General features: G+C 43.6%; 2 protein-coding genes and 1 non-coding gene across 3 annotated transcripts; 2 read left to right on the top strand and 1 right to left on the bottom strand.

Annotated features, from left to right (window-relative positions):
- The first annotated feature begins 58,102 nt into the window (after window positions 1-58,102).
- On the top strand, window positions 58,103-64,641 carry ppp1r8b (protein phosphatase 1, regulatory subunit 8b). Its single transcript, XM_060920637.1, has 7 exons — window positions 58,103-58,345; window positions 59,025-59,085; window positions 61,845-61,998; window positions 62,097-62,311; window positions 62,441-62,585; window positions 62,689-62,753; window positions 63,879-64,641. The coding sequence occupies exons 1-7, from the start codon at window positions 58,293-58,295 to the stop codon at window positions 64,212-64,214; spliced, it is 1,029 nt and encodes a 342-aa protein (XP_060776620.1). The 5' UTR covers window positions 58,103-58,292; the 3' UTR covers window positions 64,215-64,641.
- On the top strand, window positions 59,212-59,374 carry LOC132887269 (small Cajal body-specific RNA 1). The gene has a single exon (XR_009654805.1). It is a non-coding gene; the product is annotated as a small Cajal body-specific RNA 1 (non-coding RNA).
- A 502-nt stretch (window positions 64,642-65,143) lies between the features above and the next one.
- LOC132886083 (cytochrome P450 4A6) lies at window positions 65,144-111,294 on the bottom strand. Its single transcript, XM_060920636.1, has 12 exons — window positions 111,094-111,294; window positions 101,205-101,349; window positions 100,625-100,669; window positions 95,232-95,359; window positions 85,305-85,433; window positions 85,070-85,220; window positions 84,879-84,988; window positions 80,294-80,484; window positions 79,947-80,080; window positions 68,990-69,054; window positions 68,695-68,777; window positions 65,144-65,315 (listed from the first exon to the last, which is right to left on the bottom strand). The coding sequence occupies exons 1-12, from the start codon at window positions 111,292-111,294 to the stop codon at window positions 65,144-65,146; spliced, it is 1,554 nt and encodes a 517-aa protein (XP_060776619.1).
- Window positions 111,295-144,179: the final 32,885 nt, after the last annotated feature.

The following is a 144,179-nucleotide window of genomic DNA, read 5'->3' as shown; positions in this document are numbered from 1 at the left end:
CATCCCTGGTCCCACGTGGCAGTCGACTTCATCACGGGTCTCCCTGAGTCACAAGGTAACATGGTCATTTTGGTCATAGTTGACAGATTCTCCAAGGCCTGCCGCTTCTTACCACTGTGCAAACTCCCCTCTGCTCTTGAAACAGCGAAACTTTTGTTTAATCATGTCTTCCGAGTCTTTGGTCTTCCACAGGACATCGTCTCAGACCGAGGGCCCCAGTTCTCCTCCCGAGTGTGGCACGGGTTCTGCAAGGTCATCGGAGCCACTGCCAGCCTCTCCTCTGGGTTTCACCCACAGTCCAATGGTCAGACGGAGAGGCTCAACCAGGACCTGGAAACCACCCTGCGAGGCCTGGCTATGGATAACCCGACATCATGGAGCACCTGGCTGCCATGGGCAGAGTACGCCCACAACACCCTGCAGTCATCGGCCACCAAGCTGTCGCCATTCCAGTGCCAATTCGGGTTCCAGCCACCTCTGTTCCCGGACCAGGAGGAGGACGCGGGGGTGCCCTCGGTCAACCAATATGTGAGACGGTGTCGCAAGACCTGGAGCAAGGTCAGGAAGACCCTCATACAGACCTCCAGAACCAACCAGACTCAGACCAACCGCCATAGAAGACCTGCACACACTTTCCGCCCTGGGCAGCGGGTTTGGCTGTCCACTAAGGACCTTCCGCTGCGAGTGGAGAACCGCAAGCTTGCTCCTCGCTACATTGGCCCCTTCAAGGTGGTGCGCAGGGTGAACCCTGTCTCCTACCGGCTCCGGTTGCCCCGGACTCTGAGGATCAACCCCACTTTCCATGTTTCCCTGTTGCGGCCCGTACTGACGTCTACGTATGCCCCTGCCCCTAGGAACCCCCCACCCCCCCGCATCTTCCAGGGGCAGACTGTGTTCACTGTGCATCGCCTGCTTGACTCCCGCCAGGTCCGCGGTGGCTTGCAATATCTGGTGGACTGGGAGGGCTATGGTCCTGAGGAGCGCTGCTGGGTTCCTGCTCGGGATGTCCTAGATAAAGAACTGTGTCGGGACTTCCATTCGGCCCATCCGGATCGCCCTGGGAACGTCAGGAGACGCTCCTAGAGGAGGGGGTCCTGTTAGGACTAGGACTGTTTTGGCCTCTAGAGGCCGCTGTAATTTCCTTTTCGTGTCATGTTTATTTTGGCCTCTAGAGGCCGCCACTGTTCCTGTGTTTTGTGTTTTTGTTAATTGCCTGTTTAGTCCTAATTATCTTCACCTGTGTCCTTAATTAGTTTGTGTATTTATACCCCTGAGTTCAGTCCTCTTGTCACGGAGTCTTTGTGCTGTTATGTTTATCTCCAGTTTCCTCTGTACCGTGTTCTTTGTTTTGTACTTTGCTTTTCTGGTTTTTTGGCTTTTGTTTTGTACCTTTTGGATATTTTTATTTTTGTGATCTTCTGAGCTTTTGCATTTTTGCCTTTTCCTTTTTGGACTTTGAACTTTTGATATTTTATTTTTCCCTTTGTCTTCCCAGTATTGGATTATACTCTTTGTTTTTGTTTTGTTTTGCCCTGTATATAGTGTATATAGTATAAATAAACCTTTTGATACTTTTTCTACTTCCACCTCACGCCTCTGCATTTGAGTCATCCCCCTGGTGGCCTAGTGGGGGTTTGCTGGATTATCACACCAACAAACCAGGTTCAAATCCCAGCAAAACCTTAACACAGAAGAAAAAGTAGCAGCAAAGAGCAACATGCACCAGTGTGCCATGTTGTCAAAAAAAAAAGGAAGCTTGGTATATGAAAAAAATAAGTATGACAAGTGCCCGGAATTTGGAATTAAAAAAATGGAAGCAGACAAAAAATATTCACAAGACAGTAATCATAGGAAACGACGGTTATTGTCTTTCAGACGTTATTATTTAAAAGTTCAAAGAAAAAAGAGCGTATTAATTATCCAGAGATATAAGGAAGATCCTGCTTTTCAGAGTAGACAAAAACAGTACATTAAAGACAAGTATAAGGCGGATCCTGCTTTTCAGAGTAGACGAAAACAGTACATTAAAGACAAGTATAAGACGGATCCTGTTTTTCAGAGTAGACAGAAACAATACATTAAAGACAAGTATAAGGCGGATCCTGCTTTTCAGAGTAGACAGAAATTGTATATGACGATGAAGTATATATCGCACCAGAGCTTTAGGCAAAAGAAAAAGGAGCGTTTCTATGCTAGGTACCACAGTGATCCTGAGTTTAGGTTACGCTGTATCAAACGCTGTAGCCAGCGCAGAGTAACCAAACTGTCCACAGATGCTACTTTTTGCATCTTTAGCAAGATGCAGACGGCATTAAGGATCAAACGAAAATATAGGAAGCTAGTGCCCCACACCCCCCGCCATTCGCAGGCTGTGATTAATCCTGTGATGGACGCCGCCATCACAGCATTTCGTGAGCTAATTCGTTGTGGACCAACGTGCGTTTGTACGGTGTGCAACAGAGCAATGTTTCCTAATCAGGTTAAATTGTGCAATAGGGGAAAGTACACCCAAAAACCCAGAGTGGCCGCAGCCTGCTTAACAGACAAGTACGTCCATTTTTGTGATGACGACTGCTCTGAACATTGCTCTGTTGCACAAGAGCGACTGCAGGAGTGGATCTGTAACACGTGTGACAGCCACTTGAAGAGAGGACGCATGCCACCAATAGCCACCGCGAACCGACTGGAGTTGGCACCGATCCCCCCGGAGTTGGCTACGCTCAATGTGCTCGAGAGGCAGCTTATTGCCAAAATACTGCCTTTCGCCAAGGTTATCACTCTGCCCAAAGGACAGCAAAAAGCAGTCTGCGGAGCTGTTGTGTGCGTTCCATCGGAGATGGAAGCGACTGTCAACAGTCTCCCAAGACCCAGATCGGAAGCACAGCTACTTCAAGTTAAATTAAAGAGGCGCATTAGCTATAAGGGCTACCAGCACTTCTATACCGTTAACATGAAAAATGTTTTAGCTGCCCTGGCCACGCTTAAAAAGATGCATTCTGAGTATCAGGATGTATCCATTAACGACAGTGCCACTTTTGACGAGTCGGTCGATCAAGACAACTCGCAGCACAATGTTGCTGATGCTGCGCAGCCGGAGCAGCATCAGGGAGACATTGAGGCTGGCATAGACCTCGAGGAGGTTTTTAGTAGTCAGAACGACCCTGACCCCGATAGACGTCGTCAGCCCAAGGAAGCTGAGGAGGAGGAGGAGGAGCTTAGACCTGGCCTGACTCTGGACACATGTATGCAGCCGCCTGACATCGCGCAGGAAATTCTTACGTATGGCGATGGAATATTTAGCGTTGCCCCCGCCCAGGGCAACAAACCAGTAGGGTTCTTCGCCATACCGAAACTAGAAGCCATGGCTTTCCCTGTGCAATTCCCGACAGGAGAGAACACACTGGATGAACCCAGAACCTTCTCGCTCTCGCCTAGCATGTATTTTAATTGCAGGCTGTTTGCTGCTGATACACGTTTTGCTAGCGACCAAACGTATCTTTTCTTTGCGCAGTTTGTCACAGAAACGCACCTGGCGACAAACAGCATGTCGATTCAAATGCGCAAAGGCAGGTCCAGAGCTGCAGATGGCCGTCATATTAACAACCTCATGCTCCTGGACCGAGACGAGGTGCAACGGCTCATTATGAGCCAAGACGCAACTCGGTTTATGCAACCTCTTCAAGGCACCCCGGCTTATTGGACAAAAACGCTCAAAGATGTCCACGCCATGGTCCGGCAAATTGGCAAACCCACGTTTTTTGCGATGTTCTCCGCTGCCGAGATGAGATGGCCTGAGGTCATAGAGGTTATAAAAGCTCAGCAGGGAGAACTAGGGGACTTTTCAGAGCTCGACTGGAAAGCGAAATGCGACATTCTGCGGAGCAACCCCGTAACGGTAATGCGCATGTTTGAAAAGCGAGTCGATGCTCTGATGACCAACCTTATCCTCTCACCAGCACAGCCCATTGGTGAAGTAGAGGATTACTTTTATAGGGTTGAGTTCCAAGCTAGAGGAAGTCCCCATATACACATGCTGATTTGGATAAAAAAACTCACCCAAATTTGATGACGCCTCTGACGACGAAGTAGCGGCGTTTATAGATCGCTACATCTCGTGTGAGATGCCTGACCCCGAGACAGACCTGGAGCTCCACGGAATTGTCTCGGAGGTTCAGGTGCACAGCAGGAACCATTCCAAGTCCTGCAAAAAAGGCAATGTTGCCTGTAGGTTTGGCTTCCCTAAACTGCCCGTGGATGAAACCTTCATCACTAGGCCCCCCGTTGTTCGCCCCTCTGCAGTTTTAGATGAAAACCAAGACGAGGCTGCTGCTAGAGAACGGAGGGAGAAGCGGGCAATCGCTAAGAAGCGAAAGAAAGCCAAAGCCAAGCTTCAGCAAGTTAGAGACTTGCTCATGGATGCAGGTGCTTCATTTAGCAGCTTGACAGAGTTGCTCGACCGATGTGGTTTGACGCGTAAGCAGTACCGTAAGCTCTTCAACCGCGCCGCGAACAGCAACGTCGTGGTCCTGAAGCGGCATCCGAATGACTGCTGGGTTAATCAGTACAACCCAGACCTGCCTCGTGCCTGGAACGCCAACATGGACATTCAGTACGTCGTGGATGACTACAGCTGCATCATGTACATGATGTCCTATGTGTCGAAGCCAGAGCACGAGATGACTCAATTCCTTAAGAACATCATCAAAGATGTAAAACAGTCCAACGTAAATGAGCGCAACGAAATGAAGCAGATTATGCAGGCCTATGTTAAACATAGAGAGGTCGGCGCTCAAGAGGCTGTTGCTCGCACCTGCAGCTTGCTTCTGAAGAGGTGCTCCCGCTCCGTTGTGTTCCTTCAGACCGACGAGGAGGGTCTGAAGATGAGTCACCCTATTGGCAGACTCAAGCAAATGGAGCCGGGTTCGGAGGAGGTGTGGATGTCGGGCCTGCCTGACAAATACGCCTGCAGGCCTGTCGAGCCGGAGTTCGAGCACATGTGCATGGCCGAGTTTGCGTCGGAGTACAGGGTGCTGTACGGACAGCAAACTGAAAGTAGAAGCGGCATCCCCCTCTTACACGACATGGGCTTTGTTCAGAAGAGAACTGGGAAACCAGCAATTATTAGATTTCCTCGCTTCTCAGAGCAGAAAACGCCTGAGAAGTTCTATAGAAGACTGCTCAAGCTTTATCTCCCACACAGATCCGATGACGACCTGAGAGATGAAGCACACCTGACCTACAAGCAGTTTTATAAGTGTGGCCAAAAGTATGGCGTGCGTGTCCGAACCATCGTAGACCGCAACAAACAACGCTATGAAGGTCAAGGTTGGAAGCTTGACGAAGCATTGGAACAGTATCGGGTGCACGGCCCTATAGTTAATGAATTGGACTGTTATGCGCCTGAAGTAGAGGCAGACCGGTTAGAGTGTCTTGCAGAGCGAGAACCTGATGACGAGCGTGAAGACCAAGAAGAAGTTCCTGAATACGAAGTCAAGAAAGACGGGAGGAGCTCCATGCCTAGGATAGAAGCGCCGCAGTTGAGTCCAGACTTTGTGAGAAAAATGTATCAAAGTCTGAACGAAACGCAGGCTTCTATCTTCTACAGCATACGTCAGTGGTGCTTTGAACTTGTGTGGGGTCGTGACGTCGAGCCGTTTTATTACTTTTTGACCGGGGGAGCTGGCTGTGGTAAATCGCACGTAATCAAGTGCGTTCACCAGGAGGCAACGAGGATTCTGCGTGAGCTCCCCAGATTCCGGGACCATGCAGACATGTCCCAGCCTGCGGTGCTGCTGACCGCCTTCACTGGCACAGCAGCCTTCAACATCGCTGGCGTGACATTGCACTCCGTCCTCAAACTGCCAAGATCCTTAAAGCCACCGTATCAAGGTCTTGGAAACGCCCTTGATGAGGTCAGAGCGGCGCTGTCCAACGCGGAGATTCTCATCATTGACGAGATCTCCATGGTTTCCAAAGAGCTGTTTGCCTACGTCAACTGGCGTTTTCAACAGATCCGAGGAAACAAGAAGCCGTTCGGAGGAATTTCTGTCCTTGCTGTAGGTGACTTTTATCAATTGCCGCCTCCCGGTAGAGCCAAGCCGCTGTGTGTGTACGAGGAGACGGAGTTTGATCTCTGGAAGGATCACTTCAAAATGGTCGTTCTTACAGAGATCATACGACAGAAGGACGATCGAGCTTTTGCTGAGCTCTTGAACCGCCTGAGAGTGAAGCAAAAGCGCGATCCTTTGAGCGATGAAGATAGAGGGTTGCTCACACAGGCAGTGGCCGACGTCAAGGATTGTCCAGTAGATAGGCTACACATATACGCCACCAACAAAGAAGTTGACCGTCACAACTCCGCCACTGTAGCCTCCCTCCATGAGGATGCCATCGACATCGCAGCTCAGGATTACTGTAAAATGCCTACGACCGGCTGCATGACGATGGTGTTCGCCGTTAAAGGTAACCAGCGAGACTTGCCTGACAACATAATGGCTGCTCAAGGAGTACGCATTATGTTGACCAGGAATCTCGACGTGGAGGACGGAATTGTTAACGGAACATTCGGAACCATCTCGCACATTGTGATGACGGAGCGCGAGCCAAAATATGTAAAGTTGATTGGACTCCAGCTGGACAATCCCACAGCAGGACAGAGATTCCGCAAAAAGATCTTGGGTCCCTCAGACAATCTGGCCTATATTGAAAGGTCTGAGGAGAACCTGAGCAGCAAAAAAGGCGTTGTTCGTCGCCAGTTCCCCATGAAGTTGGCTTTTGCCTGTACGGCCCACAAAGTACAAGGCATGACGATGGCGTCGGCGGTTGTGTGCCTGAAACGCATCTTCGAACCGGGCATGGCTTATGTAGCTCTAAGCCGCACAACCTCGCTGGGAGGTCTGACCGTCTGCGACTTCGACGAGAAGAAGATCTACGCTGACCCTGAGATCAAGTCGGCTATGGAAAGTATGCCTCGAGCGTCTTTCCAGAGCTGTAGACCGTTGTTGAGTTTTTGTCAATCCGTGCAACAAACTCCAAAGGTTTTGACAATCGTCCACCACAACACGCAGGGTCTGCCATGTCACATGGTGGACCTGAGAGCACATCACGAGCTCCAACGAGCGGATGTGCTTTGCCTTACAGAGACGCATTTGTCGGGGTCTTCTGTAGCTGAAATTTTTCAATTGGAGGGGTACGCCAGGTTCCCACGTAGCAGACAGCTGTCTTACAACAGCTGTGTGGACATGGCTAAAAAAGATGGAGGTGGAGTTGCAGTGTACTGCAGAGACTATGTGCAAGCAGAGCCTCGCAGGTACATGCAACAGGTCACGGATTTGGAGTTTGTTGTTGTTAAAATCGAGGCTCCGGTCAAAGTACTATTGGCGACGGTTTACAAACCGCCAAATTTTCAATTAGGAGTCTTTCTCCAAAATTTGAAAAACCTCTTGGACTCATTGGCCATTTTAAATCACCAGCCCATCGTTGTTTGTGGCGATTTTAATGAGGATCTCCTTTCAAAAGGGAAAAAAAGCATCAAAGATTTATTTCAGTCCAGAGGTTACAGTCAATTAATTAAAGAGTCCACCACCGAGAAGAACACACTGATTGACCACATTTATATTTCACATCCTGATAAATGTCTTCAATCAGGTGTTCTCCAAACTTACTACAGTTACCACAGTCCGGTTTATTGTATTTTGACCGAGTAAGCCTCTCGAGCCAACACATGGTCCATAGAAAAGTTCGAGTTTCTGTATCCTCCTGTAAGGTGTGTATGTAACGTATATGTAGTTTCTAGGCACTCCTTGAGCCTGGTCAATGAGTAGTTTATCCTCACTGTTGTTGTACTCTCTCTGTAAAGTGTTAATTGACCTTAAATTTTTTTTTTTTGTAAAAAAAACAACTTCACATTGTTTAATTTTGTCATAACTTGTCTGCATGGGCATTTTTTCTTATTTAATTATTTTTCATATACGTGTTTCAGGTCACTCATTCAGTTTGTTCAATGAGTGCCCAGCTTTTCAATTGTGTAGTTTTAAGTTATTGTTGAGACCAATCATTGTAATGGCATGTGTTGGCTGGAAATGGTTGAATCTTATGTAAATGCAGTGTAATTGTATTTATTTATGTAATAAAGAGCTCAGCATTATCTTGCCATTTATTGAGCTGATGAGAACGGCGGTCAATGTAAAATGTTATGGAATTGGCTTAGCTAATGTAATGTAATCTTGTATTGTAATGTTGCTTTATGTAAAATCAAGCTGCATGTCAACAAGGTCCATCACAAGGTAAGTATCTCTCTTCCTTTGAATTATTCACTCGCGTTTGAGTAATGTAACTAAATCCCCCTCCCTTTCTCTTCTTCAGGCTCTCTTTACTGTCCATGTTCAAAACCAGGAGTATCTCACAGCAGAGTGAGGAGGAAATGAAGAGGACCACAGCTGATCTCGTGCCAGTGAGGACAGCAACCAATCACAAAAAAGCAAAGAAATATTTCATAACTTTTGAGCAATGTTTTAACACAATGCTTTGAAACCTGTAACTTATGTCTTTTTGTTGTTGTTGTTGTTGTTGTTTTTGTTTGTTTGTTTTGTAATCTGGGAACATATGTAGGATGAAGACCTCCAGAAGACTACACCAGCTCACTCTCCAGTGAAGACAGCAACCCAGCAGAAGAATGTAAGGGATATTTAGCATTGTATCTTCACTGATTTGTATATCAAACAACACTTTGACAAGTGCACCTGACTAATGAATACTGTTTTAATGTTACAGGAAGAACAACAGACTCAGGAAGACCACCTCCAGAAGACTTTTTTTTCCCCTTTTTTATCTTTAGTTTCCTGATTGGTTCAGTTGTCTTGTCTTCACAGCTTTGTTTCTTAGATGAGTTCTCATTGTATTTAGTAGGGAGGATACGCACCAGGTCCTAGGGCCCGTGATTAGTTGACCGGTAGTACCTAATCTGCTTTTTGTTGCTACAGTAATGCTTTTATGGCTGAGGACTACAGTTGACTTGTTAACTTGAGTGCAGTCCTAAAGTTTCCATCAATGAAACTGTCTTCATGTTCAACTGTTCATGTTGTTGTTGCCCAAATGAGGATGGGTTCCCTTTTGAGTCTGGTTCCTCTCGAGGTTTCTTCCTCATGTTGTTGTCTGAGGGAGTTTTTCCTTGCCACCGTCGCCACAGGCTTGCTCATTGGGGATAGATTAGTGACAAAATTAGCTCATGTTTTAAGTTGTTCAAATTCTGTAAAGCTGCTTTGCGACAATGTTTGTTAAAAGCGTTATACAAATAGACTTTTTTGTTGATTTTTGCTGACTCATCAGGTGCTTTTCAATGCCTTGGTTGTTTGCTTGTGTTTTATGGAAAAATAAACCAAATATCTGCTGAAAAATGTCTGTTTATGGTTGTTTTATTATTGCTCGCTAGGTATTAGCATGTTAGCTAGCTGTTAGCATCGTAGCCTCATAATAAGTCACACATTCACACAGTACAGTACTTCTCCTGTGAAAGACAAAAACCCGCATGAATATTTGTCTGGTTAAATATACAAACTTTAAATATTAACCAGTTAACTTATTGTTAAAAAAAAATAAAAATCTCACCTGCTGCTGCGCCACGCTGGCCTGAACAGGAACCTGCGACTGGGAAAGTTCACATCACATATTTGATAGTCCTGGTAAGCTTTTATATTGGTGAAGTTGTTTATAGGACCATTTCTCAGTGTCTGTTTTTTTAATCAATAGTTTTTCAGTAGTAACTTGATGTTTAACACATCACTCAATTTTGTAGCCTCATAGCAAGTCACACATTCACAGCTAGCTTACATGAGTGACCAAATTGCTTCATGCACTGCATCCTCTCACAATTTCCCCCGGGGGAATTGTCGGCTCTAGTTTTCTTTAATTATTTTAATTAATTGTTTTAGAATAAAAATAAAATTATGTAATTTTATTTCTCTATTGTTTACTGTTTTTGTTTTTACTTCTGTAAAGCACATTGAACTGCCATTGTGTATGAAATGTGCTATATAAATAAACTTGCCTTGCCTTGCAACTGAGAAGGGGAGAGTGAGAAAAAGCAAGAAGGTCATGCACAGCTCACTAAATGTAGAAGTTACTGCTGGATGATCTACTACCAGCAACCTGGCCAGGCTAAGCACAGATGTGTGTCTCACTATCTGCTCCTTGAAACAAGCCCTAAATGACACTAGTTGACCAGGAAAGCTGGAGTCAATATCCCGACTATAGTGATCACACAGTCGACAGGCCACTTCGTTTATCTCCTCATCCTTGGCATGCTGGAGCGTATTTGGATGAATGGCCTCAAACAAATGAGCAGTCCGATTTAAACTGACAAACCTTTGTGACAGCTGCTGAATGATTACATCAAGGCATGCATAGAACACATTCACCCGAAAATAATGTTCTGCATCGGAAAGCCGACTGTCTTCGCTAAGGTGATCAAAGTGGCGCTTCACTTTTTTCAACCTGGTGGCTACAAATTGCATTTGACTGCCCCATTTTACAGCCAATGCCAGAATGGAAGCCTTTGCCTCATCAAACTGCTCCCTGTACTCCTGTAGAGTTCGTACAGCATTCTGCAATAATGCAGATGCTTTGAGATCAATGGTCTTCTCCTGCAGTAACTGTGAGATGGCATTAGTGCACTCCAAAATCTTTGTCTGAAGGCTGATTAAAAATATGAACTGAAATTAAGTAATGGCCTTTTTAAGTGCATCTGCCTCATCTTGTTCATTCGTTTTCTTGCTTGCAAGTGAGAGCTTTAATGACGTCTCCATACCTGTACTTTAATGCAACAAGCGCATCGTAGCGGGAGGACCAGCGGGTTGGGCAAAGGCGTTTCAAGGTTATGTCCCTGCTCTCTGGGCTCAATAAGTCGCCAAGTAATGCCCATCTCTTAACACTGTTGGGAACCACATCATAAAACTGTCTAATCTCTGGGATAGTTTTGACAGAATCATTCAGTACCAAATTCAGACAATGAGCCGCACAGTGCACGTACAAAGCAAGGGGCTCCTGCTCTGCTATTCTCGCTTGAACACCAGAATAAATTCCGCTCATGTTCGCTGCGCCGTCATAACCCTGTCCACGGCATCTGGAGAGATCTAAGCCATTCCCTTCAATGCAGCTAATAATTCGGCCCTTCAGTTCAGAAGCGGATGCGTTCACAGTTATCTCGAATCCAAGAAAAGCCTCAACTATCCTGATTTCACAGGGGTTTTTAAAAATTTTTTTTTAACCATGATAAGAATGTGTAGCGGGCGGCACGGTGGTGTAGTGGTTAGTGCTGTCGCCTCACAGCAAGAAGGTCCTGGGTTCGAGCCCCGGGGCTGGCGAGGGCCTTTCTGTGTGGAGTTTGCATGTTCTCCCCGTGTCCACGTGGGTTTCCTCCGGGTGCTCCGGTTTCCCCCACAGTCCAAAGACATGCAGGTTAGGTTAACTGGTGACTCTAAATTGACAGTAGGTGTGAATGTGAGTATGAATGGTTGTCTGTGTCTATGTGTCAGCCCTGTGATGACCTGGCGACTTGTCCAGGGTGTACCCCGCCTATCGCCGTAGTCATCTGGGATAGGCTCCAGCTTGCCTGCGACCCTGTAGAAGGATAAAGCGGCTAGAGATAATGAGATGAGATGAAGAATGTGTAGCAAAAATGAGAGATATATAGGTCAACTAGTCTGTAATCATGTGAAAACTTGTAGGTTTCAAGGAATTTTCAATGAAATCGCGTAAGACACATTTATTGGGAGGGCCTGAATGTCAAAGGGTGGGGCCCTGTATGGCTAGGGGGAGGGCCCAAGGCCCAGGGGCAATGGTCCTGCCTGCCCCCCTTTAGCTCCGCCCCTGGCGGGACAACATTAAAAATTCAGTTTCTGAAGCAAAACCCAAAAATTCACAGGAACTGTTGCATGTAGTTTGTTCATCCTGGGCTGAAATACCTGTTTATAGGTGACAGAAGTTGGTTGACTCGATGCAACCCAGATGCGCAGCAGTTATCAAAAACAATGGTTATGCAGCTAAATATTAGTTCAGTTTGAAGAGAAAAATTTCAACACTGCTATTTTTTAACAGATTAATATTCCTTTACTTTTCTTCTTGTAAAAGAATAACACAGACTTGATAAAATTTGTTAATGCTTTGATTTGGAATTGAATGTGTAATGTTTCCACGATGTCTGAAATATGGAAATAAAAGCAATTAGAAATATTTCATCTTATTCACTTATTTTTAATGCACTGTTATTTATTTGAACACAACTGTATAACTATTTAATGTTAATGAATCAGTGAAACATACAGTGGTGCTTGAAAGTTTGTGAACCCTTTAAAATTTTCTATATTTCTGCATAAATATGATCTAAAACATCATCAGATTTTCACACAAGTCCTAAAAGTAGATAAAGAGAACCCAGTTAAAGAAATGAGACAAGAATATTATACTTAGTCATTTATTTATTGAGGAAAATGATCCAATATTACATATCTGTGAGTGGCAAAAGTATGTGAACCTTTGCTTTCAGTATCTGATGTGACCCCCCTTGTGCAGTAATAACTGCAACCAAACATGTCTGGTAACTGTTGATCAATCCTGCACACCGGCTTGGAGGAATTTTAGCCCATTCCTCTGTACAGAACAGCTTCAACTCTGGGATGTTGGTGGGTTTCCTCACATGAACTGCTCGCTTCAGGTCCTTCCACAACATTCCGATTGGATTAAGGTCAGGACTTTGGCTTGGCCATTAACTTTATTCTTCTTTAACCATTCTTTGGTAGAACGACTTGTGTGCTTAGGGTCGTTGTCTTGCTGCATGACCCACCTTCTCTTGAGATTCAGTTCATGGACAGATGTCCGGACATTTTCCTTTAGAATTTGCTGGTATAATTCAGAATTCATTGTTCCATCAATCATGGCAAACATTCCTGGCCCAGATGCAGCAAAACAGGCCCAAACCATGATACTACCACCACCATGTTTCACAGATGGGATAAAGTTCTTATGCTGGAATGCAGTGTTTTCCTTTCTGCAAACATAACGCTTCTCATTTAAACCAAAAAGTTCTATTTTGGTCTCATCTGTCCACAAAATATTTTTCCAATAGCCTTCTGGCTTGTCCACGTGATCTTTAGCAAACTGCAGACGAGCAGCAATGTTCTTTTTGGAGAGCAGTGGCTTTCTCCTTGCAACCCTGCCATGCACACCATTGTTGTTCAGTGTTCTCCTGATGGTGGACTCATGAACATTAACATTAGCCAATGTGAGCGAGGCCTTCAGCAGTTGCCTAGAAGTTACCCTGAGGTCCTTTGTGACCTTGCCGACTATTACACGCCTTGCTCTTGGAGTGATCTTTGTTGGTCGACCACTCCTGGGGAGGGTAATAATGGTCTTGAATTTCTTCCATTTGTACACAATCTGTCTGACTGTGGACTGTTGGAGTCCAAACTCTTTAGAGATGGTTTTGTAACCTTTTCCAGCCTGATGAGCATCAACAACGCTTTTTCTGAGCTCCTCAGAAATCTCCTTTGTTCGTGCCATGATACACTTCCACAAACATGTGTTGTGAAGATCAGACTTTGATAGATCCCTGTTCTTTAAATAAAACAGGGTGCCCACTCACACCTGATTGTCATCCCATTGATTGAAAACACCTGACTCTAAGTTCACCTTCAAATTAACTGCTAATTCTAGAGGTTCACATACTTTTGCCCCTCACAGATATGTAATATTGGATCATTTTCCTCAATAAATAAATGACCAAGTATAATATTATTGTCTCATTTGTTTAACTGGGTTCTCTTTATCTACTTTTAGGACTTGTGTGAAAATCTGATGTTGTTTTAGGTCATATTTATGCAGAAATATAGAAAATTCTAAAGGGTTTACAAACTTTCAAGCACCACTGTAAATCTCTTTTATGTATGTATATATTGAGGTCCGTTTTGTAAGGCAATGCCCTGAATTTCGTTGTGTATTTTACACATTGACAATAAAGCAATCTTGAATATACATAAGCACATGCACACACTGAGTTTCTATATATATTAGGCTGCTTATCGATTTCTGAGTTCTCCATCTGGTGCTGGCACTCTCATATGCCTGGCTATCATGGTCTATGGCTATCATGAAGTTTTCAGTCATATTTATGCAGAAATATAGAAAATTCTAAAGGGTTCACAAACTTTCAATCACCACTGTACCTTAACATACTTTTGCAAATTAGTTTATGCCTTCCAGGGAGAGAAAGGAGACACTTCATTTTATATGAGCCTGCTTACTCCAGAATAATGAAACATTTTACTGAGTTAGAACCAAGGATTCTCTTCCTCAAGTTTGACACTGCAATCCATAATCAGTTGTACATGAGTAGCTCTGACATTATGCTGTTACATTAGAAGGTCAGCACATGCCACCACAACTGGCATGATTCTTGATAGGTTTTTCTTCAGTGATGGACAATACAACCAAAAATCCATCACCTGTCCATCACACCCACACGTGAACCTACCCCAGACTGTTACTACAAGGTCGGAAGCACACAACTAGGGCTGCTCGATATTGGAAAAAATCAATATCACGATTTTTTCAGTAAATATCGATATCGCGATTTTTAAAACGATATTTATACACCTTTTTTTTAAAGCCCCGATCATCAACACCCGAGGCACCGGGCCACATTTTTATAGTACAGGCCTCATAGGCTACCTGTCAACCCTTCCCGTTGTACCCTGAAACGCCTTTTACTTAAACTATTTACTGTGCAAGCGCGTACTTTGCATAGGTCCTATAGCCTGCACAAGGCTCACGTTCTCCTCACTCAACATTTCCGATCACAGAGGATGGAGCCAGCGCTGGTATTATCAGTGATTACTGCGTAACGTCCACACTGGCTCGTAGCCAGCCAAGGATAAAATCTCTCTCTCACACACACACACACACACACACTACAACGTAAGCTTGTGTGTTGTTAAGACACCAACATTAAACACGCACACACACGGACTGGCCATTGGGAGTAGCGGGAGTTTTCCCGGTGGGCCGGTGATTCAGTGTGGGCCGGCGGAGAAAAAAAAAAAAACAGTTGCGCGCTGGCCTTTAATATGATAAGCAATGTTAACAGTTTCTTAAAGAAACTGTTAACATTGCTTATCATATTAAAGGCCAGCGCGCAACTGTAATAAGCAATGTTAACTGTTTCTTTAAGAAACTGTTAACATTGCTTATCATATTAAAGGCCAGCGCGCAACTGTTTTGTTTTTTTCTCCGCCGGCCCACGCTGAACCACCGGGAAAACTCCCGCTACTCCCGATGGCCAGTCCGTGTGTGAACACGCACAATATAGAGACAAGTCCTTAAGAATTAACATACATGAAAATAGCTCAGCGGCATGTAAACATTCCCTGAAAGTGTAGGTGGCACTGCGGCTAGATGCTACGTGAAATGGCACAAGGCAAACACCATGCTTCGCTCAGTCAACAGACAAAATCCACGAACCCAGTAGTCCTCCAACTACTGTGGGTTAGTGTTCTGTGGCCAAAAACACCCTATGCACAGTCATTCCAAAACATCCCCACTAGTTGCAGGTTATGTCTCAAATACAGATATGCGTTGTGGATTAAGCGATCTATTTTCAAGCATCAGGCTTCTCTTCCTTCATCTTCCAAATGTGGACTCCGCTATCTTTTTGGCATGTCAGCATTGAAATACCATTTGCAGAGATATTTCACTCGCCATTAGGAAAAGTAAAAGCAACACATGATTAGGGCTACATGATTAGCAGGGGGACACCGTTTTAAGCGCACGGAATTTTAAAAACAATGTAATTACATCTGAGTCCGTCTACATCGCGCAATAAACCCGTCCTTAGCAGAACCTACTTCAAAGCATGATGCTAGCTGCAGATGCACAAGTCAAAATCAAATGAACCCAAGTAAACATGCCGCGGCGGGCAACATTAATAACCAAATTGCCTTACCTTAAAACGCTGCCTTGACCACAGGACGACTCGCAATTATTCCACTTAAATCCACACGGTTTAACACATCTAACACAGCTAGCAAGCTGGATATGTGCTAATATTGTTGTGCTTGTTTTCTTCCGTAGATGCCATTTTTACATTACCCAGTCCCACATCCAAAAATATGACGTAAATATATGTTAATTGTATTATTATAACTATTAGCAAGCAAATCAAACAACATATTAACAAATCAATATATCAAATCACCCAACACGTATGAAAACAGAAGAACTGATTTTTTACTGTTGCGGAGATATCGCGGGAGTAGAATGGATGACGTATACAAGGCTACGGTGTGCCTTAGGGGACAGAAGGGTTGTTTTACCTTACAAATGACAAAAAATCGTTTCATATCAATATTATGAATTTTGATATCGTTTGACACCAATATCGATATCGTGATAAAAATACGATATATTGCACAGCTCTACACACAACTGTCTAGAATATCTTTATATATAAAGATTCCTTTCACTGGAGTCAAGGGGCCCAAACCTGTTCCAACACGAAAATGTCCTGGTGTACAAAGTGAGCAACATGAAGACATGATCTGCCAAAGTGTGGAAGAATTTGAGTGTCCTGCACAGAACCCTGACCTCAACCACATAAAACCTCTTTAAAATGAACTGAAACTGTGATTATACCTCAAGCCTTATCGCTTAAGAGCAGTATTGCACTTGTGGTTGTATCTGCAGAAATCCCCCCAACCACACTATTAAACAATGTTGCTCTCATCCACACCTCACCACGCATTTCCTTACAAGTTAATTATTAGTCTCTTTGGGTTTTGCTGTTTATATACTTCCTGGTAGACAGTTCAAACATGCAAATGTGTCAGTTGCATTCAGCTGCAGAAGTAGTGTGAATACAGATAATTGGGACAGGCTTTGAATTTTCTGAAATATGCTGTTGACTATCTTCATATGAAGGAAGAATATTCATATCATATTCTAAAGAATCATGGCTTACCCTTTTGTCAAGACTGACTGAAAGTCATTTGAATGACATTTGGTAATTTGGGACACTTATTTTCAGTGGTACAGGTCTTTAGTTTCATGTTCATTCATTCATTCATTTATTTATTTATTTATTTGGATAAAAGTATTTGGAGATCTGACCATTATACTTGTTGAACATCCATCCATCCATTATCTGTAGCCACTTATCCTGTCCTACAGGGTCGCAGGCAAGCTGGAGCCTATCCCAGCTGACTTTGGGCGAGAGGCGGGGTACACCCTGGACAAGTCGCCAGGTCATCGCAGGGGTGACACAGAGACAAACAACCATTCACGCTCACATTCACATCTACGGTCAATTTAGAGCCACCAATTAACCTAACCTGCATGTCTTTGGACTGTGGGGGAAACGGGAGCACCCGGTGGAAACCCACGCAGACATGAGGAGTATATGCATACTCCACACAGAAAGGCCCTCGCCAGCCACTGGGCTCGAACCCAGGACCTTCTTGCTGTGAGGCGACAGTGCTTGGAAGTTAAGTGTTGCTGATGTAAACATCCTTGTTAGCCTGGATTTATCCATCCATCCATTATCCATAACCATTTATCCGGTGCAGGGTTGCGGGCAAGCTGGAGCCTATCCCAGCTGACAATGGGCAAGAGGTATGGTACACCCTGGACAATTCAACAAATCATCACAGGGCTAACATATAGAGACAAACAACAATTCACGCTCAATTTAGAGCCACCAATTAGCCTAACCTGCATATCTTTGGACCATGGGGGAAACGGGAGCACCCAGAGGAAACCCACAGAGACATAGGGAGAATATGCATATTCCACACAGAAAGGCCCTCACCAGCCACTGGGCTGGAACCCAGAACCTTCTTGCTGTGAGGCAACAGTGCTAACCATTATACTACCGTGCCACCAGCCTGGATTTAGTCAGATGAAAAAGAGTTATCTTCAAGTCAGTATGGACAGTGGAGAAACCGGATAGCTGTATAAACTTCGGGAAAAGGACTATCCACATCTGGATATTATTTAAGCAGTGAATCATCAGATGATTCCATTGATGAAATTGGTGGTGCTTTGCAAGTACAAAGTCAGGAAGGCAGGTCAAAGCGTTTGGCAGCTATCTAGTGTCGATGTGGAAAGTGTGCCAAGCAGAAAACTGACAATGAATGTGTTTGTTGTAAAGAGTATGAACTTTTATGTGAATACAGGCACAGTAATTGAATTGTTTCACAGATAAACCTGGATTGGAAATGTATGTTGTACACAAGCCTGCACTGGAAATGAACGATATACAGACCATGATAGCCAGGCATATGAGAGGGCCAGCACCAGATGGAGAACTCAAAAATCGATAAGCAGCCTATTATATATAGAAACTCAGTGTGTGCATGTGTTTATGTATGTTCAAGATTGCTTTATTGTCAACGTGTAAAATACACAACGAAATTCAGTGCATTGCCTTACGAAATGGACCTCAATATATACATACATAAAAGAGATTTACAGTGGTGCTTGAAAGTTTGTGAACCCTTTAGAATTTTCTATATTTCTGCATAAATATGACCTAAAACATAAGATTTTCACACAAGTCCTCAAAGTAGATAAAGAGAACCCAGTTAAACAAATGAGACAATAATATTATACTTGGTCATTTATTTATTGAGGAAAATGATCCAATATTACACATCTGTGAGTGGCAAAAGTATGTGAACTTCTAGAATTAGCAGTTAATTTGAAGGTGAACTTAGATGTTTTCAATCAATGGGATGACAATCAGGTGTGAGTGGGCACCCTGTTTTATTTAAAGAACAGGGATCTGTCTGATCTTCACAACACATGTTTGTGGAAGTGTATCATGGCACGAACAAAGGAGATTTCTGAGGAGCTCAGAAAAAGCGTTGTTGATGCTCATCAGGCTGGAAAAGGTTACAAAACCATCTCTAAAGAGTTTGGACTCCAACAGTCCACAGTCAGGCATATTGTGTACAAATGGAAGAAATTCAAGACCATTCTTACCCTCCCCAGGAGTGGTCGACCAACAAAGATCACTCCAAGAGCAAGGCGTGTAATAGTCGGCAGGGTCACAAAGGACCCCAGGGTAACTTCTAAGCAACTGAAGGCCTCTCTCACATTGGCTAATGTTAATGTTCATGAGTCCACCATTAGGAGAACACTGAACAACAATGGTGTGCATGACAGGGTTGCAGAGAGAAAGCCACTGCTCTCCAAAAAGAACATTGCTGCTCGTCTGCAGTTTGCTAAAGATCACGTGGACAAGCCAGAAGGCTATTGGAAAAATGTTTTGTGGACAGATGAGACCAAAATAGAACTTTTTGGTTTAAATGAGAAGCATTATGTTTGGAGAAAGGAAAACACTGCATTCCAGCATAAGAACCTTATCCCATCTGTGAAACATGGTGGTGTTAGTATCATAGATTGGGCCTGTTTTGCTGCATCTGGGCCAGGAAAGCTTGCCATCATTGATGGAACAATGAATTCTGAATTATACCAGCAAAATCTAAAGGAAAATGTCAGGACATCTGTCCATGAACTGAATCTCAAGAGAAGGTGGGTCATGCAGCAAGACAACGACCCTAAGCACTGTAGGTACAGTCCCTTTTAAGAAACTACATTTCCCATCAGCCCACTTCCGTGTTGACCTGCGTCACGGCGGGGCGGGATCACCAACGTCACATCCTACAGGAAAGCATAAGCAACGGAACACGCTTCCGCTTCCTTCTCTTTCGGCGCCGTGACTCCACACGGACACAGAGAGGAAGGCTCGCTCCGCGAGCCAACCAGATAAAGACATATTTTCTTTTTTCTTTCTTTCTTGCAAGATCCACGAGTTAACACGATTTCTTTGTTTACCACTGGCCACGGTAAAAATCTAAGATCACGCGATTTTAAACTCAGTGAGTTACAACCGGTTTTTCATTCATTCATTAAGTACGTACGACTGCATCCCAAGCAGTTAATTTATAATTCGGAGCGACCAGAATTCTTCCTGATTGAAGCGCTGTGCATATTACTTTGATCAGAGACTTCCTTTTCATCACGAGCGACCGCACGCCGGACTCAAGAAATTCTCTGCGCTTTCTACAGAAGCGACTCACGTGCTTCACAAACGGCGAAACTCCAACGGCGGACATCTTCTCAGAACCTTGCTAGAGGCAAGATATTGAGTAAGACTTAGCAATTTTGGGCATAATTATAGCTAGTCTTTATGAATTTGCTTTTATTGAAATAGTGTGAATTTAAACCCAGGTTTTGTTTACACTATTAGACATGCAGCGTGTCGAATTGAATTGTTCCGTTTGTTTAATCTCTCAATTGTTTAATTAGATAGCCTGTGCATGCTTCTCTCTCTCTCTCTTTATTCCTTACTAATATCCTCAATTTCATTATCACACATCTTGATCTCATCAAGATTTCAGTGGATTTAGTAGTGTTATGAGCTAGTGGGTTAGCTACCGGCTAGCCCTTTGTTACTTAACACACGTGGCCACCAGGCCTGAAAAGCACATGTTAGCTAGCCTTCCTTTGTCTAGTTAGCACACAAAGCTAATCATTTGTCCACACACACATGCTAGCTAGCTTTCCTTTGTCTAATTAGCCTACAAAGCTAATTTTGTGCTTACACACACTCATATACACACACACACACACACACACACACTCTGTTTACAGAAGATTTCATCTGCTGTTATACAATTTTCTTTTTCTTTTTTATTTTTATCTTTGTTATAATAAATTCCATTATTATTAAAATTGTGTGTTTGTCTGCTGTTCCGATACTCCTGGAAGTCGCCCACATCACAAAAGAACTCTAAGGTGTATATGAATATTATTAGCTGCAGCTTGGTAAGTGATCAAAATTCTGAATCATATCAGATACTGGTATGATTCACTGTATGATTCACTATATGATTCACTAAATGATTCACTGAATGATTCACTTGAATGATTCATTTCAAACGATTCAATGAGATTGATTCCATGGTATGATTCAATTCAGATGAGTCAAATTAAATGATTCAATGGGATTGATTCAATTTAATTATTAAAGATTGATCACTTAATACCAATCTACATACACATAAGCATAATACACCTACAGCACACAAGTCGTTCTACCAAAGAATGGTTAAAGAAGAATAAAGTTAATGCTTTGGAATGGCCAAATCAAAGTCCTGACCTTTATCCAATTGAAATGTTGTGGAAGGACCTGAAGCAAGCAGTTCATGTGAGGAAACCCACCAACATCCCAGAGTTGAAGCTGTTCTGTACGGAGGAATGGCCTAAAATTCTTCCAAGCCGGTGTGCAGGACTGATCAACAGTTACCAGAAACGTTTAGTTGCAGTTATTGCTGCACAAGGGGGTCACACCAGCAGAGGTGGAAAGAGTACTAAAATATTATACTCAAGTACAAGTACTGTTACGCTGATGAAATTTTACTTAAGTACAAGTAAAGTTACCAGACAAAAAATCTACTCAAGTAAAGGTAAAAAGTAGATCATTTAAAACGTACTTTGAGTAAAAGTAAAACGTTACTTTTAACAATGGGTGTTTTCTGCCTCCATTGTGTTGTGCAAAAATGAAAAAGAAGAGGAAACAAGGATATGGGCAATTCCATGTAAATGTCAACCTCACCATGCAAAAATAAAGCAACATGTAATACATCAAAACCACTCCCAGAGATATCACCTAGGCCTGTATTTTACAGATGTGAATAAGTTGAACCAATTTGTAACCAACCTAATATGTCACTGTCAGTCATTCTTTCTTATAATGTAAAACCCAAGCTAAAATCAACTTTGATCATGTACAATTCTATATTATTGCCACAAGCCACAGAAATGTATGCTAAAATCCACAAAACAGCAAAACAATAGCCATCCTAAATATTATTTAAGAACTTTGATAGTTTTAGCTGATATTTAGAGAGTTTTTCAAAGGGTTATGGTGGTTAAATTGCTGATTTTCTAAACATATGCCATGTCTATTTCAGACGCGTCACATCCATAACGGAATTTCGTCACATCCATAACGCTGACTTTTCCTTCCGAAACTCTGCATGAAATACACAATATTTTAAACAAAGATTTTTTAATATTCACCTTGGACCCCTCTATCAAATGGATATCTCCATTTCGACATTAGGTTTACAATTTCACAGAGTTTGATAAAAATGTACAGTCACCCAAGAAAAGTGACACTTTTTCTGTCACATCCATAACGCATCTTTTATTGGCATTTTCTGGCATGCCCTAGATGTACTATGGGAATTGTTCTTGTTCTATCACTTCTCCAGTATGGTACAGCCTTAAAATATGCAACACCTGTTTAAATACTGGGAGACAATAAAACATGCACTGGGTCATTTGTTGCCATTTTGAGTTCAAGTGTCGCGTCCATAACGCTGGAATTGCTCATATATGTACATCTCAACCCAGATGTTTTATTTAAAGGAAGTGTATCAAATTGAATGCTTAGGATAATGCTGCATTAAAACTGAGACAAACAAAAAAGGTCAATACACACAGTCATGTCATTTACATCGCCCTGACCATACACAAAGCATTGTACACGAAATATGAAAGTGAAATGTTGCACCGAAATCTCGTAGCTTGCCTGTGTGCACTGTGTGTTATTGAACAATTCAATTCAAACATTATTTGTTTTGCTTAGTATTCCTTTCTGGCCTGTTGGATGTAGAATGGTAGGAGGACTGATCACATCAGGTTGGCGAGCTAACTTGCTTGCATGATTAGCCAACCGAATAACAGACTAGTTACCGTTATGTTACAGTACCAACAGGTTGCTACTTCAACATTAGCAATGCCATCCACTATTTTTGGAATATAACCAGCCTATTGTCGGTTTTACTATGGAAAGGAAACATTATGATCAGGGGCGCAGATACGTTTTTTGAACTGGGAGGGACAAAAAACTGGGGGGGGACAAAGCTGCCAGCAAACCAACCCCAACCCCGATATGCCTGTCAAACTTGTTGTGGGTAACCATAGCAACCAAGCTCGAGCTCGCAACCTGTGCAGTCTGCGCAGCTCAACCAACCGAATATCAGTCTTTGTTTTGTTTTATGGGCAATTCCATGTAAATGTCAACCTCACCATGCAAAAATAAAGCAACATGTAATACATCAAAACCACTCCCAGAGATATCACCTAGGCCTGTATTTTACAGATGTGAATAAGTTGAACCAATTTGTAACCAACCTAATATGTCACTGTCAGTCATTCTTTCTTATAATGTAAAACCCAAGCTAAAATCAACTTTGATCATGTACAATTCTATATTATTGCCACAAGCCACAGAAATGTATGCTAAAATCCACAAAACAGCAAAACAATAGCCATCCTAAATATTATTTAAGAACTTTGATAGTTTTAGCTGATATTTAGAGAATTTTTCAAAGGGTTATGGTGGTTAAATTGCTGATTTTCTAAACATATGCCATGTCTATTTCAGACGCGTCACATCCATAACGGAATTTCGTCACATCCATAACGCTGACTTTTCCTTCCGAAACTCTGCATGAAATACACAATATTTTAAACAAAGATTTTTTAATATTCACCTTGGACCCCTCTATCAAACGGATATCTCCATTTCGACATTAGGTTTACAATTTCACAGAGTTTGATAAAAATGTACAGTCACCCAAGAAAAGTGACACTTTTTCTGTCACATCCATAACGCATCTTTTATTGGCATTTTCTGGCATGCCCTAGATATACTATGGGAATTGTTCTTGTTCTATCACTTCTCCAGTATGGTACAGCCTTAAAATATGCAACACCTGTTTAAATACTGGGAGACAATAAAACATGCACTGGGTCATTTGTTGCCATTTTGAGTTCAAGTGTCGCGTCCATAACGCTGGAATTGCTCTTATGTGAGTTGTTGCAACTATGTATACACTGCTGTGCACCTCAATAAACCGAATGGTAATTAGTCTTTTGATTTTTCCGTGAGGTTTGCCTTATGCAAAGAAAGACAGCATAGACGTTTTTTTCTCCCTATAAGTGGGGGGGACCGAACGAGGTGAATTTAAATCTGGGTGGGACGGGTGGGATTTGTCCCACCCTCTATCTGCGCCCGTGAATAATGACAATACTTACCTCAACATGCTTGCGCAGATTAGACGTCGAATTTTTGTATGCCGCAATGGTTGTCTTCTTGGGCACACATAATCTGCATTGCATAATGAAACTGTCACCCCTTTTCTCTACAAAGCTGAAGAGATCACGTATGTAGGGCCAGGGGTGCACTTCATTACTGGAAGAAATTGCGTTTTCTGCAGGGTCGTCCACCACAGGTTCCTCGGTCTCCTCCATGTCCGCAGGGGCGCTTTATCAACACCCGTGGCCCAGGGGCTAGGCCCCTCATAGGCTACCTGTCAACCCTACCCTTACCGTTGGCCAGGAAAACGCTCTTATTTTATTTGCAATACGTGTCAAGCATTTACAGTGTAAGCGCGTAATTAGCCTAGAAGCCTACGATAGGTTACGTTTGGCTCAGCGTAGCTGCGCAAGGCCCACGCTCACATCGCTCAACACATCCGACCACAGAGGGAGAGAACGCGCGCATTATCATTACAGAGCCGGTTCTGATTATTACCACAGACAGGACAGTGATACTGCGTAACTTTCACGCAGGGGCATGGCCAGAGATAACCACACAAGCGCGCATGCGCTAATGTAGACCTATGTGTTGTAAACATAAAACACACACACCTACAGACAAGTCCTTTTAAAAAATAAAATACATAAAAATAGCTCGGCGGCATGAAAACAAACATTCACTGCAAGACAAGGTGCCCTAGAATCGCCATCAGTTTTTAATATCTATATGGACTTTGTTGTCAGGATTGCACAGCATGAGATATCAAAACTGTACCCAGATACAGGCTTCAAGTTCAGATATTGCATTCCAAATGAGGTATCCACAAGAGAAATGCGTACGAAAGCACGAGCATCAGGAGAGGGTTGCATAACAGAGATTCTATACGCAGATGATCAGGCCATACTCGCTGGATCCATCGAGGAGCTTCAGAATATTCTTCAGTTGTATGATAAGATCTACACCCGCTTTGGTTTACAAATATCATATGTCAAAACAGAAACAATGGCTTTTAACGTCAATGAGGATATCAAATGTAAACCAAGCATCATTTCCCTTGGCGGCACTAATATTAAAAACGTCCGCACCTTTAAATATCTTGGTTATAATGTCAGCAACTGTGATGAATCCTCACACTTCCTGCATGCTAGGATAAGTGCTGCATTCATGAAATGGAATGAACTGAAACATGTTCTAACTAGGGGTGTGCAAAAATATCGATACGGCAATATATCGCGATACTTTGTCTTCCGATTCAATATCGATACTCAAAATTTGAATATCGATATTTTTTCAAATAATAAAATCATGTTTCAGACGGGTTATAAATCCAGTACGACTTCTGCACCTCCGCTCCGCGAGGTGTCGCTGTGCCGCTACCTCACTGCAAGGCACTCTTCGTCTTCTCTTTTTTCCCCGGCGGTTGCAGTGAGGAAAAAAAACAGGCAAGCATGGCTGTTAACATAAACCTAGAGACGCCGCTGAACTTTAAGGCAGATGTTTGGAGGCACTTTGAATTCCAAAGGAAAGGAGGAAAAAAAAAAACAGTGAGCCGGACAAAGAGAATGCACTTTGCAAAACCTGTTTCGCTCCAATTAAATTAAGATGCTCCAATTAAGATTCCCACTGCACCAGGGTTCGAATTATAAATTTGACCCTATGGGGGTCTCTATTTAAAAAAAAAAGCAATGCATACTCGCTCTCCTGGACCAGCGCACTTTTGCGCACTGCAGTGCACAGCTTTCACACACAGGCGCGCGCATGCACGCGCACACACACACGGTGTTGCATATATATATATATATATATATATATATATATAAAACAAATTATATATATATATATATATATATATATATATATATATATATATATATATATATATATATATATTTTGTGTGTGTGTGTATATATAAATCTCCTTCTCACCCCCGGCGGGGGGTGGTATCCATGTCATCCTCAAGCTCGGGTCCTCTACCAGAGGCCTGGGAGTTTGAGGGTTCTGCGCAGTATCTTCGATGTTCCTAGGACTGCGCTCTTCTGGACTGAGGCTTCAGATGTTGTTCCTGGGATTTGCTGGAGCCACTCTCCCAGTTTGGGGGTTACTGCCCCAAGTGCCCCCACTACCACGGGGACCACGCAACCCTTGACCTTCCACATCCGTTCCAGCTGCTCTTTCAACCCTTGATACTTCTCAAGTTTCTCATGTTCCTTCTTCCTGATGTTGGCGTCAGCTGGGATCGCCACATCTATCACCACCACCCTCTTCTGCTCTTTGTCCACCACCACTATGTCCGGTTGGTTAGCCAGGATCTGTTTGTCAGTCTGGAAGCTGAAGTCCCACAGAATCTTGGCCCTGTTGTTCTCAGCCACCTTCTGTGGTATGGCCCATTGGGACTTGGGTATTTCTATTCCATACTGGTTGCAGATGTTCCTGTATACTATCCCAGCCACTTGGTTGTGCCTCTCCATGTACGCTGATCCAGCTAGCATCTTACACCCTGCTACTATGTGCTGGACTGTTTCAGGGGCTTCTTTGCACAGTCTGCATCTTGGGTCTGATCTACTCTGGTAGATCCTGGCCTCTATGGCTCTTGTGCTTATGGCCTGTTCTTGTGCTGCCATGATTAGTGCCTCTGTGCTGTCTGTCAGTCCTGCATTATCCAGCCACTGGTAGGATTTCTTGATATCAGCCACTTCCTCTATCTGACGGTGGTACATGCCATGTAGGGGTTTGTCTCTCCAGGTTGTCTGTTCCTCCTCCTTCTCTGCACTCTCATCAGGGTTCTGCTGCCTGAGACATTCACTTAGCAGTTCATCCTTTGGGGCCATCTTTCTGATGTATTCTCGGATTTTCGATGTTTCATCCTGGACCGTGGTCTTGACGCTCACTAGCCCTCGGCCTCCCTCTTTCCGCTTAGTGTATAGTCTCAGGGTGCTGGACTTGGGGTGGAACCCTCCATGCATGGTGAGGAGCTTTCTAGTCTTGATATCTGTGGCTTCTATCTCCTCCTTTGGCCAGTTTATGATACCAGCGGGGTATCTGATGACTGGTAGTGCGTACATGTTGATGGCTCGGACCTTGTTTTTACCATTCAGCTGACTTTTCAGGACCTGCCTTACTCTCTGGAGGTATTTGGCTGTGGTTGACTTCCTTGTGGCCTCTTCATGGTTTCCATTAGCCTGTGGGATGCCAAGGTACTTGTAGCTGTCTTGGATATCACCTATGTTGCCCTCTGGTAGGTCAATCCCTTCAGTCCGGATCATCTTGCCTCTCTTTGAGACCATCCGGCCACACTTGTCCAATCCGAATGACATCCCTATGTCATCGCTGTAGATCCGGGTGGTGTGGATCAGCGAGTCTATTTCTCGCTCATTCCTGGCATACAGCTTGATGTCATCCATGTAGAGCAGGGGGCTGATTGTTGCCCCACTACGGAATCGGTACCCGTAGCCGCTCTTCGTGATGATCTGACTGAGGGGGTTCAGGCCTATGCAGAACAGCAGTAGTGATAGCGCATCTCCTTGGTATATGCCGCACTTGATGTTGACTTGGGCAATGGGTTTTGAGTTGGCCTCTAGGGTTGTCTTCCACATTTCCATTGAGTTCTGTATGAAGGTCCTTAGGTTCCTGTTGATCTTATACAGTTCCAGACATTCCAGTATCCATGTGTGTGGCATTGAGTCGTAGACTTTCTTGTAGTCAATCCAGGCAGTGCACAGGTTGGTCTGTCTCTTCTTACAGTCTCGGGCGACTGTTCTATCGGCCAGTAGCTGGTGCTTGGCTCCTCTGGTGTTACTGCCAATTCCTTTCTGTGCCTCGCTCATGTATTGAGCCACATGCTTACTCATTTTTGCCGCAATGATGCCTGACAGGGCCTTCCATGTTGTGCAGAGACAGGTAATTGGCCGGTAGTTGGATGGGATGGGTCCCTTCTCCTTCCTTGGTGTATCTCCTCAACCGGGTGGCCAGAGCTGTTAGTCGCTGTTTGGCAGTTTCGAGTGCCTCTGGTATGGAGAGTGAGTTGTACTTCCTGGGCGCCCCTTTATTCACCATGTTCCCTTTCTGTAGTTCAGCTAGCTGGCTAACTTCTCTCCTTGCTGCCTTTATCTTGGCCTCTAATCGTCTCTTCCATGGTGGATACTGTTTGTTATGTCCCGAGCCCACCTTGTGTCCAAGCATCTCCATGATTACTGTTGCTGTACTGTGTATCAGCTTGTTGGTCTCAGTGATGGTTCTTGTGGAGATTGTGGAGAGGCTGTTAGCTGTTGGGGCTTGGTACCCAATCTCTGGTTGTGGGGATGATGACATCTCCCCGCTGACCTGTCTTCCTGGCTCCCCCTTGCCGTAGCATCATTGTTGTATTTCATTAATCTCTAGTTGTGATAGCAGATTTCGATTATGGATGTTGGAACACTGGGCTAATAGCTGTTTCTTTGTTAGCCTTGATTGTGGGTTTCAAAGTATCCAATGGTCCCACATTCTCTGCATGTATCCCCTCTCTCTGGGATTGCTTGTATAGTAGCATTCCAGCAAATCCGTATTTTCTGTCCTCGTCCATCGATGTCTTGTTCCAGTAGCCCATTTCTCATCATCCCTAGCAACTGACGCAGACCTTGTTGACCCGGGCGACGTCTGAGCTGGTATGACTCTATCAGTTATGTCTTCACTCATTCCTGAGGTAGGCTGATATATCATGAGGGGTTTTGCCTAAGGACCCTTACTGGATGATGTTTTGCCCCGACCGGGATTCGAACCCCGATCTCCTGCGTCGTAGTCAGTGAGCATTACCACTGTACTATCCAGCTGACTATATATATATTGTTAAACAAAGGAAGATCGTTGTGAGATAGAGGACAAGTCTTCTTCGGACTTAACTTCATGTTAGATTTTGCAGGCTGCAAATTTCAGTTTGCGCGCATAGTGGTGTGGTGGTGAAGTACAGTCGTACATGTTGCGGTTTAATAACACGTTCAATACAAAGTTATGGCTGCATGGTGATCGGAAATGAAACGAGTTTTATTTATATTTATATGGTGATATAGGCTATTCAAGCTTATTATGGTGATATATGACGTATTTGAGAGACTTCCACAGAAAATTAATTTTGCTTCTTTCATGGGAGCCTGAGGGAATGGGAGCTCAGCTCCCATTGGCTCCCACGTAATTCGAACTATGCACTGCACTTTTCAATGTGTTTCAGACAGTGTGTTGTTCCTGCAAAATAAGCACAAGTTAAATGTTCTCAGGTACATGTTCTCAAGTTTACAAAGAACAAATTGATATTAGTGTTAGCACTGAAATGTATGTGCAGTCTGCAGTGCAAGTTTTAAGTTTTCATAAAACAATTTGATTCTGCTTGTTAAGTAGCACTGATGTGTCCATGCTTACAGAAAAGTTGATAATACTAGCACAGAAATGGGAATTTTCTGTATGTTGTAGTGAAGCAACTCTTGGTTTTGCCAGCAGTAGAATAGAGACAAATATATGTCTGGCAAGAGTGTGTAGTTATGTATGTGAAATGTAATTTTACAGTGGTCAATAAATTCTGATTTTCTTCAGTGACAGATATTGTGATGTGGTTGAAATTTCTTGCAATATATCGATTATCGCAGAATCGCTGTACCGTGATATTATCGTTATCGTGGGCAAAATATCGCCATAGTATCGTATCGTGAGGTATCTGGTGATACCCAGCCCTAGTTCTAACCGACCACCGAATACTACTAAAAACCCGTATAAAGTTCCTAGTGGCATGCGTTCGATCTCGTCTCCTGTACAGCACACAGGCATGGCAACTATCATCCAGTGAAATTCACAAAATTGAGGTAGTGTGGCACGGCTTCCTAAGGAAAATGATTAAAGGTGGATATAAACGAAATTGCCCCTAACTAAAAGAACACTACAAATGAAGGTATAGACTGGAGCTACAAGATGTCCAATGCTGACCTCCGGAAACTGACAGGAACCCAGGATATAAAACTATCCTGCTACGTACAACAACTAAAATATATTGCTCACGTTTGCCGGATGGGCAATAACCAAGTGCAAAAGCAGCTCCTGTTTGACAAAAATGGTTACAAATGGACGAAATGGGAAAATCTGCTGGGCATAGACACCCAACAGATAAGACGTATGATGATGGACAAATCAAACTTTGAGCAACTGCTGCAACTGCTACAGCAGAAGCACCCCTAGAGAGTTTAACTTTTGACAGGGGAACATGATGATGATGATGATGATGATGAAGGTACTTGGCTCGGCGGCCACATGAAACGTAAACACCATGGACAGCGGCCAAACTCATAACTCTACAGACCGAAATACACGAAACCAAGTCCTACTAGGGTCTATTTTACCGATCTATGTTCAAGCATCATGCAAGTCTTCCTTCTCCTTGAATAAGACCGTGCATTCAACTGCCTTTTTGACATGACTGCATCAAAATACCACTCAACAATATTTCACGCACTCCATCAAGAAAAAAGTTAAACATGATGAACACGGGCATACTGTTTTGAGCATACGATTTTTTAAAAAGAAACTAGCTACATCAAAGTCCTTCAATAAACCCATCCTTTAGCGCAAATGAGCTTAACCTGGTTCAAAGCATGACGCTAGCAGTAGCTGCATAAGGCAAAATCATGTGGGCCTTTCGTCAACAACAAGCCACGGCGGGCAAACATTAATAATCAAGCGTCCTTACCTTAAAACGTTGTCTTGACCACAGAACTTCTCAAGTATTTCACTTAAATCCACACGGGTTAACAACACACCCAACACAGCTAGCGAGAAATGTGGATCTGCACTAGCTTTGTATTGCTATTCCCCTCAGTATGCTTACTCTGTCTGCTGCCCGAACTGTGAAAATTATAGGCTACAATCTTTTCATCAATTTCTTCAGTAGATGCCGTTTTAGACATTTTATCATCCCTATCGAAATATGCTATTATACTAACAGGATTATAACTCAAATCACACGACACGTATTCAAATCACAACTGATTTATTTTACTGTTGGACAGATCATAGCATATCTAGCCTAGCTGCACATAGCCTAGCTCAGGGGTGGGCAAACTTTTTGGCTCAGGGGCCACATTGACTTTTGAAATTTGCCAGGCAGGCCGGGCCAACACCAAATTCATACATATCGAACATAAACCGGAAAAGCTTTAGTGTTATTGTAAGGCCTTCACTGACAGAGACCCAAATGCAGATCAGCTTGACATTTATTTTAGTTCTCAGTCAACAAAGGCAGAGCAGAAAAATGCTTGCAGTTCAATAGATTGGCACTGGATCCATCCAGAAAAGTAATACACACACACACACACACACACACACACACACACGTGATAGTAAGAAAAGTAGCACACTTAATTCTTAAATTACATCTTTGAGCTGCCAGGATGAGTAGGATGCCAGTGTATTTGTATATTTGTATCATTTTATACATACAACTAAATTGCATATCATTAAATTGAACTAAATTACATATCAGTACATATCATTTTTGTACATTTCACTGAACTCGTAGATTTACACCTGAGTGTTTTTTTTTAACCATCCACTTCCAGCCTGCCAGTACAACCAACTAAGCATGCACCGATACCGATACTGGCATCGGCCCCGATACTCCACTAATATATTCATACTCGTACTTGTCAAACAGTTGCCGATACCATGAACCGATACCAGTGCCGATCCCATGCGCCGATACCAATGTTCCCCGCAGCGCTTTTTGTTCCATTCGAGAGAGAAAAAAAACCTGAAGCATGGTTGAGCTCAGGCTTGAGCATAATATGATAGGCTATACCATGCGCCGATAGTGTTCCGTGAAGCGCCTTTTTTTGCTCTGGGGCTGTCTTTTGCCATCTTCTCCTTTTTTTTGAAGAAGTCGATCACAGTTGGCTGCTGCTGGTGACTGCTACTAGCACTGACAAACTGACCATGCTGTTCAGCGTGGCGTATCCGTAGGTGTTTAATTAAATTGCTGGTGTTAAATGAAGTACTTTCCTTCCCACCTCTTGCTATTGTTGCACTGCATATGGTGCATTTCACTTTGCTCCTGTCTTCCTCCAAAATTTTATAAAAACGCCAAACTGCTGAGGACATGTTCGTTTGGTTGTAACGGCTGAGTCTTCTTCTCTATACACTCGTTCATGACTAGTTGTCTCCCTCTGCTGGGTACTGAATGTCAGTGCGCAGAGTTGTAGTGGGTGGTTGCGAGCATTGCGGCGGCCCGCGGGTGTTAGATTATAGATATGTAGGTAGCCTATATTTTAATAACATCAACAGTATCGGTATCGGTAGTACTCGGTATCGGCAAGTACTGAAATGATAGTACTCATACTCGTATCGGTTTTCACAAATGTGGTATCGGTGCATCTCTACAACCAACCACCATTAGTAGGAGAGGTACCACACCATGCCAACATGTTTGCAGTTCAACAGTTTGGGTACCACACCATGCCAACATGTTTGCAGTTCAGTGGTTTGGCACTGGATCCATCCAGCCCACAAAAACAAACAAAACGGCTCAAGAAAGCAAAAAACTCCAAACTGGTTTTCAGGTTCAAAGTCACTCACTGAAATATTTCCAGTCCTCAAAAAATCAAAACACAGGTTCCAAACAGGTTTTCATATTCCAAAAGGCCACTCATAGATCAGAATAACCTCTACAGGCAAAAGTCCAGGGGGCTCATTTATCAACAGTGCGTAGAAAACATCCTAAATTCTGTCGTACGAGTGGAATTTAGAATGTTCGTAAGTACAAAAATATCGGCATTTATCAAACGTTCCTAGGCTGGTTTTACGCACACCCGTAAGTAATCTGCAATGATAAATCCCACACCTGCCAAATCACCTTGCGCGGGCACGATGACTCTTTGCATTGTGAAACGCCCCCAATTAACCATATGGCATTAACATCCTCTTTAAAAGCCATGCAAATGAGTAATTGAGTCCTTGGTGGAATAATGGAGAAGCGCGCAAAAAAGAGGAATTTCTCTGAGACGGAGATCGACGTTTTAGTCGCGGAGGTTGAGGCCAATCAGAAGATATTGTTTTGTGGTTTAGAAGCCGGCGTTACTAGTAAAAAAAGAATATACTGTGTGGGAGAAAGTGGCACACTCTGTAAATGCCGTCGGATCTGAGCCACGGACTGTGGCAGAAATAAAAAAAAAATGGTTTGATATTAAATTAAATGCAAAAAAGCGCGTGGCCGCTTACAGGCGCGCTACAATGGTGACAGGGGGAGGGCAAAACCTTAAATTGTCTGCCTTGGATGAACGGGTTGCTGGCATTATTGGGGACGCTGCGTGTTCCGGAGTGGTGAGTGGTGTGACTGACAGTGACCTCGTGGTAGAACCCCCAGAAACAGAAACAAACGTCCAAGATGAAGGTAAGTGGTCACACATTTAATGCAGAATTTAAGACCCCGTCCACACGTAGCCGGGTATCTGCTAAATCGAAGATATTTTTCTACGTTTTGGCCTGTCATCCACATGAAAACACATCAAAAACGAATATTTAAAAAAACTCCGGGCAAAGTGAAGATTTTTGAAAACTCCGTGTATGCCTTTTCGTGTGGACAGAGATAACCGGAGGTTTGCGTTTTAGAATGTCACAATCTGCGCCAAAAAAATGACAACAAATCTGCCCTGACGTCAAACGTGCGACCTTTGTTTACTGCAGAAGCCAGATTAAGCATGGACTTAAGCTAGCCGCACACCACGGCGATCCACGCGGTACCGAACCGACCCATTTCAGAGCCGACTCCCGACAGGGCACGCACATATCCCCCGACTGTTGACGAGTGCAGTCGCGATTGAAGCGACACGTGACAACTTAATAGCTTTGTGATTGGCTATTGGATATAGTTACTGTTAAATCCAACACTTGAAGATGCTACAGGCTGAATTACAAATGACACAACACGGAATATGTAGCGCACTATCTAGGCTGCATGAGCTATTATTCCCAACCTTAAATAGTGCACTTATATAGGGGAGTTAAAGCGATTTGGAATTCAGCCACACAACTTGAGCAGAGTGGCTTTCCAGCCCACTGTGTCTATGGATAAAGCTTCAGTCTATGGAATTACAGTATATACCTGCATTAGGTGCTACCAACACGTATTTCTCGCGCTAGAAATTGTTTAATGATGTCACGCGTTATATGCGAAAGATATGATTGGCTATTGCTAGCGACTCTCGCCGATCAGTCTGGCTCCCGATTAGTTTTTCGAATCGGCTGTGAGATGAGTCGGTACCATCGAAAACTAGTCTTTACGCCTGACTCGCGACTTCAGTTGGCTCGGTACGCTGAAAATCGGCGTAGTGTGCGGCTAGCTAAAGAGTAATGGATCGGAGTAGTGCCTTGAAAGCGTTAATTATTGTGCAGGTGCTATTTACATGTTTAATTTTAGAAGCCCAACTACTGCTCCAAGAGCACAGGCGATGTGATTAGGGGGTAGGATTTGGGGAAATAGCCATCTACAGGTTTGGAATGCTTATGAATGTGATTGAAAACGCAGATGTTCGGTTATGTGTGGAAGGGATTTTTTTCGGAGACGAGGTGGTGTGGATAAAACATTTTTATAAACGGAGAGGGGGAAAATGTTCGGTTTTAAAAATACCTACGTGTGTACATGGCATAAATCTAAACATTTTTTACTGAATCGATAAAAAAAACTTTGTTTCAAACAGAAATGTTTGGTTTAAACAGAAGTAGCTTATTAATGCATCTGCTCTTTCAATTATACAGACACGTCCGCTCCTGCCGCGATGGTGCAGGAGGAGGCAAGGTCGTCCTCTGTGCGTGAGGCTCGGGCACCAAGGGTATTAACTAATGAGGTCCTGCAGAACCAAGAGCACATTGCCCAGGCAGTTAGTGACATCAAGGGGCAGCTAAGCAACCTCACTGATGTGCTCACTGAAATCAGTGAGTCACTGAAAACACTTGCTGCTTGTGCAACTCAAATCGCAAATAAAAGCTATTGAATCGTGAAAAGTCTGCGTTCTGTCATTATGCAACACACACACACACACACACACACACACACACACACAGTGAGTAAATAATATGCATAATATGGGTAAACTTGCCTAAAATCTCTGTATGATCCCCGCTCTGATCCGCATCGCAAAAGCATTAGCAGGTGCAAGGCCCTCTTCGCAACGCTCTTCGTCATGCATGGGGTCATCAGGTCTAGGGGGATCCTGCAGGGGGACTCCTCTTCTGATGGCCAAATTGTGGAGTACACAGCAAGCCTGTGAGGGAATTTTTAATGGATGAACATTATTATTCTCTGTGTTTCTGTGTTGAGCTCAAGTGGCCTATACTGAGAGATGTTTTTTCCTATGTTGTAATCGCTTTTCTGTGGCCTTGGTGGTAATGAGCAGGGTGCTTGAGTTCATCCTAGCTTGCATCTTCTCATGATGTAACCACCTTTCCTGACCTTGGTGGTGATAAGCAGGGTGCCTGAGTTCTCATAACTACGCATCCGCCCGCACGCCAGGTGCACGCTCTAACAAAGCTTCATGGAAAATCTTGAGCCAATCACGTGAAGACACAAGCAGTGAGCGAATGCTTTCAGAGTATAATAGATAACATTCCTAAAACACAACTCAGAGTGCGCGTACTCTCGGCATCATCAGAAGTGATGTCTTCTTCTATTCTTCGCTTTCCTTTCCTATTTTATATATCTTTTATATGATCTATAATAAATGACTGCAAAGACAACTGTTCTGAAGTGTTTATTAGAAATTTCCATTACAATTTGGCGTCCCCTGGGTGGGCCCTATGCGTCTGATCCTCGGACGACGGAACACTCCCAAGGCTACGGTGCGGAGCTGAGAACTCGGACGAGAGACCAGGCCATCAGGGCTCACTGAACCAGTAAGTAGGGTGACCACCTGCTCATAAGCCCAAGGGGGGACAAGGGTTATGTTTTTGAGGGACAATGTGGGACGCCGCCCCCACTGCGCCGCGCCAGCCGCTGGAAGACTCACAGATAGTGGTTTACCCATTTCTAGCACATACTACCTTACATGGTATATCAATAATACCCTATTCTGCTGTTATTGGTGATGTATGGTCATGAACAGGCCACCAAATGTGGTTTTTTTTTTTTAAATAAACATTCATATTTTGACCATTCAATGACTTGACAGACACACTTCCACTTATGATTTACTGAAGCTACTCAATTTTATTTATTTTCCATTACAATTTATTCACTTTAAATCAATCATAATATAATATTGAGTCTGAGGCTTTGCAGTGCATCAGTACAGCAGGAATAGTGACAAGTCTCCATTTAGTTTTCAGTGGATTAACAGGAATTGTAGTGGCTCAGCACCACAGAAACAGTAGAAAAAAAGTCTCTTAACTCACAACCACAGCTCTGTGCCACAATCTCCTGCCTGATATGATATTGCGTGTTGGACAGTGTGATACACACTCGTCACCTCTGCCGCAGTCACTTTGTCAGCTAGAGAGTCGTTTTTAGGTCGGAGGAAAGCATCCATAGATTTAGACGTTTCTTTCTGTTGCACACGTTTCTTGTGAGTCTCCGCGAGCCTGTATCGTTTCACATCGTATTCCCCGCCATGTCCGACTGAGAAAGATGTTTTGCAAAGGTCACAAAAAGCCCTCTCGGTATCCCCCTCAACCCCTTTCAGCCACAAATATTCATTTTCCCACTCTTTCCTGTACATACACCTTCTCTCTTTAACTGGAGGTGGCGGTGCCTCACCTGCCATCTCCCCGGTACCTTTCTCCGTTTTTTAATATGAAAGCAATGCATGCGTTGCACCTGCGTCCCTCGTCACTGTCTGTGCACGTGAGTGCGGTGTCATGGCAACAACAAAAAGTTGACAACAACCAGTCAGTTGTGAGGGGTGTGTGGTTTTGTTCTACAGTCTATAGTGGCGACGGTGGTGTGCTGAAATGTCAAGTACTCGTAATATTCGTTTGGCTGCCTGGGTGGCCCGGGGAGAGCGACAGCCCCCTCAGCAAGCATCGATTATGCGGGACACGTTCTGAATTTGCGGGACGCATAAATTCGGCTTCAAATGCTGTACGCGCTATGCGGGACAGGTGGTCACCCTACCAGTAAGTGATAACTTTGCATTCTTGTGTAAAGAAATTAGTGGAAACAGTATTTAAAGAATGATACAAGAAATGGACAGGGATTTGTCCTAGTATTTAAAAAATGATATAAGAGACGGACAGAGATTTGTCCTAGTCAATGAAGAATGATATAAGAGATGGACAGAGATTGTCCCAGTCAAGGAAGACTGATATAAGAGACGGACAGAAGTTTGTCCGAGCCCAGGAGGACTGCTAAGCTGTGGTACCATCAATATGTTTGCCGAAACGGATAAACACAATTTTGAGACAATAAACCGCGAGTAGTTTATTGGGTTGTGTAAGAGAAATATCCGCCCAAAGTGACGACTGGGTAACGGCTCACCTACTTGAGCGAGGGAAGTACGGGTGCGTGTCTCGACGGACTCACGTTCAGCGATTCGTAACTGGGAAAGAATTGAATCTTGCTCCCTTTGTTCTGTGTGAACAACTGGCCCGTCGGAGGAACGGGATAGAGAGGTTCGATCACGAAGTCGCAAAGACACACCGGTGTGCACGCAAAATATTGATGAATTAACAGAGTACTGTCCTCCAAATTCTGAAACAGAGAAACAGCTTTTGTACACATGCTCGAGTTGTCTTTGAGGTTGTTGTGTTAAATGATACCTACTTTGGTTTAAGGCAAATGTCAGATAAATTGTTTACTAATAAGAACACATCTAAAAAATTATTGTGTCGCATTTTTGGACATAGTCCAACTTGCTCTTCTTGTGATCCTAATAAAAACTCAGCCATTGTTGTCATAACCTATTGATATAAAAGTGTACAATGAGGAACAGAAACAGTAAGTTAGGGAAAGAAAAGAAAAAGCAAGTAAGCCTGAAGCTACATGTGCTATAATAAGAATTGGATGTTCCTATGACAGCCCAAACATCCAGTTTATGAAAACCTCGTATGGCGAGGATTATTTGGCACAATTTGATATATGGGTAAAGGACTTAGAATTCCCTGAAAAGGGCAGTTTTAGTCCCAGGCAGATAGGACAGTTAGAAGAAAAGTTGAGACAGAAGGAAAAAGAAGAGTCTGCAGATAATGTTAAGTTTTTAGGGGACTGGAGGGTGTTTTCTGCATGGAAAGAAGAAACACTTAAGAGACAGTACAAAAGAGAGAAACGACAGGCAGGGCTCTCACCCTCTTCTCAGTGTTTGAAATTTCAGATGGACCCTGACCTGGAGTCTGCCCCAACACCCCGACACACACTGCCTCCTCAGCAAGGCGGAACATCATTCCCACAAGCACTTCACCCACAGAAAGGGGGAGAAGTCAAGGCAAAGAAAAAAAAAAGAACCTGAGCCTCTGGAATCTCTCCCAGCCTACCAGCTGCCTCCAGCATCAGCGCCTCTCAGCGCTTCTCCATCACACACGAGATCCGGTCTTACATATGGCGATGGAAAAGATACTCTCCTGGACCTGACCACGTGCTCACCAGTGGGTCCACAAGGCCATGATCTGAAGTCCTTAATCTTCCAATGGTGGAAGTGGCTGGAGCTGATGGCATGCTTTTAGTCCACAGACCCTGGACGACAGCGGACATGAAGGAAAGCATGGCTTCTCTTCCCAATGTGAGAGAGGTAGGAGGAAAGAGATTTGGTAACGAACTGTTGATATTTTGCAGAGAATTCCGACCGACCACCCATGAACTTCGCTGCCTAATCATGATCAAGATGGGTATAGATTGGAGCAAAGTTTCCAAAGATTGGCCGGAAGCTGACCAGCGAATGACTACACCAGACTGGAGCGTGGTTGGCAATGGTGAGTATAGAGATACCATCACTGCTCTCTGTGCTCGTCTGGATAGTGCTTTTCCTTTGAACATAGACATGACTAAGATCAGTATGTGTAAGCAAGAAGATGGAGAAGGTGTGTCAGCGTTTCTCGCCTGTCTCACCGCCATGCACGAGAAAACAGTGGCCTGATCAGACCCGTGAACCTGGCTGCAGTGGAGGGCACTCCTGAGCCTCACCAAGATCGAGCAGTACGCTGTGCATGCAGAAAAGCTGCTGAAAGAGAAGGAGAAGACAAAGTCAACACAAAGAGACCAAGATCTACATGCCGCCACTCTCACTCTTTTCCAGACTGTTCAGCCTGGAGAAAAAGGAACAAGAGGAGGAAGAGGTCGAAGTAGGGGCCGAGACAGGACGACCTGGAGTGACTCGTCCTGGATAAAAGGTGCAACCTGCTACAACTGCAATCAAAAGGGACACATTGCTCGAAATTGTCTCCACAGTAACAGGCAGAAGCCCCGTGAGGAGTACAGCAAAGCAGACTGACGGGTGGACTCCGGGAATGGGCCCCACACAGAGAACAGGGGAGGTAACACACACACACACCTGATGATACACATACACACAGACAGGAGCATTCACATAACATTAAACACATTAGTAGCAGCACCTGCATGCAACAGCAAGACTACACAGAAACGCCCGATACACCAGTCCAGATAGATACACCTGAAGTTGCATTAAGTTTGTTAAAAATACACAACTACTCCCTTTTCTAAACTCCCTTGTATGCCCCTCACTGTGTGTGGGCATGTGTTAACCTTTTTAGTAGATTCTGGAGCAGCACACTCAGTGATACAACATGGGGTACTTCCAGTAGACCCACCGCTCAGCTCAAATTCTCTTCAGACGATGGGCATCTCAGGACGACCTGTAACCGAAACTTTCTCAGTCAACCTCCCGTGTGAAAGCGAGGGAGGAATAGTTATGTCCCACTCATTCCTCATCTCACATACATGTCCAGTAAATTTGTTAGCACATGATTTAATGTGCAAATTAGAAGTAAATCTCACATCCACTCCAGATGGACTAACTATTGAAGTAAGTGAAATGTGCGGTGTGCAGTATGGGTTTGGAAGCCCCCTGTATGTGTATGTCTGGCAGCTCTGCTCAGATCAGCTCACACAAACTCCAAAACACCTTGTACAGCTCGCACGCTTGAACACCTCATCAGTTGACACAGATTATATGAAAGAGGAAAATTTGCATTGTACAGCACATGTTCACCAAGGGCAAGATGTAGAGTTTGAAAAGACTTGGTTTGCAGACCCCCACGCACGTGAAAGATTGACCCTCAAACTATGTATTGGTCTAAACATTATTGCGCTGTGCAGGTCCATTTTACTCGTTGTCCAAACAGCTGCATCAATGTTCATTGCAGTGTTCTCAAACATGTTATATGCGGCCTCAGAACAGAGGACTCTGAGGTTGACTGCTGCCAACATGATTTCTTTGACATCATTAATTCTATATCCCATGTCTCATTACCAAGGTCACGAGCTGCCCATTGGAAAGACGTGGGGAAGTGGGTCAGGAAGTGTGCAGTCGATGGCAATGAATGGTCCCAAACAGAGGACCCTAGTGTGTTGTTTTGCCAAAAGCTTGGGGTCTACAAACAAAGTCATGCTATGTGTGTGTATGTTAAGCGCAGCGTAATATTAGCCACTGATGACCAGGGTCCTGGGGACCCTGGCCATAGTGGCCTGTTTGTCTCTGTTTCCACAGGCATAACTCCAGCAGAGGTGCACCCCAAATTGGCGGGAGTTCCAAATTCCATTTGGGCAAAGGGTAAACATGATGTGGGCCTAATAAAGAATGCTGAACCAGTGGTGATCACCCCCAAATCAGATTTCAGTCCTAAACAGACCCAGTACCCACTCAAACCAGAAGCAATCGCAGGTATAAGACCGGTCTTTGATTCGTTGCTGAAGGCAGATGTAATTGTCCCTTGCCAGGACTTTCCAGTGCACACTCCTATTTTTCCAGTTAAGAAGGCAAGAAAACCATCCCAGCCCGATGAGTGGAGGTTTGTCCAAGATCTGCAAGCAGTCAATGCTGCGGCTGTCCCGCGCGCACCTGACGTCCCTAAAGAGCGCTCTGCAGACCACACCCACGTTGGGACTGCCTGACCCCAATAAACCATTTGTTCAAACTGTAGATGAAAAGAAGGGTTTTATGACCTCTGTTCTTTTGCAGAAACACGGGGATAGATTGAGACCTGTAGCCTACTTCTCCAGCAGGCTGGATCCAGTGGCGGCTGGACTTCCTGTTTGCCTGCGTGCAGTTGCTGCAGCTGAAAAGGCGGTAACTGCCTCCAGAAATATTGCGGTGTATTCTAACCTCACCCTTTTGGTCCCACATGCTGTCTCCCTGCTTCTGTTGGAGAAAAGACGTCACATTTGTCAGCACAGAGATGGTTGAAGTATAACACTGTCATACTTGATATGCCTAACATCATTGTGAAACGTTGTTCTGTTCTGAATTCTGCCTCTCTTCTCCCTACAGAGGACGATGGAGAACCACATGACTGTGTTGCTCTCACTAACGATTTTTGTTCCCCCAGGGCAGATTTAAAGAGTGACCCTTTGGAAAATCCAGACATGATCCTCTATGTGGATGGTTCAGCCTCCAGAGACCCAGAGACGGGAAAGAACAAAGTAGGTTTTGCCGTAGTCTCAGATCACGAGGTCCTCAAGGCGTCACGTCTGCCCTCGAACCTGTCGGCGCAGGCTGCAGAGCTCTGTGCCCTCAATGAGGCATGCAAATTGGCGGCAGGGCAATCTGTCAATATTTTTACGGACAGTAGGTATGCATTTGGCGTTGTGCATGATTTTGGCACCATTTGGAAACATAGAAATTTTCTCACTAGCACAGGATCTCCCATTGCACATCATAAACTGGTCTCTGAGTTGTTGGATGCTGTTCTACTCCCTAGAGCTATTGCTGTGTGTAAGTGTACTGCCCATACTAACAATACTGATCTTGTGTCTCAAGGGAATGCCAGGGCGGACGCGGCAGCTAAGTGTGCAGCCTCGGCTTCCAGTTCACCCTCTAACCTTGCCTTTCCTCAGGTTTCTACCCCTTGTTTACAGCTAGCGGACCTTCAGAGCACTGCCACCCAGGATGAGAGACGAGTCTGGAAACAGGCAGGCTGTATCCTTGCAAACTCGGTCTGGGTTTGTCCCTCGGGCCATCCCTGTCTACCAAAATACATGTTCCCTTTCTATGCAAAATTGGCACATGGGCTCACCCATGTGTCAAAAAGGGGGGATGGTAGCAGAAGTAACAAAGAGATGGTTCACAAAGGGGTTTTCAAATTATGCTGCGAAATTTTGCAAGCAATGCTCGATATGTGCACAATATAATGCAGATCAAGGTATCAAACTAACTCAAGCAGCACACCCAATACCAGACAAACCATTTGATTACCTCAAAATGGACTTCACTGAACTGACAGAGGGAAAATGGGTCACTTAAAAATAAACTAAGCAAAGCTTGTGCAGAAACAGGGCTAGGATAGACAAAGGTCCTCCCTGTAGCACTCACACAAATGAGGATGCAAACTAGGCCTAAACATGGGTTAAGCCCATTCGAAATTCTGTTTGGACGAGTACCCAACACGGGGATAGGGCTAGCTCAAGGAACACTGCCGGACACCACACTGTGTGATGATGCAATGTTGAATTACTGTGCAACGTTGTCCTCTGCTTTGAAATTTATCCACAAACAGGTAAAGAAGCACTTCCCAAACCTGCTGAGGGACCTCTGCACGATCTACAACCAGGGGATTGGATCGTGGTGAAGGACTTCCAACGAACCAAGTGGAACAAGCCACGGTGGAATGGCCCAGGTCCTGCTCATAACCCCAACGGCAGTGAAGGTCACAGGCAGAGTGACGTGGATCCACGCTAGTCGCTGCGGGAGGGTTCTTGAACCGGCTGAGCAGGAGGAAAAGGAAGGCCTAAGTGACCAGACGCTGACTAAAGCTCGTGAGGAAGAAAGGCATCACTGCATGGAACAGTGCGAGTATCACATCAATCACGCACGCACCCTCAATAGGGAAGAGTATTTGTGTCTAGCTGATAGATAAGTCTTAGAGTTTTGAGTTTCCTCCAAGTCCCGGTGAGGTGGGACGAGGGCTGATAGGGCGTGCCCGCCCTCTGAGCACCAATACACGTCAAAAAGGGCAAGGGTTAACTCGGTAACATCACTGAGGCACTGAACAAGATGCGCAAGGTTGCTGAACAATTATGAGCAAACGAACATGGAGGAGACAAAGACAGCTGGTGGCATTGGTTCAGTGGATGGAAGACTCTGATTCTATCCACCATACCGGTCCTGGGCTTAGTGATTGTGATGTTATGTTTGCTCCCTGTTCTCTGTCAATGTTGTATGTCTGTGTTTCAGAGGCAGCTGACAAATATCGGTTACCAGATGGTGAAAATAGACTCCGATGACTTGCCTGACTGGCCTCCAAACCCACACGAAGACTATAACCCACCGTTCGATGACATCAGCACAGTTGACATGAAATTAGTCCTGATTTAAACACTTTCATTATGATTGTTTCCTGTTCTATTATTCCTGATCTATGTATATGGCTTGCTAGCATTCATTTAAGATGTCTATGTCTTATAAAAACAGCCTTAGCATTATCCCTGTACACTCAATGACGTGTTAAGAGTTCTCAGAGAGATTCGACTTATCACTGAAACTGTGTACAGTTCTTTTCTTTCCTTTTAGTAATTTATCCTATAGGATAAAAAGGGGGGAATGTGAGGGAATTTTTAATGGATGAACATTATTATTCTCTGTGTTTCTGTGTGTTGAGCTCAAGTGGCCTATACTGAGAAAGATGTTTTTTCCTATGTTGTAATCGCTTTTCTGTGGCCTTGGTGGTAATGAGCAGGGTGCTTGAGTTCATCCTAGCTTGCATCTTCTCATGATGTAACCACCTTTCCTGACCTTGGTGGTGATAAGCAGGGTGCCTGAGTTCTCATAACTACGCATCCGCCCGCACGCCAGGTGCACGCTCTAACAAAGCTTCATAGAAAATCTTGAGCCAATCACGTGAAGACACAAGCAGTGAGCGAATGCTTTCAGAGTATAATAGATAACATTCCTAAAACACAACTCAGAGTGCGCGTACTCTCGGCATCATCAGAAGTGATGTCTTCTTCTATTCTTCTCTTTCCTTTCCTATTTTATATATCTTTTATATGATCTATAATAAATGACTGAAAAGACAACTGTTCTGAAGTGTTTATTAGAAATTTCCATTACAAGCCATAACCATGCTGCACACCTTTTCAGGTCGGTACTGCAGTGTTCCCCCCGCCCTTGACAAACACAGCCATCGGCCCTTCAGCAAACCAATTGCGCGCTCTATTGTAACTCTGATGCGCGCGTGGGCCCGGTTGTAGGCTTTTTCCTGCTGTGTCTGGGGGTTGGTTAGTGGGGTCATGAGCCACGGTTTGAGTGGATATCCTTGATCACCTATGCGAACAAGTTGCATACATTGCCATATTGCGGTTTACCATTGCGGAACACTGCTCAATGGACATACCCATGTTATACTATGACAAGTTGCGCGACACTCACCAATAAGCCATCCGTCTTCAACAGCTCTTTCTTGTAAACGAATGCCCACTGAGCTGTTCTGCACAATAAACGAGTCGTGCGTTCCCCCAGGCCATCGAGCAACAACGTTTAAAAGCATCAAATCGGCATCACATATGAGCTGCACATTGATGGAGTGAAACCCCTTCCTATTCACGAAATTGTATTCGTGCTGTGATGGTGCTTTTAGCGCTATGTGTGTGCAATCTATTGCCCCAATAACATTGGGGAACCCCGCGATTGCATGAAATCCTCGCTTAACTTCAGCTTTATGCGGAAGTAAATAAGGGAACCGAATATAATTTGGCACCAAAGAAACTATTGCATCCAAAACTGTTGGCAAAATTCTGCTCAGTGACGGCTGAGAAATACCCACTCTATCCCCAAGTTCACGTTGAAACGTGCCTGTAGCCAAAAATCCTAGGGTAGACAGAACTTGGATATGGACAGGTATGGCTTTCGTGCGCTTTGTTTCGCGCTCTAGCATAGGACCCAATTCATGACATAAATCAAGTAATATATGCTTTGGAAAACGATACCTGCTCAAAAGCCACTCTGAACTTTCCGCAAATAAATCGGCTCTCTCTCTCTCTGAATACGCGCTCCCTGCGGAACGCACGGTTTGCCAACTCTTCTAGCAATGCAAGATGGGCCATGTTGCGTTCTGATAGGCATATCATGTGTGTGCTTTTTATACGTATATCAATTCAAATAATTATTTACACATGAGTAAATTAGTCAATAGTCAATTATTAGTTACACCGTGAGTAATCTGAAATCGGCCCACAAGATCACGTTGTTGGTGTGTTTGAATTTGATTCAGCACGTTCGAAACCAAAATACTTCGAATACACTCAAACAAACACACAAAAATAGTTGTATTGTAACCTGCGCATCGGGCACAGTTCGACTCTAGAATCAACACTACTTGTTGTTTCGTTATTCTACCACTAGGTATTGTACGTAAGCATGGTCCGAGGTGTGCGTATATTTAGGCACAATTCTACGTTCAAGTACACATTCATGAATTCCACACTTTGCGCAAAAATGTTCGTACGAACCTTTTACGCACAGAACTGTGCGTAAGAACGGTTGATAAATGAGCCCCCAGGAACAACAGAAGCAAGGTCAGCTGCTCATAATACACCTATAATAGCAGACAGGGACATAAATGAGTTAATACTCACATTCACTCCGCAACCGCTGAGCTGTATTCGTCCGTGCTTGCGCTGACTGGTTGTTAGCATAATTAGCATGCTTGGAGGAAAAGTGCCGTTTGATGTTATATTCTTTTAAAACTGCAACGGTTTCTTTGCAAATAAGGCATACAGCCTTTGGTCGGACTTCAGCAAAAAAAAATATTTAGTTGTCCATTCTTTATTGAACACCCTGCACTCACTGTCCACTTTCCTTTTTTGAGGACCACTCATTGTAAAGTTTTATCCTGTGTTCTCGAGATCATCAGTGGCACGGGCGCCAGAATAACTTCCATGGCACGCGCTGCACCCAGACGCGCAGCTTGTGAACAGGCAAGGCAGGCAACTGCTTGGGGCCCCCTGGCCCAGGGGCCCCCCGAGAGTCGGGGCCTGAGGGCTTATTTATTTTGTTTTTTATTGTTCTTTACCATTGTATTTTCACATTTGGAATTTAAAAAACTTTGGTTTCATACATTTTTCGTTGGTGTCAGATTATTTATAACATATTGGTGATGAACACTGGTCAGAAGGGCCCCCTGGAAATTTTTGCTTGGGGCCACAACAGACTCTAGACTCGCCTCTGGCTGCACCACTCTGCAAATGTAATCTCGCGTGAATACGACTGACTGGAAAGACGGATCTCTAGAACACCTGTCTACGTGATAACACTGACGCTTATAGTTTATAGATCTGCTCAATCGCGTTTATATGATTGTCTTCCGCGGGCCGGATGTGGCCCGCGGGCCGTAGTTTGCCCACCTCTGGCCTAGCTGTTGGTAGGCTGATAACTGCCAAGTAGCTGATATTCTGAACAGATTGGTGATCCTTACCTTAAAAAAGTCTGTGACTTTAGGCAACGATTCTATCATTACCTGCATCTCTCTTTTTTCCTTTTATGCGCCCCGCTAACATGTGAACGCTTCATCTTTCAAAGCCTCTAAATTTGTGTCTCAGTAGTCTGCAGTCTTTGGCGCGCTTTCGTGCGTGACGTTACATTTTGTTACATTTTATTCTGGTCCAGTTGTGGGTGTTCGTTTCGCGAACCACATCCACCATGTCTCTTACAGCAGGCTACTGTGCGCTCATTTATTTCTAACCTTATTTCTATCCGTACATTAATGTAGGCCCACGATTCCGACAGTTTATTATTTTATTAATATTACAAGGCCCCTGATTGGCTGTGGCCCAGGGGCTTGAGCCCCCCGAAGCCCCCCCCCCCCTTAAAGCGCCGGTGCATGTCCGCCATCGTCTGTGTGAGACTCGCGCGCGCGACAACTGTCCTTCCCGTGATTCATTTCCAGAACGCATTTCCCCTTCTCCGTTTTAGCCTTTTTTTATTTTTTATTTATTTATTTTTTTTACTCAGTAACGGTTGTGATGTAAAATGTACCGAAGTACACGACTTAAAAGAAAACATACTTAAGTAAAAGTAAAAGTACACTCTTTAAAAATTACTTGAAAAAGTATAAGTACGGGCGGCACGGTGGTGTAGTGGTTAGCGCTGTCGCCTCACAGCAAGAAGGTCCTGGGTTCGAGCCCCGGGGCCGGCGAGGGCCTTTCTGTGTGGAGTTTGCATGTTCTCCCCGTGTCCGCGTGGGTTTCCTCCGGGTACTCCGGTTTCCCCCACAGTCCAAAGACATGCAGGTTAGGTTAACTGGTGACTCTAAATTGACCGTAGGTGTGAATGTGAGTGTGAATGGTTGTCTGTGTCTATGTGTCAGCCCTGTGATGACCTGGCGACTTGTCCAGGGTGTACCCCGCCTTTCGCCCGTAGTCAGCTGGGATAGGCTCCAGCTTGCCTGCAACCCTGTAGAAGGATAAAGCGGCTACAGATAATGAGATGAGATGAGATGAGATGAGAAGTATAAGTACACAAAAAAGCTACTCAAGTACAGTAACGCGAGTAATGTAATTCGTTACTTTCCACCTCTGCACACCAGATACTGAAAGCAAAGGTTCACATACTTTTGCCACTCACAGATATGTAATATTGGATCATTTTCCTCAATAAATAAATGGCCAAGTATCATATTTTTGTCTCATTTGTTTGTTTTGGTTCTCTTTATCTATAACCCCGATTCCAAAAAAGTTGGGACAAAGTACAAATTGTAAATAAAAATGGAATGCAATAATTTACAAATCTCAAAAACTGATATTGTATTCACAATAGAACATAGACAACATATCAAATGTCGAAAGTGAGACATTTTGAAATTTCATGCCAAATATTGGCTCATTTGAAATTTCATGACAGCAACACATCTCAAAAAAGTTGGGACAGGGGCAATAAGAGGCTGGAAAAGTTAAAGGTACAAAAAAGGAACAGCTGGAGGACCAAATTGCAACTCATTAGGTCAATTGGCAATAGGTCATTAACATGACTGGGTATTGAGGTATTTCACTCACGTGACCAAGTCATGTGACACTGCCATTTTGGACGGCACGGCTCGAATCAGTTTGAATGCGAGGAAGGCGACAAACGAAAAACATAAAAGAAAAAGGAGCGAGATGCAGAAAACACCTTCACTATCCAGCGACGTAGGGCATTTACAGGGCGAGCAGAGGGAGAGGTATTTGCAAAAATTGAGGTTAGCAGGCTTAGAGAACGACGTTTACCTGCTTCCACCAGGATTGTTCACTGACAGCTAAGGTTTGTTCACATTTTCATTTACTTTCGGTCCTCAGGATAAACAAAATGTTATTAAATGTCATTGAAATAACTTCTTAGTCTGTTGAGACATGGCCCGTTATAAGTTTTTCCTTTACTGTATTTACTAGTTTACTGAGCGCGCTCCAGGGTGGGCTGGCTGGCTGGCTGGCTAGCTAGCGCTCCGGAGCCGGCTGGCTGGCTGGCTAGCGCTCCGGAGCCGGCTGGCTGGCTAGCGCTCCGGAGCCGGCTGGCTGGCTGGCTAGCGCTCCGGAGCCGGCTGGATGGCTGGCTAGCGCTCCGGAGCCGGCTGGATGGCTGGCTGGCTAGCGCTCCGGAGCCGGCTGGATGGCTGGCTGGCTAGCGCTCCGGAGCCGGCTGGCTGGCTAGCTAGCTAGCGCTCCGGGGCCGGCTGGATGGCTAGCGCTCCGGGGCCGGCTGGATGGCTGGCTAGCTAGCTAGCGCTCCGGAGCCGGCTGGCTGGCTAGCTAGCTAGCGCTCCGGGGCCGGCTGGATGGCTAACGCTCCGGAGCCGGCTGGCTGGCTGGCTGGCTAGCTAGCTAGCGCTCCGGGGCCGGCTGGCTGGCTGGCTAGCTAGCTAGCGCTCCGGGGCCGGCTGGCTGGCTGGCTAGCTAGCTAGTGCTCCGGGGCCGGCTGGCTGGCTGGTTAGCTAGCTAGCGCTCCGGGGCCGGCTGGCTGGCTGGCTAGCTAGCTAGCGCTCCGGGGCCGGATGGCTGGCTGGCTAGCGCTCCGGGGCCGGCTGGATGGCTGGCTAGCGCTCCGGAGCCGGCTGAATGGCTGGCTAGCGCTCCGGAGCCGGCTGGATGGCTGGCTAGCGCTCCGGAGCCGGCTGGATGGCTGGCTAGCGCTCCGGAGCCGGCTGGATGGCTGGCTAGCGCTCCGGAGCCGGCTGGATGGCTGGCTAGCGCTCCGGAGCCGGCTGGATGGCTGGCTAGCGCTCCGGAGCCGGCTGGATGGCTGGCTGGCTAGCGCTCCGGAGCCGGCTGGCTGGCTAGCTAGCTAGCGCTCCGGGGCCGGCTGGATGGCTAGCGCTCCGGGGCCGGCTGGATGGCTAGCGCTCCGGGGCCGGCTGGATGGCTGGCTAGCTAGCTAGCGCTCCGGAGCCGGCTGGCTGGCTAGCTAGCTAGCGCTCCGGGGCCGGCTGGATGGCTAGCGCTCCGGGGCCGGCTGGCTGGCTGGCTAGCTAGCTAGCGCTCCGGGGCCGGCTGGATGGCTAGCGCTCCGGGGCCGGCTGGCTGGATGGCTGGCTAGCGCTCCGGAGCCGGCTGGATGGCTGGCTGGCTAGCGCTCTGGAGCCGGCTGGATGGCTGGCTAGCTAGCGCTCCGGAGCCGGCTGGCTGGCTAGCTAGCTAGCGCTCCGGGGCCGGCTGGATGGCTAGCGCTCCGGGGCCGGCTGGATGGCTGGCTAGCTAGCTAGCGCTCCGGAGCCGGCTGGCTGGCTAGCTAGCTAGCGCTCCGGGGCCGGCTGGATGGCTAGCGCTCCGGGGCCGGCTGGCTGGCTGGCTAGCTAGCTAGCGCTCCGGGGCCGGCTGGCTGGCTAGCTAGCTAGCGCTCCGGGGCCGGCTGGATGGCTAGCGCTCCGGGGCCGGCTGGCTGGCTGGCTAGCTAGCTAGCACTCCGGGGCCGGCTGGCTGGCTGGCTAGCTAGCTAGCGCTCCGGGGCCGGCTGGCTGGCTGGCTAGCGCTCCGGGGCCGGCTGGCTGGCTGGCTAGCGCTCCGGGGCCGGCTGGATGGCTGGCTAGCGCTCCGGAGCCGGCTGGATGGCTAGCGCTCCGGGGCCGGCCGGCTGGCTGGCTGGCTAACTAGCTAGCGCTCCGGGGCCGGCTGGCTGGCTGGCTAGCTAGCGCTCCGGGGCCGGCTGGCTGGCTGGCTAGCTAGCGCTCCGGGGCCGGCTGGCTGGCTGGCTAGCTAGCTAGCGCTCCGGGGCCGGCTGGCTCAGTAAACTAGTAAATCCAGTAAAGGAAAAACTTGAGACTGAAAGGTTTTAACAGTCATCCAAATGACTGAACGTAAACATTGCTACAGTAACATACCAGCTACTGTTGTTGACATTAGCTAGCTTGCCGTCCAAAATGGTGGACACCGGGGCGTCACGTGACCCTGTGACGTCACGTGAAATACCTCAATAAAAAGAGCATCTTGGAGTGGCAGAGGCTCTCAGAAGTAAAGATGGGAAGAGGATCACCAATCCCCCTAATTCTGCGCCGACAAATAGTGGAGCAATATCAGAAAGGAGTTCGACAGTGTAAAATTGCAAAGAGTTTGAACATATCATCATCCACAGTGCATAATATCATCAAAAGATTCAGAGAATCTGGAAGAATCTCTGTGCGTAAGGGTCAAGGCCGGAAAACCATACTGGGTGCCTGTGATCTTTGGGCCCTTAGACGGCACTGCATCACATACAGGCATGCTTCTGTATTGGAAATCACAAAATGGGCTCAGGAATATTTCCAGAGAAGTGCTCAGTTCAGAAGTTCAGTTGAGCTACGGCAGAAATTCGATTTTCTCTATGTGCATGTAAATGCACTGTATGTGTCAGGCTAAATTGACCATAGATGTGAGTGTGATGGTTGTTTGTCTCTATCAGTGCATTTACATGCACATAGAGAAAATCGAATTTCTGCCGTAGCTCGACTGAAATCAAAGTTCTAAATGCCATGGAAACACCTTAGCTCGGCTGAAATCGAACCGAACTGGATTTCTTGTAATCGCGCTACGCGACCTAGATTATGCGATTGTAGCCGAGCTACTTAGTGCATGTAAACCCTATCGAGCTACGTAGTCGAGCTACTTACTTCAGCACTGCCCCTTCTGGAAGTGACGAGTGACGAGACCACAAGCGGGAAACACAACAGCCTCGGTCGGCATGACAACAGTAGTAGTAGCGAGCAGCAGAAGAGAACATGGAACACGGAACTGATAACTTTGTGAACACGGAACTGATAACTTTGTTTATACTCTTGAATAGCTCTTCTTCATGATGACAACCGGAAGTGTACCAACACGATGGGGCGTGTAGCGCCACCTGTGGCTCGGGTGCACAATGTACCTCACACAATAGCTCGATTTCCTTGTGTGCATGTAGGATTGGATTTCTCTGGCACCCCTGCTGGGACCCTTAGCTTGATTACCGACAGTAGCTCGAATTGGATGTGCATGTAAACGCACTGTATGTGTCAGGCCTGTGATGATCTGGCGACTTGTCCAGGGTGTACCCCGCCTCTCGCCCATAGTCAGCTGGGATAGGCTCCAGCTTGCCCGTGACCCTGCACAGGATAAGCGGTCACATATAATGGATGGATATATGGACGTCTATATAATATAAAGAACATTACATGGTAATGCGAAGAGATGAAGTTTATCTTCTTGTCTTGAAAATATTTTCACTTGTTCTCTTCGCTCACTTGTGAATATGTTCACCACTCGAAGATAAACTTCATCTCTTTGCATTACCATGTAATATCCTCTCTATATATGGTCTAAAGAAATAAAGAAATCACAACTTTATTCATCACACACTTGTGAAATTCCTCTCTGCATTTAACCCATCTGAAGCAGTGAGCACACACATGCACATACAGTGCCTTGAAAAAGTATTCATACCCCTTGAACTTTTTCACATTTTTCCACCTTACAACCACGAACTTAAAAGTTTTTTTATTTAGATTTTATGTGATAGACCAACAGAGAGTAGCACATAATTGTGAAGTGAAATGAAAATTATAAATGGTCTTCAAAATTTTAAACAAATAAAAATCTGAAAAATGTGGTGTGCATTTGTATTCAGCCCCCCTGCATCAATACTTTGTAGAGCCACCTTTTGCTGCAATTACAGCTGCAAGTCTTTTGTGGTATGTCTCTACCAGCTTTGCACATCTAGACACTGAAATTTTTGCCCATTCTTCTTTGCAAAATAGCTCAAGCTAAGCCAGACTGGATGGAGAGCGTCTGTGAACAGCAATTTTTAAGTCTTGCCACAGATGCTCAGTGGGATTTAGGTCTGGACTTTGACTGGGCCATTCTAACACATGAATATTCTTTGATCTAAACCATTCCATTGTAGCTCTGGCTGTATGTTTAGGGTCATTGTCTTGCTGGAAGGTGAATCTCCTTCTCAGTCTCAAGTCTTTTGCAGCCTCCAACAGGTTTTCTTCCAGGATTGCCCTGTATTTAGCTCCATCCATCTTCCCATCAACTCTGACCAGCTTCCCTGTCCCTGCTGAAGAAAAGCATCCCCATAGCATGACGCTGCCACCACCATGTTTCACAGTGGAGATGGTGTGTGCAGGGTGATGAGCAGTGTTAGTTTTCCGCCACACATAGCGCTTTGCATTTAGGCCAAAAAGTTCAACTTTGGTCTCACCTGACCAAAGCACCTTCTTCCACATGTTTGCCATGTCCCTTACATGGCTTCTGGCAAACTGCAAACGGGACTTCTTATGCCTGTCTTTCAACAATGGCTTTCTTCTTGCCACTCTTCCAAAAAGGCCAGATTTGTGGAGTGTACAACTTATAGTTGTCCTGTGCACAGATTCTCCCACCTGAGCTGTGGATTTCTGCAGCTCCTCCAGAGTGATCATGGGCCTCTTGGCTGCTTCTCTGACCAGTGCTCTCCTTGCTCACTCTGTCAGTTTAGGTGGACGGCCATGTCTTGGTAGGTTTGCAGTTGTGCCATACTTTTTACATTTTTGAATGATGAATTGAACAGTGCTTCTTGAGATGTTCAGAGCTTGGGATATTTTTTATAACCTAACCCTGCTTTAAACTTCTCCAGAACTTTATCCCTGACCTGTCTGGTGAGTTCTTTGGTCTTCATGATGCTGTTTGTCCTTCAGTGTTCTCTAACAAACCACTGAGGCCTTCACAGAACAAGTGTATTTATGCTGAGAGTAAATTACACACAGTAGGACTCTATTAACTAATTAGATGACTTCTGAAGGCAATTGATTGCACTGGATTGTATTTAGAGGTATCAGAGTACAGGGGGCTGAATACTAATGCACACCACATTTTTCAGATTTTTATTTGTTTAAAATTTTGAAGACCATTTATCATTTTCGTTTCACTTCACAATTATGTGCTACTCTGTGTTGGTCTATCACATAAAATCTCAATAAAAAACTTTTAAGTTCGTGGTTGTAAGGTGGAAAAATGTGAAAAAGTTCAAGGGGTATGAATACTTTTTCAAGGCACTGTACATACATACAGTGGGTGCCCGGGGAGCAGCTGGGAATTAGGTGCCTCGCTCAAGGGCACCTCAGCCCAAGGCCATCCCATATTAACCTAACTGCATGTCTTTGAACTGTGGGGGAAACCGGAGCACCCGGAGGAAACCCACGCAGACACGGGGAGAACATGCAAACTCCACACAGAAAGGCCACCGCCAGCTGCTGAGCTCGAACCCAGAACCTTCTCGCTGTGAGGCAACCGTGCTAACCACTTACACCACCATGCCACCAAATATAGGCTTGTGACAGCTTGAAACTGAGCGTCAATTTATAGCAGACTAGATCACAGACGAAGAGACAACGCTTGACCACTGGACAACAAAATTTGTATCTTTATTTACATAAGATAGCTGGGTTTTTATCCAGCACTTATTTTTAATTTGCTTTTTAAAAAATAAAGTGGGATTATTTACTAACACATTTTACACTCATCATGAGCTCTGCTTTTAGGCAGTGCCAAAACATATGTATTAACTTTGAGTCTATACTATTCTAGCTAATCAGCTTGCATCCCTTTTCTGTGGGCAGTGTTAGGTTTGAGTCCACATTACAGGCATTTAGCAGATACTCATATCCAGAGCAACATACAACAACGCAGTGCTCCTGGAGCAGAGAGTTGTGAGGCAGCTTGTCAGTGCAGGGATTAGATTCCATGACCACCCTAGCCATAAACTAGAGCCTTAACCATTGATCCACCACCACCCGTCTAATAACCTGTGTAGTCCAAGAGCTCGGCCTGTAGGTTCCTTTCAGAACAATCTGGCTCAAAATGGTCCTCGCAAACAACAGAATTTCTACTAAATTTTCTAAAGTGTTTCTAAAGTATGACCTGTTCCCAAGGTGTGTAGCCACTGTTTAGAAGTCGTTTATGTAGCTCAGTTGTTGGCAATGGAACACGGAAGAAATTATTTCCCTTATTATCACGCTTGTTATTTTTGTAACCACAGGCTTTGCACTCCACCATTTTTAAACAATGTTTTGTACATCTGGCTACATTGTGGTGTCAGAGCCAATCAAGATACAGGAATCCTATCAACAATACTACATCAGACTCCGCCCACAAAATAGCAATATGGCTGCGCCCTTGAGTGAGCAGGAATACAAACGAATTTTTAAAGCACTGCTTTGTGCAACACAGTGTGACAACACGGGGGAGTCAAAATGCATTTGTGCAAAATGTGTAATATTTCTAGCCTGTTCGCCCCTTTCACATATCCCACAGTCCACTGCACGGTTGGGAACTTCCGGTGGCCAGGCCCAGGCTGCTGATCACGGTACAAAAACCAATATTGGGCTATATAATCAGTTTCGATGTTCAAATATCGACTGCAAGCTGAAATGTGATGTTATTAGATTGCTTTTATATGTCTAATTACTGGTTCCATGGTATTTTTTTGTCAGCGCAGAAGCTTTTAATCGGTCATCCTTACGGTATATTATCACCCTAGCCATTTCACTTTCACTCTCTGCATTGTTTACATGAAATACATGTTCCAACTACTCAGCACTATAACCCTGGCCAACAACATTAACACTGTACATTTACATTGATTACAAATTGTAAATGTGCAATCATTTCGTGCAGTATTAATCTTGAAAAAAATCTGTGAGATGATGTAAACCTGTAATAATATTTGAACATCCGATATTTGAACATAATAATAAAAATAATCAGAATCAGAATCAATTTTATTGCCAAGTATATTCTCACATACAAGGAATTTGCTTTGGTGATTGGTGCTTGAACAGTTAAGATAGAATAATTTAGCAAAGACAAAAAGTAGCTAGATACACAGAATAAGAAAAAGAAGAATCTGAAATATACTAGAGCAGCAGCTACAATTATTTACATCTTAACGATCTTTTGGCCATTGCAAAAGTAGAAAAGACTTTCAATATGTAAATTGTGCACTTCCACTGGAAAAAAAAATTAGTTGATTCCCGATTACTTAGCGTATCAGATCACATGACACCGTTCCACAAGTATTAACACCTTTGTCCACAGTTATCGACATCATTCCACAATTATCGACATCCAGATGATTATTTATTAAAAAATAATTGGTATGTGGTATTAAGTTAACAAAACATAGTTTTTATTTAAATTTTGTTTTACATAGACTTATATTTAGTACAAAATATATTTTATATAAATATATGGATGCCGGTGCTTACGTAAATGAGGAAGTCATTCTAATGTTTGAAAACAAATGAGCTGATAATGTTTAACCTGTGTCAGAAAATCTTTTTGTTCCACTTTGTACCCACTTTCTAAGTATTTTCGTAGATCACATTTTGTTAATCATTCGTTGTCGTTTGTATTAATTTCTAGTTTTGTAGTTTACCAATAAATGTCAGCAGGCAACTGACATTGTAACCACATGAAAAAACAAGTCAAAGGTCACTCCTTTGGTCATTCCTTGAACCAAAAATTTATATTTTTAAATGTCTACTGATATTGTAATATGTGGTAGATATTTCCAACAAACGGGCGGCACGGTGGAGGTGAAGGTCTGGGTTCGAGCCCAGCGGCCGGCGAGGGCCTTTCTGTGTGGAGTTTGCATGTTCTCCCCGTGTCTGCGTGGGTTTCTTCCGGGTGCTCTGGTTTCTCCCACAGTTCAAAGACATGTGGTTAGGTTAATATGGGACGGCCTTGGGCTGAGGTGCTCTTGAGCGAGGCACTGAATTCCCGACTGCTCCCCGGGCGCTGTTAGCATGGCTGCCCACTGCTCTGGGTATGTGTGTGTGCTCATTGCTCACGTGTGTGCATGTGTGTGTTCACTGCTTCAGATGGGTTAAATGCAGAGAGGAAATTTCACAAGTGTGTGATGAATAAAGTTGTGCTTTCTTTCTTTCAAACTGCAAAAAAAAAAAAAAAAAATTCTGAATGGAATAGAAAAATCTGAATATTTCAAGCATGTAATTTTTTTTATATGCTAGGAATTCAATTCTGGTCTAATTCTATTTATTGCAATAGGATTCCAAATACTCTATAAACATTCCATTCTGTTCTGAATCAGAAAAAAAAACATAAATCACAGCACTTTTTTTTTTTTTGAAGTACTTCATCTACTTCAACAAGTTACACAAAGATCGATCCACAACAGTTGTAAATTTCACTTAATTCCACAGGATGTCGATAATGGTGGACACCGGTGAAAGTGATCACTATTATCGAAACATCACTTGACTTCTCAAACACACATTTAGATACAAAGTGGTGACTGTTGAATGAAATAGTGAGAAACAAAGTAGGTTTCGACAAGGACATCATGAAATATTGGTGAATTTGATAAGTGAAAACATGTCAGTAATCTTTCCACCATGCTTACCTGCAGTGATAACGTTCAAGCTTTCTTCAAATTGCTGATCGTGCTAAGAAAATTCCATCTCAGGTAATGAGCTTTGTCATCAGATGACAAGATCAAAGGGTGAGGGGGGTCTTCCGGTTGATTAATTAACCAATAATAGCTGTTGTAACTGAAACTCACCTTTGTAAAATTGTTTTTTTTATTGGTAAATCTGAAAAGGTGTTAATAATTATGGACTGTTGATAATTGTAGCCGCCACTCTAATTTGAAAGGTGGACATATTTAAGGGGTATATGCATGAGTTGTTCGAGTCCAAGCTTTACAGTATGTCTGGAATGTGCTAAAATAGGTCAGGTGAAGATGGAGAAGTGACATAAGAGTGTGTGAGAGGAAGATAATGTGTAGCGGGCTAAATCAATAACCAAGCTGTACAGTGAGAGCTGGAATGTGCAATAAAGGTTCATAGAATGGAGATGTGGGGCGGCACGGTGGTGTAGTGGTTAGCGCTGTCGCCTCACAGCAAGAAGGTCCGGGTTCGAGCCCCGTGGCCGGCGAGGGCCTTTCTGTGTGGAGTTTGCATGTTCTCCCCGTGTCCGCGTGGGTTTCCTCCGGGTGCTCCGGTTTCCCCCACAGTCCAAAGACATGCAGGTTAGGTTAACTGGTGACTCTAAATTGACCGTAGGTGTGAATGTGAGTGTGAATGGTTGTCTGTGTCTATGTGTCAGCCCTGTGATGACCTGGCGACTTGTCCAGGGTGTACCCCGCCTTTCGCCCGTAGTCAGCTGGGATAGGCTCCAGCTTGCCTGCGACCCTGTAGAACAGGATAAAGCGGCTAGAGATGATGAGATGAGAAATGAGAATGGAGATGTATGACATAATACTTGAACATCGAAACTGATTATATCGCTCAATACTGGTTTTTGTACCGTTATCAGCAGCCTGGGCACCGGAAGTTCCCAACCGCGCAGTGGATTGTGGGATATGTGAAAGGGCCGAATGTTTATTTTTCTCTGCAGGTACCCTTTATTATTGTTTTCCTGACAGACTGAATGCCCAAGACGCCAGGGGACGCTATAGACGCTCAACCTAACAATCTTTCTGGAATTCAACCGAAGAAGAAGTAGTAGTAGCGGTAGGAGAATCTACCCATAGTGCCATGCAGCTTTAGGAATGAATGATGGCAACAAATACACTAGCAAATATCCCAAACTTTGATTGTCCCTCGTGGTAAGGAGTGTTATTTATTTCAAGATTTTCACGTGGTACCTCGACTGTGTCGTTAATTATTCACTGCTTTTGTCCAAAGGTTAATTTAGCATGTTAGCTTTCGAGGTATTTTGCATATCTAGCTAGCATGATGCTGCTAAAGGTTAGCTAGCTAGCAAGGCAGATGTATATGATAAGTTTATAAGTAATTTGAAAGGCATTCAGTAAAAGCAAACTCTGGATAAACCGTTATTGCATGGTTAATAATAATGCTTAAGATTGCAAACGTGATCAGTTTTCTGAAAGCTTCTGTTTCATTAGCAGTATGATGAACTGCATCGCTAGTTGACTGCGATATTTTTGCTCTCCCTCTCTGGACGATACCTAATTGTTTAAGTGATTAAGTTACTTTAAAAACAGTGTAAAACTGGCTCAGTAAAGCAAACAGTTAAAATTTTAAATATGCATATATAATCTCACCAGTGTCTGCAACTTTTGATGTTATTACAACAACACAAAGGGGAAAAAAACGACTAATTAATTAAATTTAATTTATACTACATACATTTCACATCACACGCTTGGACACTTTTTTTTTTTTTTTAATGTCTAGATTGATCAGGTTTCCTTTGCAGTGATCAGGACTGAAACTAAACTTTGCAGAAGGATCATTTCCAGATGTGTGTGTGTGTGTGTGTAGGGCAGGTAAACCTCCACCAGGGCTGCATTTGGACGTGGTAAAAGGAGACAAACTGATTGAGGTGAGCAATCCTATTGATCTTAATACTGATTTAATTTGCATCCATGTCCATTTTTATGAAAGGGCTCACTGTATCATGTGGCAATTTGCATTTCTTCAGAGGATAAAACTGATCCAGTGTATATATATGCACCAGATACTAACCTGACTGCCTGCTGCTCAGTAGTCTTTGTACTGGTCCGCTTCAGTGGCTGTCGGGTTCCGAATGGTGCTATAAAAACATGAGCCCTGAGATTTAAGCACTGAGAGGGAAGTCACTACCTCAGCTGTTATTACTCAGGGACACACATGCAATTTTGTATTTTATTTAAACCAGTGTTCTTCAAAATGGGCTCTGGTGACCCCCAGTGGTGTTTGTTTGTTTGTTTATATAAGTAAGTAAGTGCTGGAAACCACAACCCATCAACATGAAAGGTATAATATTATTATTGAGTTCTTATAGTCATTGTCTCGAGCTGCTTTATCCTGTTCTACAGGGTCGCAGGCAAGCTGGAGCCTGTCCTAGCTGACTACGGGCGAAAGGCGGGGTACACCCTGGACAAGTCGCCAGGTCATCACAGGGCTGACACATAGACACAGACAACCATTCACACTCACATTCACACCTACGGTCAATTTAGAGTCACCAGTTAACCTAACCTGCATGTCTTTGGACTGTGGGGGAAACCGGAGCATCTGGAGGAAACCCACGTGGACACGAGGAGAACATGCAAACTCCGCACAGAAAGGCCCTCGCCGGCCACGGGGCTCGAACCCGGACCTTCTTGCTCTGAGGCGACAGCGCTAACCACTACACCACTGTGTCGCCCCCGTTCTTATAGTTATTATAGTTATTTGACTTGACTTGAAGGCATTTAATCGAAACCTCATTAACTGAAAAGCAAGTATGCCTACATATAATGTAAGTTTGGATGTCGGAAATGTCAGGGGTTTTGGAATGACTCCAAAAAGGATGCAACTATAGCCATTTAAATAATGAGCGTAATATTTGAACAGTTGGATGATACAGGGATGAGAGTTTTCTGCTTTTCGGCGGATTTCTGCTTTTTCTGAGTAAAAAACAACCTTTTTATATTATGCCACATCCGTTGAGAATTTTTTTTTAAAATTAATTTCGGAGGGTTGGGGTATGTTCCTTCATGCTGTTCAAACTTTATTAACTCCAACGATGTTTACACATTGTTGTAAGTCGCCATCTTTAGTCTCATTTAATCTCGTTGAATGTGATATAAAATTCGTGTTATCTACATTGTTATTGGTCAAAACATCGATGTCAAGACCATAATAGCCAATCAGAACAGTTTTTACAAAGACACCCACATCCGCTTTCTTTTATCAAAACTTCCACATGTTCGTGAGCTGCATATCAAAAATGCGCTCCTCTAATCGACGTTTTTTTCTCAAGATGCCGAATACTATTGACAAGCGAGATGAAGCGAAGGTACGTGAAATTGATGCTGGTCTAAAAAACAAGTTTAGCAAAGCAAAAGGAAAGCAAGAGAGGCGTGTGAGAGAGAGCAGAAGAGAGCCAGGTTAGAGCATGTAAAAACACAGGAGGTGCTGGCTAATGAAAGAAAAAGGAAAAAAGAGAGGGCTGATGAGCTTTTGGCTTTGGCCAAGAAGCTGAAGTCTAAATGATCAAATGAAAATTTGTTTCAAAAATAACTGGGAACTGTAAATAACTTTTGAAAAGCGTAAATAGACATTTTCCTTTTGAAGGAAACATACAAGTGATGTGGACAATAAGATAAAGACAGTCCCCATAAAATATGCATTTGTTTGATTCAATACATTGAATATATGATAATTTGAATTATAGCTGACAGTGTTGATAACTATATAACATTAAAGTTTAAATAGACATTGTGAAGAAATCATATACAAGTAATGTGGACATTAGGAAAAGGTCAGTTTCCATAAGATATGAATGTTTTTATTTAATTCAATATATTGAATATATGAAAATTTGAATTATTAATGGAACTGTAAATAACTATGAATTTTAATGGACATTTTTTTAGAAAAACAAGTGATGTTGACAATGAGTAATAACCAGTCCCCATAAAATGTAGATATTACTTTGAATTAATGCAATACACATTGATTTTGATACATATTGTTCTATATAATAGTGTTTTTATTTCAATAAGTATTAAAATAGGCATCAGGTGTTTTAATTAACTACAGCTCAGCTTGCAGGAAATAGGGTGTGTAAGGTCTCATTTTGAAAAAAAATTCCTGGGGGGGTGTTCCCCCGGACCCCCCTTATTACAGATTTTCTGCTTTTTTCATCAGGACCCACTCTCATCCCTGATTATATTCCTCTGAATATATGAAATTTACTTTCATTAAAGGGGGCCCTGACAGAAAAAGCTGGAGAATCACTGGATTAAATTGTCAGTATTGTCCCAAAATAAACTTTTCAAAAACATGGTCATGTATAAGGTATATACCGATGAATAAAGCCAGAATGGATTAGGTTGACCTCGTTTTCTGATCCATGCCGCTGATGCAGTTTATGACGTGATGTGAGAATGATCATGTACATGAACAGAAGACACATTAAAATTTATGCCGTCATCATGTTTGTGATGTTTACAGCAGGGTGCAAAGAGTTAGCTCTATTACACAGAGGATGCCAGTATTGGATGCTACACATGCTATATATTGGCTGTTTTAATGCATCATCCGTTAAGTTTGTAACTTATTAATTTGTCACAAAGTGAAAGCATGCTAGCTACAGATTTGGTGTCTTTGCAGAAACTCATCATCGATGAAAAAAAGTTCTACTTGTTTGGGAGAAACCCAGACCTTTGTGACTTCACCATTGATCATCAGTCATGTTCTCGTGTCCATGCTGCACTCGTCTACCACAAACACCTAAAGAGGCTTTTTCTCATTGACCTCAACAGCAGTAAGTCTTCACAGGCTACAGAAGCAAATAGCCACTTAGAACGGCATGAAATTGTAATACTATACGTTTGATGCTTCTTTTGTCTACACACCCAACAGCACATGGCACGTTTCTTGGACACATTCGTCTTGAGCCCCATAAACCTCAGCAGGTTCCGATTGACTCCACTGTGTCTTTTGGTGCGTCAACACGTGTCTACACCATCCGGGAGAAACCTCAGACCCAGACGAATGTGAGTGCAGGAGACAAAACAGGAGATGATGAGGAACTGAAAGGATTGCTGGGTCTTCCTGAGGAGGAGACTGAGCTGGAGGTATGTATATTGAAGTGGGCGGAATTTATTCATTCGTTCATTCTTGTTTTCAAATGTTTTATTTCAGTGTAATCAATAGCATCCTTTTTCATGTTCATGTGTCCTCTGTATTTCCATGGATCATGGAAGAACTTGACTGAGTTCAACACTGCACACAATAAGCGCATCTCCACTCTGACCATAGAGGAGGGCAATCTAGATATCCAGAGGCCCAAGAGGAGGAGAAAAAGTTCCAGAGTGAGCTTCAGTGAAGATGAGGAGATAATCAATCCAGGTAAGCATAATTTTCCCTTAAATATTATTTATTTACTTGAATTTTGTTACCCTATGGTTTTTAGTGTTTTTAAATATCACCATATATATTTTTTCTTTCACAGAGGATGTTGACCCCTCTGTTGGACGCTTCCGAAACATGGTGCAGACTGCTGTTGTTCCTTTAAAGGTAAAGGTAGCACTGTGTTTTGCTTGTGGCTTGTTCAATGATGTCAAGAATAAATTATGAAACGCATGCTGTTCTGGGAAAATATGTGATATTATTATTATTATTATGCCTGATGTGAAGGCTCCAGCTTGCCTGCGACCCTGTAGAACAGGATAAAGCGGCTAGAGAGAGATAGCATGTCTTGGAGTTTTATTCCTTTTGCTCCACAGCAGTTTGCCAGTGATTTTCAGTTTTTATTTTATCATATGGCATCATGGTGTTTTATTTATTTTTAATTTTTTATGGTGTCACGGTGGTGTAGTGGTTAGCACTGTCGCCTCACAGCAAGAAGGTTCTGGGTTCGAGTCCAGCGGCCGACGGGGGCCTTTCTGTGTGAAGTTTGCATGTTCTCCCCGTGTCTGTGTGGGTTTCACCCACAGTCCAAAGATATGTAGTTACGTTAACATGGGATGGCCTTCGGCTGAAGTGCCCAAAAGTAGTGGCGCACACATACGCAGCAGCTTTACTCTCCTATGATGAACTAAATTTTGTTGTATGTTTGTGCAGTGACAATAAAGGCATTCTATTATTTTTAACCGTTTATAGTTATATTTAATGTTTTGGAACTGCAGCAAAACAAACCGGAGCCTGTTATTTATGTTTATAGTGGCAATAAACAGCTGTTTTCAGCAGAAAAGCTTTTGCCCTATTGTCCAGAGACCTGGAGTTTGAATCCTGATGCTGCCAGAGTAAAATTGGCCGTGCGCTCAGGGAGGAAGGGGTGTCTTACTCTCTCACCACTATCAGTTACCGTGGGTGTTCGGCTGGCTTCACATACCTTGGGGGCAGAGCTGGGTGGGAATTGGCCATGACTAAACAAATTTAGAGAGAAATTGGGGGGGGGCGACGACAAAAAGATTACATATTATAGGCATACCATGGCTCTTGGCCTACTGTAAGTCAACTGGGATTGGCTCCAGCTTACCAATGACCCTTAGTAGGATAAGCGTAGACAACGGATGGATGGGTTACATATGTTACTGAGAAGTCCAGAAAGCACAGCAGTGTTTAATTATAAAACAAGTTAAGTTAAAAGGAAACCCATTGCATCTGTCTAATTTCATTTCCCCCTCTCTCTGTTAACAGAAGAAAAAAATGGAGAGTGGCAGTGTTTTAGGGATTGAAGATACTGTCACACATCATGTACACATTCTCCCCTTGAAAGGTGGGCTTTATGGAGATCTCCCACCTGTTGTCCATGAGGCTCATGCTGGAGGGGGCACCATGCTGGGTGGACTCCCTCTACCAAACCCTGCTCCAGAGGTGGACCTGGCCCCACAGCCTTCTCTGCCACCTGTTACACTCAATCCCACTCCTGTCTCAGGCCCCTATGTTTCAGAGGGGCTCAGCGAACCCCGCAAAAAGAAGTATGCCAAGGAGGCATGGCCTGGCAAAAAGCCCACTCCATCTTTACTTCTCTAGCTGCTGGTTACCCTGGACAATGACAGTCTCTTGACAGCAGGGTTACTCATGATTTTATGGATAACTGTGATTTTTACTTATCTTTCTCTTTATATCAGTGGCTTAAAAGACATTCCGTTGTGGCAAGGCTCTGGAAAGTAAAAACAATTGGGACGTCTGGGATATGAAATGATTTATTCAACGCATGATGTAGGAAGTGATTCTTCAAACTCTGTAATGCTCAACGTTAGACGCTAGATGGCAGCAGGACCGTATGAGACAATGCATTGTGGTTCTTAAGAGCTTTACAATAATGTCCTCTCCTGCTGATCATGTCTAACATTTTTACAAGAACCTTGCAGAGATATTCTTTGTTTTACATATGTAATGTTTTCTGGTATATTTTTGCTTTTATATCTCAAAAACAGTCAGTAAACCTTGACCTTTATTTTTATCTTGTGTTCCTGATTTTTCCTGATGTGCAGCATAAACCAAAACATTGCATATTTCACATCCTTGTATTAAAAACAACAATGATACCTTGCTGTCTAATAACTGAAATCACATGTTTTGCTAAATGGGTAATTCTCACAAGCATTTCATAACAGGACGGATCTTATCAATGACTCTATTTCACAAGGATGATGTTTAATCAAGCTATGTCCAGAGTTAACAGTGAATAAAATGAGTTGTGTTCAGAAAAAGTGAATGCAAGGTAATACAGATGACAAAGTATAAACAGATTAAGAAATGTGGTTATACTGTGGCAATAGGACTTGTTTAGTGCATCATTTTGTTTTCTTCTTCCTTATTAGATCATTTAATGTAAAGGAGTGATTAGTCGCTTGTGAATATTGCTTATTCTTGAAAGAGATTTTCATGAATGATTTAGTTATATAGTTAAATTAATGACTAGCAATTAAAACGATTTATATTATTAGTACATCCTCTTAATTTTCCACAAATTTGATCTTGAGGTGTATACCATTGAGAGACTTGAGCACTAGTTGAGGGGCCATCTTCGGCTTATGTTCTGGATCTTTGATGAGAACATACTTCCTCAGTGTCAGAGCCACGACCGCTTTCATCTCATTCAAAGCAAAGTTTTGGCCAATGCAGTTCCTGCAGATAATGTAATGAAAAGATTGTAATCAAGAAGTGTCCATGATGAAAAATGGTATTAAATCTGTTATTATTGAGAAAGTAGTTTAGTAAATATGGGTGGTTAACTTTTTTTAAACAACGCATGAATATAGTCACCTTATTAGACATGAATACTGATGATAATGGGAATAATAATTATTGTTGCTACAATTCAATACTAGTATCATCATGATTTTCCTTGTGCTTGAATTTAATGTCCCTAAACCCCACTTTTTTCCTTTGTACAAAGCAACAATCATTATGTTGGTTGACCATGTGTTTTCAAACCATAGCTGATCCAAAAGGCCATAAATTGATGGAAAATCACTAAGATCAGCTGATTTTCACGGAATCTGCCGAGACTGATCTGAAAGATCCTGAAGGGGTGTGTGACGTCACACGTGTAACAAAGATCCAGATATCAGTTTTGATCATGTGCGCAGCAGTGGTTAGACCAGTCTTGATAATGGAATCACATTTTGGAGAGAATTCTGGTAGTGATTGGGATTCTTATATGTCAGATGAAGGGGCAGATGATTATCAAGGATATTCTGGAGTAAAGGGCTATCTTTTCGAGCCCCCAAGATGAGAAACAGATGTCCATTCATGACAGTCCCACTCACCACCGATAGCGCACCACCAGCCAGAGAGAATTGGAAACACATATATTTTCCAGGAGCCCTCTTATATTCTAAGAGGGCTCCTGCAAAATATTTACATGTATCTCAATAAATGCAGAAATATAATCTTAAAAACGTGCACACAGTGTAATTATTGAAAGAAAATATGAAGTGGGCGATAATGGGGGAATCGAGAAACTGTCCAAATGTCAGATCAAATGTCATTTACTAAATCAGTGGGTTTCTTTTTTGCTCCAATAATTCCCATGTGGTCGTTCTGGTGGTGATGAACACTTGATGAATCACGTTTATTATTAGTAGGCCTAGTCATGTGTACAGTAGATCCATGTGCAGTAAACACTGGTAAACAGTGGGTCAAGACTCGAGTGTGTCGACTGTTTGTGCAGGTTAGCAACTGCATGGTGTGCAACTGTGCATGTTATGATGTACCAGTGTACATCAGTGTACATACATACATATATCTGATACATGTAGATCTGTATTTCACCAAGGTACATGTATTTGTAATATATGTGTATATATGGTATATATATACATATACTGTGGTCATTGTCAGCCAGTCTGGATAGTTGGCACATTTCCTGGTTTCAAAAGTTTTTTTTTCTCTTCTGGCCTGTCATCTGTTCCATCAAGAACACCTGTCTTTTTTGTCGAAATGCTGCTCACATATTCCCACTTGACTCTTCTCTGGTGGTGACATGAAATCTGCCTGCTTCGTTTACACAAACCTCACCCACGGTCACTTTAGATCACATTTAAATTTCTCAGGAATTTGTGAACTGAATGTCCTTTTGTGTATGAATTTGAACATCCAAACACAACGCAGCACTTTCCCATCATTATTTTTGTAAGATTCCATCAACAATATCCAATTTCAGTGATTAAACAAGCATGGAGTCAGATAATGGAAATGACCCAGATAACCAGGGTTCCACATGTGATGTCATGCGAGATTAGCCCTGGGGCAAGGTTGCCTTTTTCTGGGATCCAGATGGCGTGCTTTATTGAAAGTTTTGTGCTTGATAATAAAATAACAAATAATTTATATTATTTTGCCCCCTGCTTTATTAATTAATTTTGGTCGTTATGAAAGAAAAAAAGCAAGCACAACTTTATTCATCACACACTTGTGAAATTCCTCTCTGAATTTAACCCATCTGAAGCAGTGAACACACACATGCACACACACATACCCAGAGCAGTGGGCAGCCATGCTAACAGCGCCCGGGGAGCAGTTGGGAGTTAGGTGCCTCGCTCAAGGGCACCTCAGCCCAAGGCCGTCCCATATTAACTGAACCGCATGTCTTTGGACTGTGGGGGGAAATTGGAGCATCCAGAGGAAACCCATGCAGACACGGGGAGAAAATGCAAACTCCACACAGAAAGGCCCCTGTATTCATTTTAAAGCATTACAATAAGGCATTACATTCACTTTAACGTTTATTCTGATGATGAACAACTACTCCTTGCTTAAATCTGCTATTATAACTTTTATAACACACTTTTACTTTCAGCTTTTACCTAAGCCCCCCCCCCCCCCCCCCCACACACACACACACACATTTTAAGTTGACTTCTAAGACTATTAGGACTACTTTTCAGAAGCTTTATACCTACTGAAAAATATGAAAGAAGTTGGAATCAGTTATAAAAGGAAATAGAGGGGATGCTAGTTAATGTAGAATATTTATATCACCTTCAGAAAGTCTCATCTCACTATCTCTAGCCGCTTTATCCTTCTACAGGGTCGCAGGCAAGCTGGAGCCTATCCCAGCTGACTATGGGCGAAAGGCGGGGTACACCCTGGACAAGTCGCCAGGTCATCACAGGGCTGACACATAGACAACCATTCACACTCGCATTCACACCTACGGTCAATTTAGAGTCACCAGTTAACCTAACCTGCATGTCTTTGGACTGTGGGGGAAACCGGAGCACCCAGAGGAAACCCACGTGGACACGAGGAGAACATGCAAACTCCACACAGAAAGGCCCTCGCCGGTCACGGGGCTCGAACCTGGACCTTCTTGCTGTGAGGCAACAGCGCTAACCACTACACCACTGTGCCACCACCATTTTTATTACTTGTGATAATTAAGGAAAATGTTAAACCTTATATAAATTTATAAATTTATAAACCTTAGATAAATTTAATTTCTTTGTCTTAATTTTGTCCTACACGGTGGTGTAGTGGTTAGCACTGTTGCCTCACAGCAAGAAGGTCCGGGTTCGAGCCCCGTGGCCAGCGAGGGCCTTTCTGTGCGGAGTTTGCATGTTCTCCCCGTGTCTGCGTGGGTTTCCTCCAGGTGCTCCGGTTTCCCCCACAGTCCAAAGACATGCAGGTTTGGTTAAGTGGTGACTCTAAATTGACCGTAGGTGTGAATGTGAGTGTGAATGGTTGTCTGTGTCTATCTGTTAGTCCTGCGATGACCTGGCAACTTGTCCAGGGTGTACCCCGCCTCTCGCCCATAGTCAGCTGGGATAGGCTCCAGCTTGCCTGTGACCTTGTTGGACAGGATAAGTGGCTACAGGAGATGGATGGATGGATATTGCCAAGCATATTGTGTGTTGCAAAACAAGGGGCTGTTAATTAAAAGTGAGACCTATTCTATCATTAACATTCTGAGTAAATCAAGAGCTTTCTGTGGATAAGGGTTAAAGCAATTGCTCCTCCTGCTGGAACAGTGCCTTTTTTACAACATCATATAGATACAAACCTTGGTCCAGCTGCAAAAGGCACAAAGGCATGGGGTGATCTCTTAGCAATGTTCTCTGGCAGAAATCTCAGCGGGTCAAAAACCTGTAAAATACACACAAGACTTAACACAATAATACAGTTACTCTCCCCTTTATATCCAAAAAAATCACACTTTTGATTCTATGTAGTAACGTAATACAGACTTGTATAGTTTGTTGAGGCTTACAGATGGAAAAGAATGTTAGCTGAGCGTAAAGATCTGCAGGAGCAGATTCTACAAAAGCAAAGCTATATCAGAGGTATAGAATTTATACCTCTGGATTCTCCCAAACTGTACGATTGTGATGAATTCCATAAATACTGATTCCAAGAAGCAGACCTATAGAAAACAAAAAACTTTTTGATTCAGCTAATACATTCTTTATGATTATGGCTTTACAACTGATTGTTATGCTATTCTCAATGTACATTCAGAAGGTCACAGTGAGTTAATGTTTTGCCAGTTTACCTGTAAGGTAAAGGTCATACCTATCAGATAGCAATAACAAGTGGAAAGTAATGATGGCTAAATTGCAGAAGAAGAGCAACTGTTACATTTTCTACTTTAAATAAAGTGTGATTCTTTGGAGGAAAACATACAGTATGTATAATTCAGCTAATACATTCTCGAGAATTACAGCTTTATAAATGATTTTTATGCTTTTCTCAATATGCATGCAGCAGATCACAGAAAAAACAAACAAACAAAGCTTGGTTAATGTTTCACCAGATGAACTAAAATAAAGGTCATCAGGCAAAAATAACAAGTGGAAAATATAATGGTGAAATTATAGAAGAGGAGCAACTGTTTTCTTTGTAGGAAAATATACAGTATGTACAGTAGAGTGCCTTGCAAAATTATTAAAATGGATTTTTTTGGGGTTAGCACCATTTGATTTACACAACTTTAAAGGTGCACATTGTTTTTTTATGGTGACAAAAAAAAGACGAAAAAACAGAAATCTGGAGTGTGCATATGTAACAGGGTACGTCTGTATAAAATTATTTTAAATGGTACAAAGGCGCCCTCTATGGGTAGCTCCTGTAAGTTCATATGGTGGTACGGCGCGCGGCTTGTCTCAGAACATTCTGGAAGACTGATTAGAATCCTGTCAGAGACCTGCTGCTGTAATTCATGCCAGCATTGTACCACTACTTTATATATTTCAGCAATAAAAAGGGGAATACTGCTGTGACCAAACCTGCCTCCTGTGATGTCCATATGAGCCCTAGTGGGACACAAATCAAACCAGTCACATTGGTGCCGTGACCCGTGGAGTTGGACCTTCGCCCGACCCGGGATCGTTCTGGACATCATCTGCATTGTGGTTTTTGTGGTATTTTACAGTATATTGCATTGCACTGGCATTACAGAGTGTTTTCATTATTTTGTTGTTGTTTTTGTTTTTACTGAGCGTGATTATTGATGGTATTGTGAGAGAGTAATTTCACAATGAGTTTTACACCGCAGCCTCATAGTACTCCATGTCGTCCTTCCATAGGTAGGGGTAGAGGGTTTCCAGCACTGGGGTTGGATAGTCCTGTTCAGGGTAGTAGTAGTCCCGGTATTGTGTATATACCACGAGATATTGGTCAGCAACTGGCAGATAGCATAATTGCACGCCTCAGTACACTACACACACCTACATTTGCACCTTCAACACCCACTGCTTCACATGCTCAGTACACACCCACAGACACATTCACCACACCTGCTCCTTCAACACCCACTGCTTCACATGCTCATTTCATACCTGCAAACACATCCACTACACCTGTCCCTGCATCATCCACTATTTCACATGTTCAGTTCATACCCACAAACACATCCACCATGCTTGCTCCTGCATCATCCACTACTTCACATGCACAGTTCACACCCACAAATGCATCCACACAGAGTCTGGACATGTCACAAGTTCAGTTTGTTCCTCACAGAAAGGTGAAGGAGCCTCCTGCATTCAGAGGTGACAGTTCAGACACAGTGAATGTTCGTGAGTGGGAAGATCTTATGAGAAGTTACGTGAAAAAGACAAACTTGAGAGTCGAGCAGCAAGCGGAGGAAATACTTACACATCTGCGAGGCAGAGCAAGAGATGTTGTGAAGTTTGGAACAAGGAATAGTGGCGTCGATGTCACTCAGAATCCAGAGGCCATCTACAGTCTGCTACATAAACACTTTGCCACTGTCCCCTGTTCTCCTCTCCCACTAGCAGATTTCTACACCACTCTGCCACATGTTTGTGAAGATGCCTATGACTACTGGCTGAGACTCAACAGGGCTGCTGACATTGCCATTGACCGTCTCAAAGAACAAGGTAAATCACTAGACAACCCTGGCTTGGAAGCAACACGCATGCTTATCAGAAACTGCCCATCCAAAGAACTGGCCATGACCTTCAGGTCAAAGACAATCGATAAGTGGTCTGCTGAGGAAGTTCAGGCCGTGCTAGATGAGTACCACCTCGAAGTCAGTTTGAAAGGTTCTGCCTCTGCTGTGTGTAGGAAGCCAGGCGATGATGTGCATGTCAACACAGCTGGCCTGATGGACGCTGAAACGCCTTCGTCCTCCCAGCAGCCCTCAACAGCAGCCAAGCCCAGTGACTCGTCTGCCCTTGACCGTGTCATCTCTGTGCTGGAGAAAGTTTTGCTTGAAAAGTCAACCCGTGCCCAATCCATGCCAAATAGGCACTCCAAGCCTAAGTTTCCTGGGATCGATGGTCTGAATAGCCTGCCATGCACTGTATGTGGAAATGCCGCTCACACTGCCCTGACTCACTGCCTTAACAACAAGCTCTGCTTCCAGTGTCACTCTCCTGACCACCCCAGACACAAATGCCCCCTGCTGAAGCCTGCTAAGTCGGGAAACTGATGGGTCTGCGTCCAAGGGAGGACGATGCAGATCCTGTTCAGTCACCTCCCAACGAAAATGACTACGAGTCCACATACATGTCATTTCAGTCCACACACTTCACTAACAAAACAGTCATTTTTCAAGGTCAACATAAAGTTCAAAAGTCTGATAGTCTATTCTACACTGATGTGTTGGCAGCAAATGTTACACTGAGAGCAATGATAGACAGTGGTTCCATGGCATGCACACTGAGTGAAACTGCAGAAACTCGCCTCTTCCAACACAACAGTGACCTGAGAAAGTGCCCTGCTGACGATGTCGTCATTGTCGGATGTGGAGGTCATCAAGTTACACCTAAAACAATTTATGATGTGGACGTGGTTGCCTATGACTGCAAAATGGTCATTCCAATGCTTGTCGTTCCTGGGCAGACTGATGACATGATACTCAGCAGCAACGCCATCAAAAAAATCCTGCAGCTGATGAGAGTGACTGACAGCTACTGGCGGCTCCTGTCCACGCCTGCTGATGGCAACGATGAGGACTGTCATCGCTTTCTTTCTCTCCTTTCCAACACAGAGAGATGGAGGGGTGAGACAGTCCCAGACAAGGTCGGTACACTGAAGCTACAAAAGTGTGTCGTCCTACAGCCGCAGAGCGAACATCTTACATGGGGCAGACTGCCTGCATCAGCACCTATATCAGTGGGCAGTACAGTGATAGTTGAGCCAACCACAGCAAGGTGCAAGCCCAGTAAAGTCCTCGTAGGCAGAGTAGTGACGCCAATGTGGGGTGACAGGTGGCTGCCAATGAAACTCATCAATCCCACCTCTGAGCAGGTTGTGCTGAGAAAGAACACTAAACTGGCAGATGTGTTTCCCTGTATCACCACTGAAGACCTGTCACAGCCCAAGACCATTCAGTCTCTCCCCCAGTCCCTGTCCGCTGCCCAGACGACAATGTCAAAGGACGACATCACAAGTGCACTGGCAGAGCTCGGACTTCAGGATCTGGACCTGGACGCGTGTGAAGTTTCAGACCTGTGGAGAGAGAAGCTCTTTCACATCATTCAGAGGTACGAAACCATCTTTTCTCGCCATAAGCTGGACTGTGGCGAAGCGTCCGAGTTTGTACACAAAACCTGGTGGATGAGAGGCCGTTCCGCCTGCCTTACCGTAGAGTGCCACCTAATCACTATGAGAAGCTGAGAACTGCCATCAGTGATATGGAGGAGAAAGGCATAATTAGGAAGTCCACCAGTGAATATGCGTCTCCACTTGTCCTTGTGTGGAAGAAGAATGGCGATGTCCGCATCTGCACTGACTTCAGGCGTCTCAATGCCAGAACTCTGAAGGATGCACACCCCCTGCCTCACCAGGCCGACGCACTGGCTGCACTTGGTGGCAACGCCTATTTTTCCACCATGGACCTGACGTCTGGCTTTTACAATGTGCCTCTGTGTGAAGACCATAAGAAATACACTGCCTTCTCTTCCCCCTTCGGTCTGCATGAGTACAACCGGATGCCTCAAGGTCTGTCCAATAGCCCCGCTACTTTCATGCACATGATGCTGTCGATCTTCGGTGATGAAAACTTCACCAGCTTGTTGTGCTATCTGGATGACCTCATGGTCTTTGCCCCTACAGAACGGTTGGCGCTGGAGCGTCTAGAGATGGTCTTCTCCTGCCTGAAGAATCACAACCTCAAGTTGGCCCCTAAAAAGTGCTACCTGATGAGAAAGACTGTGCGGTTCCTCGGACATGTAATCTCTGAAGTTGGAGTGCAGACAGATCCTGCGAAGGTTGAGGCCATCAGCCAAGTACAAGTGTCAGATCTGATGGACAGTGATGGCATCACACCCTCACAGAAGAAGATCCGCTCCTTTTTGGGCATGGCACTCTATCATCAGCACTTTATCGAAGACTGTTCAGCCAAAGCCAGGCCACTTTTTAAGCTCTTCTCAGAACAGAAGTCTGACAGTAAAGTCCATAGGGGTAGGAGGCCGAAAAAGAAGCGCCATAGCTATGTGACGCTCACACCTGATGACTGGACTCCTGAGTGCCAAACTGCCTTTGAGGCCTTGAAGCACGATCTGTCACACGCTGTGACGCTGTCTCACCCTGACTTTGGGAGGCCTTTCATTTTGGCAGTCAACGCTTCGTTTGATGGGATCGGTGCAGTTCTCTCCCAGCTGCTGCCAGGTGAAGACATCACTAGGCCCGTTGCCTTTGCCAGCAAGACTCTGTCACATGCCCAGTTGAACTACCCTGCTCATAGGCTTGAGTTCCTAGCTCTGAAGTGGGCCATATGCGATAAGTTTTCCCACTGGCTGAAAGGGGTCCATTTCACTGCATGGACAGATAACAACCCCCTCACATATGTCCTGACCAAGCCCAAGTTAGATGCCTGTGAACAGAGGTGGGTGGCCAAGCTCGCAGCGTACGACTTTGACCTGAAGTATGTGCCTGGGCCCAAGAACACTGTCGCTGATGCCTTGAGTCGGGAGCCGTTCGTCAAGTCATGCATAAGTCACCGTCTGGTGAGGGAGCCCTACCTGTCACTGCTGAATGACACAAGTGGAGTCATTAAGATTGGAGTGCAGGATGCCTTCCGGCTCACCACGAACTGCCAAAGCGTTGAAGTCCCCGATGGTCGTGCCGATGCTGTCCAGGGTCCTGGCCAGGACCTTCATCCGCCCACGAGTGGAGCCTTCAGTTCGGAGGAGGTGTCTGCAGTGATGGATGCTCACCAGGCTGGTGGTGTCTCACAGCTGCTGTGCCCGAACGCAGAGTCACTGCAACTGCCGGATGAAGACCCATCCATCGTCATCCCACAGAGTCAACTACATAATCTGCAGCAACAAGACAGCGTCATCAGCAGAGCCCTCTTCTATGTTCAACGGCATAAGCGTCCAGATGCACGTGAGAGAGCTGCCGAGTCAAGTTGTGTCCTTCGGCTGCTGAAACACTGGAAGAAGCTAACAATTCAAGATGGACTTCTGTATCGAGTGAAGAGAGACAGACACATGAACAGGAAGATTTTTCAGTTTGTCATCCCTGACGCTTTGAAACAGCAAGTCCTTCACGGCGTCCACGATGCTGCTGGTCACCAGGGCCGAGCTAGAACCCTCTCTCTTGCCTCTGAACGATTCTTCTGGATGGGCATGCAGAGAGACATCATGAATCATGTGCAGCGCTGTCAGAGATGCGTCTTGGGCAAAACCCTTGAGCCTGATGCCAGAGCCCCTCTTGAGAGCATACGCACCTCAGCACCTATGGAGTTAGTGTGCATTGATTTTTGGACAGCTGAACTGAATGACAGGAAAACAGTTGACGTCCTTGTCGTGACAGACCATTTTTCAAAGATGGCCCTCGCCTTCCCTTGTCGTAACCAGTCTGCCAAACAGGTTGCCCGCTGTCTATGGGACAAATTTTTTTGCATCTACGGGTTCCCCCAAAGAATCCACTCAGATCAGGGAGCTAACTTTGAAAGTCGGCTTCTGAAGGATCTACTAGAGATGGCAGGTGTACACAAATCCCATACGACTCCGTACCACCCCATGGGCAACGGCATCACAGAAAGGTTCAACAGAACACTGGGTGGCATGATCAGGGCCCTGCCTCCAATATCCAAGTCCAGATGGCCACAAATGCTGCAGACATTGACTTTTTGTTACAACTCCACAGTACATGAAACGACAGGCTTTGCGCCGTTTTACCTGATGTTCGGACGGACCCTGCGTTTGCCTGTCAATGTCATGTTCCACCATGTCCTGAAAGACACTAGTGTTGTCAGCCGTCACGAGTTCGTGCATCGTCTCAAAAAAGACCTCTCCGACGCAGCTCGGGTTGCTGAACAAAATGCCAGTAAGCAGCAAGACCGCCATGCCGAGATCTACAATCGGAAGGTCAGAGGGCTGCCCTTAGCAGTAGGTGACAGAGTGCTGTTGGCGAATCGTGGTGAAAGGGGGAAGAAGAAGATTGCTGACTGGTGGGACTCAACACCTTTTGATGTGGTGTCAGTCAGATCTTCAATCAACGTGTACAGAATCCGAGATGCTGTCACGGGAAAGGAGAAGGTCGTGCACAGAAACCTGCTACTCCCAGTCGATTTCCTGGTGCATGCCGATCAGGAGGATTCAGCGTCACTTGGAGACGCACAGTCTGCCGTGTCCTGCGAGGGTGCTCAGAGCTCCGCTGCAGTAGCAAGCCCAGAGGCTACACAAGAAGCGCACCATGGACTGGCTCATGCAGTCGCCAAGTCAAGCGGACATAGAGAGTGGGACTTTCCCTGACGAAGAAGCTGTCGAGCAGGCCTTGCCAATGAGTGTGGGTGACGCCCGGTCCGATGAGCTGCCGGACAATGCCTCCATGGACTCAGTGGCAGAGCCACTTTCACTCCAGACTTCATCACATACATCACATTCTTACATTGATCCAGTACACATCACACACATACCTACTGATACATGCCTTACTCCTCCTGACCCTTCTGATTCTAGTGAGGTTAGGTCAGAGCACGTCAGTCTTACATGTCCTCAGAGTGTGCAAGCCCCTTTAGTTACGACAAGGTGTGGGAGAAGCGTCAGGCACCCACGTAGGCTTATTTGTGAGATGTCAGGCCAAAAGCTGTTGGGACTTGCTGGGCCTCTCATAGGATCTGTTTTTGGTTTCAACCACTCTGGCGCTCACAGGAGTGCTGTACAGACAGTCTGACTTACTTGTTTTGATCGATTTTATTTATTTATTTTTTCTTTTTCTGTCCTGTCTGTTGTCTAAGATTAGACTTGAAGTTTCACTTGATAGAGCCAAGATATGTACGCTCGTGAGGTGTAGATGGCATCTCTTTTATTCTGTGATAAGTATTGGGTCTGGTACCACCCCATTCTTTCGCACTTCTTATGGAAGAATTTCTGATATTGACTTTAGTACATCAGTGCTTAAGATCCACAGTCCTTTTTTTTTTCTCTCCTATCTTTTTTCTCCCTGTCTCTCTCTCTCTCTTCACTTTGCACTTATCTACATTGTTCATGTCAGGTGTACCATTTTTGCATAATTTTAGGGGGGTGTATGTAACAGGGTACGTCTGTATAAAATTATTTTAAATGGTACAAAGGCGCCCTCTATGGGTAGCTCCTGTAAGTTCATATGGTGGTACGGCGCGCGGCTTGTCTCAGAACATTCTGGAAGACTGATTAGAATCCTGTCAGATACCTGCTGCTGTAATTCATGCCAGCATTGTACCACTACTTTATATATTTCAGCAATAAAAAGGGGAATACTGCTGTGACCAAACCTGCCTCCTGTGATGTCCATATGAGCCCTAGTGGGACACAAATCAAACCAGTCACACATAGGTATTCACCCCCCCAAAGTCAATACTTTATAGAGCCACCTTTCGCTACAATAACAGCTGCAAGTCTCTTGGGGTATGTCTCTATTAGCTTAGCACATCTAGCCACTGGGATTTTTGCCCATTTCTCAAGGCAAAACTGCTCCAACTCCTTCAAGTGAGATGGGTTGCATTGGTGTACAGCAATCTTCAAGTTATGCCACAGATTCTGAATTAGATTAAGGTCTGAGATTTGATTAGGCCATTCCAAGACATTCAAATGTTTCCCTTTAAACTACTGCAGTGTAGTTTTAGCAGTATGTTTAGGGTCATTGTCCTGCTGGACGGTGAACCTTCATCCCCAGGGGCGTAGCCATCATTTTAGAAGTGAGGGGGACAAATTATTCAGAGGTCTATTGAGTGATTTATCATCCTCTCGCATTCAGTTGCACCTCTCCTTAGCAGCTAAAGAACCACATAACCACAAACAGCACAGCACCAGGGAACCAACTTTAGTTCTTTAAAATGATATACTATCAAAATCTAAAGTCTAAATCTATAAAGTAAAATTTATAAATACAATTAAGAATAGTAGTAGTGACATAGCTAGTTATATTCTCTTCTCTCCTGTGACCCTGCATAATCATCCCTGTTGGCTTCTGGTCCACTGTCTCCTTTCTCACCCTGCTCTTTCTATTGTGGCAATAAAGATTAAAAAATATGTGGAAAGCAACATTTTGAAATAGAATTAGGAATACAGTAATAATAATCAGCAAATTCATGTACTTTAAACTTGAACTACCACAAAAATTAAATTAAATCTTTAAAAAATAACAGTCAAAGGAACACAAATACATTTATATTCTTATTTTCTACCCAGAAGTGAGTAATCTGAGAGTAGCCAAAATAGTAATGTTACTCAAGTAAGAGTATTGTTACTTTAGAATAATATTACTCAAGTAAAAGTAAAAGTAAAACGTATTTTGCAACAAAACAACTCTTAAGAGTACAATTTATCCAAAAAGTTACTCAAGTAAATGTAACGGAGTAAATGTAACTAGTTACTACTGCCTCTAAGTTAGCTAGCTAGCTTAACTAACTAAATTGACATCTATTTGTCATCTTTTAGCTAAACATTATCTACATTCAACAGCATTACTCAACTTACACGGTTTGTTTGGAAAAAACTGTCTAAAATCTTTAGCCTCTTGGCTGGTTTGCTGAACATACAGAAACACTGCCCAGATCTGAATCACACCAAAGATACTCATACAATATTTTCTAAAGCGTCTCTGATCACACATGACAGCGGTGTTTGTTTGCCGCCTTAGCTCTGCCTGCTCATGATGCGTTTAGAGGCGGCTCGGAAAAACGCGTTTCCACATGTTAAAAATGAATTGAGTGGTTGTAATGGCTGTAAAAAGTGCGGGGGACAGAGGGCACAAATACGAGAAGTGCGGGGGACATGTCCCCTGCATACCCCGCATCCGCTATGCCCATGTTCATCCCAGTCTCAAACCTCTGGCTGACTCAAACAGGTTTTCCTCCAGAATTGCCCTGTATTTAGTGCCATCCATCTTTCCTTCAATCCTGACCAGCTTTCCTGTCCCTGCAGATGAAAAACATCCCCACAGCATGATGCTGCCACCACCATGCTTCATTGTAGGGATGGTGTTCTCAGGGTGTTGGGTTTGCGCCACACATGGCATTTCCCATGATGACCAAAAAGTTCAATTTTTGTCTCATTTGACCAGAGAATCTTCTTCCATGTGTTTGGGGAGTCTGCCACATGCTGTTGGGCAAACTCCAAATGTGATTTTTTTAAGCAATTACTTTTTTTCTGGCCACTCTTCCATAAAGCCCCACTCTGTGGCATGAATGGCTTAAAGTGGGCCTATGGACAGATACTCCCATCTCCACTGTGGATCTTTGCAGCTCCTTCAGTGTTATCTTTGGTGTCTTTGTTGCATCTCTGATTAATGCCCTCCTTGCCCGGTCTGTGAGTTTTGGTGGACGGCCTTCTCTTGTCAGGTTTGTAGTGGTGCCATATTCTTTCCATTTTGTTACAATGGATTTAATGGTGCTCCCTGGGATATTCAAAGTTTGGGATATTTTTTATGACCCAACCCTGATCTATACTTCTCCACAACTTTGTCTCTGACCTGTTTGGAGTGCCCCTTGGTTTCATGTTGTTTGCTTAGTAGTGTTGCAGAGTCAGGGTCCTTCCAGAACAGACATCATGTGACAGATCATGTGACACTTTGATTGCACGCAGGTGGATCTTAATCAACTAATTATGTGACTTATGAAGTGAATTGGTTGGACCAGCTCTTATTTAGGGATTTTATACGAAAGGGGGTGAATACTTATGCACACTCCAGCTTTCTGTTTTTTCATCTTAATTATTGTTTGTGTCACAATAAAACAACAAAGTGCACTTTTAAAGTGGTAGGCATGTTGTGTAAATCAAATGGTGCTAACCCCCCCCCCCCCCCCCCCCCAAAAAAAAAAAATCAATTTTAATTCCAGTTTATAATGCGACAAAACAGGACAAACACCAAGGGGGATGCAGAGGTGATTCTAGAGTCTGTTGTGGCCCCAAGCAAAAATTTCCAGGGGGCCCTTCTGACCAGTGTTCATCACCAATATGTTATAAATAATCTGACACCAGCGAAAAATGTATGAAACCAAAGTTTTTTAAATTCCAAATGTGAAAATACAGTGGTAAAGAACAATAAAAACAATAAAAAACAAAATAAATAAGCCCTCGGGCCCCGACTCTTGGGGGGCCCCAAGCAGTTGCCTGCCTTGCCTGTTCACAAGCTGCACGTCTGGGGGGATGAATACTTTTGCAAGGCACTGTATTATCAATATGCTTACTTCCTTATATTTCAACTGTAGAGAAATGACAATCCTGAAGTAATATTATTATATGATACTAGATCATAGCCACAAACTCATTCTAATCTGTTAAAGGCTACAGTTACACAGATTTAGAATTACTTTTGCTTTAGGAAGCCATCTTATCATGAAGAGAGAAACCTTACCTGCAGGAATTGTTCTTCCATCAAAAAAGGTAATAGGTTGGGTCAACGTCCGTCCTATTCCTGGAACAGGAGGGTACATACGCAGGGATTCCTTAATGCACATTGTGGTGTATGGTATTTTACTGAGATCCTCCCTAAAATCCACATGGTAGGTCAGAGACTCAAAGTAACACACAGTGGAAAAGAGAGAAAGAGAAAAAAAAAAAGAAATGGGTGCTACAACACAAGAAATGGAACACAGTATAGTTTGTCTGGGAGAGGAAGAGATAATCTAGACATATAAGCCTTTTCCTGATAATAATTAGCTGTCTGATGTTTTACTAACATCATAATGATAATGACTGTACCAATCAATAGTATCCTTTCCCATCAGCACTTGCTGGATTTCCTCTCTGCACTTCTGCTGATGCTCAGGATTGCAGACCATGCTGTAGAAGAACCAGGAGATGCCACTGGCAGTAGTGTCATGTCCCTCAAACATAAACGTGTCCACCTCTGCTCGGATATCTTCATCTGACAAGCCCTGCTGCTGCTCATCCTACAAATCAAGTCAAACTCCATTTTGTTTCCAGATTATTATCTCATTCATTATTATTATTATTATTATTATTGTTGTTGTTGTTGTCATATGTTATAGACAGATCAGCCATAACATTAAAAACCGCTGACAGATGACGTGAATAACATTTTTGCTACGATGGCTTTGGATTACAGCTGCCACGATCACTCTCGGTTGGATTATTGTAGTGCCTTACTGTCTGGATGTTCCAATAAGTGCATAAACAAGCTCCAGTTAGTTCAAAATGCAGCAGCAAGAGTCCTTACTAGAGCTAGAAGATATGACCACATCACCCCTGTCTTATCCATACTGCATTGGCTCCCAATCAAATTTCGCATTGATTATAAAATACTCCTATTGACCTATAAAGCACTGAATAGTCTCATACTACAGTACCTGAGCAAACTTCTGGTCTTTTATGACCCGCCATGTCTACTTACTGTAGATCAAAAGGTGCAGGCTATCTGTTGGTACCTCATATAGTGAAGGCTACATCGGGGGCAGAGCCTTTTCTTACTAAGCCCCACAGTTATGGAACAGCCTTCCAAGTAGTGTTTGGGACTCAGACACAGTCTCAGTGTTTAAGTCTAGGCTGAAAACACATGTTTTTAGTCAAACCTTTTATTAATAGTTTTTTATTAGGTCAAGGAGTAGATCTGGAGGGTCCTCAGGCATAGAGTGTTTTGGTAAACTGGGATGTATGAATGCTGTCCCCCCCCAAATAACCCCCCCCCCCCAAAAAAAAAAAAAAACCCTCTCACACATTCACTTGGTTTTGCTGACAGTGGAGCGGCTGGCTGCTTTATGTCCCAGGGCTCCCTCATATCTGTGCTACCTTTTGTTTCTCCCTTTTAATTATGCTGTCATTGTTAGTTTTGCTGGAGTCCCTGCTTGTACTCAACACAAAATGTATACTGTTCTCAACCATTAGGTGACACTGGGCATACCCAACTACCCCCCCCCCCCCCCCCCACACACACACACACACTCTGTCTCTTCCCTCTGTCTGGCTCTCTCTGTTGAATTACAGTACATGTCGATCTTGAGACACCAGTGATGCTGACCTCTTCTGCTCCTCAGACCTGCCTGATCCATCCTGATGCCCTACATCTGGCTGGAGTCTCATCACATTGCTCCTGTGGAAGATGGTCCCATATGGACAGCTGAAAGACACACTTAAGAAGATGGCTCTGGACACTTTACAGTTTTGCTACGATGGTTTAGGACTACAATTGCCATGATAACTTTAGGACTGCAGTTGTCATGAACAGTTTTGCACTCAAGTCTCCATCAATGAATAGTTGATAACTTCAACAAAATAGACTTCATGCTAAAACTATAATGAATTTCCTGGTTACACAGTTGTAGTGTGACTATATAGGACACAGTAATAGAAGCAAATTATTTATAATTATGCTATCTGTTATCACCCAGATGAGGATGGGTTCCTCTCAAGGTTTCTTCCTCATGTTGTCTGAGGAAGTCTTTCCTTGCCACCATCACCTCAGGCTTGCTCATCAGGAATAAATTAGGGATAAAATTAGCTCATGTTTAAAGTCTTTAATTTTCTGTAAAGCTGCTTTGCAACAATGTTATTAACAGCACTATACAAATAAACTTGACTTAACTTTAAGACTGCAGTTGTCATGAACAGTTTTGCACTCAAATCTCCATCAATGAACAGGTGATAACTTCGACAAACTAGACTTCATGCTAAAACTATAATGAGGCTGCTTTACGACAATGTCTATTGTTAAAAGTACTATACAAAAAAAATTGACTACTTTTTTCACTGTGACAGTAGTTTGTAGTATAATTAAACCTTTAACTTATCAGTTAAACTACTGTATAAACAACTGACACTGGGAATAAAATTTTAAATATTCAATTTAATAGCAACATAAACCAGGACCCAGCCTGAACAGTCAAGTCAATTTATTTGTATAGTGATTTTAACAATAGACATTGTTGCAAAGCTGCTTTACAGAAAAATAAAGATTTGAAACATATGAACTAATACATTTATCCCTAATGAGCTTCAATAACTGTGTCCTATATGGACAAAAAGTGCAATTGTGTCACTGGGAAATTCATTATAGTTTTAACATGTAGTCTATTTTGTTGAAGTTATCAACTGTTCATTGAGTGCAAATGAGTGCAAACTGTTCATGACAACTGCAGTCCTAAAATTAGGGTAATTGTAGCCCTAAACCATCATAGCAAAACTGTAAGTGTCCAGAGCCATCTTCTCAGTGTATCTTTAGACAGTACATATGGTATGAGGCCATCCTTACAGGAGTGAAGTGATGAAAACTCTTGCCAGAAGTAGGGCATCAGGATGGATCAGGGGCTGTACATATGGGGCATCCTCACAGGAGTGAAGTGATGAAAACTCTTGCCAGAAGTAGGGCATCATAAAAGTCCTACAAATGTGTTAATCAATCCAAATAATTTCAAAGTAGTAGAGGCAACTAGACTGCATTTCCGCAGAGAAAATGCAAAGTGTGCTTGCTGAGCTGTAGTAGAACAGCTATCATGCTAGCATGCTAAAAGCTAGCATGCCAACATGCTAATGCCAACAAGCTAACAACTAGCATGCTAACAGTTAGCATACTAACATGCTAACAGCATACTAACATGCTAAAAGCTAGCATGTTAACATGTTAATGCTAACATGCTAATAGATAACATGCTAATAGATAACATGCAAACAGCTAGCATTCTAACATGCTAATGATTAACATGCTATTTGTTAAAATTCTAACACTTTAAGGCTAATATGCTGATAGCTATCATGCTAACAGCTAACAGGCTAACATGTGAATGGCTAGTATGTTAACTTTTAGCATGCTAACACGCTGAGGGTGACATGCTAACAGCTAACAGTTAGCATGCTCAGGCGAACTCGCTAACAGCGAACATGTGAACTCTGCATGCTACCATGCTAATCCTAACATGTTAACAGCTCTCATGATAACATGCTAATGGTGAACATGCTAACAACTCACGAGCTAACAGCAGGCATGATATCGTAATGGGTAACATGCTAACAGCTAGCATGGTAACACGTGAATGCTTATATGCTAATTGCTATCGTGTGTGTGTGTGTGTGTGTGTGTGTAAGTATTCCTAATAAAGTGGCCATTGAGTTGAAGTTGATTTGCTGTCAAAGTCTCAAATGAGCAGATCCTTGCCAAATGCATCATCACCTATGGGGGAAGGGAGGAATGACTCAGTCAAGCTTCCATTGATTAGCGGCAAAATGAAGAAAAAATGGACGGATGAAAGGCAAGACAAAGACGAGTGCTGGTCAGAACCGATATCATGTGTGTGATGGGTGATTTGGCCTGAGGTGCCATCTGAAGTTTGGTGGATGTGTGGTGAAGTGTTACTGAGTGTTACTCCATTCATTTGAATGGGGCCAAAAATCAATGGAGGCCTATGGAGGTAAAAAGAGATGCGTGAAAACCAAGGAAAAGATGAGTGCAGGTCTCAGATGAGGGGATAGATCTGTGCGGGGACTTGGCCTGAGGCATCAAGTGAAGTTTCTTGAAGTTTGGTCACTTGGTTAAAAAAATTGATGTAGAGTGAAAGTTTTTCTCCTGAAACACCATTCATTTTCAATGGGGCCAAAAATCAATGCAAGCCTATGAAGGAAAAAGGGATGAGCAAAAAGAAAGGAAAAAAATGAGTGCGGGTCAGAACCAATTACATGTATGTGTCGGGGGAGTTGGCCTGAAGTATCACATAAGGTTTGGTGCATCTGCAATGGAGCGTGTCCAAGTAGGATGATTCGATTCATGAGCCCTATTCATTCTCTATGGGAAAAAAAACAAAAGAAAAACGACAAGAACAAGAGAACAGGCACGTTGATCCAAAAGCTGTATACAAGCACACTACACCACTTTGGGCCAGATGTCTCAGAATTGGAACAGTGTCTCTATCTCGAACGCCCTAGGAGGAGGAGTGGATCCAAAAAATGTGTCGGAATAAGGCAGAATAAGTAAACTTAAGAAGAACAATAGTGTGCTTGCACACAGCAGCAGCAAGCACACTAATAAATCACTTTGGTTCTAAACAGTGACCCACTCCTAGCCAATGGAGAATAACTATAGCAGTGTGTATGAGTGAGTACAAAGCTTTCAGAGTCACTTTACATGGCCCAGAACATGAACCCTTTCAATGACAGAGAATTATTGTGATTTCAGAGCCAGTCATTGGCTCAACAAAACAGAATAGCATCTCATCAGTGGCCCAGTGTTTTGATTACGCACCCCTGTGTTGAATGTAGCCAATTAACTTTTGTTGCACATACTATAGTCAACTCATCTGTGATGACAAAAGAGAAAAAGAAGGCAGTGGTAATAACATACACAAGCACTTAGAAGGATATCCAGAAAGTCTAAATGTCTCCTTTTCTGAGCATCATCCTGGTTCTTCTTATTATTATTTAAAATTTCTCTTCTCTGTTTTATGACTTCATCTGTAAGATCAAAAGGCCAGATTTTAATAGGTTACATTGGTAGTGGCCTGCAACAATCAGAACAATTGCATTCAGATTTACCTGTATGGGCGTGTGCAATTCTGCATGCTTTTCTGAATCTGTAGCCATGTGGACTCAGGTGAAAGATGATTTTATTGTGATATGGAAAGACGCGAAACTGTATGTTCACCAGCTTGCACAATTCATACACTGCCTTTACGTATTGGCTGGACTTGCTGAAAGGAGAGTTGTGTGATTATTACTATTTGACTTACATTCATATGAAATATGTTCAGCCAGTTTTTCTGCTTTTAACCCACCTCTCTGTCTGACAGTTGCTTTGGCAGCTAAACGCACACTTCATTATGCTGTCCAGTGTCATCAGACTAACATGCTGAGAAAGCTCAAAGGTCTGTCCCGTTCTTGCATACACTTCCCACTTGTTCTTTGGGAGAGGGTGGTTATTAGAAAACACACTGACTGCCCAAATAAAGCAGATAAAATTCAAAGAAAACAAGTTTCATGTCACAAATTAACCCATAGCTAACAAATCAAAGATTATACAGTGGCATGCAAAAGTTTGGGCTCCCTTACTGAAAATGTCTGTTACTGTGAATAGTTAAGTGAGCAGAAGATGAACTGATCACCTAAAGGTAAAGGTAATAAAGGCATAAAGGTAAAGATGACACATTTTTTTCAGCATTTTCTGCAAGATTTGTGTATTATTTTTGTTTTGTACAATTGGAGAGTGAAAAAAGAAAAGGAACACCATGCAAAAGTTTGGGTACCCCAATACATTTGAGTTCTCAGGTAACTTTTACCAAGGTTCCAGACCTTAATTAGCTTATTGAGCTGTGGCTTGTTAAAATTCTTTGTTAGGAAAGGTCAGATGATGCAGATTTCAAAGCTGTATAAATTCTCTGACTCCTCAAACTTGTCCCTAAAATCAACAGCCATGGGCTCCTCTAAGCAACTCCCTCGCATTCTGAATAATAAAATAATTGATGCTCTCAAAGCAGGAGAAAGCTACAAGAACATAGCAAAGTGTTTTCTGGTAGCTGTTTCCTCAGATTGTAATGTTATTAAGAAATGGCAGTTAACAGAAACAGTGGAGATCAAGGTGAGGTCTGGAAGATGAAGAAAACTTTCTGGAAGAACTGCTCGTTGGATTGCTAGAAAGGCAAATAAAAAACCCTGTTTGACTACAAAAGACCTTCAGAAAGATTTAGCAGACCCTGGAGTGGCGGTGCACTGTTCTACTATGCAGCGACACCTGAACAAATATGACCTTCATGGAAGAGTCATCAGAAGAAAACCTTTCCTGCATACTAGCCACAAAATTCAGTATCTGAAGTTTGCAAATGAACATCTAAATAAGCCTGATACATTTTGGAAACAAGTCCTATGGACTGATGAAATCAAAATAGAACTTTTTGGCCACAGTGTGCGAAGGTATGTTTGGAGAAAAAAGGGTGCCAAATTCCAGGAAAAGAACCCCTCTCCAACTCTGAAGCATGGGTGTGGATTGATCATGCTTTGGGGCTGTGTTGCAGCCAGTGGCACAGGGCACATTTCATTGGGCGAGGGAAACATGGATTTGAATAAATACCAGCAAATTCTGGAAGCAAACACCACACCATCTGTAAAAAAGTTGAAGTTAAAAAGAGGATGGGTCCTACAATAAGACAATGATCTAAAACACACCTCAAAATCTACAATGGAATAGTAGGTTTCTGAAGGTTTTGCCATGGCCATCACAGTCCCCTGACCTAAACATCATTGAAAATCTGTGGATAGATCTCAAAAGAGCAGTGCATGCAAGGCAGCCAAGAAACTTGTACAAACCTGATTCCAAAAAAGTTGGGACAAAGTACAAATTGTAAATAAAAACAGAATGCAATAATTTACAAATCTCAAAAACTGATATTGTATTCACAATAGAACATAGACAACATATCAAATGTCGAAAGTGAGACATTTTGAAATTTCATGCCAAATATTGGCTCATTTGAAATTTCATGACAGCAACACATCTCAAAAAAGTTGGGACGGGGCAGTAAGAGGCTGGAAAAGTTAAAGGTACAAAAAAGGAACAGCTGGAGGACCAAATTGCAACTCATTAGGTCAATTGGCAATAGGTCATTAACATGACTGGGTATAAAAAGAGCATCTTGGAGTGGCAGAGGCTCTCAGAAGTAAAGATGGGAAGATCCAATCCCCCTAATTCTGCGCCGACAAATAGTGGAGCAATATCAGAAAGGAGTTCGACAGTGTAAAATTGCAAAGAGTTTGAACATATCATCATCTACAGTGCATAATATCATCAAAAGATTCAGAGAATCTGGAAGAATCTCTGTGCTTAAGGGTCAAGGCCGGAAAACCATACTGGGTGCCCGTGATCTTCGGGCCCTTAGACGGCACTGCATCACATACAGGCATGCTTCTGTATTGGAAATCACAAAATGGGCTCAGGAATATTTCCAGAGAACATTATCTGTGAACACAATTCACCGTGCCATCCGCCGTTGCCAGCTAAAACTCTATAGTTCAAAGAAGAAGCCGTATCTAAACATGATCCAGAAGTGCAGACGTCTTCTCTGGGCCAAGGCTCATTCAAAATGGACTGTGGCAAAGTGGAAAACTGTTCTGTGGTCAGACAAATCAAAATTTGAAGTTCTTTATGGAAATCAGGGACGCCGTGTCATTCGGACTAAAGAGGAGAAGGACGACCCAAGTTGTTATCAGCGCTCAGTTCAGAAGCCTGCATCTCTGATGGTATGGGGTTGCATTAGTGCGTGTGGCATGGGCAGCTTATACATCTGGAAAGACACCATCAATGATGAAAGGTATATCCAGGTTCTAGAGCAACATATGCTCCCATACAGACGACGTCTCTTTCAGGGAAGACCTTGCATTTTCCAACATGACAATGCCAAACCACATACTGCATCAATTACAGCATCATGGCTGCGTACAAGAAGGGTCCGGGTACTGAACTGGCCAGCCTGCAGTCCAGATCTTTCACTCATAGAAAACATTTGGCGCATCATAAAACGGAAGATACGACAAAAAAGACCTAAGACAGTTGAGCAACTAGAATCCTACATTAGACAAGAATGGGTTAACATTCCTATCCCTAAACTTGAGCAACTTGTCTCCTCAGTCCCCAGACGTTTACAGACTGTTGTAAAGAGAAAAGGGGATGTCTCACAGTGGTAAACATGGCCTTGTCCCAACTTTTTTGAGATGTGTTGTTGTCATGAAATTTAAAATCACCTAATTTTTCTCTTTAAATGACAAATTTTCTCAGTTTAAACATTTGATATGTCATCTATGTTCTATTCTGAATAAAATATGGCATTTTGAAACTTACACATCATTGCATTCTGTTTTTATTTACAATTTGTACTTTGTCCCAACTTTTTTGGAATCGGGGTTGTAGAACTGGAAGCCTTTTGCAAGGCCGAATGTGTGAAAATCCCCCAGGTAAGAACTGAAAGATTATTAGCTGGCTACAAAAAGTGTTTACTGTCATGATCTGCCCTGGACATCCACTCCAGAGATTTATTATCTCCCAGCTCAGCGCAATCTGGGTCCGGGATGGAACTTCCATCTTGCCGGCATTCACTCCCTGGTCTGCTCTGCTGTGTATAAATAGGCCGTTCTCAGAAGGGGACTTTGCCAGAACGTCTTGTCTGTTTCTCACATTGTTTCTGTGCCATTTTGCTTCCTGGATTTTTGCTCTCTGTTTTTGCCTATTCTTTGCCACAGTTTTTGCACTCTTGTCTTGCCATTTTTTCACGTTTTTGTGCTATGTTTTTTGTTTACAGTTTTTTTTTTTGTCTGGACTATTTTTGCTATTTTTGTTCTTTTATTCTCTTGGACTTTAAATCTTTTTTTTTTATTCATTGGATTTTCTGGTTTGTGTTTCTGCTTTTGGATCCTACTCACCACATCTCGTCACCCATAACAGTACGTTCTGGCCAACATGGATCCAGCGGAACTGAACCATCTGAGAATGGCTATGCAGCAGCAAGGAGCCCCCCTCAGGACCCACCAACAGGAACTCAGGCAGATCACCCAGAACCTGGCCACCCTGTCCGACTCACTCAACCTCCGAGCCACACAACTCCAGCACTCCCAAGCTGTGCCTACCCCTGCCCAGCCATCTCTTTCTTCACCTCCCGCCACCACTGCTCTCCATGAACCAAGACTCCCTTCGCCTCAGCCCTACAGTGGAGAACCAGGTACCTGCAGATCTTTTTTGTCACAGTGCTCGCTGATCTTGGAGCTTCAACCTCTGGCTTTCCCCACAGAATGCTCCCGGGTAGCCTATACCATCACGCTCCTCACCGGCAAGATCAGGGAATGGGGGATGGCAGTCTGGGATGCCGACGCACTCTGTTGTTCCAGCTTCAAGGAATTCTCTGAGGAAATGAGGTGAATATTCGACTGCTCTCTGTCCGGCTGGGAGGCGGCAAGAGCGCTCATGGAGCTGCAGCATGCAGCATAATCTTACCTCGGATTATGCCATCGAGTTCCGGACGTTGGCAGTGTCATGCGGTTGGAACGAGAGTGCCCTGGTCAACGAGTTCCTACATAGCTTGTCCGAAGCCATCAAGGATGAACTCATCTTGCGGGAACTGCCGTCGGACCTCTCCAGCCTGATGGACCTTGCCAATCGTATTGACGCGTGGGTTCAACAACAGAGGAGAGAGAGGAGCTGCCTCAACTTCAACCCCTCTCCACCACCTGCCTCATCCGTTGAACCCATGCAGGTAGATCGGGTACGGGTATCAGCGGAGGAACGACTGTGCCGACAGAGCATGGGGGCTTTCTTCTACTGCAGTCAGCAGGGACACATCTGTCAAGCCTGCCTGCTAAAAGGATGAGCCCACCAGTGAATCAAGGGGCTCTGGTGGGCAATGTTCGGAACCAGTCCCCTGCCAACCAACCGTTGCTCCCTGTTATCACTCTCAACAACTGGCATCACCATCTTCAGGCGCTCGTTGACTCAGGGGTGGACAGGAACCTGATCTGCTCCGCCACCGCCAAGGATCTTGGAATCCCATTACTCGCCCTCGAGGTCCCTCTCACCGTCCTGACACTCAATGGCACTGGCTTGACCACCATCACTCACCTCACCACCCCACTCAACCTAAGGATTTCAGGTAATCGCTCAAACTATATAACTTCACGTCATGAACCACCCTCACGTTCCCATTATTCTTGGATTACCCTGGTTGATGCAGCACAACCCCCACTTCAACTGGACTGACCACACCATCTTAGGCTGGAGTCCTTCCTGCCTGGCCTCATGGCTGAACTCCGCTCTGCCTCCCACCAAACCACCTCAGCCAGCAAGTTTCCAAACCTTTCTCATGTGTCTCCAGAGTATCTGGACCTCAAGCTTATCTTCAGTAAGACCTGAGCAGTGTCCCTTCCCCCTCATAGGCCTTATGACTGCAGTATCAACCTCCTGCCAGGGACGGCGCCACCCAAGGGATGTCTCTACTCTCTTTCCCCCACCGAGAGACAGGCCATGGTGAAATACATCTGCCCTTCCTCCTCCCCGGCAGGGGCGGGATTCTTCTTCATGGAGAAGAAAGACAAGTCACTCCGCCCCTGCACTGACTATCGAGGTCTCAATGCCATCACAGTCAAGAACCACTACCCACTACTGCTTATGACGACAGCCTTCAAACTACTCCAGGGAGCCGAGGTGTTCACTAAACTGGACTTACGCAACGCCTATCACCTAGTTAGGATCAGGGAAGGGGATGAGTGGAAGACGGCCTTCAACACCACCACAGGCCACTAGGAGTACCTTGTAGTCCCTTTCGGCCTGACTAATGCACCCGCAGTATTCCAGGCATTGGTTAATGATGTCTTGAGGGACTTTCTTAACACCTTTGTCTTTGTTTACCTGGACGATATCTTGATTTTCTCTCACTCCCTGGAGGAACATCGGGGTCACGTCCAGCAGGATCTTCAATGCCTGCTGGAGAATAAGCTGTTCATTAAGGCAGAGAAGAGCGAGTTCCACCAAGGCTCTGTCTCGTTCCTGGGGTTCATCATTTCACCAGCCAAGATCCAGATGGACCCCCTCAAGCTGGAGGCAGTCGCTGACTGGCCCACCCTATCTTCGAGACGAGAGCTCCAGCGCTTCCTGGGGTTCGCCAACTTTTACAGGTGTTTCATCTGCAACTTCAGCACAGTGGCCAGACCTCTCTCAGCCCTGACCTCGACCAAGACCAAGTTCAAGTGGGGGGAGGAAGCAGAGAAAGCCTTTTCCAGTCTCAAGCACAGGTTTACCACAGCACCCATTCTCACCATACACCGATTCTACCAAGCAGTTTATTGTTGAGGTTGATGCCTCCGAGTCAGGGGTCGGAGCCATCCTATTACCAGCCGACCAAAACTACGACATCGGCGACCATGAACTACTGCTGTGATACATGATGGGGTGTTACTACGTACTAACCATGCAGGGTGCCCAAACTTTTGCTTCGGGCCCTTTTCCTTTTTTGTCATTTTGAAAATGTAAAAGATGAATAAAAATTGTTTTTGCTTAAAATATAAAGGGAATGAGTCATCTTTAACTTTATGCCTTTTGGAGATCATTTCATCTTCAACTTGCTTAACTGTTCACAGTAACAGCAATTTTGACCAGGGGTGCCCAAACTTTTGCATACCACTGTATAGTTTTGTTCCCATCTTTAATCAAGAGTGTGGTCTTTCAGTTTGACAGCAGTATTTATTCATTTCACATTCCGATTTTGCAATGTTTACTCCCCCTCCCAAATAGCCCTTGTTTGCATGCAAATTTGCTTCATTCCTGCTAACAAAAACCTGCTTGCATGCCATCTTCTGCTCACAGAAGAACACTATCAAAATTCACCAACCAATAGAATGCAAGGTATGATGTTTACATTCTTAGAAAGGATGTGTTAAAACTGACACAAACTAGATTAAATTCTTACACATCAATGGGTGATTTTTGGGACAATGCTTGTGTTAATTTTGACACATTCAGTGTTATTTTAATGCAGTGAATGTGTCAAGAAGGTTAACACAAATATGTACCATCGTGCTTGAAAGTTTGTGAACCCTTTAGAATTTTCTATATTTCTGTATATGACCTAAAACATCCTCAGATTTTCACACAAGTCCTAAAAATAGATAATGAGAACCCAGTTAAACAAACAAGACAAATATTATACTTGGTAATTTATTTATTGAGGAAAATGATCCAATATTACATATCTGTGAGTGGCAAAAGTATGTGAACCTTTGCTTTCAGTATCTGGTGTGACTTCCTTGTGCAGCAATAACTGCAAATAAACGTTTCCGGTAACTGTTGATCAGTCCTGCACACCAGCTTGGAGGAATTTTAGCCCATTCCTCTGTACAGAACAGCTTCAACTCTGGGATGTTGGTGGGTTTCCTCACATGAACTGCTCGCTTCAGGACCTTCCACAACATTTCAATCGGATTAAGGTCAGGACTTGGCCATTCCAAAACATTAACTTTATTCTTCTTTATTCTCTAATCCTAGAGGTTCACATACTTTTGCCACTCACAGATATGTAATATTGGATCATTTTCCTCAATAAATAAGTGACCAAGTATAATATTTTTGTCTCATTTGTTTAACTGGGTCCTCTTTATCTACTTTTAGGACTTGTGTGAAAATCTGATGATGTTTTAGGTCATATTTATGCAGAAATATAGAAAATTCTAAAGGGTTCACAAACTTTCAAGCACCACTGTATAAACGTGTAAAATTAACACATGATGTACTGTCATTGGCTATACACTTTGTGTTCCAAAACATGGCTAAAACCCTCAACAAATTGTATTATTTGACACAAAATAAGTTAATGACAATAACACGCTATTAATGACTTCAACATATTTATTATCATGAAATATTAACAATTAGATTCACAGAAATCAAACTGCAAAATATAACAGTATGAATTCATAGAAAAGAATTTCATAAAATTTCAGCAAAAATAAAGGAAATGTCCAACACAGAACAAAACAGTTATTTTTCTAATTTCATTAGGCAACATGACACATAACCACATACATTTCACTTATTTCAAAACTGTATCTTGGATTGATGTAGCTCTGATCATCCAAGGACCCAGGAATCACTGGCTGAGGATCGTCTTCAGATTAGTCCATTTTCTGCATAATAAATTAATAAAATGTTAACATTTAGACAGATAATGCAGCAGCCACTTTAATTATATTTTTTTTACACAAAACATTAGCTGATATCACATCTCATTTCCTTTTTCTTCAACATAAAATCTATTCACTTAATGTTAACATGAGGCTGCAGCTACACATTCATACACCAACATTCTTCCAGATCTGAACTATATTTTCTTAAATGCATTTGAATTAAAAGGATTCCTGTCATCAGACATAACTAGATTAAGTTAGCCATGGCTATATGAGGCACATCTTAGTTAGCTATACAGCGAGGTTAGAGAATTAGCAAGCTGAATAAAAAAAATTAATCCCAGCCCTTGCTGCTGAACTTATAGGTTACGTCAGGCTCTTTAATAATACCAAGTACAAACTAAATGCTAACAAAAATGGCACACAACTACAAAAAATATTTCACAAAGTTAAATTTGAATCATAAGTTGAGTAACAATACTTAAAAAAAATCTCCCTGATGTATTTGTACCATTTTGACATCAAAGTTTGCAAATATGTTGAAACATCTTAAGTTAATATAGAGTAAAATACACAGTCTAACATTTCTGTTAGAAGCCAAACTATACCAGTATTAAAAATAACAGCAGCAGATGATGTCATTATTTTGTGTAAATATACATTAAGAAACAATTTCAAGTACAACTTACCTCAAGAATGTTGTTAGCTGTCACTGGAGAAAATCCTCTCCCTGTCAAAATGGTGGTTTAGATGTTATACAAGTCCTACGATGCTTATAGCACACTCCGGCCAAAGTTACTGGAAGTTAGTGTTACCCGGTGACACTATGCATGAGGCACACACTTGTCAGCCAAAACCAACTAACTACTACTGTAACTACAACAAAAAACAGCCTTTACCTGCTTCAACAGCACACTGAATAAAGCTGTTAAAAACAAGTAGCAAGCTAAAGTTATTCAAGCTGAAGTTAGAGAGCATTAGTGTTAATGTTACACTACTTGTGTAACCTCATTAGTTAAAATTCCCCCACTGAAACCCCTCACCTGAGTTACTATCATTCCAATGATTTCCAGGGGTGTAAGCAGTAGGCTTCAATCTTATCCGCAAAGGACCAGTGTATTTTACTGCGAGTAGTAAGTAAGCACTGACAAGCTACTAAATGACTGGTGTTAGCATTGATGTTTACATCGTCTCTGAGAAATGGAAAGGATGTTCAGAGACATTCAGTGGCCACTGAGATGTGCATTTTTTTTTAGTGATTCACATTGTCAAGTGATTATAATATAAAATATGATACGTTATGTACAACAGTATACAATAAAATGAAAATGAAATAGCAAGTTGATGTCATTATCAGACTACAGGTGGCTGCTGTTCAGCTAAGTCAAATAGCTCATGCATTAAAAACCTGACATTGAGTTTGTGTAGTGCAGATCAGTCTACACATACTGTGTTAAATGTTGCGAACAAATTCAGAGGTTGTGTTCATTTTAAAATTACATATAACTTTGTGTAAAAAAGCTGAATTATTCCAACACAATTTTATTTAATATTGACACAAAATGTGTAAACGAGAGTGTTACACACAATTTGTGTAATTTTTTGACACATTCCTTCTAAGAGTGTACCAATGAAACCATAATTGCCTCCTTGTGTGCATTTACTGTTTAACTGGATACTGATATATGTATCACGTCCAAAAGTCTAACAGTAAAACATGTGAACTGCAAATACTTCATTCATGTAACAGGGCCCTGGATGGTGGGAGCAGATGAACCCCTGTTAAACAGTAACTCACCTGTAAATAAAGTGAATCCACCCAAGGAGGCAGTGACAATTTTACTGGTCAACATCATATTGCATTGTATTGATTGGTGAATTTTGTTAAGGTTGTTTGACCAAAGTCTGAGCAAGCGTGCGGAAATCTGTGAGCAGAAGATTCAGGAATGCAAAATCTGTACATGAAATAAGTAAATACTGCTCTCAAATGGAAAGACCATGCTCTTGATTAAAGATAGGACTAAAACTCCATAAAAGATTGACTCACCAGCATAACCTTGGCTGAGTCTGCCATTAGGTTTACATATGGTTTCAAAATATCATAATGGAATCCGGGTGTGAGGAGTCGTCTGTGGCGAAACCATTTCTGTCCATCAGCAATAAGTAAACCTTCCCCTGAAGAGACAAAATAGCAGTCTGAAGTCTTCACTTTTTATACAACCCCGATTCCAAAAAAGTTGGGACAAAGTACAAATTGTAAATAAAAATGGAATGCAATAATTTACAAATCTCAAAAACTGATATTGTATTCACAATAGAACATAGACAACATATCAAATGTTGAAAGTGAGACATTTTGAAATTTCATGCCAAATATTGGCTCATTTGAAATTTCATGACAGCAACACATCTCAAAAAAGTTGGGACAGGGGCAATAAGAGGCTGGAAAAGTTAAAGGTACAAAAAAGGAACAGCTGGAGGACCAAATTGCAACTCATTAGGTCAATTGGCAATAGGTCATTAACATGACTGGGTATAAAAAGAGCATCTTGGAGTGGCAGCGGCTCTCAGTAGTAAAGATGGGAAGAGGATCACCAATCCCCCTAATTCTGCGCCAACAAATAGTGGAGCAATATCAGAAAGGAGTTTGATAGTGTAAAATTGCAAAGAGTTTGAACATATCATCATCTACAGTGCATAATATCATCAAAAGATTCAGAGAATCTGGAAGAATTTCTGTGCATAAGGGTCAAGGCCGGAAAACCATACTGGGTGCCCGTGCTCTTCGGGCCCTTAGACGGCACTGCATCACATACAGGCATGCTATTGTATTGGAAATCACAAAATGGGCTCAGGAATATTTCCAGAGAACATTATCTGTGAACACAATTCACCGTGCCATCCGCTGTTGCCAGCTAAAACTCTATAGTTCAAAGAAGAAGCCGTATCTAAACATGATCCAGAAGCGCAGACGTCTTCTCTGGGCCAAGGCTCATTTAAAATGGACTGTGGCAAAGTGGAAAACTGTTCTGTGGTCAGACGAATCAAAATTTGAAGTTCTTAATGGAAATCAGGGACACCGTGTCATTCGGACTAAAGAGGAGAAGGACGACCCAAGTTGTTATCAGCGCTCAGTTCAGAAGCCTGCATCTCTGATGGTATGGGGTTGCATTAGTGCGTGTGGCATGGGCAGCTTACACATCTGGAAAGACACCATCAATGCTGAACGAACTTGAGCGGCCGATCACCAAACTCTGCCTGCTTCAAGAAGCAGAATGAAAAGGACTGTTAAGTACATTCAATGTTGTACTTGTTTCTAGGATAGAAAGCAATTAGGGGCCGGGTATGTAGCGGCCAAAGTAGAATTCATATAGATGTGAATTACAAAAAGGTATAAATAATTTCATTTGAGTGTGTAATTTCATATAAGTAGTTTATTTCATGATTAAGATGATGAATAACATGTGGCAAGGTTAGAAGAATTAGAATTAGAACTAGAATTAGAACTGTCTCGAAGAATTAGAACTAGAACTAGAATGGTCTCAGCTATTATAAGAACGATCTCGCGCTTTCTCAAGGCAGATCTCGAGAAGCCGTGGAAGCGAACAGTTTTTCTTACTATTGTAGAGGCTTGTTCTTAGTGAGACCTTGAGAAAAGTGCTATAGCTTATGCTGACGAAGTCTCTGACCCAAAGTAACTGTTTCCACTCTCAATGTCCATGTGCCTGGCAATAAATCCACTTGAAACGTTTTGAAAGTTGAACTTTAATCCTCGGTTTAACAATTACGAAGGTTCCAAGATGCAGAGAGTCAGTGAGTCAGCGAGTCAATTAAGAAAAACTGTTCGCTTCCACGGCTTCTCGAGATCTGCCTTGAGAAAGCGCGAGATCGTTCTTATAATAGCTGAGACCGTTCTAGTTCTAATTCTTCACATATGAATTCTTAAGAAGCGTGAGACAGTTCTAATTCTAGTTCTAATTCTAATTCTTCTAACCTTGCCACATGTTATTCATCATCTTAATCATGAAATAAACTACTTATATGAAATTACACACTCAAATGAAATTATTTATACCTTTTTGTAATTCACATCTATATGAATTCTACTTTGGCCGCTACACAGGTTCTAGAGCAACATATGCTCCCATCCAGACGACGTCTCTTTTAGGGAAGACCTTGCATTTTCCAGCATGACAATGCCAAACCACATACTGCATCAATTACAGCATCATGGCTGCGTAGAAGAAGGGTCCGGGTACTGAACTGGCCAGCCTGCAGTCCAAATCTTTCACCCATAGAAAACATTTGGCGCATCGTAAAACGGAAGATACGACAAAAAAGACCTAAGACAGTTGAGCAACTAGAATCCTACATTAGACAAGAATGGGTTAACATTCCTATCCCTAAACTTGAGCAACTTGTCTCCTCAGTCCCCAGACGTTTACAGACTGTTGTAAAGAGAAAAGGGGATGTCTCACAGTGGTAAACATGGCCTTGTCCCAACTTTGAGATGTGTTGTTGTCATGAAATTTAAAATCACCTAATTTTTCTCATTAAATGATACATTTTCTCAGTTTAAACATTTGATATGTCATTTATGTTCTATTCTGAATAAAATATGGAATTTTGAAACTTCCACATCATTGCATTCCATTTTTATTTACAATTTGTACTTTGTCCCAACTTTTTTGGAATCGGGGTTGTAACTGCTCAGTTATAATATTAGGTTTTCATGGTGTGGAGGCATTATATTTTTGGGTTGCCCATCTGTGTGTCTGTCTGAGATTCTTGTTGGTGCAATATCTCAGGAACGAGTGGTTGAATGTTTGTATTTATATGGAATTAGTATTGTAATCAGAAGTTTAACTGATTCAGATCAATCCAAACAAGGTCACAGCAATGCCAAATAGGCAAAATAGTTTTTCTTCAATAGTTTCCTTCCTGTTTCTCATACAGGTATGTTACTTACATGTTTGTGTTCAGGAACCCAAGGCCCATTTTCTGTACATCTGTATCTACAGTTTTTCCCATTGGTCCATTCATGTGCCTATTCATCCTCCTGTCTGCTTGCGCATCTGTCCCATATTCTCATTAGTGTGATTTTTCAAGAAGTGGTTGAATAGTATTCATAGCGAATTCTCATTGCAACCAGCAAATGAACTTATTAGATTTTGAAATTGATTCAAACTGGGTCATGGTCACAGAAAGGTCAAATGTCTGAAATATTTTTTCTTAAATAGCTTCCTTCTTGGGCGGCACGGTGGTGTAGTGGTTAGCGCTGTCACCTCACAGCAAGAAGGTCCGGGTTCGAGCCCCGTGGCTGGCGAGGGCCTTTCTGTGCGGAGTTTGCATGTTCTCCCCGTGTCCGCGTGGGTTTCCTCCGGGTGCTCCGGTTTCCCCCACAGTCCAAAGACATGCAGGTTAGGTTAACTGGTGACTCTAAATTGACCGTAGGTGAGTGTGAATGGTTGTCTGTGTCTATGTGTCAGCCCTGTGATGACCTGGCGACTTGTCCAGGGTGTACCCCGCCTTTCGCCCGTAGTCAGCTGGGATAGGCTCCAGCTTGCCTGCGACCCTGTAGAACAGGATAAAGCGGCTACAGATAATGAGATGAGATGAGATGAGCTTCCTTCTTGTTTTGAAGTATATTTTAAGGGTATTTCATAAAAATTAGTAACAAGAAGTACTAGACTTGTTTGTATTAGAGAGATCCCAATCGGTGCCATTCGGCTTGGGTCAACATTTTCTTAAAAGTAACAGAACCTTTACTTGAGCAATATTAGTGGGTGCTCTACCTGCCACTGTTCACTACTAGCAATGAATTACCTAGTAATCAAATTACTAACTGACTCCTGTAGACTTTGAATTTCCACTATTATTAATTTAGTTTGTAGATATAAATGTATATCTCTTGTACAACCCCGATTCCAAAAAAGTGGGGACAAAGTACAAATTGTAAATAAAAACGGAATGCAATAATTTACAAATCTCAAAAACTGATATTGTATTCACAAGAGAACATAGACAACATATGAAATGTCGAAAGTGAGACATTTTGAAATTTCATGACAGCAACACATCTCAAAAAAGTTGGGACAGGGGCAATAAGAGGCTGGAAAAGTTAAAGGTACAAAAAAGGAACAGCTGGAGGACCAAATTGCAACTCATTAGGTCAATTGGCAATAGGTCATTAACATGACTGGGTATAAAAAGAGCATCTTGGAGTGGCAGCGGCTCTCAGTAGTAAAGATGGGAAGAGGATCACCAATCCCCCTAATTCTGCGCCAACAAATAGTGGAGCAATATCAGAAAGGAGTTTGATAGTGTAAAATTGCAAAGAGTTTGAACATATCATCATCTACAGTGCATAATATCATTAAAAGATTCAGAGAATCTGGAAGAATCTCTGTGCATAAGGGTCAAGGCCGGAAAACCATACTGGGTGCCCGTGAGCTTCAGGCCCTTAGACGGCACTGCATCACATACAGGCATGCTTCTGTATTGGAAATCACAAAATGGGCTCAGGAATATTTCTTCAAAGAAGAAGCCGTATCTAAACATGATCCAGAAGCGCAAACATCTTCTCTGGGCCAAGGCTCATTTAAAATGAACTGTGGCAAAGTGAAAAACTGTTCTGTGGTCAGACGAATCAAAATTTGAAGTTCTTTATGGAAATCAGGGACGCCGTGTCATTCGGACTAAAGAGGAGAAGGACGACCCAAGTTGTTATCAGCGCTCAGTTCAGAAGCCTGCATCTCTGATGGTATGGGGTTGCATTAGTGCGTGTGGCATGGGCAGCTTACACATTTGGAAAGACACCATCAATGCTGAAAGGTATATCCAGGTTCTAGAGCAACATATGCTCCCATCCAGATGACGTCTCTTTCAGGGAAGACCTTGCATTTTCCAGCATGACAATGCCAAACCACATACTGCATCAATTACAGCATCATGGCTGCGTAGAAGAAGGGTCCGGGTACTGAACTGGCCAGCCTGCAGTCCAGATCTTTCACCCATAGAAAACATTTGGCACATCATAAAACGGAAGATACGACAAAAAAGACCTAAGACAGTTGAGCAACTAGAATCCTACATTAGACAAGAATGGGTTAACATTCTTATCCCTAAACTTGAGCAACTTGTCTCCTCAGTCCCCAGACGTTTACAGACTGTTGTAAAGAGAAAAGGGGATGTCTCACAGTGGTAAACATGGCCTTGTCCCAACTTTTTTGAGATATGTGTTGTTGTCATGAAATTTAAATTCACCTAATTTTTCTCTTTAAATGATGCATTTTCTCAGTTTAAACACTTGATATGTCATTTATGTTCTATTCTGAATAAAATATGGAATTTTGAAACTTCCACATCATTGCATTCCATTTTTATTTACAATTTGTACTTTGTCCCAACTTTTTTGGAATTGGAGTTGTACAATATTACCTATCCAAGGGATGAGAAATCCATATCCCATGTCATCCTTTGGTCCTGTGAAACAAGAAAGAAAAAGAGAAGGTCTGTATATACATGAAGTCAATCAAATAACCATAGATTATAATTTAATTACACAATATTGCACAAGCAAGAGTGCTGTTATTCTGAATATGGGCATGCCTGTGAATAAGGGCATGCCTGTGAATAAGGGCATGCCTGTGGAGGTAATCACAATCATGTCAGTATTCAGTACAACAGCACGATTGTGCATGTGATACTGCTTTCCTTGCAGTTCTTTAATTATAAGAATAGCTTAGCTGGATAAAGTGTTACGTGTGTTGCCATACCAATGCACAGACTGATTGGCATTCTGCAATAAGGGTATAATGATTTTAATGTAACAAATGATTGCTAGAATTGGAATTTTATGTCACAAACACAGACAAGTGGAGTGATACAAACAATGAAATGTCCCAATATCAGAAATCATGGAACACCGCTTGTCCAATCAAATTAGTTGAACAGAACCGACTGTTTTATAATAAAACACACATAGTTTGTTATAATTATAGGCAAACAAGATTTTCACCTGCTGTTGCCAGAATGGCCTTGACATAAGATGGGTGATGGACAAAAAGATGTAGCCTATCAGGGGTAAACTGCATTGGGAAAGCATAGGGATAACGTTCTCCCCATTTGCATATCCTCTGCAAATCTTCCCCATCTTGCTTAAACTGAAAAACAACATAGTCAAGCTTGAACAGAAATCTGTGGCAAGAAATGTGAAGCACAGAGTCGACATATCCTCTGATACAGTCTAAATAGAAAGTGTTTGGGGATTTACTAAAAACCTATGATAAAGGAACATTGTTGTACATAGAATTCTACACAGAACCTTTAAGGTTTTTTTTTTTTTATCTTAAAGAGGGACAAACATAAGAATAGTGCACCAGATTTCTCTTCTAAGAATGTATACACACTGCAACTTATTCACAATTTACTGGTATATTCATAAAGATGCAGCATGGCAATGTTTAATAATGCCAGAGCATTCCGTGTATTACATCATGTGTTTTCTGTGACAGCACAATAATTTAAGCTAAATTCTAGCAGTATGTCAATAAACCGAATAGACAAAGGGTTGTATTTGTTGCCCTGAGTCTCTGGACAAAAAAGTAGGCAAGGGATCAAATTCTGTAATACTAGGTTATAGCCCATTGTGTGGCTTTTCCGTTTGCAAACCATTCAGTTGATGTGAAAGACTCTGTAATATCAGAATCAGAATCACTTTTATTCCCAGGTATGTGAACACACACAAGGAATTTGACTCCGGTTTCACTTAGCTCTCTTAGTACAAACAGATAAAAAAAGCGTAGACAAAAAAACAAAACAAAAAAGCTATGTACATGTAGAAGGGTAAATATATGTATAGACAAGGATACATATATATATATATATATATATATATATATATATATATATATATATATATATATATATATATGTAATATGACATTATATATGATATATGTCTGCAAACAGTATACTGTAGTCCACCATAGCTATATTTTCACGTGCATGTTTAGATTTTTACACATTATTAATAGTGGTTGATAGGTTTTGATCTGTCTGTACTGAAGAAAGTTGAAGGATGATCTAGGAATGTAGACACCTGCCATCCAGGAGATTCTGTCTCATCTCATCTCATTATCTCTAGCCGCTTTATCCTTCTACAGGGTCGCAGGCAAGCTGGAGCCTATCCCAGCTGACTATGGTCAAGAGGCAGGGTACACCCTGGACAAGTCGCCAGGTCATCACAGGGCTAACACATAGATACAGACAACCATTCACACCTGCGGTCAGTTTAGAGCCACCAATTAGCCTAACCTGCATGTCTTTGGACTGTGGGGGAAACTGGAGCACCCGGAGGAAACCCACGCGGACACAGGGAGAGCATGCAAACTCCACACAGAAAGGCCCTCGCTGGCTGCTGGGCTTGAACCCAGGACCTTCTTGCTGTGAGGTGACAGTGCTGACCACTACACCACTGTGCCACCCTGTATGAAAAATACGAGTGGTGTAGGGGCACAGCATTGTTCATAATTCACAGCCAGCTATTAGGTGTTCAATTGAAATTATTGTTTCTGTCACGTCCTGCATTACCTGTTGAGTCGTTGTTTTGCTCTTTACTGTGTCGCGTTATGATGACGTCGGTTAGCGCGTCTAGACTTTACATATAAAACTGACATGCAGTAAGTTTTGAGAGGATTAAAGTTTTCCCGAGTTCGGGCTTTTAAACCTATCCGCTGTGTCTGTGTCTCCCCACTGTGTCAACACCTTTACACTGGTGACCCCGACGACACTTTGGATGGTAATCCTAAGAGTTTTTTTTTTTTACTACGATGGAGGCTAACACTGTTGCGCTCAAGCTACCGGAGTTTTGGGAAGGTCATGCAGCGGTGTGGTTTGCTCAAGCGGAGGCTCAATTCGCGATCAGACAGATAACGGACGATGCAATGAGATATTACTATGTGGTCGCAGCCCTGGGTAGCTCAACTGCTGTCAGAGTCGTGAGTTTGCTGCAGAATCCTCCGGCTGAGGATAAATATGGCAGCCTTAAAGTGCTTTTCCTGGGGACTTTCAAACTGAATGATTCCGAACGAGCCCACCGTTTGCTTTCATTGAGCGGTTTGGGTGACGCAAAGCCTTTGGAACTGATGGACCACATGCTGTCTCTCCTCGGCAACATGAGCCTTGTTTTATCTTCAGGGAGCTCTTCCTTCAGCAGCTGCCAGAGGAGGTGAGATCGGCGCTTGCTGGTTCTTCCATCAGTGACCCGCGCAACCTGGCTAAGGAGGCAGATAAGTTTTTTTTTTTCTGTCATGCAGCACTGCAAGGCAGCTGTCCACCATTGTGCTGCAGAATCAGTGCCACCAGAGGGAGCTCTCGTCGCTGCAGCGCAACAAAGGAAGCAAGGCCTGTGTTTCTACCACGCTCGTTTCAGGCCCAAGGCTACGAAGTGCCACCCACCCTGCTGCTTCAGGGCGTCGGGAAACGGGGGGGGGGCCGGTGCTCATTTACAGCAATGAGCATCCGCCATGCAGGCGGTTTGCTGTTTGTCACCGATGCTGTTTCCAGATGTCGTTTCCTCTGTAACACAGGTCTTGTCTGCTACAGACTTGGACATTCAGCAGGGTAAATGGGGTCCCGTATTGGAGGCCGCGAACGGTAGCTCCATCCAGACTTTCGGTGAGCGCAGCGCAGTGGTGTCTTTCGGTGGACAACAGTTTACCTGGAACTTTGTGGTGGCAAGAGTGTCCACGCCCCTACTGGGCGCGGATTTCCTTTGTGCTCATGGCTTTCTGGTGGACGTTAGAAACCGACGACTGATCAATGCAGAGACTTTTATCTCACTCCCCTGCACACTTAGCTGTTCCAGTTCGTCCCGTCTGTCCAGCACCTTTGCGGCGAATGAGTTCTCACACCTCCTGGAGGAGTTCACCAGCCTCACCCAACCAACTTTGTCATCCGGCGTGGTCAGACATGGTGTGGAGCACCACATCGCAACCGTTGGTCCCCTGGTTCATGCGCATGCTAGGCGCTTGGATCCTGGGAAGCTTGCCATTGCCAAGGCAGAGTTCGAGACGCTGGAGCGCCTTGGCATCGTACGGCATTCTAACAGCCCTTGGGCTTCGCCATTACACATGGTTCAGAAGCCTGGTGGAGGATGGCGTCCATGTGGTGACTACCGCCACTTGAATGAGGCCACTACACCCGACCGCTACCCTGTTCCTCATATTCAGGACTTTTCTGCCCGGTTGGCTGGTAAGGTAATTTTTTCAAAGGTGGACCTCATCCGTGGTTATCACCAGGTGCCGCTGCATCCACAGGACATTTCCAAGACCGCTGTCATCACTCCTTTTGATTTATTCAAATTCCTCCGCATGCCATTTGGGTTAAAAAATGCTGCTCAGACTTTTCAGCGACTCATGGACAGTGTTCTGCAAGACCTGCCATTTGTTTTTGTGTACTTGGATGACATTCTCGTTGCTAGTACTTCCAAGGCTGAACACCTGGCACACCTCAGGATTCTATTTCAGCGTTTGAGCGATCACGGACTGATCATCAACACAGCCAAGTGCCAGTTTGGTTTGTCTGCCATTGATTTCCTTGGCCACCATGTCACAAGCAAGGGCGCAGCTCCACTGACTGCGAAGGTGGAGGCCATATGCCAGTTCCCACGGCCGGTCACGGTCAGGGCCCTACAGGAGTTTCTAGGCATGGTGACTTTCTACCATCGTTTCGTCCCACATGCAGCCCACCTCATGCGTCCCCTCTACGAAGCTCTTAAGGGTAAGGCTGCTAAGCACACAGTTGACTGGACAGAGGAAAGGACTCAGGCGTTCATGGATGCCAAGACAGCCTTGGCCAATGCCACCATGCTAGCACACCCGTCCCCGGATGCCCCTATTGCCATCACAACAGACGCCTCGGACTATGCCATTGGGGCCGTCCACGAACAGCTAGTTGATGGTGCTTGGCAGCCACTGGCCTTTTTCAGCCGACAGTTGCACCCAGCTGAGAGGAAGTACAGCACGTTTGACCGAGAGCTGCTAGGCCTGTTCCTGGCCGTACGACACTTTCGTTTCCTGTTGGAAGGCCGAGCATTCACTGCTTTCATGAACCACAAGCCCTTAACCTTTGCTATGGCCAAGGTTTCAGAGCTGTGGTCTGCCCGGCAGCAGCGTCAGCTTTCCTTTATTTCGGAGTTCACAACGGATATCGGTCATGTGGCAGGGAAGGATAATCGTGTGGCGGACTGTCTCTCGCGTCGGTTTGCGGGGGCAGTGCATCTCGGGGTGGAATATGTCCGCATGGCAGCCGACCAGGTCCATGACGCTGACGTTCAGGCATACAGGACTGCCATCAGTGGACCGCATTTGGCGGATGTTCCTTTTGGCAATGCAGGTGTCACCCTGTTTTGTGATGTATCCACAGGTCAGGCCCGACCCATTGTTCCTGGCAGTTGGCGCAGGCAGGTGTTTGATGTGGTGCATGGCCTTTCCCACCCTGGCAGGAGAGCATCACAGAAGCTGGTGGCAGCAAAGTTTGTTTGGCATGGCCTTAAAAAGGATGTTCATGACTGGGCCGCCGCCTGCCTCGAATGTCAGTGGGCTAAGGTGCACTGTCACTCCAAAGCCCCATTTGAAACCTTTCGTTTCCCGGAGAGACGTTTCGACCGCGTACATGTGGACCTGGTGGGACCCTTGCCGACCTCCTGGGGTTTTACGCACCTGCTCACTGTGGTTGACCGCACCACTCGTTGGCCCAAGGCCATTCCACTCCAGTCCATCTCCATGGCTGATGCCGCGCGGGCATTCCTGAGCACATGGGTAGCCCGTTTCGGCATCCCTTCTGGCATAACATCAGACTGCGACTTGCAGTTCACATCGGAGTTATGGGTTACAGTCACCAACAGCCTCGGAGCACAGATACACCGCACCACAGCCTACCACCCGCAAGCCAATGGACTATGTGAGTGGTTTCACCATTCATTGAAAGCCGCATTACGGGCAAGCCTCCGTGATGAAAGCTGGGTGGATCGTTTGTCTTGGGTAATGTTGGGGCTGCGGGCTGCTGCCAAAGAGGATCTACGTTCTTCTGCAGCCGAATTGGTCTATGGGCAGCCTCTGTGAGTGCCGGGTGATTTCTTGCTTGAAGTTACCCGCCCATGGTCTGCTGGTCAGCAGTGGCAGGTGCACCTCCAGGGTGCCCAGGTTTTTGCGTCAGTGCCCACCTCTCAGCATGGCATGCCACGTTCGCAGCTCTTACCAGGACTGTAGGATGCGGCATACGTTTTCATCCATCATGATGCTCACCGCAGCCCCTTGTGCCCGCTCTACGATGGTCCATTCCGGGTGCTGGAAATGGGGGACAAATTTTTTGTTGATGTCGGGGGCAAGTGAGACTGGGTGTCAGTGGACCGCCTTAAACCCGCTCACTTGGACTTAGATTCTCCGGTGGTGGTTGCCCAGCCCCCGCGGCAGGGCCGTCCGCCATCTACCACGCTTCCACAGTCCACAAACCCTGAACTTCCTGTTCCTACGGCCCCAGTGCCTGAAGGCCAGAGTAGTTTTGGCCGAGCACTGCGCCCACCTCACTGGATGAACTTGTCTGACTTTGTGAATTCTGGGGGGGCATGTGTAGGGGCACTGCATTGTTCATAATTCACAGCCAGCTATTAGGTGTTCAATTGAAATGATTGTTTCTGTCACGTCCTGCATTACCTGTTGAGTCATTGTTTTGCTCTTTACTGTGTCGCGTTATGATGATGTCGGTTGGCGCATCTAGACTTTACATATAAAACTGACATACAGTAAGTTTTGAGAGGATTAAAGTTTTCCCGAGTTCGGGCTTTTAAACCTATCCGCTGTGTCTGTGTCTCCCCACTGTGTCAACACCTTTACACTGGTGACCCAGATGACTCTTTGGACGGTAATCCTAAGAGTTTTTTTTTTAACTACAATGGAGGCTAACGCTGTTGCGCTCAAGCTACCGGAGTTTTGGGAAGGTCATGCGGCGGTGTGGTTTGCTCAAGTGGAGGCTCAATTCACAATCAGACAGATAACGGACGATGCAATGAGATATTACTTTGTGGTTGCAGCACTGGGTAGCTCAACCGCTGTCAGAGTCGTGAGTTTGCTGCAGAATCCTCCGGCTGAGGATAAATATGGCAGCCTTAAAGCGCTTTTCCTGGGGACTTTCAAACTGAACGATTCCGAACGAGCTCGCCGTTTGCTTTCATTGAGTGGTTTGGGTGACGCAAAGCCTTCGGAACTGATGGACCACATGCTGTCTCTCCTCGGCAAACATGAGCCTTGTTTTATCTTCAGGGAGCTCTTCCTTCAGCAGCTGCCAGGGGAGGTGAGATCGGCGCTTGCTGGTTCTTCCATCAGTGACCCGCACGACCTGGCTAAGGAGGCAGATTAATTTTTTTTTCTGTCATGCAGCACTGCAAGGCAGCTGTCCACCATTGTGCTGCAGAATCAGTGCCACCAGAGGGAGCTCTCGTCGCTGCAGTGCAACAAAGGAAGCAAGGTCTGTGTTTCTACCACGCTCGTTTCGGGCCCAAGGCTACAAAGTGCCGCCCACCCTGCCGTTTCAGGGTGTTGGGAAATGGGGGGGGGGACCGGCACTCATTTACAGCAATGAGCGTCGGCCATGCAGGCGGTTTGCTGTTTGTCACTGATGCTGTTTCCAGACGTAGTTTCCTCTGTAACACAGGTGCGCAGGTAAGCGTCTTGCCTGCTACAGACTTGGACATTCAGCAGGGTAAACGGGGTCCCGTATTGGAGGCCGCGAACGGTAGCTCCATCCAGACTTTCGGTGAGCGCAGCGCAGTGGTGTCTTTCGGTGGACAACAGTTTACCTGGAACTTTGTGGTGGCAAGAGTGTCCACGCCCCTACTGGGCGCGGATTTCCTTTGTGCTCATGGCTTTCTGGTGGACGTTAGAAACCGACGACTGATCAACGCAGAGACTTTTATCTCACTCCCCTGCACACTTAGCTGTTTCAGTTCGTCCCGTCTGTCCAGCACCTTTGCGGCGAATGAGTTCTCACGCCTCCTGGAGGAGTTCCCCGGCCTCACCCAACCAACTTTCTCATCCAGCGTGGTCAGACATGGTGTGGAGCACCACATTGCAACCGTTGGTTCCCTGGTTCATGCGTGGGCTAGGCGCTTGGATCCTGGGAAGCTCGCCATTGCCAAGGCAGAGTTCGAGACGCTGGAGTGCCTTGACATCGTACGGCATTCTAACAGCCCTTGGGCTTCGCCATTATACATGGTTCAGAAGCCTGGTGGAGGATGGCGTCCGTGTGGTGACTACCGCCGCCCGAGTTCGGGCTTTTAAACCTATCTGCTGTGTCTGTTGCTCTGTTTACACGTAGCCGGATATCTATGAAGGCACATATTTATTTATGCGGTTGCACCTCTCATTTACACGTAAACGGAGTTTTCAGTCACTGAAAACAGATATCTTTGAAAACTCCGAGCAAAGTGGAGATTTCTGAAAACTCCGTTTTCATGCCTGTGTGTAAATAGTGGAAAACAGAGTTTTAAGTTTTCCCGACATCATGATATGCGTCACAGAACAATATTTGCGTCAGGTGCTCAATATTTTGGTTTGATGGTCTCATGGATGCAACACGGGTGGTCGTCCTTTTTACTATTTGCAAACACTTTTGGTTTGTTTGCATTTGCAAATAGGACTACAACTGCTTTATGAGGAGCAGAGGAGAAGAACTGCGAGGAGGGTCGCAGTTTTTCAGGCACTTTTCCTCCCACCAAGACAAAGGCTTGCTGCTTACCAACATCGCCGCCGCCGCCGTCATGTCATTTGCAGTGTTGCCAGATACTGCTGACGTTTTCCAGCCCAAAATATGCTCAAAACCCGCCAAAATGCACTTAAAACCGCCCAAAATGTAAAATGCACTTGATGCCTACACTGTAAAAAATGATTTGTTTTAACTTAAAAAAGTTAGTGCAAGGGCTGCCTTAAGGGCTGCCTTAAAATTGTGAGTTCACTGAAATTAATATAGTAAGTTCACAACAATTTAACTTACTATGTGAATTTCAGTGAACTCAAAATTTTAAGGCAGCCCTTGCACTAACTTTTTTAAGTTAAAACAACAAATTTTTTTTACAGTGTATCTTGTAAAGTAAAAATATGCAGCTAAAGACCAGTATACTATTTGTAAATCGAACAACAATGCAAACAACTTCTAAATGGCAACATGAGACCGTCAGTGCTGGAGGTGAAAAATCTGCCGTCTGGTACTAGGCTATAGTATGGTTGAATCAGATTATAACTTTGCAATCATCTGCTGTGTTCTGAATCCTACATGCACCAGTAGGTGACGCACACGCATAATATTATGTAGGCTATGTTAGGCTACGATGCATATCTAACATCTGCATTGCTGAGGTTATTTATTTTTTATTTGTCTTTTATTTATTTATCTTTTTATTTATCCTGTTTGTTTTATTAATTTTATAGGCCTAGTTATTCTGCTTAATTTATTTTTGTCTACATCCATGTATTTTCTTCATCTGTTATCCTGATTTTTGTGGATTTGTTAGATTGTACCTGTTTTATATACTTCAATTAAAAAAAAAGTTAGGCTGCAATGCATGGCTGAATGTAACATGAGAAGAGAAAATGGAGAATGGATTGCGTCATTCTTATTTACTAGTTTATGAGTTCAGTTTCTGCACTACATTACACACATTCATATTAGTCTTACAGTTACGTCAACATTTTTTTGTTTAAATAATACTTAATTAGATTAATGTTTATTGTTAATGATTAATTTAGGCCAATGCTCGATTTTGGTTGTTTAAAATACCTAAGGGGTAGTGGGTAAACTAGGTCTATGACTTGCCTCAATTGACCAAAGATAGCTGTTTTTCCTGATTTCCTTCGCACATTCAAGAACATAATTTGGCTTAGTTTAATATGGATTGGATTGGATGTAGACTAGTGCACGTAGACAGTACATAGAATGTGCTGCATCAAAGTCCTTCTAAGGCTATATAAGTGTCTCTGGCTGCATTCTCACACAGAACGTTGGTGCAAAATATTTATAAACATCTGATAAAAACCCGCCGAACTAATGTCAAACCCGCCCAATTTTTGTCAACCAGCCCAAGCCATTTTTTGCCCGCAAAGTAGAATTCAAAACCGCCCACACTGGTCATTTGTATTTTCATGATTCTGACAGGCTAATATGGCTTTATACTTCTCCTTATAGGGGCGGCACGGTGGTGTAGTGGTTAGTGCTGTCGCCTCACAGCAAGAAGGTCCGGGTTCGAGCCCCGTGGCCAGCGAGGGCCTTTCTGTGTGGAGTTTGCATGTTCTCCCCGTGTCCGCGTGGGTTTCCTCCGGGTGCTCCGGTTTCCCCCACAGTCCAAAGACATGCAGGTTAGGTTAACTGGTGACTCTAAATTGACCGTAGGTGTGAATGTGAGTGTGAATGGTTGTCTGTGTCTATGTGTCAGCCCTGTGATGACCTGGCGACTTGTCCAGGGTGTACCCCGCCTTTCGCCCGTAGTCAGCTGGGATAGGCTCCAGCTTGCCTGCGACCCTGTAGAACAGGATAAAGCGGCTAGAGATAATGAGATGAGATGAGAAAACACTAGTGTCCATATAATATTGTAATTTATTGACGGTCCCTAAGTGAAACGGGTGTGTTTAAGAGTCGTGAAACTGAGGATGAAGGCACCGCTGGATCCCAGGTGAATATCCAACCTGAAACTATCTTCACCTCTGTAAACTGAGAAACAGCTGTGAACAGCTGTGTCTGCGTCAGTGACTGTTGGATATCCGTGAGGCACAGATCCTGTGTTGTAGAGGTCTACATTTCTAGACCATACTTTGTCAATTCTTCATCACAGACAGATTAAAACCCATCACTCCTACCTCTGGGACGTGTCCGAGAAGCCAGTGACCAGGAGGTCCAGGAAACTGCTCCAACGCACGCAACCACTGCTTTCTCTTTATCGACCATTTAATCAGTAGCGCTGAAATGTAGATTATACACACGACTGCAAAGGCATGATGGAAGCGAAACGCTTCCAAGTTAAAAGGTGCAAGTTTCGTGAAATAGCTGTACAACGCCATGTTTCATCCCAACAGACCGTCGTCGTCTGCCAACAAACATTCTGCGGTCACTGTACCTTTGAGTGAGTGCAGAACACACCTCCAAACACACACACACACACACACACACACACACACACAGATGTTCATCCAAACTTTGGTTGACCGAGCATGGTATTAAATATACTGTAAAGTGAGTTACAGCCAATTTTACTGGTATAGTGAAGTACTGGTATACTAAAAATCCTGAAATACTAAGTACTGACATATGCTCTTCTCTACAGACTGGCTTACATTTAAATCACCTCCTCCAGTGTGTTGATGTATCACAGTTTCACAATAGTATCTAATACAGTATCTGCAGTGGCGGCTGGTGAAAAAAATTCTTGGTGGGGCTGGTGTGCCAATAGATTTCTCTGCCTAGTCCAGTATAAGCATTCAAATTACAGTCAGAAAATGACAACAATTCCACAATAATAATTTAATTTCCTTCTCAAAATCAGCAGTTTCACAGATAAAGTAAATTAACAATTTACAGCTATATATTAGGCTCCATTTATGGTTTGGAAAGGAGCGGTATCAAATATAATACAATACTCAAGTTCTTGAGAGAAGTTTACAGCAAGGGTATGATTTCAGCTGAATCTATACAAATCAACTGTGTGTGTGTGTGAGAGAGAGAGTGTGTGAATGAGTGAGTGAGAGAGAGGGAAGGTTAAGGTGAGTGTGGGACTGAGTGATTGTATGAAAATAAATAGAGAGAGAGAGAGAGAGAGAGAGGTGGTGTGTGTGTGTGTGTGTGTGTGTGTGTGAATGAGTGAGTGAGAGAGAGAGAGGGGGAAGGTTTCCAATGTGTGTGTCTGATTCTAAGGTGAGTGTAAGATTTCTGTGTGAGAGAGTGACTGACTATGAAATGAGGTGTATTTCTGTGAAATGGGGGGGGGGGAGTGAAACACAGTGTTGACACTCTTGTTGTGAATACAAACTATGACAAGAAAAATGTGTGATTATTGTCCAGTATGAACCAGAAGTCTAGTTTTGAACATCACCTCTAACCACAGACAGACAGAGAGAGAGAGCTACATTTTCTGTAGCAGGGCTGAAATTTCCAGCGCCCCAAAACTATTAAATTCGGCGATGCTGATTGGCCAAATATTTATTATTTTTCCCTAGCAACCATACACGATTGGCTATTTCGCTGCACTTCTGGGGCGCTTTGCCGAGCACCCAAGAAGAGAAATGATACGAGTCTGTCAGTGGAAATTCACTGTTGAATGAGAGTCAGTTGATAGAAATGTTTAAATAATTCAGATTGCATGTAGGCACACACTATTAAGTAAAACTGACATTGTTAATAAAATTTGTAAAAAAAAAATAAAATAAATAAATATATATATATATAAAAAATTTTTTTTTTTGGCGGCACGGTGGTGTAGTGGTTAGCGCTGTCGCCTCACAGCAAGAAGGTCTGGGTTCAAGCCCAGTGGCCGGCGAGGGCCTTTCTGTGCGGAGTTTGCATGTTCTCCCCGTGTCCGCGTGGGTTTCCTCCGGGTGCTCCGGTTTCCCCCCACAGTCCAAAGACATGCAGGTTAGGTTAACTGGTGAGCATGGGCGCAGATAAAGGGGGGGACAGGGGGGATTCGTCCCACCCAGATTTAAATTCACCTCGTTCGGTCCCCCCCACTTATAGGGAGGAAAAAACGTCTATGCTGTCTTTCTTTGCATAAGGCAAACCTCACGGAAAAATCAAAAGACTAATTACCATTTGGTTTATTGGGGTGCACAGCAGTATATATAGTTGCAACTGCGCAGACTGCACAGGTTGCGAGCTCGAGCTTGGTTGCTATGGTTACCCACAAGTTTGACAGGCATATCGGGGACAGCTCCTGCTAGTTCAGGACCCCAACACGGCATGATGAAGGGTGCCAAAAGGCAGAAAACGATTGCATCGTTTTTTCAAAAAAAAAAAGACTGTAAGTAAACTGTGCCTTACTTTATCATATCACCTTGCAATTTTTTGATACTCTGTTCAAAGTAACGTCGTAGTGAAAGTAAAATCGTACGGAGTAGAGAAGCCTTTCTGGTAGCCTCCTTCTTTAGGTGGTAGCCTGTAGATACAGTGCTCAGAAGGCAGTTTTAATGTTTAATCTGGCGTTCCCTGCCATAATTTCAGCGAGCATAGTGTTTCATAAGGAAACTTTGCGAAGAGTTGTTGACTGACTGCCGCTCACGCAACACACAGGCATAGTTAGAAAGTCAGGATGCACTGGTTTACACTTTACACACACACACACACGTAGCCCAGCCTCTCGCTATGTTTAACAGTTGGAACTTAGCGGTTTTAAAACTAGTTTTGCAGTTTTGCAATTTCTGTGCGTGATGATAATGTGTAAACTTTGGATTTCCATAGGCTATGTTAAAATGTTATCATTGTCCTGGCCTGCAGGTAGTTCCTGGTGATGGCAGTGAGGGAGGTGAAATAACATGTATACACACTACCGTTCAAAAGTTTGGGGTCACCCAGACAATTTTGTGTTTTCCATGAAAAATCACACTTATTTACCACCATAAGTTGTAAAATGAATAGAAAATATAGTCAAGACATTTTTCTGGTCATTTTTAGCATTTAATCGACCCCACAAATGTGATGCTCCAGAAACTCAATCTGCTCAAAGGAAGGTCAGTTTTATAGCTTCTCTAAAGAGCTCAACTGTTTTCAGCTGTGCTAACATGATTGTACAAGGGTTTTCTAATCATCCATTAGCCTTCTGAGGCAATGAGCAAACACATTGTACCATTAGAACACTGGAGTGAGAGTTGCTGGAAATGGGCCTCTATACACCTATGGAGATATTGCACCAAAAACCAGACATTTGCAGCTAGAATAGTCATTTACCACATTAGCAATGTATAGAGTGGATTTCTGATTAGTTAAAGTGATCTTCATTGAAAAGAACAGTGCTTTTCTTTCAAAAATAAGGACATTTCAAAGTGACCCCAAACTTTTGAATGGTAGTGTGTATATATATATACACACAAAATGGAATCATTTGCTGACAGCTCAGTCCCCCCCAGTTCAAAAATCCTATCTGCGCCCCTGCTGGTGAGTCTAAATTGACCGTAGGTGTGAATGGTTGTCTGTGTCTATGTGTCAGCCCTGTGATGACCTGGCGACTTGTCCAGGGTGTACCCCGCCTTTCGCCCGTAGTCAGCTGGGATAGGCTCCAGCTTGCCTGCGACCCTGTAGAACAGGATAAAGCGGCTAGAGATAATGAGATGAGATATATATATTTTTTTTCCCCTCCACATCTGGGAGGGCGGCGCCCGAGCGCCCCCTATGGGCCAGCTGCCACTGCAGTATCTTCTGTAAAGTTTTCATATTTCTACACTCATCTCATCTCATTATCTCTAGCCGCTTTATCCTGTTCTACAGGGTCGCAGGCAAACTGGAGCCTATCCCAGCTGACTACGGGCGAAAGGCGGGGTACACCCTGGACAAGTCGCCAGGTCATCACAGGGCTGACACATAGACACAGACAACCATTCACACTCACATTCACACCTACGGTCAATTTAGAGTCACCAGTTAACCTAACCTGCATGTCTTTGGACTGTGGGGGAAACCGGAGCACCCGGAGGAAACCCACGCGGACACGGGGAGAACATGCAAACTCCGCACAGAAAGGCCCTCGCCGGCCACGGGGCTCGAACCCAGGACCTTCTTGCTGTGAGGCGACAGCGCTAACCACTACACCACCGTGCCGCCCTATAAAGTAAAATTTATAAATAAAATTAAGAATAGTAGTAGTGACATAGCTAGTTATATTCTCTTCTCACCTGTGACCCTGCATAATCATCCCTGTTGGCCTCTGGTCCACTGACGTCACAACAACTGTCCCCTAGCGGCAAAAGTGTGCAGAAGTGAGATGTAAACAAACCTTCGGAACTTGTGCAAACCAATATATTTTAACCGTTTTATTCAATTTTAGGGTGCAAATTAGACACCAGGAAGACTGAATTCACTTCTTCTAGAAAATAAAGTTGATATTCTATGTTCCACCTCAGACCCTTGCCTATGACCTTTAATCCTACTTATCTGCTTTGTCACTCCCTCCAGGAAATAAACCACACCATAAGTTCTTCTTTTACTGATAGATTTATTTGTCGGAGCTTCATCACTGTTAAATCCACCGTCAAACTAAGCAAAATACATAACAGGCTGAAAAACAAATACACACACATATATAATGTGTCCATCTATCTATCTATCTATCTATCTATCTATCTATCTATCTATCTATCTACACACACACACACACACACACACACACACACACACACACGTATACATACATACATACACACACTAACCTTCAATGAGATTATATATACAACCCCGATTCCAAAAAAGTTGGGACAAAGTACAAATTGTAAATAAAAACGGAATGCAATGATGTGGAAGTTTCAAAATTCCATATTTTATTCAGAATAGAACATAGATGACATATCAAATGTTTAAACTGAGAAAATGTATCATTTAAAGAGAAAAATTAGGTGATTTTTAAATTTCATGACAACACCACATCTCAAAAAAGTTGGGACAAGGCCATGTTTACCACTGTGAGACATCCCCTTTTCTCTTTACAACAGTCTGTAAATGTCTGGGGACTGAGGAGACAAGTTGCTCAAGTTTAGGGATAGGAATGTTAACCCATTCTTGTCTAATGTAGGATTCTAGTTGCTCAACTGTCTTAGGTCTTTTTTGTCGTATCTTCCGTTTTATGATGCGCCAAACATTTTCTATGGGTGAAAGATCTGGACTGCAAGCTGGCCAGTTCAGTACCCGGACCCTTCTTCTACGCAGCCATGATGCTGTAATTGATGCAGTATGTGGTTTGGTATTGTCATGTTGGAAAATGCAAGGTCTTCCCTGAAAGAGACGTCGTCTGGATGGGAGCATATGTTGCTCTAGAACCTGGATATACCTTTCAGCATTGATGGTGTCTTTCCAGATGTGTAAGCTGCCCATGCCACACGCACTAATGCAACCCCATACCATCAGAGATGCAGGCTTCTGAACTAAGCGCCGATAACAACTTGGGTCGTCCTTCTCCTCTTTAGTCCGAATGACATGGCATCCCTGATTTCCATAAAGAACTTCACATTTTGATTCGTCTGACCACAGAACAGTTTTCCACTTTGCCACAGTCCATTTTAAATGAGCCTTGACCCAGAGAAGACGTCTGCGCTTCTGGATCATGTTTAGATACGGCTTCTTCTTTGAACTATAGAGTTTTATCTGGCAACGGCGGATGGCACGGTGAATTGTGTTCACAGATAATGTTCTCTGGAAATATTCCTGAGCCCATTTTGTGATTTCCAATACAGAAGCATGCCTGTATGTGATGCAGTGCCGTCTAAGGGCCCGAAGATCACGGGCACCCAGTATGGTTTTCCGGCCTTGACCCTTACGCACAGAGATTCTTCCAGATTCTCTGAATCTTTTGATGATATTATGCACTGCAGATGATGATATGTTCAAACTCTTTGCAATTTTACACTGTCGAACTCCTTTCTGATATTGCTCCACTATTTGTTGGCGCAGAATTAGGGGGATTGGTGATCCTCTTCCCATCTTTACTTCTGAGCCGCTGCCACTCCAAGATGCTCTTTTTATACCCAGTCATGTTAATGACCTATTGCCAATTGACCTAATGAGTTGCAGTTTGGTCCTCCAGCTGTTCCTTTTTTGTACCTTTAACTTTTCCAGCCTCTTATTGCCCTTGTCTCAACTTTTTTGAGATGTGTTGCTGTCATGAAATTTCAAATGAGCCAATATTTGGCATGAAATTTCAAAATGTCTCACTTTCGACATTTGATATGTTGTCTATGTTTTATTGTGAATACAATATCAGTTTTTGAGATTTGTAAATTATTGCATTCTGTTTTTATTTACAATTTGTACTTTGTCCCAACTTTTTTGGAATCGGGGTTGTAAGTTTTTTATTATGTTTAAAGGGTCGTTTTTTTTTTTTGGGGGGGGGGGTTGAAAGAGAACTTGTACAAGTGCACAAGGTGCAGAAGGTACAGAAGGAACACACAAATTTATTTACAATTTGTACTTTGTCCCAACTTTTTTTGGAATCGGGGTTGTGTGTGTGTGTGTGTGTGTGTGTATATATATATATATATATATATATATATATATACACCTCTCGTGCTTCATGGTTTTAAAATATTGCGATCACTAAAGTGTCCCTGCGCAATACAGTCCGTGAACAAGGTTTCTACTTAGTACTTAAACAGATTAGCACAAAAAATAAATTATATAAATACAAAACATATCAAATTACATAAAAAATTACAAAAATAAAACATCAGTGCCTTTTATGGCAGTTAAACTCCCACCAAATCACAAATTTGTGATTTTACTTCACAAGTTCACGTTCACTTCACACCTTCATTTCAATTATAATCATAATCATTTCAATGAACTTAGTCGTATGAACAACCATGACCTTTATTCTGCTTCAAGCAGTCAAACAGTCTTGTTTACAGGCCTATCAAGATATATTGGTTTAGTGACGTGTTTCCCACAATTGTCTAAGGTCGAATCACTAACAGTTTTACTTTTCTGACTCTGCTGTCAGCACTGGGATGCACCTCTGTTACTCTTGCCAATCTCCATCGATTTCGTGGAGAGTCATCCTCGTGAAGGATGACAATGTCATTGACCTTTGTGTCTCTCTTGTCCCTTTGCCAGACTTGTCTTTGTTGAAGACTAAGGAGATACTCCTTCTTCCACCTAGTCCAGAACTCATTTGCCAAGTACTGCACCTGGCGCCATCTCTTGCGTAGGTACAGACGGTGCTGCAGTGGAGAGAGTGAGCAGCACCAAGTTTCTGGGTGTGTACATCTCTGAAGACCTGTCCTGGAGCAACAACACCGCATCACTGGCCAAAAAACCCCGACAGCGTCTGTACTTCCTCCGCAAACTGAGGAGAGCAAGAGCCCCAGCCCCCATCATGCACACTTTCTACAGAGGCACCATCGAGAACATTCTGACCAGCTGCATCACCGTATGGTACGGCGCCTGCACCGTGTCCTGCTGCAAGTCTCTGCAGCGTATCATGAGAGCAGCTGAGAGGATCATTGGTGTCTCTGTCCCTTCTCTAACGGATATTTATAACTCCCGCCTCACCCACAAAGCCATCAGGATTGCAGGTGACCCCACCCACCCATCTCACAGCCTCTTCAGCCTGCTGCCGTTGCTGTCGGGGAGGAGACTGCGGAGTCTCCGGGCCAAAACCAGCAGGCTCAAGGACAGTTTCTTTCACCAGGCAGTCAGGAGGCTCAACTCCCTCCCTGTTCTGCCCCTCCTCCCCCCTCTGCCCCCTGCCACAGATTCTGCTCGCACCCCCCCCCCCCCCCCCCCAGCATCTGACATGTCATCCTCACAGTTCCCCCCCCAACACACATACATACATACATACATACATACATCTCATCGTTCATTAACGCACTGAACTCAGGGACCGCACATCTCACTTTACCTCGCTCATTTGCACTATTCCGCACTACCTCATCTTAACAGCTGCTAGTTTGTCTATACTGCTTATTTCATGTTTACCTGCTATACCTCAAGTGCCCTTGACTGTTTGTTTATTTGAACCAATTTGTGTGTGTGTGTGTATGTGTGTGTGTGTGTGTGTGTGTGTATATGTATGTATATATGAGTGTTTAGTCTACGTCTAGTTCATATCTAGAGTGTTTATACTGTTTATATTGTCTGTTTGAGTGTTTAGTCTTTGTGTAGTTCTTATCTAGTGTTTACACTGTTTATATTGTCTGAGTGTTTAGTCTGTCTTGTTCTTATCTAGTGTTTATACTGTTTATTTATACTGTTTATATTGTTTGTCTGAGTGTTTAGTCTCTGTCTAGTTCCTATCTAGAGTGTTTATACTGTTTATATTGTTTGTTTGTTTTTTCAATTATTCTATTTTTATTTATTGCATTGCCTGTTTGCACCGTGGGTCAGAGAGGACTGAAATTTCATCTGTGCTGTATGTTGAGCATGTATAGCATATTTGACAATAAAGTTGACTTGACTTGACAGATCCTGACTCACAAACTGACCAGGAGGAGGCGATACTATGTTGGACTTCATCATGAGGATGTGGTTTGGCATGAGAGGTTCAAGGCTTGTAGGATCATTTAGGTGTTCTGTTGTCAGAGGTCTGCTATTTACAATAGCTATCACTTCATACAGAAAGGTTCTCAGAGAGGCATTGTCAAGTCTCTAAGCAGACTGATCAAGGATTGCAGTCAGAACACTTCTGATCGTTTTAATTTGTCTCTCCCATACACCTCCCATGTGGCTTGATGATGGTGTGTTCATTATGAACTCTCATCCATGTTCTTTTAACTGCTCATGATCCAGGTCTTTCATGGCACTGCTGAACTCTCTCTTTGCACCAAAAAAGTTGGTGCCTTGATCACATCTCAGCTGTCTCACATTTCCACGTATTGCAATGAATGCACGCAATGCATTGATGAAAGCGTCCGTAGTAAGATCATCTAGCATTTCAACATCTATGGCCCTAGAACACATACAGGTGAAGAGAAGACCATACTTGTTCAGTTCCTTTCTTGCTTCTTTCACATAGAACGGTCCATAGCAATCTATGCCACAATATGTGAATGGCGGTGTCACTTCCATTCTTTCTTCTGACATCTTTGGATTTTGTGTGTTCCTTCTGTACCTTGTGCACTTGTACAAGTTCTCTTTCAAACCCCCCCCCCCCCCCCCCCCCCAAAAAAAAAACGACCCTTTAAACATAATAAAAAACTTACAACCCCGATTCCAAAAAAGTTGGGACAAAGTACAAATTGTAAATAAAAACGGAATGCAATAATTTACAAATCTCAAAAACTGATATTGTATTCAAAATAAAACATAGACAACATATCAAATGTCGAAAGTGAGACATTTTGAAATTTCATGCCAAATATTGGCTCATTTGAAATTTCATGACAGCAACACATCTCAAAAAAGTTGAGACAAGGGCAATAAGAGGCTGGAAAAGTTAAAGGTACAAAAAAGGAACAGCTGGAGGACCAAATTGCAACTCATTAGGTCAATTGGCAATAGGTCATTAACATGACTGGGTATAAAAAGAGCATCTTGGAGTGGCAGCGGCTCTCAGAAGTAAAGATGGGAAGAGGATCACCAATCCCCCTAATTCTGCGCTGACAAATAGTGGAGCAATATCAGAAAGGAGTTCGACAGTGTAAAATTGCAAAGAGTTTGAACATATCATCATCTGCAGTGCATAATATCATCAAAAGATTCAGAGAATCTGGAAGAATCTCTGTGCGTAAGGGTCAAGGCCGGAAAACCATACTGGGTGCCCGTGATCTTCGGGCCCTTAGACGGCACTGCATCACATACAGGCATGCTTCTGTATTGGAAATCACAAAATGGGCTCAGGAATATTTCCAGAGAACATTATCTGTGAACACAATTCACCGTGCCATCCGCCGTTGCCAGATAAAACTCTATAGTTCAAAGAAGAAGCCGTATCTAAACATGATCCAGAAGTTCAGACGTCTTCTCTGGGTCAAGGCTCATTTAAAATGGACTGTGGCAAAGTGGAAAACTGTTCTGTGGTCAGACGAATCAAAATGTGAAGTTCTTTATGGAAATCAGGGATGCCATGTCATTCGGACTAAAGAGGAGAAGGATGACCCAAGTTGTTATCAGCGCTCAGTTCAGAAGCCTGCATCTCTAATGGTATGGGGTTGCATTAGTGCGTGTGGCATGGGCAGCTTACACATCTGGAAAGACACCATCAATGCTGAAAGGTATATCCAGGTTCTAGAGCAACATATGCTCCCATCCAGACGACGTCTCTTTCAGGGAAGACCTTGCATTTTCCAACATGACAATACCAAACCACATACTGCATCAATTACAGCATCATGGCTGCGTAGAAGAAGGGTCCGGGTACTGAACTGGCCAGCTTGCAGTCCAGATCTTTCACCCATAGAAAACGTTTGGCGCATCATAAAACGGAAGATACGACAAAAAAGACCTAAGACAGTTGAGCAACTAGAATCCTACATTAGACAAGAATGAGTTAACATTCCTATCCCTAAACTTGAGCAACTTGTCTCCTCAGTCCCCAGACGTTTACAGACTGTTGTAAAGAGAAAAGGGGATGTCTCACAGTGGTAAACATGGCCTTGTCCCAACTTTTTTGAGATGTGGTGTTGTCATGAAATTTAAAAATCACCTAATTTTTCTCTTTAAATGATACATTTTCTCAGTTTAAACATTTGATATGTCATCTATGTTCTATTCTGAATAAAATATGGAATTTTGAAACTTCCACATCATTGCATTCCGTTTTTATTTACAATTTGTACTTTGTCCCAACTTTTTTGGAATCGGGGTTGTATATATAATCTCATTGAAGGTTAGTGTGTGTATGTATGTATGTATACGTGTGTGTGTGTGTGTGTGTATAGATAGATAGATAGATAGATAGATAGATAGATAGATAGATAGATAGATAGATAGATAGATAGATGGACACATTATATATGTGTGTGTATTTGTTTTTCAGCCTGTTATGTATTTTGCTTAGTTTGACGGTGGATTTAACAGTGATGAAGCTCTGACAAATAAATCTATCAGTAAAAGAAGAACTTATGGTGTGGTTTATTTCCTGGAGGGAGTGACAAAGCAGATAAGTAGGATTAAAGGTCATAGGCAAGGGTCTGAGGTGGAACATAGAATATCAACTTTATTTTCTAGAAGAAGTGAATTCAGTCTTCCTGGTGTCTAATTTGCACCCTAAAATTGAATAAAACGGTTAAAATATATTGGTTTGCACAAGTTCCGAAGGTTTGTTTACATCTCACTTCTGCACACTTTTGCCGCTAGGGGACAGTTGTTGTGACGTCATTCAAGGCAAACAGACTAGGAGCAGTTCTGTGTTTAGTTGCGAACCGAGCACACGTGTACGGACGTTGGTCATGAGAGGTTGTGTAAAATGTTTGAAAGCGATAGCGATTTTGAAGTAGGAACTCTCCAAATTGAATATTGAGAGGTGAAACCATATACAGTGGCATGCAAAAGTTTGGGCACTCTTGCTGAAAATGTCTGTTACTGTGAATAGTTAAGTGAGCAGAAGATGAACTGATCACCAAAAGGCATAAAGGTAAAAAGATGACACATTTCTTTTCAGCGTTTTCTGCAAGATTTGTGTATTATCTTTGTTTTGTACAATTGGAGAGTGAAAAAAGAACACCATGTGAAAGTTTGGGCACCCCAATATAGAGGTCTGCGCGGGTCGGATTTTTCAGTCCCGCTCCCGTCCGCGCCCACATTGTGCAGTCACGCTCCCGCCCGCGCCCGCAAAGAATTATGATTTTCAGTCCCGCTCCCGCTCGCGCCTGCCATATTTTATCCCGCTTCCGCCCACAAATCCCGCATGATGCAGACGTTCGCGTTATTTCTCAGGAAAGTTCTTGTCTTGACATAGCGTGATGGTGCCCCACCCCCTACTTTGAGTGGATTTGAGCATAAATATCTACAGCTCACATTCGTTATTATTTACCTTGTTTCTGTATTCAGCATGTAGTGTCTCTAATAATAATAATAATAATAATAATAATTAGTGCTGTCAAGCGATTAAAATATTTAATCGCGAATCGCACATTTTTATCACATGAGAAACCATTGTAATTCTCTGATCAGCATAAAAAAGTGAATGGGCTTGCTTTGTACCAATGGTGTTTTTTTTTTTTATTGCAAAGCAGAGCTAGCAAGAGGAGTGAACTTCACTCTTCTTCCACTTCACTCAGTGAAGGGATTTACTGCTGGAGTTAGTCTACAACTTTAATCAGAGAGACAGGTTACACAGTGACGGTAGGCTTGACATGCTTGATTATAATATAAAGTACACTATTATATTAACTTTAAGTTGTTTGTTGATAAATATTGCATTGAATCTGATCTTTACTGTTTCATCTCACTTAACACATTTCGTACTTTTACACTTTTTCTGCCCGTTGATGCGTCGTGCTATCCAATCAGAGGCGGCCAAATTTGCATATTACAGGAAGGATTTCTGGGATAGCATTGAGTTTACAGACGCTGTCTTCTTAAAACTGAATAAATATTTAAAAAGAGCCAAATGAGCCAGTCTTCTGAACGGCTCTTTTCAAAGAACGGATCACAAAGATGCGGATCCCATCAAAGAGCCATAAATCCCATGTCTACTAGTTTCAAAAGCTTATGAAAAACCTACATCATGTCACAGAGCATTAATCTCGCGATAAAAAAAATTTATCGCTGTTAAAATTGAGTCAAGTTAACACGATAATAACGCGACATTTTTTACAGCACTAATAATAATAATAATAATAATAATAAAATAAAGACAGGCGAGTACGTAATTCCAAGTGGAAATTTGGTATATTTATTGTTCAGCCATACAAAACATTAGGCTAACCCAGTTTACATTTGTTAAGCATTTCTAACTAGAATATCCTATAGAATACCCTATAAGCATAGCATATATGTTATAACAAAACACAGTCCTAGCCTACAACAACAAAAAATCGACAGTATAGGCTACTGTAGACATTATAGGGCTATGGTTGCACATTTCTAAAACTATTTGGGCTTGAGCCTCCGTGCAAGTGTTAAACTCAATATAACATAGCTGACCTTGTTTGAATATGAATAAGAAAAACGAGAAAATCAAACGCAGGTAAATGAAACGCAGGTAAATGAAACAACTAAGCCTATTGCTTAGGATATTGGGTTCTTTGAACAGCTATGGAGAAACAGCAAATTGTTCACTGCTGAGGGCTTCAATATACTGCGCCTTTCCTCCAGACAGCACACCCGTATTTCCCAATCGTCTCGTTTATGTCATCAACAAAAGCTCTTCTAAATTTGAGTGCCCTATCATCGTACATGACGTGACACAGTTGTTGGATGGGGCAGAAGATCTCTCACATCGAATTTGCCTATTGTGGCTGCCGTGTCAACTAAGTGCTGGGCAAACTGAGCTAATCCCAGACCAGCGATGCTGTCATACGGGCGGAGGTCTGCAGCAACAAAATCAACACATTTCTCCATGGTCTTTGCCTTCAACGCATCTGTCACTTTTGCGTTGTTCCCTCTGAACTCCAACAATTGTTGTCCTTTTAACACAGTACATATACATGGCGATTCAGGCCTGATGTACCTGATTTATGGCCGTTGTATGTCAGAACCTTTTGGCACTTATCACAGCAAGCAAAGGGCAGCTGATTTCCATCCGCGTCGTACACGAGTGAGAACGACTTCCAAATGTCCGATTTCAGGACTCTTGACTTTTTAACGGTAAATGTACCTCTTTTTAAACCAGCACTTACTTTTGAAGCACTGTGAGATTCAGTAAAGGAGCTCTGCTCTTCTGCCATGATCGGAGATCTCAAACACGGAAGAGGAAAAGACTCGAGAAACGAACGAGAGATATTTATCCTCTCCTGAATCAGAATCATAATTCTGATGACCAGCTCATCTAGGGTGTCATTGAGGCATCATGTTAGTGTGGGTCACTGGAGGCTGGGTGTGAACTACGAGTCATTAGAGTGATCAAAGGATTTCCTGTTAGGGTGATCAATGGCAAATTTAAGATGCCATTCCTCACTCAATCTGGCAATCTGACTCTCTCTGCAAATTTAGGCATCTTAAAATGTTTTTATTAATGCCAAATAAAATATCCAGCACAAATTATATATGATAGACATAAATTAATAATTTATAAATTTTATTTCAAACACGTTTTTAGTTAGCGGGACTGCAGCTTATCACGGCTCCCGCCCGCGCCGCATATGTGCACTCCCGCTCCCGCCCGCGCGCGCATATGTGCACTTCCAGTCCCGCCCGCACCCGCAATGAGCTTTCAAAATTTGTCCCGCGCCGCACTGCTTTGCAGCGGGTCCCGCGGGACTCCCGCGGGAGTGCAGGGCTCTACCCCAATACATTTGAGTTCTCAGGTAACTTTTACCAAGGTTCCAGACCTTAATTAGCTTATTGAGCTGTGGCTTGTTAAAATTCTTCTTTAGGAAAGATCAGATGATGCAGATTTCAAAGCTGTATAAATTCTCTGACTCCTCAAACTTGTCCCTAAAATCAACAGCCATGGGCTCCTCTAAGCAACTCCCTCGCATTCTGAATAATAAAATAATTGATGCTCACAAAGCAGGAGAAGGCTACAAGAACATAGCAAAGTGTTTTCAGGTAGCTGTTTTCTCAGATCGTAATGTTATTAAGAAATGGCAGTTAACAGACAGTGGAGATCAAGGTGAGGTCTGGAAGATGAAGAAAACTTTCTGAAAGAACTGCTCATTGGATTGTTAGAAAGGCAAATAAAAAAAATAAAAAAAACGCTGTTTGACTGCAAAAGACCTTCAGAAAGGTTTAGCAGACCCTGGAGTGGTGGTGCACTGTTCTACTATGCAGCGACACCTGAACAAATATGATCTTCATGGAAGAGTCAAACAGAAGAAAACTATTCCTGCATCCTAGCCACAAAATTCAGTGTCTGAAGTTTGCAAATGAACATCTAAATAAGCTTGATGCATTTTGGAAACAAGTCCTGTGGACTGATGAAATCAAAATAGAACTTTTTGGCCACAATGTGCAAAGGTATTTTTGGAGAAAAAAGGGTGCCAAATTCCAGGAAAAGAACACCTCTCCAACTCTGAAGCACGGGCGTGGATCAATCATGTTTTGGGGTTGTGTTGCAGCCAGTGGCACAGGGCACATTTCATTGGTCAAGGGAAGCATGGATTTGAATAAATACAAGCAAATTTTGGAAGCAAACATCACACCATCTGTAAAAAAGTTGAAGTTAAAAAGAGGATGGGTCCTACAATAAGACGATGATCCAAAACACACCTCAAAATCTACAATGGAATACCTCAAGAGGCACTAGCTGAAGGTTTTGCCCTGGCCCTCACAGTCCCCTGACCTAAACATCATTGAAAATCTGTGGATAGATCTCAAAAGAGCAGTGCATGCAAGACAGCCCAAAAAACTTGTAGAACTGGAAGCCTCTTGCAAGGACAAATGTGTGAAAATCCCTTAGGTAAGAACTGAAAGATTGTTAGCTGGCTACAAAGTGTTTACAAGCTGTGATACTTGCCAAAGGGGGTGTTATTAGGTACTAACCTTGCAGGGTGCCCAAACTTTTGCTTCGGGCCCTTTTCCTTTTTTGTCATTTTGAAAATGTAAAAGATGAAAATTGTTTTTGCTTAAAATATAAAGGGAATGAGTTATCTTTATGCCTTTTGGAGATCATTTCATCTTCAACTTGCTTAACTGTTCACAGTAACAGCAATTTTGACCAGGGGTGCCCAAACTAATGCATACCACTGTATGTGTGAACCTATGGCCGTTGCGAAGCAATCGGTGAATGTGGCTCACTGGTTTGACCGTGCGGCCTCTGAATCGGACAGCGACTCGGCCAACTCTGATCGCGGTGATCCCGGATCTCAACAAGACTCACACCCAAATGATTTATCCTGGTAGTTATGATAAATTCTTACTTTCGTCGTAATACTAAATAATAGCCCTTTTGAAGAATAATTAAACCACACAGGCACACACATAATACCTATAATATAACGTGGATTTGTTTATATTGCTAATAGTAATATAAGCATTATACTATTTATAGCCTACTCTAAGCAAGGAAATATCCCATTTGTCTCTGTGGCAGCGGGGGCGTGGCCAAGCATCGGTCTGTGAATGGAGGGCGGAGCCAGGGAAGGTAAGTGGTGGAATCATTGCACCTGATGGGGATTAACCTGTGTTTGTGTGTCTTCCCCAGTGACCGTGCCCTTTAAAAGGAGAGGAGAGCAGAGAAAGGGAGCTCTCCCCAACCAGAACACTTGTGTGTGTGTGTGTGTGTGTGTGTGTGTATGTGTCTGGGAAATGAGTGAATGAGCTGAAAAGCCACACATATTGTTAAAAATAAATAGTTCATTGAGAACTCAGTTCTGGCCTGCCGAGATTCTGTGCTCCACCCACCTGGTCCAATACCACAGTGGTGCTGAAACCCGGGAAAGTGCAGAAGGGAACGGCCACATGGAGTCCTCCCTCTTCCAGGACCTGGTTCATGCCCTCGCCACGGCCCAACAGAGCCAGCACCAGGCGCTGATCGCCCTCTGGAAGGAGCAAGAACAAAGCTTTGAAGCCCTGGTGCTGGCGCAACAGGAGGATCGCCAGGCGTTCCGGCACCTGCTCGCGTCAGCGGGGGCCCCAATCACCACCGCCGTGGACCCTCCCCACCTCACCCTAATGAAGATGGGTCCGCAGGACAACCCCAAAGCCTTCCTTGCTCTTTTCGAGCAGGCAGCCGAGGCGTGGGGTTGGCCGGTAGAACAGCGCGCGGTGCGCCTCCTCCCCCTACTAACGGGCGAGGCGCAGCTGGCCGCGCTACAGCTCCCTGCTGACAGCTGGCTGGTCTACGCGGACCTCCGCAGGGCCGTCCTCCAGCGCGTGGATCGCACCCCGGAGCAGCAGCGGCAGCGCTTCCGCACGCTGCGCCTGGAGGAGGTCGGCCAGCCGATCGCGTTTGGCCAGCAACTCTGGGATGCCTGCCGGCAGTGGCTGAGGGCCGACAACCGCGATGCTGAGGGAATCATCGATCTGGTGGCGCTGGAGCAATTCGTCGCCCAACTTCCAGAAGGAACAGCGGAGTGGGTCCAGTGCCATCGCCCGGCGTCGCTGGATCAGGCCATTGAGCTGGCGGAGGACCATATGGCAGCCGTTCCAATGGCAGGACAGCGTGTCTCCCCTTCTCCCCTCTCCTCTCTCTCTCTCCCCCCCCTTCTGTTCCTCGCCCTCGCCTCATTCCCCCACCACGGAGGCGGGGGCCGACTCCACCCCAGCCGGCCCGCCGCACCTGCAGTGTCCTACTGTTTCCTACTTCCATGTCTGTGTGTTCCCCCCCTCAGGTGAGTGATCTCCGGAACACCGGTGCAGAGAGAGAGCCTGGGTCGGTATGCTGGCACTGGGCCGGTATGCTGTCCCTAAAGAAAAAAAAAAAATCAATAAATATGTTACTCCAGCTGCAACAACACTCACAGTCCATCACACGCACTGAACACAAACATTACCCCTCGTTATGTACACCTTTTTATTAAGCAGTCACAATTATACTGAGCATAAATTCACAGTGTGTGTGTGAGAGAGAAAGAAGAGTAAACACCAAATAAAAAGGCACATTAAAAACTTATTACATGTGTTATTTTAAAATGGGACATTGTGCAAAGTCCATGCAAATAATAATGCAAAAAGTGGCAGAACATGTGATGTAGAAATTAAAACATGGCACGGTGGTGTAGTGGTTAGCGCTGTCGCCTCACAGCAAGAAGGTCCTGGGTTCGAACCCAGCGGCCGATAAGGGCCTTTCTGTGTGGGGTTTGCGTGTTCTCCCCGTGTCTGTGTGGGTTTCCTCCGGGTGCTCTGGCTTCCCCCAAAGACATGCAGGTTAGGCTAATTAGTGGCTCTAAATTGACTGTAGGTGTGAATGCGAGTGTGAATGGTTATTCCTGCAATGACCTGGCGACTTGTCCAGGGTGTACCCCGCCTCTTGCCCATAGTCAGCTGGGATAGGCTCCAGCTTGCCTGCAACCCTGTAGAACAGGATAAGTGGCTACAGATAATGGATGGATGTACATGTCTCTTAGCAGTAGGTGTCGCTAGTGAACTCCCGAATGAGACTTTGAGTAATCAACTTTTTAGCGAATCACAACTGAGGCCTCGTTTGTCATAGGTCACGTAGTTCTCTGCTAAAGGATACACGTCCTGCAGCGGGGTTTCATCTGCCATGCCCCCTCGTACTCAACACGCACTTCGGAGTCTCACTTGGCCAACACTACCCTCCAGTCACAGGATGTTTTTTTTTGCACCATTCTGAAATAAACTCCTAGAAATGGTTGTGTGTGAAATTCCCAGGAGCTCAGCAGTTTCTGAAATACTCAGACGCACAGCTTGTGAACAGGCAAGGCAGGCAACTGCTTGGGGCCCCCTGGCCCAGGGGCCCCCTGAGAGTCGGGACCCGAGGGCTTATTTATTTTGTTTTTTATTGTTTTTATTGTTCTTTACCATTGTATTTTCACATTTGGAATTTAAAAAAACTTTGGTTTCATACATTTTTCGTTGGTGTCAGATTATTTATAACATATTGGTGATGAACACTGGTCAGAAGGGCCCCCTGGAAAATTTTTGCTTGGGGCCACAACAGACTCTAGAATCGCCTCTGGAAATACTCAAACCAGCCCATCTGACACCAACAACCATGCCCTAGAGCAGGGGTCACCAAACTTTTTTTCTCTGGGGGCCACATTGTCGTTCCTGACTGTGATGGGGGGCCGGGGTCGAGTCAGCTATATAACATAGAATTGTATGACCCAGACAAATATGACCACCAGCAGGCCTCATTGTGTAGTAGAGATTACTAGCCTGGCACAGCCATCCCCACTACTATATCCCCACCACTATATCCCCACTACTGTATCAACACTTGATTCCTGGCACATATTTGTTTATCTTTACTAGTGGTTTGCAAAAGTAGTACTCGAGTCTTCACACTTTGTTTTAATTTGAAATACCACAGATATTCCATTTATTTATTTTCTAATAAAAATAACATCAAAGCTGTCAAGGTAAGAAACATCTGCCTAGTTGAGGTGATTGACACTGGCAAAGGTGAGTGGAAAATTATAAATTGTAGGTAGGCCTGTTGATATTATTAATAATAATTGTGTGCAGCACTTAATAAAGGTCAAATAAATAGGCCTATAAAATAAATACACTTAAAAAAACAGTGAAATTATAATATGAGCAATAGATCACAGCAGTTGTGCTGTGTCCTGCACGTCATTGCTCTCATCCATGGCCAAAGCAAAAAACTCGAATTCTGACGCTTTCTCATTCAGCTGGTCATACACGTTGTCCCCCAAATCTTTGGTTCGCCTGGTCATAGTAGGTGCGGAGAGACTCACTGCGTTGAGCGCATCCTTCTTGTCGGGACACACCTCCTCGGCCACAGCAAGCATGCATACTTTAACAAAGTCCCCATCAGTAAACGGCTTTCCATGGGTAGCTAGTAGGTGAGCTACCTTATAGCTAGCTCGGACAGCAGCCTGGTTGATCTGGGTTTGGCGAAGGAATGCATTCTGTTGTGCAGCCAGTCCCCATTTCATCCTCCGAATCCTGTCTTCTCTTGTTTGCCCTCGCAAACTAGCATACTCTTTGTGGCGGGTTTCGTAGTGACGACGCAGATTATATTCTTTGAAAACCGACACACTTTCTTTACATACAAGACTAACTGCACGGTCCTTACACAGAACGAAAAAATAATTGGTGGTCCACTGTTCTTTAAAAACTCTGCACTCTCTGTCAGCTTTTCGCTGACCGCTCGCCATTTTGCTGTCCTGAACACTGACAGTTCTCTGCGCGTGCGCTGCCTGTCACTGCTTGATTGCAAGCATATGACGAAAATTCGGAAAATATGAATAGTTCATTTTATAACTAAATATCAATTTTAATTGATAAAATCAACAAAATACAAGATGCAGACATGTTATTTGCCAAAAAGCAATTTAAAAAAAATAGGCCATGACCACTTTTGGGGAATTGTCTCATAGGGCTGGTTCAAGTGGTGGGGGGCTGGGAGGCCGGTCAAAGGGGGGGTGGCGGGCCGGAGTTGGCCCGTGGGCCGTAGTTTGGTGACCCCTGCCCTAGAGTCAGAGATCACATTTTCTTCCATTCTGATGTTTGATGTGAATGTTAACTGAAGCTTTTGACCTGCAGCTGCATGATTTTATGCTGCTGCCACATGATTGGCTGATTGTATAACTGCATGAATGAACAGGTTTACATGTGTTCCTTATAAAATGGATGGTGAGTGTATGTTTCGGAAAATAATATTTACCTAACTAGAAAAGCACTCGGAGAGCACAGACCTCCGCCAAGAATCCTTTAAAAAAATCTGGGATCCAGAAGGCAATCCGGATCACCGCCAAAATTTAATGGATTGTTACTTGTGCCCAGTCACACCTCTGGAAAAAATTTCAGAGCAATCCATTCATAACTTTTTCCGTAATGTTGCTAACAGACAAACCAACCAACCAACAAACAAACAAACAAACCAACCAACGCTACCGAAAACATAACCTCCTTGGCGGAGGTAATAATCTTTATAATGCAAATTATTTTACGCCGTTTTGATTGGCTGAGTGAGCTGCAAATAACTGCCAGCAAATAATGGTCTGCTCATGTGCAGTTACTTCGCAGTTCTATGAGATGTAAATAAAAACAGTGATTGCATCTGATTTCTTTGACTCATCGGGCGAACTTTATAATCAGTATTTCAAGAAAAATAATTTGAATGATAAAACAATTATTGAACTCGGTTTTCACAAAATAGCATGATTTGTCAGTGTCCCGCAAGCAATTCGGCATCGACAAATAATTGCTTGCTCGCCACTAACAAACCACGAGATTTTGTTCAACCTTGTCCAATAATTGCTTAATATTTGTAGGACCTGGCAACCCATATTGAGGTATTTCACCCACGTGACCAAGTCACGTGACGCAGCCATTTTGGACGGCACGCTTAAGTCCTTCAGTGCAAGGCGGTATGAGATGGTGGAGACTTTTGCACATTTTAACAAGAAAGTAAGCTGTGATTCGTGTTAAATTGGATCTGTCTTTTATCACAAACACTGTACCCAGCCTTGGTATGGAGCCCTGTTTGTTTATTTCTGTGTCCCGTTTCTTTCTAGCCTCTGTTATTGCGTTTTATGTCTGATGTCTGCTACATGTAACCCTAGACAAATTAACACTGCCTTGTTTCACTGCTCAGATGGGTTAACAAACACTGACCCATTTACTTTTTGCTATATATTTTATCAAAATTGCGTTAACTGATAAACTAACCTGAAATGAAATGATCACTGCAAAGTCTGGACGCAGTGTTGCCAGATGAGAGTGACAGTTTCCAGCCCAATCACAGTTTGAAACCCGCCCAATCCAATAAAATCCCGCCCAAAGGCTTAAGTTGCCAGATCTCAACGGTATTTGCATTTATTAGTCATACATGCGTAGGATCGCATAGGCTGATACGCTATCACCACTTACAAGAGAATATAAGCATAAGAAAGAGAATGGAAGTCCGTGTGGCAGGGGAGAACAAGATAGTGCATACACGATACAAAAAAGTAGGCGCCACCCTCTTGTGGCCTTACTCTACACTGCAGAAATATCTAGACTGTTACAGATAGCAAATCACAACCAAAAAGAGCATAATAAAACAATCACAGAACTTGCCAAATACACCTCGTGTATCCCAGTGCCAGGCCCAAGTTAACACAGCAGCAGTAACCACCTGCTATTTACACATAAAAAGATTACTATGGACATATGGAGACCATATTTACATGAACAGTCACTCTCCACCAGGGTGCTGAAAGACGCACGGCGCTACAGCTGTTAGTCTACGCAGGGGTGTCAAACCTGATCCATAAAGGGCCTTGTGGCTGCAGGTTTTCATTCCAGCCATGCAGCAGCACACCTGACTTGGCTCATTCAATCAACTGAACTGTCTTCACACAGTCAAATACTTGCAGCCACACCCACCCTTGATTAAAGGGTGGGTGTGTCAGTTGATTGAATAAGCCAAATCAGGGTGCTGCTGCATGGCTGGAATGAAAACCTGCAGCCACACAGCCCTTTATGGATCAGGTTTGACACCCCTGGTCTACAGTATGACAGCTAACATGGATCAAGAGCACACAACGCCGTGAAAAGTTATTTTAAGCCAGTCAGTAAACGCATTAAAACAGTGGACGCAATTAACAAAGGTCATGGCGTAAATAATAAAAATCATCTTACCTTCACGCAGAATCAGCGTCTTTCATTTGAAGAACTTGATTTGATTTGAAGAACTTTTAGAACTATGCACAGTTACTTGAAGCCAGGTCAGCTGGCTAATACATGGATGAATCAAATCTCCCCAACAACTGCCGGGGAGGTTTGAAGGTAGCGGATGTCCATCCATTTCTGCTCAGGCCAGAGCGCACATCCATGAGGCTGGAAAGGAGCCGTAATCCCATGCGGTTTCTTGTGTCATCCTTCAGGAGTGTCACTTGGGAGAACGCTCTCTCAACGTGAGCATTTGATATTGGCAGAGTGAGCAGTCTGATCACACTGAGGGCTAATTCTTTAAAGCACTGGTTTCCACCAGCATCGTTGAATGCTTCAACTTGCAGCCAAAATGCGTCAATTGTCTGATCACCTGAGAAGCCGGCTGAAGCAACGTTTCTCCACTGGCACTCCAAGGTGTCGTATGAGCACAAGAAAAAGTCAGTGGGCAGATCTTTAACTCCTGGCCTATTTGTCGCGGACATCACAGAGGTCGGGCAAAACAGCTCCAGTTTGCGCAGCATTTCCAATGATGCAGGAAGGCGCATTTGATATTGCACCAGCACTTCCTTTAGAAAGTCAAAACACCGAGATAAAATCCTCTCCTTCACTTCTGGTGCTAATGTACTGGCCTCCAACTGCCGCTGGAAGTCATAACCCAGATCTGCGTCCTGGTGTGAAAGGTAGAGGCTTGATGATTTCAGGTCAAGCTCCCTGAGACGACTGTCATTGTTCATGCGTAGTACGCTGGGCTTCACAATTCTCCTCAGTGTAGACATATATAGTCTGTCAAGATCTCTGAACACACCCAGTGAATCTCCAGTTTCCAGCTGAAAATATTTGTTCACAGTCTTGATCTCAATCAAGACAGGCCGGAGAAAGTGCATGTACATGCTGTTTGATTTGTCACTGTACATATCATTCAGAATCCTGGCAGCATAGCAGTGCTCTGCGCCTGATGCCAAACTGAAGTGTAGCTTGAGGGCATCTTCCTGATCTAAAATCCTCTCAATGCAATCTGCGATCACCAACCATCGGGTTGAGCTGGGTGATATTAATTTAAGCGGACAGCCGCCATCATTAATAGCCCAGTAGATGCTGTTATAATCACTCTGGCATTTTGCAGAATGCGCAAACCAATTGTACGTTTCCCTGATCATGTATTCCAGGTTGCTTGGGAGAAGTTGCATTGCTTTGTTAGCAACAATGTCAAGTGAGTGGCAAACGCAGCAAATAAGCTGCAAGCTAGGCTGCTTCTCTTTAAGAAGTGAAAAAACTGAATGATTTTTTCCGACCATAACACTTGCGCCGTCTGTGGCAATGCCCACCATATTTTTGATGTCCAGTCCGTACTCACCGAGAAAAGTCACTATTGCATCTGCTATGCCACAAGCATCTGCGCTGAGCAGGTTGACCAGCCCCAGGTAGGTACTTACAAACTTGCCGTGTTTCTGTGAGGGGTACTTCACACAAATGCAGAGGAGCTTGTTCACTGATATATCCGTGCTCTCATCCAGGTAGAGAGAATACGGAGACTCACCGATATCCTCCTTTAACTCATCTCTGAAGTGCGGTGCCAGAACTGATGTTATAACGGCCGTACATTTTGTCCTGTGCATTTTGAATGCACCCATCTCCTCTTGGAGTATATCAGACAAATCATCGACAGCATTGATGGATGTATGGTAGGCAACGTAGGTTGCAACCCTAAGTTCACGACGTTTTTGATCATCTTTGATTGTGGCTTGTCCTGCACCAGATCCCGCTGGGACAGCAAAGGCTTTAATGCTGGGCTGACAGCGGGACTTGTGCTTTTTTGTAGCACCATGTTCTTTCAAGTCGTTGAGGTGTGCTCTTAATTCAACGTTACAATACCTGCAACGAGCCCTGCTGTCGTCTGCTGGGACAGGCGCGATCCAGGTTTTTAATTCAGGGTCGGTCTCCCATTCCTTCCTGTAAAGTTTTTTATATTTTCCCCACTTCGGCATGATGACTATTTCGCTACCAGAATACCAGCACAGAGCCTAGAACGACTAGGATACCAGAGTTGAGAGAGCGCGGGCTTCTGCCTCAGGCTTCTGCGTCGGCGCACTACGCTAGTTTGTTGATGTGACATCACGTTGTTATAGCGACTGAATAACTCACTGCAATGACCATAATACGAGTGAGTGATGTATACTGAATTTTGTATTTGTATTGTTTTTAAACCATAAAATAACGGTTTGTTGTGCAGTTTTCACAATATTAAAAAAACGCCAGTTGTTGGCAAAAGCAGCCCAAATTGTATATACCCGCCCAATGCATTTTTTCCCCGCCAGATGTAATCAAAAGTAGCCCAATTGGGCGGAAAACCGCCCAATCTGGCAACACTGGTCTGAAGTACTCTGTTGGCTCCCAATCCTGGCTCTTCACAGCTGCAATCCATTTGGCCCTCTTGTCTGGGTCAGTAGGAAACCGGTAGTGATGTGTCGGTCGCGAACGATCCGGTTCAAAGAGCCGGCTCTTCGGTGGGAGCCGAGTTGGGGAGCCGAATTAGTTTTTTGTCCTTAGGTGCCTCAGAGAGAGAGAGACTTTCACAAAAAAGTTGCTGTCTGATTGCGTCTTTGTGTTGTCTATTACCATTCAAAGGAAAAAAAGTAGCATGGTGTACGCCTACTTTTTTTGGTTGGGTGGGTTGATGTCATTCACAGCTGCGAAAATACGAAAATTGGTGTAATGCTTAAAGCTGTGGAGCGCAGGGGAGAGGAGTCTGTGAGGCACCTGAGGAGGGGAAAATCAGCTGTGTATTTTATATTGGTAATATAACACAGTTTTGCATTATGTTTGTGAGAAAATAATTTATTAATTGGTAAGTAAGTTTTATTTCTATAGTTAGAACATTGTTACACTGCTATACTTTACAAAGCTTTACAATGGCTACAAAAACTAAAAAATAAAATGGAAAACATCCTATTGATAAAATATAAATAATAATGTAATTAACTAGTTAATTGCAGCAATTAAATCAAAAATAAAATCTCAGGAGCCGTTTGGGAGCCGAAAGAGCCGGCTCCTTATAGTAAGAAGAGCCAAAAGAGCCGGCTCCCGAAAAAGAGCCGAAATTCCCATCACTAAAACAATGAATGAAACAGCCGTGGCTGTCACCTGGCGGCAGCGCGCAGTGATAAGAAGGGAGAGAAAATAGTGCCAAGCGATTTCGAGGTCTGACTTTTTATTTGGCAACGGTTTTGTGATGCAAATATATCACTCTTTTGAACACATACTGTTTTGAGATGAAAAACGTTTTACTTTCGTGACCCCAACAAACTTGCCGGAGTACTTTCGTCTGGACCAAAACTGGACAAGAACTGGACTCACAGGATGCTGTCAGGGGTAAGTCAGTGTGTTTGCACGACACTATTGATGGGGATGCCATACAGATTTATGTCAAAAATCCCGAACTATCCTTTTAAGTTGAGTATGGCTTACTGGATTAATTTAAATGGACATGAGGCATCACACCCTACTAAAAAAGTTCTCAATGAGTGTTGGGAGTATGGTAGATCCCAGATTTGTAGCTTTGGATGGGATGGGAGCAAATTAGCAAATCAACTGGGAATAGATATCATTTGTAGCAAGACTGTGCCCCTGGTAACAACTCCACCTTGGTTGTTTTGCTACCCTACGGTGATCATGGAAACCAAAGAAATACACTCCTCCAGATTTAGCAATCAGAATGTAGAGCAATATTTAGGAAGTAGGTACTATAATACAACACAGGTTTATACAGATGCATCTAAAGATTCAGAGGGTAGAACAGGTATTGCAGTTTATATCCCTGATTACAAAATCTCTGTTAAAAAGAGAACATCAGATCATCTGTCCATATTTGTAGCTGAAATGACCGCCATTATTATTGCATTACAGGGGATAGAAGAAGCTAGGCCTCCTAAAGCAGTTATTTGTTCTGATTCTATGTCATCTCTCACATCCATTCAAAGTGGAGAATCATCATGCCAACAGGACTTCTCATCTCATCTCATTATCTCTAGCCGCTTTATCCTTCTACAGGGTCGCAGGCAAGCTGGAGCCTATCCCAGCTGACTACGGGCGAAAGGCGGGGTACACCCTGGACAAGTCGCCAGGTCATCACAGGACTGACACATAGACACAGACAACCATTCACACTCACATTCACACCTACGGTCAATTTAGAGTCACCAGTTAACCTAACCTGCATGTCTTTGGACTGTGGGGGAAACCGGAGCACCCGGAGGAAACCCACGCGGACACGGGGAGAACATGCAAACTCCACACAGAAAGGCCCTCGCCGGCCCCGGGGCTCGAACCCAGGACCTTCTTGCTGTGAGGCGACAGCGCTAACCACTACACCACCGTGCCGCCCCAACAGGACTTATTAAATGAAATTAATATTCTATTCGCAATCAGTCAACAGGGAATATTAATCCAGTTTGTATGGGTTCCAGCTCATAAAGGAGTTGGTCGTAATGAGGAAGCATACAAGCTGGCAAAAGAGGCAACCAAAGAGGAGGAGGTTAAGCTAAGTATTCCACTCAGTAGATCAGAAGTTAAGGTACTCATAAAACATAAAGTTAACATAATATGGCTAGCTGAATGGGATAAGGAGAACAAAGGTAGACACTTACATAATATACAAAAAGATATCTCAAGTAACAAATCTAGTTACCCAAACAGACAGGAGGAAGTTTGGTTTACAAGACTGAGAATAGGCCATACTGGATTAAATAACAGCTTATACATTGTAAACAAACATCCATCTGGAAAATGTGAACTTTGTGGAGTGAGAGAGGATGTAGATCATGTTCTTTTAAGGTGCTTAAAATTCTACAGACAAAGAGAAAAACTGAAGAGGGAAGTGAACGCAGTCAAGAAAGCCTTTTCTTTAGACACCTTATTAGGTGAGCCTAGATTAGAAAACATCACTTGTGCTATGATAACATTTATCAAAGAAACAAAATTAGCAAATAGGATTTAGTTTGTGGGCGGCATGGTGGTGTAGTGGTTAGCGCTGTCATCTCACAGCAAGAAGGTCCGGGTTTGAGCCCCGGGGCCGGCGAGGGCCTTTCTGTGCAGAGTTTGCATGTTCTCCCTGTGTCCGCGTGGGTTTCCTTTGAGTGCTCCGGTTTCCCCCACAGTCCAAAGACATGCAGGTTAGGTTAACTGGTGACTCTAAATTGACCGTAGGTGTGAATGTGAGTGTGAATGGTTGTCTGTGTCTATAGATTTGCACGCGCTGCAGGAGGAGCAGGAGCGCGCGCCGTCTGTTTTTATTTCTAATCGGATTGATTTATGAAAGGTGTGCACGCGGGCTTTAGGAATTAGCGGTGATCTTATGCAATGTGTTACATGTTTCATACTGTATATGATCTTTGCATGAATAGTAAATATACAGGAACGCGTCTCTCGGTAAAGCTCGCGATATCATTCCAGGGTCCTGCGACTTTAAGTGCTAGGCTTCCTATCTTGGAAAGTAATTTGGGCAAGAAAAAAATACGCGAGTTGTTCTTTTTACTCAACTCAACTGTTGTTTTGAGTCAAATATTTTGCCTAAAAGTTTTCGTGGAAATTGCCTGTAATAACGCATGACATTCAGGCACCTTTAAGGTGAGGACACCATTGTTAAATTTGTTGGGGGGGGTTTGGTGGTCAAACGGATCCTTGTGCTGTTGCTGTGAACCCGAAATTAAGTTAAAAGCGGGCGTATGACTTTTCCACACTGGGAGTTTATTCTTTAGACACTCTGGAAACTCAAGACACGATTTCAAGTTGTTTATAGAGAGACTGCTCCGAGTTTCGCTGTGCTTTTCACAGGCATGTCAGGGTGAGCGGCCTGTGGCGCCACCGAGCAGGAAAATCCCCGGATCGGTTCTTGGCCTTTAGTCGGTTTCGAGATTGGAGCGTCTTTTAACATCTTTTAAAGGAGGAGAATTGAGCTAATTCTATCTCGAACGCAGCAGCGCGGGAAGACATTGTCGGCAGGGGGTGCTGTGACGTGACCTGGGACATTTTTTTGAAGGGGGGTCTGGGGGTCCTCCCCCAGAAAATTTTGTATTTCTTAGATGCAATTTCCTGCATTTTAACCAATCAGGCGTCCGAAATCCTTTTAAGCTTGCAATTGCAATATTTCGTTAAACTGCCTACTACTTATAGGCCTAATCCGTAAAAACGACTTTTTTTTTTGAGTGATGACGGAAGAATCTGAAGCCTGTCTGTCAATGACAATTCTCAGTTAACACGATTACGAAGGACAGGTTATTTTAGAAGCAGAAGCGCACAGCTGTGGTTTAACAGTCGCAGGTTTTACATCTGCTCTAGATAAACTGAAGGAGATGCGGATTCCACCCGATTACAGCCTTACATACCCAGATCCAGTCAAGCGAGTGTGCATTTCAAATACAGTAGTTAGTCGCACGCATGCACACACACACACGAAACAGAACAACACTCTCGCTGGAACAACACAAACACCATGGTTCTCTCAATCAACAGACCGAAATCCATGAACCCACTCATCCTACTACTATGGGTTAGTGACACTAACTTAGTGTTCTATTGCAAAAATCACTCATAAAAGTGATGCAGCGGTATTTCACACTCTCCATTAAGAAAAGTAAAAGTAAAACATGATGAGCATGGACACACCGTTTTAAACGAACATTTTTTAAGACTGTAAGTTACATCTGAGTCAACTTCAAAGCACGATGCTAGCAACACCTGCACTTGTTCAAGGCATACCGAATAGGCTCAAGTGAACACGACACAGCGGGCAAAATTAATAACCAAATGGCCTTACCTTAAAACGCTGTCTTGATCATATGACTTCTCGCAATTATTCCACTTAAATCCACACGGTTTAACACACCCAACGCAGATACCAAACTGGAAATGTGCTAACATTGTATTTCTCTACAGACGGTCGACTCGTACTCGCTTCCTGTTGTAATTTCGCGCGCTGAAAAGCTGAACGTCAACGTCACGACAAAAAAAATTCTGATGGTCCACTAGGCTACATATTAAGTTATAAGTTTTAATTAAATCCTTTTTTAAATAACTAAAATGTAGCCCTCATCATCCTACATCTAAAACATGACATATAAAATCAGCAGAGCCAAATGAAAACAAATAAATAAACAAATATATTTTCACGTAAGTTTTGTTTTATGTTCATGTCAGTTTTGAGGGTCCACCACCAGGGGGTGCTGCCGCACCCCCCGCACCCCCGGTTCCCGCGCCGGTGCTCGAACGTGTGTTCGAGGGATCAGAAAGGCAGCGATGATGGCGGTCAATCTCTGTGAAAAGCTCCTGCTTGCTTTCATTATTTGTGCAGTTTTAGTGTTACAAATCAAAGTCAAACCGAAATCATTGACAACTGGAAGATATATAGACCCCGTTGGTGAACTTTTAACGGCTGATGGTGATTTTATTGGCGAGAATTTTGGACTTTTGTGTGTTGGTGGTTTGCTGCCCAGCACTGACGGTCACGAATGTAAAAAACAACAAAGATGGCGGCACCCAGGTGACAGTTTGACAACAACAAGATTGACAACTTTACAGACCTGCTGGCATCACGGACTGATACTACTGCTGTTGAGCAGAGATGTTCACATAAATCCTGGTCCAGTTCAACAGTTTAACCAGGATCCCTGTGGAGTTTGCCAAAATCAGGTGAAATCCGGTGAGAAAGGGATACAGTGTGACTCTTGTGATGTATGGCACCATGTCAGGTGTCTGCCAGCAGAAATCTCCTTGACTGATTACCAGTACGATGTCCTGTCATCAAGTGATGCCGAGTGGCTCTGTCATACGTGTAAACCTCCGGCCGTCGGGGCTGATTTAAACTGCGAGGCTGAGCCGGCGCAGACCGAGATTGAGAATGATGACTGGACGTGTTTGAAGAAGAAAGGTCTTCACATACTACATCTGAATGTGAGGAGCCTTCTTCCGAAGATTGATGAGGTGAGAAACCTCGCTCATCAATGGAACCCATCAGTGTTGTGTTTCTCCGAAACCTGGCTGGACTGTACCATCTTGGATCCAGAAATTGACATCCCTGGCTATTCCTATGTTCAAAAGGACAGAGATCGGAATGGTGGCGGTGTCGTAGTTTATATACGCAACAGCATCGCGTTCAACGTACGACCTGACATGATGGACAATGACCTGGAAGCTGTTTGGGTGAATATCCTCCTCCCAAAAACTAAGCCTATTCTTCTCGGTGCCTGTTATAGACCACCCGATGTGAATAATTTCTATAACATCTTGGAGGAAGTGTGCTCGAACGCTGAAGGTTTTGTTGACAGTGAAGTGATAACTGGTGATTTCAATACAAATGTGTCAACATCTAAGGCTAATTCACTTGTTAACTCTCTAAAATATTTCTGTTCAATGTTTGATCTTCATCAAATGATTACAGAACCAACAAGTGTGTGTGAATCTAGTCAGACTACCATACAGGGTACCCGCGGAGTCTTAAAAGTATTAAAGTATTGAATTTCATTTTCCAGAATTAAGGCCTTAAAAGTATTAAATTTCATCTTGAAAGTCTTAATTTTTTCCACGGAGGTCTTAATTTTCCAAAGAAAGTCTAACATCGTTGCGTAACCTAGATTAAATTCTCTGTGATGAAAATGAAGCAAAATCTAAAATGTTTTGTGCTGCCCTGGCGTTCACACACAAACAGCGGGAAATTCAGGTCGCGCCGTAAAGGGTTCACACGAAATGAGAGCAGCAGGCGCATAGAGCAGAGAGGGTGAGGGGGAGAGAGCATGGGGAAGTGCAGATTCAACCCGAAGTGGCCGCTCGACCCTAAATACGCCTGGGTTAAGGGGGTTCCAAATAATGACCGTGAGGCATTATGCACTTTGTGTAAAAAAACCTTTCAGCTAGGGACAATGGGGCTTACAGCTCTGGATTCTCACATGAAAAGTGGTAAACATATTTCGTTTGCATCCACAATTCAGAAGCAGGCAGCTATAGCACAGTACTGTGTGCCAACAACACCCAGTAACGTTAGCAGCACAGCCGAAAATGAGACCTCAACTTCTGCATTGGGGATGCTTCCATTTGTTGCTGGCCCGAAGACACTACAGGCAGAGGTATTATGGATTCTGAAGACCATCAGTGACCACCACTCCTATACGTCAAATGAGTCCATCAGTGACCTGTTCCAACTGATGTTTCCAGATTCCTCAATAGCCTCCACTTTTGCGTGTGGCAGCAACAAAACGGCATACATCACGAAATTTGGTCTAGTGCCGTTCATTACAGAAGAAATTACCAAACAAGTGAACCGTTCAGATGCGTTTGTCGTTATGTTCGACGAAAGTCTGAACAAAACAACTAAATCAAAACAATTAGACCTGCACCTGAGATATTGGAACGGCGACCAAGTCACGTCAAGATATTACGGGTCCCAATTTATGGGACATGCCAAGGCAGTGGACCTACTTAAACATTTCAAAGTAAGTATTTCTCTAATTAAAACGTGTTTGATTTAAGTTTAAGTAGTTACTTTGAGATTTAATCAATCATAGATGTAGTAATGTTGTGTCTGTCTAAGGTTTAAGGTTTGCCTTTCAATGAATGTATCTAATTTTGCATTAGCTAGCTATGTCTCCCTGCATTTGAATAGGGAGCTAGTCGGAGCTAGCTAGCTAGCTAGCCAAGTACACTAGCCTAGCTGTGCAATGGGATGTACAATTCCATCGCAGCTGATATTCTCCCGATACGTTTAACTGGTTTTCTTGATGGAATAAGAATATGGATTTTCTCTCTGTGATAAAATTATCTTATTATAACAAACAGATGGATTGGCATGTGCTTTGTTTGCCTCTTTTAATGTGATTTCAAGTGAAATGTCTTTTGAATGCTTCTCTGGCGTGTGTGTGTGTATGAGGGGTGATTGTCTGGACTTACATGGGGGTGCTCTCCTCTGCATGGTGTCCAGGGGGTGTGAGTAGAATGAATTCTGATTGATTATTTTAATAAATGTAATTTTGTTATTTCAAACACTCAAATAGTAATTATTTGAGGTTTAATCTGGTGCTCAATATGATTTATTCTTCCCTAATGAGTGCGACAAAGGTATTAAATTTCACTTGAAATGGCATTAAAAAAGTCTTAAAAAGTCTTAAATTTTGGTTTAACAATCCTGGGGGTACCCTGAACATAGATTTGATGCTTGTATCTGATCAGGATAAAATCTGTCAAAGTGGTGTGATAACTTGTGGTATGAGTGATCATATGGCTATTTATTGTACCAGGAAGGTTCTAAGATCAAAAGCAACAGGTCATAATACGATAAAGGTTCGGTCAATGAAACATTACACTGCTGAGGTATTCTGTGAAAGACTGTCTATGATTGATTGGTCGAGTGTGTTAAACTGTATGAATGTTGATCAAGCTTGGCGTAACTTTACAACCATGTTTATCTGTGTGTTGGATAGTATTGCTCTTGTTAAGTCTATCTCTGTGAAACACCGTACTGAGCCTTGGGTCAGTACTGAGATCTTGGAGGCGATCAACAGAAGAGATCAAGCTTTGAAGGAGTCCAAGAAATCAAATGATCAGTCTGAATTCAAACGTCTTCGGAATAAGGTTAATCGAATGATAGACAAGGCAAAGGTGGATTACTATAAAAATAATCTTCAATTAAACCATAATAATCCCAAAAAACTCTGGCAGCTGTGTAAACAGCTTGGTTCTTCCAAAAAACAAAAATCCAACTTTTCAATAGGTCTCAAAATTGATGGGATTGTATCTTTTAATCTTACAGCAGTGGTGTTAAAATTTAATTCCTTTTTTACCACCATTGCCACAATTCTTGTAGATTCCCTCCCCATACCTTCTGGTACATTTGGTCAAAATCACATAAATAATTTTT

Source organism: Neoarius graeffei, chromosome 5 (assembly GCF_027579695.1).
Source record: "Neoarius graeffei isolate fNeoGra1 chromosome 5, fNeoGra1.pri, whole genome shotgun sequence".
NCBI lineage: Eukaryota > Metazoa > Chordata > Actinopteri > Siluriformes > Ariidae > Neoarius > Neoarius graeffei.
Note: the sequence above shows the minus strand (reverse complement) of the source record. Positions and strands in the feature narration are given on the sequence as shown.

Bases quoted from the DNA above. Each gene is read 5' to 3' on its own strand.
- ppp1r8b (XM_060920637.1), top strand. From the start codon at position 58,293: ATGATGGCAACAAATACACTAGCAAATATCCCAAACTTTGATTGTCCC. The intron at 61,999-62,096 runs GTAAGTCTTCAC...CACACCCAACAG, and splicing joins TCTCATTGACCTCAACAGCA to CACATGGCACGTTTCTTGGA. The intron at 62,312-62,440 runs GTATGTATATTG...GGATCATGGAAG, and splicing joins AGGAGGAGACTGAGCTGGAG to AACTTGACTGAGTTCAACAC.
- LOC132886083 (XM_060920636.1), bottom strand. From the start codon at position 111,294: ATGGCGTTGTACAGCTATTTCACGAAACTTGCACCTTTTAACTTGGAA. The intron at 85,434-95,231 runs GTGAGTCAATCT...CCTCTCCCAAAG, and splicing joins ACTCAGCCAAGGTTATGCTG to AACAAGTGGGAAGTGTATGC. The intron at 84,989-85,069 runs GTAAATCTGAAT...TTGATCTTACAG, and splicing joins AATTGCACACGCCCATACAG to ATGAAGTCATAAAACAGAGA.